At 36.1% G+C, this 125,234-nt stretch overlaps 4 protein-coding genes across 4 annotated transcripts in view; 2 read left to right on the top strand and 2 right to left on the bottom strand.

Moving 5' to 3' along the window:
* LOC113100515 (pituitary adenylate cyclase-activating polypeptide type I receptor-like) overlaps positions 1-8,724 on the top strand; it is a 27,794-nt gene extending 19,070 nt beyond the window's left edge. Inside the window, exons 4-14 of the mRNA XM_026265210.1 lie at positions 814-924; positions 1,363-1,463; positions 1,615-1,712; positions 4,659-4,791; positions 5,238-5,391; positions 6,257-6,317; positions 6,440-6,509; positions 6,608-6,699; positions 6,817-6,946; positions 7,215-7,256; positions 7,731-8,724. Of these exons, the coding sequence (XP_026120995.1) occupies positions 814-924; positions 1,363-1,463; positions 1,615-1,712; positions 4,659-4,791; positions 5,238-5,391; positions 6,257-6,317; positions 6,440-6,509; positions 6,608-6,699; positions 6,817-6,946; positions 7,215-7,256; positions 7,731-7,919 (1,181 nt within the window). The 3' untranslated portion in view covers positions 7,920-8,724. The remainder of the gene's footprint in view (positions 1-813; positions 925-1,362; positions 1,464-1,614; positions 1,713-4,658; positions 4,792-5,237; positions 5,392-6,256; positions 6,318-6,439; positions 6,510-6,607; positions 6,700-6,816; positions 6,947-7,214; positions 7,257-7,730) is intronic.
* A 2,774-nt stretch (positions 8,725-11,498) lies between these two features.
* On the bottom strand, positions 11,499-36,723 carry LOC113100499 (vasoactive intestinal polypeptide receptor 1-like). Its single transcript, XM_026265209.1, has 13 exons — positions 36,307-36,723; positions 31,714-31,822; positions 23,739-23,846; positions 18,701-18,801; positions 17,003-17,100; positions 16,764-16,896; positions 15,987-16,140; positions 15,060-15,120; positions 14,848-14,917; positions 14,449-14,540; positions 14,062-14,191; positions 13,723-13,764; positions 11,499-13,361 (listed from the first exon to the last, which is right to left on the bottom strand). The coding sequence occupies exons 1-13, from the start codon at positions 36,388-36,390 to the stop codon at positions 13,179-13,181; spliced, it is 1,365 nt and encodes a 454-aa protein (XP_026120994.1). The 5' UTR covers positions 36,391-36,723; the 3' UTR covers positions 11,499-13,178.
* Positions 36,724-49,678: 12,955 nt separating this feature from the next.
* LOC113100470 (ubiquitin carboxyl-terminal hydrolase CYLD-like) lies at positions 49,679-56,740 on the bottom strand. Its single transcript, XM_026265208.1, has 15 exons — positions 56,512-56,740; positions 55,717-56,299; positions 55,300-55,584; positions 54,443-54,524; positions 54,075-54,250; positions 53,790-53,943; positions 53,431-53,572; positions 53,151-53,255; positions 52,910-53,001; positions 52,608-52,674; positions 51,983-52,124; positions 51,672-51,780; positions 51,445-51,563; positions 50,965-51,190; positions 49,679-50,150 (listed from the first exon to the last, which is right to left on the bottom strand). Exons 2-15 carry the CDS (start codon positions 56,146-56,148, stop codon positions 49,966-49,968), a joined length of 2,316 nt encoding a protein of 771 aa, XP_026120993.1. The 5' UTR covers positions 56,149-56,299; positions 56,512-56,740; the 3' UTR covers positions 49,679-49,965.
* Positions 56,741-56,789: 49 nt separating this feature from the next.
* Positions 56,790-124,263, top strand: LOC113100460 (zinc finger CCCH domain-containing protein 3-like). The gene is made up of 12 exons (XM_026265199.1): positions 56,790-56,894; positions 57,878-59,333; positions 60,017-60,204; positions 95,685-95,823; positions 107,969-108,114; positions 109,423-109,495; positions 109,596-109,754; positions 109,845-109,914; positions 113,778-113,909; positions 120,164-120,327; positions 120,545-120,714; positions 123,693-124,263. Exons 1-12 carry the CDS (start codon positions 56,849-56,851, stop codon positions 123,761-123,763), a joined length of 2,814 nt encoding a protein of 937 aa, XP_026120984.1. The 5' UTR covers positions 56,790-56,848; the 3' UTR covers positions 123,764-124,263.
* The last annotated feature ends 971 nt before the right edge of the window (positions 124,264-125,234 follow it).

The following is a 125,234-nucleotide window of genomic DNA, read 5'->3' as shown; positions in this document are numbered from 1 at the left end:
TCTGAATATATCACTAGAGGGATTTATTGAAGAGCAATGCCCAAATAAAAATAGATAAAGGGATAAATAAGATGTTCTGCATTCTCATATACACATACGCAGACACAATAAAAAAAATATATATATATCATAAAGCCGACAGCATGTGATAATGTGAAGAGAAAACAGAGAAAGAGAGAGAATAACAAAAAATAACAAAGATCGACATGGTTAATTAATGGTTAATAATTATTTTAACATCCAATTTGGGGAAAAAAACATTCAAGTGATATTTTTGAGTTGCATCTTATTTTTATTTTCTAAACTGCTGTGGTATTGTTTTGAAGAAATTCTTACAATCTATCGCCTTACTGAAGCAGATGGAAGCCTATTTTTGTCTCTTGTCATTTGCGCTGATTTTCACTGAATCATAAGAATGGCTGTCAAGTAGCACACCTAAATATATCTTAAACTAGGCTCTTCTATTCTCAGGTGCCATAAATACCCCAATAAAAACTGGTTCAGAGGCAGAGATACCACAAAACTTTCATCTTGAGATCTTATAAACCCAGAAGTTTAATTACAATAGTTGCCCCATACACAACTGTAATATATATGTACATACTGTATATTATATATATATATATATATATATATATATATATATATATATATATAGTATATCGTCATATAAATTAAAAACATATATGCAACCTATTAGAAATTGGAGCAATTTCATACATTAACATATGGCATATATGATTGCTACATGTAATACATAAAATGTACAAACTTAAATTGTATGATATTCCATGTTTTCCCGTAATCCTCTAGTCTGCCGATGGATGTGGGACAACCTCACCTGCTGGGAGCCAGCAAAAATTGGTCAAGTGGTCTGGATGCCTTGTCCCGAGCTATTTGAATTCATGAGTGAGCAGAATGATGGTGAGTACATGAACAATAACTCAAGGCTTATTGAGAAAGTATATTAAGTAATCAGACTAAGGTTTTTGCCTGGGAATCAGTCCTTATCTATAGACCAGAATAATGTAAAGAATTAGATTGTAACAGTGGTATTTTAGTATTATTTATAGAACTTTTAGAATTAGGTAATTTAGTATTCAGTTTTAGTTTTATATTTAAAGTTTTAGTATTTGTCATTTGTATTAGTGTTTTGCATTTCTGTTTAGCTCTGTTTCTTTTATTTCAGCTTTAGTTTTTGTCGTTTTAGTACTTCAACTTGAAATAGTTCTATTTTAGTTTCTACTTTTTGTTCATTTTTTTTAAGTCTATATATTTCACCAAATAATTAGATTTATTATTATTTGGCTCCTCATTCTTTCTTTTTTTACTTCATGAAACACCTTTTTGCACCTTTTGTAGAGTTTGGAAAGGTCAGCCGTAACTGCACCGAGGAGGGCTGGTCAGAGATGTTCCCTCACTACGTAGATGTTTGCCCTTTTAATGAAAATGGGACAAGTCCAGTAAGTGTCCTTCACTTTTCCTGCTTTCTGTTCCTTCTGTATCTCCTTCGAAGTTTTCTAATCCCTTTCAGCCTCCAAAATCTCTAAAGAAATGTATTTATTGTATAGAATAAGATTGACATCAGTTAGCATTTCTTCCCTCTGTTTGCAGGACATGTACTATGTGTCAGTAAAGGCTCTTTATACTGTGGGCTACAGCACCTCACTGGTGTCTCTCACCACTGCCATGGTCATTCTCTGCAGGTTCAGGTGAGAGGTCAACCCAGGTCAAGAAAGAGGTCATGAGCATTCATTCTATTCTTAAGTTTCAGAGGAAACTAAATTATATACATGGACACATTTGTCTTAGTGAAGTGTTGAGAAAAACAACTGCACATAGGTATTAAAGAGCTTTCAGTAATATTTTTATACACATTTGTAAATTATATTTGGAGCATAATTATTTAAGTTAAACACCTAAAAATAGCTAAATTGAATTAGTATGTAATTTTTTGGACATTTCAAATTGTATATTGTAATATAATACTGACAAAGATTTATAAAAAAAAATAAATAAATAAAAATTCAAGGTTATATCAAATTGTTTAATTGTGATAGTAAGCTTTATTTCCATAGCACTTTTCACATACAAAAAAGTCACTTTTTGTGAAAAGTGGTTCACAAAAAAAAAAAAAAAACATACACTTAACAGTTATTCTCATGCACATAACATACAAATATACACACATACACAAAACATACAAAAACATATTGCTAATTAAATGATTGTGCAACAAGGACAGTTTGTCCAACCTATCAGGGCTAAAAGATAAATATAATTGAATATCATCAGCATAACAATGGTATGATATTTCTCCAAAACTACCAATAATCTTCCCAAGAGGAAGCATATTCAGGCTGAACAGCAGAGGGCCAAGCACAGAACCTTGGGGCACACCACAGGACAAAGGAGCAGAGTCTGACATATATGTTCCTTTCGGACACAGAGAAACTCCTGTCTGAAAGATAGGAGGAAAACCAATCCAGAGATAATCCAGTAATGCCCACTGTTGTTTTCAGTCTATCAATCATAGTGGAGTGGTCCATCAAAACGCTGGTATCAAACGCTGCTCTAAGATCTAATAGAACCAGCACAGAGCATTTACCCCCATTAGCAGCCATCAAAATATTATTTAAGGAGGGCAGCCTCAGTTGAATGATTTTTATGAAAACCAGACTGAAACTTATCAAAGATATTATGAGAATCCAAAACCTTATTTAGCTGATTCGCAACAACCTTTTCTAAAATTTTAGAAAGAAAGGGGAACTTAGAAATGGGCCTGTAGTTTTTAAATGAAGCTGCATCAAGATTGTTCTTTTTCAAGATAGGCTGAACAACAGCATGCTTAAAGCAGCTAGGAACCTGGCCCAGCTGAAGAGATAAGTTTAAAATTGAAACCAAACATGGGCCAAGATGATTTATGGATTTTAAAAGTAAAGTGGTAGGTAAAATATCAAGAGGGCTTTGAGATGGTCTCATCGTGCCCACTAATTCAATAATGTAATTCAGGGTAATAGGGAAGAAAAAGTCCAATATTGAAGGTCTGTGATCTTTAAAGAGCCACACAGATGGGAAATCAAAAATTACCTGTATTACAGTGTATGATGTAGCTGGCCATCAGTGTAAACAATGTGCAAAGTAATTAAACCAAAAAGTACACGATTTATAAAGTTATTGGCTTCTAAAGTAAGGAGTCGACTCTGAATCGCTGAAACGAGTCGTTATAGATTTCAAATCTTTTGCCCATCTCTATGTATGTCACTAGAACACTTTGCATAATAATCTCCGCCTACCGTCCTGGGAGAAACGGAACTCTGACCTGCCCCACCCCCCACACAGACGCTCTGGTTGGTGTGAGAGCATCATGTCGAGGAGACAGTGTGTTTTTAATTGTAAAGGCAAGTTTGTTTTATTTTCACTGCCAAAGAATGAAGATCAGAAGAACCAATGGCTAAAGTTCATTTTTACCACAATACCAGAGCAGTACAACAAATCCCTTTTGTTGTGTTCACAACATTTCACTTATGACTGCTTTTCTAATGTCGGTGAGTACAAGGCGGGATTTTCAAAGCGTCTGGCCATAAAAGAGGGTTCATTACCAACTTTATTTAGACCAACGAGCATCTACGAATCACAACGCGAAGTATGATTATGAAGTTATGTTTTTGTTTTATCCCGAGCGTCTTATCAGTATGTGTGCTGTCTGCAGCCTGTTTGCGCTGATCTTCATTTACAAACACGTCATTAAAATGAAGTGTAACTCCGTGAATTCTCAACGAAGAGACATGAGAGAGATATTTATAGAAAGCTTGACATGTCTACTTTAAAACTAAACAAGTGCTGCCGAAAATATTCCGTGATAAAGTAATCCATATGAAAACAACGTGATGCCTGTTTTTCATGTCTCCCTTCGTTATATCTAATGTGACCACACCCCCGCGTGAAATCTATTCAGATTCAAACTGAAGCGTGCGGCTTGAATACACCCACACAGAAGAAAAAGCAGCGAGACTGTTCAAGTTTTTTATTTTACTGTTTGCTTCGCGGTGAGAGGAATAAGACATAATTCACCCAAAACAGATGCTAACGCATTGTTTACCGTGAAGTTGTGTGCGGGAACAACTAAACAAAACTATGTCAGTTGACCAATCAGAACACAGTATGCTACCGAAAGGTGGGGTTTAAGGAAACTGAATCTTTTGAACAGCTTCGCGCGAACCGTTTGGGGATCTCTGAGAATTGAGGTAATTTTAAAATTATATTTTGACAAAATGACAATGTTTTTTAACCTTGGAGGGATTTAAACCTAATGTACAGGACTTATAAACAGTGATAGGAAGCTTAGAATTCTCATCTTACTGGCTCTTTAACTATATGATGGTTCATGTGACACTGAAGAACGGAGTATTGGCTGTGAAGAAAATAAAATATTTAAAAAAATCAACTTTGCTATCACATAAATAAATTACAAATATACAGGAATGAAATACAAAATATATTAAAATAGAGCATAATTATAATGTTTTGTTTTCTAACATATTTTTTGTTTAAAAAACTTTTGAATAGCACTTTACATATAGGATGCACATATATAATGTATACTGTTATATAATGTATAATGCATGTTTCTTTATTGTGGTTGGCTTTGCCCTCAGGAAGCTGCATTGCACCAGGAATTTCATTCATATGAACTTGTTTGTGTCCTTCATCCTGAGGGCCATTTCAGTCTTCATTAAAGATGGCATTTTATATGCAGAGGAGGACAGCAGCCATTGCTTTATACACACTGTGAGACTCAGTCTTTCTCTCTTCACACTGCACACAAATACCCAGGCAGTCATGGTGATGGGCCCATTAACATCCCGGGTTGCCCATGTCATTTCTTTGAGGAAGGAATTAGTCTCAGAATGACACGTTTGTGTTGCTGTTATGTGCTTTAATTTGCTTCAGATAATGAGGTCTCTGTAGTCACCTCACAGTTGCTTTTTGCTTGGCCAGCTAGCTGAATGTGCTTTGAATGTTTCCCTGTGCAACAATGCGACTCTTCTGTTTTTAAAGGGATAGCTGACTCAAAACTTGTTTTTTTTTTACTCCCCCTCATGTCATTACAAACCTGGATGACTTTAAACTAATTTTCCAGCGAAATTATGTAAATGTAAATTAGGCTTTAGTTAATCAGAATCAAATAAATGTTTTGATTATGTGGTATTCACTCTGTGTTGTTCTTTTTGCAGGTGGAGTGTAAAGCAGTGATGGTATTTTTTCATTATTGTGTTTTGTCAAACTACTTCTGGCTGTTTATCGAGGGCTTGTATCTTTTTACGCTGCTTGTTGAGACATTCTTTCCTGAGAAAAGATACTTCTACTGGTACACCATTATTGGATGGGGTAAGATCAGGGTTAATGTAGCTTATAGAGTTATTATATCTAACACTATAAAAACGTTATAGTATAATGTACATATATATATAATGTATGTAAATATAAAATATGTATGAATAAAAAAAATTAAACAGGACATCAATTTCATACATGTCCACTGTAGAGGACACCGGGACTTAAAGCATGCTTATTAAACATATTTGGAAACACAACATATGACCATAGAAAAAAATTACATATCAATATTCCTATGAAATGTGAGATATTATTATTAAACTCTTGCCAATTATCACTCCAATTATTGCACTTATTTTTTCATTCTATGTTGCCCCAAAAACACATTAAAATGCAAAGTAGATACAATTTATAGATACATTGGGATAACTTGTTTATGACCATATTACACACATTTTGCATTAAGAAAAATTGTCTTAAAAAATATCTTTCATAACATAGTTGAGAATCATCTTTACATAAAGTTTTATATAAAAAAAAATGAAAACTGATTTGTGATTAAAACAATCACGTCTATTCATGTCTTTTTATAAAAAAAGGACTTTTTAAAGTCCCGATGTCCTTTAGAGGACATAGCGTAACATATGAATAAAGTATAATTTGTCTTATACTTTAAACAATGTAATGACATGACAAAATACTAAATTCACAAAAATTCTTATTATTTGTTTTCCTGGTTGTCAGGGCATATCTAGTAAATATAAAAAATACATAATAAACACATGTATTTCATACATATATTTTGTATATATAAAGCAAAATATTTGTTTGCAACAATTCATAAAATAAGTGTTTGTTATATCATGTGAAAATCTGAAATTACTCATATTTATTTTGATTGTCCATGTTTTTCCAGGTACTCCAACAATCTGTGTGGCTGTCTGGGCAGTCTTAAGAGCTCATTTTGATAACATTGGGTAAGATAAAGGATTTTTTAATACAAATATAAAAAAAACTAATATGTTATGTAATGAAAAAAAAAGCTGAAAATAAAATGAAAAACCAATCAAATTGGATAAATGTCTGACATTGCCTGCAGTTGCTGGGATATTAATGACAACGCTGCCATCTGGTGGGTGATCAAGGGTCCTGTTCTTGCCTCCATCATGGTAAGGATAGCACATATTCCGTCGCAATAGACTTTTGACTATACACAATATGTCTTGAAATAATTATACACAATATGTCTTGTCTTTTTTGCTCTCAGATCAACTTTATACTCTTTATTGGCATCATTATAATCCTGGTGCAGAAGCTGCAGTCTCCAGATATTGGAGGGAATGAATCCAGCATTTATCTGTTAGTCATATACATATACCACAATGTTTTTATATTTTCCAGTTTCTAAGATGAGCATCATTACAATCAGATGTGAAGTCTTTTTATGGCTTGATCGGTGTGTTGTGTGATTGACAGGCGTCTGGCTCGCTCCACTCTTCTCCTCATTCCTCTATTTGGAATTCACTATACCGTGTTTGCTTTCACACCGGAAGATGTCAGCAAAAGAGAAAGACTCGTGTTTGAACTTGGTCTTGGTTCCTTTCAGGTAGAAGCCGCCTTTTGTCTTGTCATATTTATAGAAAGAGACAACATTATTTTTTTTATTTGCTTAGATTTCATGTGTATTGTGTGCACTGTATCATTGTATATGTACTGTATTATTTTGATGTCATTGTCCATCTGAACTGAAAAAGTATTACTACTTCCACCTTCATTTATCCAGTACATTATATTTACACATCATTTATATCTTAAACAAGATTATAATAATAATTGCTACTGCTTTATTCAAACATTTACATTTTTCTTCTCAGGGTTTTGTAGTAGCTGTCCTTTACTGTTTTCTTAATGGAGAGGTAAGTCCTTTAAGTGCTATTGAAAAGAGAAATAAAGTGTGCAATTTGGTTTAGCACGGGGGAAAAGCAAACCCAGTTACCTCCAATGGGAAAAATCAAGATACATGTATGCTTTTTTTTTTTTTTTTTAGAAAAATACTTAAAAAAAATATTGCAATTGACAATTTTTTATTTTCAGTAACTGTTTTGGATAAAGTCATCTTCATTTTAATATAAATGTATATATTTATTTATTCATTGGCATTTTATTATAAATTCTACCTAGAAAACATCCAAATTGCATTCTATTTGCATAAAGCAGTGTCTCTGGAGGCCCTTTCTCATTGCAGTGCTCATTACATGGCCATACATGTAAATTATTAAGCAGCTGGATTTAAAATTCAAGCTTGTCCATGAGCAGCATGGAAATAGATCTGCAGATCTACTCCTGTAGGATCCAATCAGCTTAATAACCCACTGAAGTTCTCCCCAAAGGTGCAGTCCGAAATCAAACGAAAATGGCGCAGCTGGACGGTGAACCGGTACTTTGCTGTGGATATGAAGCACAGGCACCCGTCTCTGGCCAGCAGTGGTGTGAACGGGGGCACACAGCTCTCCATCCTCAGCAAGAGCAGCTCACAGATCCGCATGTCCAGCCTGCAGGCTGAAACACCGGCCACATGAGCGCTCAGACGACCAAACTCCGTAGAACTAGAGCTACAAAATAACCTACGTCAACATCCAAGTCCTGTTTCATCTTTTGAGTCTGCATAGTGTCGGTTGAAGCCATAATATCTGTCAACCCTCCATAGATGACAGGCTTTTGCTACAGAACTCTGAGGAGCTCACAACCAATGGTCTATTGTGTGCCAAGCAAACATGGATACCTTTGATACAGACTTACGGAGGAATCAGATTTGATCCGAACTGAATGGAATTACAGACCGAGGGGAAATAATGATTCCATAGCAATCCAGTATTTAGGATGTGTTCATCCAGAAAGCTATAGCTGGTGAACAAAATGGATATTTTTGTACATATCAACATCACAAGTCTCTCGTGCTTCATTTCTCTGTCTGTGAAGATTTGTGACGGTTCGAGATTCTCAGTATTTGATCATCAAAGCATCATCGAAGAGGACGAAGACAGTAGCCCACCTCACCGCAATGGGATGCGGGGCATGAAAAGTCCTTTTTGAAGGAGAAGGAACCACATGTTTCACACAGGAGCTTAATGAATAACTCATCCCCAGTTCCTAATACCAATTTAATATGTAAATATTTCCATATGTTGTAACTGTAGAATGAAGGACTGAAGGAAAAATCAAGTTTAAGGACTACGAAGTTTAAGGATCCACATTCTGGATGCTTCTTGGGCACAGTGTTGGAATCTTTTATAGTCAAAACCTCATTAAAACAGTGAGTAACTTAACTTGTCAATTTGTTTTCATGAGTAGATTCCTCTTGTGTTTGTACATGTGTTCCTATTTTTTTAAACAGCCGCTAGTACAGAAAATGTCAGTTAGAATACAACAAGTTCATGCCACAATGTTGGCATTATATATAACCGGGTAATATGGGTGTAATAGATTTGTAATATGCATGTTGATTCTTCCCCCACACACTTCTATGACTACTAGCTGTCATACACTGAATTTACAGCAAAGAATTATGAAACATTACACTCTTATCAATAAATAAATTCTGTATAAGCTATTTTATTTTATTTTTTTCTGTTTAAAGGCTGGAGCATTTTCTTATAGCTGTTCTGACACATATTTGATCTTTTGCTCATTTTGTAATTTAATGTCAAAAGCATTTACAAATAGAGCACTTTTAAGATTCCAAAGAAGATTTTTTTGAATATTTGACCTCTTAATATGTCATTTGCCGTACAAGTTTGCATGTCTTTGCGACTGATGTCACTGCATAAGAAGATGTTTTTTTGCTTCTTCAAAGTGCCTTTTTTTTGCACAAAAGAGACATCAGTTTGGTTTTACAAAGACAAACTGCAACACATAACTGCATCCCTCTTTGAAAGTACATTCATTATGCTTCAGCAAACCTTAAGAGGCCTTGAGAGAATTCAAGCTAGTTCCTCTCTTTTCTTTGGCGTATCTTTTTACAGGCCTTCAGTTTTCTTTCAGTAATCCTTAAGAAAGAAAGAAAAAGGTTCGTGCATATGTAATTTGATATATATGTAATCATTCCAAAAACTTAAAAAAAAGTTTATTTTGGAGGATAAATGTTTTACATAAAAATGTATATAATAATTATACATTACAGTTTTTTCCCCCATTTTAGTTAGTATATATATATATATATATATATATATATATATATATATATATATATATATATATATATAAAATTATGCTGTGAAATATTATTTAATAAATGCCTTGTTTTTTAAACGATTACTGATAAAGAAAATGCACACAAGGTCGAAAAATTTCAATGTTTTAATATGATAAATACTTATTTATATGTAAAACTACACTGTATTATAGTTTTGTTTTTTGAGTAATTACTGATCATCTTAGTTTGACTTTAAGTGGAATGTTTAGTGTGTATAATTGTTTTAAAAAAATTATTTAAAAAAGGCAGGGTGATTCCAAAACGTTATTTTGATCTACAGTAGGTGGGATCAGTTATTATTATCCATGTAGGGCACTTATCATCTGTACAAGGTGTAAAATGACTTTGATTTCAATAAATGTAATTTTAGCATATGACAAAGAATTATGATTAGCAAATAAAAAGCAGCTGACTAATAATTATTGAATATTCTGTACAGTGTATTCAATTAAAGCATCGTCTTCTCAAGAGATGTTACTTCTGTAAAATCTGTCTCAAATTCAGTGACACAATCAGTGTGCGCTCGTGTTACTCTCTGAGTAAACAAGCTTTGGCAATACATTGTGGACAGATTGTGTGCAGAGAAACAAGTAGGATTCCTTTTTACTGTAAATGTCAAAATGACACAAAAGCTAGTGTGTAACTGCGGCTGTTTCACACATCATAAGCTGGGGTTTATTTAAAAACCGAGAATTGTGATTAAAGAGCTCTTGGTGATAATGTTGTTTAAATGTGCAGTTCTCAGCATCGCTGGCTATTCCTCTTAAATGATGCATGCATTTCCTGTGATCTGTTGGGCGCTAAAGCACACGAAGAAAGTAGGTGGCTTATTATATTGATGTACAGCAATATGTTTGTTGTTTTACGAGAAAATACCACAGTGACAAAAATAAGTGAGTATTACCCATAGGGCCAACAAGCATGTGCACTTTCTTAAAACACATCTTGACTATTTTTTTTTTATTATATCCCGGGAATTATTACAGTGTTTTTTGTAGTCTACAATAGGCTGAGGACATTTTAAATGATCTAAAAAACACCTCTCTTATACTTCTCATTTATAGTAGTGGGATTGCAGTGCTGCTACAGATTCTACACACAGACTTACCCAGAACCAGAAAACTTGCACATTTTATACCTCATTCAACAGAAATGACTGAACCTTCAGCACACGGGCCTGCAAGCACCACTACACATTTATACACAAAAATGGGCTGATGGGAAACGAAGTGAACTGTCAGCATTACACGGGTATGGAGATGGAAATGTGTGGGGTTTTATATTTCACAAAACAGAAATGTACTTTTTTTTTTGTGAGTGAAAATGTATTATAACTAATACTGTAGAATAAGCTATTGATTTAGATGTAATATATGAAAATTCATTGTTGTTGTTGTTTATGGAGTATGATACACTTAATGTAACCTCATGCAAACTACATGTGGAAACTTTGTTTCGGATTTTCAACTGACATATCACAAAACAAGAATGTAGGATTTAGAATACTAATAATACAGAGGTTTGACAGACTTGTAATGACTAGATTCATTTAAATGTTCTAGATGATGTTTACTGCACCTACACTTGCTTTTGTGGAGAGTTACTGGCTTTTTATGTTTTTCTTTGTGCATATGTCACTGACTGTGATGTGAAATAATTTTTTGTTGGATGTATGGTTAATGTTTTTGCACATTATAGACTTTTTGAAACCTCATTAAATGTTTTTGACAAGTGAATACGACGTTGAACTTTTCTTTTAATAATCTTTTTGTATAAGGACACAATATGTCAAAGGCAGTAAAACTGCAGATAATTATGTACGTTTATAAATATGTCAAATTTGTGGAAAAATACCGTAAGAGTAGGGGCATTTACATATATACCATAATAATACATCACAAAGCACATCATTAAAATATTTACTCCATACATTCAACATTCAACAAAGCTAATACACGTCTGAATACGTTAAGGCAGGTTGGTGAATGTAGCAACAACGCTTACACAATCAAGACAACAGAAGTTATCTGAATGAGTAATATATCCACAAGCTGAGAAAAAAAAAATACACAACACAACATAAAAAAAAAAGTCAGAAAGTACAGTCTTTTGTAACTGGATGCTTTCAAATTCACAGCCCCAAATTCATATTCTATCCACTTATTTTTGAAGTTCAGTCAGACAGAGTCAGTCACATGAGCGATTCTATTCACCTATTAAAATATATCAATACTGTGCCTCCAAATCAATGTTAAAATTATGATTCATAAAAAATAGATGTTGTTAATATGAATTAATTTATAATTTATGAATTTATATTTAAAATTAGAACAACAAATAACAAATGTTCGGCAAATATGGTACATCAAGTATAGTACATATAGTCATATATAGGCTACAGCAAGCATATATTTTACAAACACATTTAGCAACAATAAAACAAGATAATATTTCTACCAAACCAGAAACTTTACAGTCTAGTGCTCCAGATGTGTGCACTGCAAAAGGATTCTTAAATAGGCCATTTTCAAAACAGTATTATTCATTATAATACTCAGAACTACTCAAAATACTCATAAGAATATGATTAATCTTTATCATTTGCATCTACTTTGTAAGTACTCTTTGCACTAAGACAGATTGTGTTTTCATGCATTTTCTAATACAACTTTTACATTATCAATAAAGCCTATTGATTTATTTAATTGAAACATTTAAACACGGTTTATAACGAATAAAATATTTTGAAAATACCCAGTATTTAAGAAAAATACTTTGGATGCCCTATAGAAATGTTATATTTCTTTATACATACAGGGCCAGTGCACTGTGCAATATGTTGCCTTGAAATACAATTTACAAAATAAGAGATTATGTATATGCATTTATGAATATGAAAATACCTTTAATTGTCATCTATTGTATGTGGATAATCTAAAATGAGGTCTATGTTTACTGTAAGGCAATTAGCTGTGTGTTCAGCATCTATACATCTATGCAATCTCAACTTTCAAGCCAAGCAGACCATACTAGGGAGTGACAAATGTGGAGAAATTGGTTTTATGATCATGTTTGCTAAAGAAGGCAAGCTGTATGTTTTTTTTATGGGATAAAGGGGTGAACTGTCCCTTTAGTTTGGTCTCTTATTAGACAGTGCATGTAATTTAAATAAAACTAAACAACATGATTTGTGCTTTTGCATTATGAATAAATACAGAGTAATTTCTTATCAGCATCAAGTTGAAAGCTTGTTTCAGTAATGTGTAGAAAAAAAAGAATATCTTTGAATTGTTTTAGTAAGCATTTTATAACGTTGCATGAATTTGCATGAACTTGAAAAATTTCAATGAATTTAATCTTTTAGAGCAGGGTTCTTCAAAACTGGACTTTGTGTCCTTTAACTCCAACTTTAAAGAAACGCAACTAAACCAGGCAATCAAGATCTTCAGGATTACTGACAAATTACAGGCAGGTGAGTCAATCGGGGTTAAAGAGGACAGTGAATCTGACTGAAGGACCAGTTAAGAGGTTTCAAGATGGAGAAAGAGGGGAAGAGAAACGGGGTATGAGACGAACTGTAAAGATTTCAAATGGATGACACACTGTTGTGGGACTCAGTTAAGGGCAGCTCCTTTGGGCTGGACTTCTCCAAAACTGAGATTTGTGTGACTGTGCTGCTCTCAGTAAAGAGGGTTCGTCTTCTCTTACTGTATCTCAAATAATTTTGTGTCTGCCACTTCCACAGTCTCTTTTTCAGTTCTGCTTGTACCTAAAAACACAAACAAGTGCATCTGCATTTTTGAAAGCAGAATGGATTTGCTGCTTCACACATACACTAGCAGTCAAAAGTTCAGATCAGATTTTGTAATTTTTTATGCTCTTCGGGGCTACATAATGTTGGGTAAAACCAACTTAAAATAACTACTATTTGGATCCATTTAAAAATGTAATTTATTTATGTGATGGCTAAGCTGATTACTCCAGTCTTCATTTTCACATGGTCTTAATAAACTGTAACTGTAACAGACTCAGAAGCATTAAAAAATCTTTTTTTTTTTTTTAATTCTTAATTATTCTGCACTTTTGACCATTTGTATATGTATTACTATTAGGAAACACTTGTGGCTTACCTCTCCATTGAGAAAACAGTATAACAGAGCCACAACAAAACCCTGAGATACAACGAAACACAGTATAACAGTCAGTCAGTAAGGATGCTTTAACAATTAAATAGGCTACAGCTCAACTGAGTTAAACATATGCAGCTATTAGTTGACATAAATGGTATTAGATTTTATATTATATATACACATTACACATATATGTTACATTAACTCAATATAGTATATTTACATATTTGCCATACATATGACAGAAATGGTGATATCACAAACTATTGTACATCAGGCCATTCCACAAGTCAAAAGCATTAGTATTCTGTTAATTTCATAGATGCCGAGCTTACACACCTGGAAGGGGCCCAGGCCAAGTTCAAGAAAGTGGCGAGCGTTTTCTCCCGTGTTCTCTGGCAGGAAGGCAAAAACCATGTAGTGCATGCCAAACAGAGGGATCAGGAAAAGGGTGGACTTGGCCAGTCTCCTACAAGCATACATGAAGTTCAGCATTACTTCAGATTAATATCAAACAATGAAAGGACATTTTCGAGGGAATGTGTGTGGGAGTAAAAAAAATTGTTCATGCTGTTCAAACTTGCAACTTTAAAATGTCAACATGGCAATAGCGCATTACTTCAGTAGGACCTATCTACAAGATCTACAAGTATTTGCCAACTTTCTGTGAATCAAATGTTTTGATTAATTGCTGCCTTTGTTTTGACTGTGCTCTATAATCCTTACATGAAGTGGTTGGTATCACTGTCACCCATTGCTGGAGACTTCAGCTTCTGCACAAGAATCCGGATCACATTTATGAAGATGAAGAAATTGATCTATAAAAAAAAAAAAATGAAGGAAACAGCTCAAATACTGAACACTACACATCAACATACTGTGGATATATTCAGAAAGCAACAATCAAAATTACTATGGCAAAAGAAAAGCATATTTAAGAGCATTACATAATGTCTTTAGACAACTTTTTAACTTTACTTTCATATATTAGAAAATGTCATTTTGATATTGCACAACCATGGCACGTGAACAATTCATAATACTTTAAATATTTAGCACAATGTTTTTTATTCATCATATTCAGGATGTAGTCTTATATATTTGATCAAATCTGCTGTACTTTACCAGGAGAGATGCTGTGATTGGTCCTTTGATAATCCACCAGAAGTAAGCAACATCGGTGTCATCCCAGCACCTGCAACATAAGCATATGATTATTTATGAGAAAACCAGTAACTGCACCTTCACAAACAGTGAAAATTTATTTTTCAGTATTTTTCACTACATATCAAAGTATCACCCAATATCTTAAAGGGTTTAAAACAATCTGGACTTACCCACTGTTATCCCAAAAATTCCTGGCTAGAACCCAGATTATCAGTATTAGTGTTGGTAGACCTACAGGATACAGAGAGCAGAACTAACTAAATTAAATTTCATCAAATTGTAAAATGTGTTACTATGCTGACACAAAATCAAGAATAGGCCTAGGTTTCATAAGTAAAAAAGTCATATATTTTAAATACATTATTTCATACGAAGTATAGTTCAAATCTATTAACACACTGTATCTACTGACATATCACTCAAGACTTACTTATATAAAAATTATAATGAAACATAATTTGGATTATTACTTGTGCACAATGCACAATTCTTAATATTAAGCCTAAACTATGTTTTAATGTCACTGTAGATGAGGACTGACAATCTTTGAATAATACCAGTCTTTAAATGCAAGATATTTCACTCTAACACAATCTAATCTACTTCAGTATGTCTTTAGTTGGACTTTAGCACTACTTCCTCACAATTAAAGTATTAAGAGTAAAGTACATAATTAGTAGTTCCAATTTAGCAGACTTAATGTATATCAGTTTTGTATCCCAATAATACAATTGGAGGTATTTTATTAAGCACATAAATATGTAAATGTATGTGTACTTTGAATGAAATAAATGTATTTCAAATACATTTTAGTATATTTACTTTTCAACAGGGTAATACTGGGATACATTTTTTTCTATTTTCCAACTCATGCCTACAGGTGTCACCAATGGTACACAATACAGAATAAGGCCACACTATCATATACTACACTACACTTCTCAGTTTTTTTATGTAGAAAAAAATGCAATATACTGTTTTACATGTAAAAAAACAAAACAACCTTTGGACGATAACTGTACAACAAATTAGTAATATTTCATCCTATTATTATAGAACAGAATGTTCTCAGCATCTTCTATAGTACCCATGCTTACCCCAGCCAATAAGTATGTACCACCAGAAATACTTCTTTTGTGAGACAAAAGTTAGAGCTAGAAGAGTCTGTAGATACATCCCCTCCACCAGCAGCCAGAAGTAGTTAGCCAGGATACTGAACTGGAAGAAAGCTACTGCTGCCTTGCAAGAGGTCTGAAGAGGAAAATATTAAGAATCCAGTATTAGTGCTATAATTGTTCTGCACAAAAGAAGATATAGAAGTACACATACTATCTTAGTGGAAATTGCCACAGCATGTAGCAAATTCTAAGACCTATGCATTACAAATAAAAGTATGATATTGTTGCAGTACTTAGACGTTTCAACAGTATAATTTTAGGGTGGATAAATTAAGTAGTGCTGATAAGAAACAGCACAAATACCATCACAGAGAAGTGGGAAGAAGAGTGTTAGCTATGTAAGAAGTGTTTTTTGTACTTCAAAGCAGGTGTTTGAATTCTAGCGGAGGCAGATCTTGAAAAGTGTGCCTTTAAGGCACTGATGAATCGACTGATACTGAGAGGAGCGGAAAAGTGGATGCAGAAAATGTGAAGCTAGTGTCACTATGCTGACAGAAACTGGCGTGAAGCTTAGAAATTTCTTTACTGTATCAGATAGATCCTGCAGTGTCATACACTGTGACCTAATATGTTTACTGACCACAAGGCTGATTGAGAACATGAGCTCTGACATGTTGAATAGTGAGCATTAGTTTATTGAATGACGTCTATAAAAACCAAATTCTGCACGAGTCTGTGACAGCTGGTGAGCCTCACTGTTGACATGAAGCAGTGGTCCTGATTCTGATCAGCAAAGAGAACTGCATCTTTGATGAAGATGGCACTGGCTCGCAAGATGAAGGAGGCAAAGAGATTGATGTGAATGTAATTTCTTGTGCAGTGGAACTTCCTGTTTTGGGCAGAATAACAGGGATTGACAAATTATATAAACAAATTGTCACAGACCTCTTAAAATGTGTTTGGTTGCATGAGCTATGTGAGGATTCTCATTGTACCTGAAGGCTGTAAACACAAAGATGGCAGAGATGAGGGAAATCAGAGAGGTAGCGTAACCAGCAGTGTACACCTGCCTGAAAGTGGAATAATATGATGTCTAGAACACAGGGACAAACATAAAAGAAAATATTACAGAATTATTTCCAGAGAATTATCAGTCTTTTATCAAGAGATTTTACAATGACATGACAAGTCTTTTCATTCTGATTTGTGCACTTCAACACTTTTTGTTGTCCTTGAGGTTTATTCTTTACAGACAAACACAAAATGTGCCAATTTGATTTTGTGAACAATTCACACAGAAATGTATTTTGCTTGTTGTTGCATAAAGGTGCTTTGACTTGATGCAATAATCGTACGTTAAAAAACTAGGACACAAAGAAGTCCATATATTACATTCTTCAAAATAATTAAACTTTTATCCACATAGCTTGCTGGATGCTGTAGGCAGGGAATGACTGAGTACAATGTAAAAAAAAAATGCAAATTACAAACACACGATTGAGAGATCCCTATGAATGCAGATTTTTGGACATACTTTAGCTGATTTTAAAAGCAGGTCATTTTATTCTGGGATTTCAGCATATGGAATTAACTACATTTTAGGTGCATATATAACCATTGCTACTTCCCCTGATGCAGGCACAGGTGAAAGTCATTATGAAAATAGAGTTTAAGTGGCAGAGATTAAATTTAGCACTCAGGAGAGAGTATTATGCTCTTGTATGACTGATTCAACTACCGGTAATTGGCTTCACATTAGGAACACGCTCATCTGTTAACCTTGGACTGCTTGTTTGCGTGTGGGTACTGAACATTATCATATCATCTCTAATTTTTCATTCAAAGTACTGTCTCTATTCTCATTACTATATGAATAAAAAAGAAGGTAGGTAGAGGAAAGGTTTTTTACTTTGAAGTGAGTAAGCTATTTTTTATTGGTAATGTGCATACAATTTGCTCCCATCAACAAATGCAAAGTGGTCTTAACCTAGAGAAGAAAACATTAAGAGATGTTTTCAAAGAAAATGAACAAGTGCAAAAAAGATGACAAAACAGATGAGCTTGACCGTAAACGTTTGTGGCAGACTTTGGGCCTGACAGCGGAGCAAAGAAAGCAAAAGTGCAAAGTCCCTCTGGGCTGTGTTTAGAAAGTAGAAAAATGCTCAACTTTACACAAATAAGAGGCAAAAAAACACAGGAAGGCAGATTTAAGGTGAGGGGAGCTGGTCAGGATTGCTTCTGTTGAATTGCTGCTTTTGTAGGTTATGGCTGTTGTTGTAAAATGATTATTGCTACTGCTGCTGCAAAGCAAGTACAGGAACTTGCTAGTTCCTACTGCCAATACATACACAGATACAGGGCTGTGAGTATTTAAGATACACAGTACTGCTGCTGCACAAGTAGCATATATAATAACACATAGCAGATCTTTACAGGTGGAGCTGGGGAAGGAGAAGGATTTCAGAGGAACTCTGAAAGCTTGCCGCAAACTGCTCTAGTTAACGCTAACCAGCCTTTTAAATGTAGACGAGCAAGCTCATTGGCTGCGTATGAAACATGAAACAATCAGCTTGTGCCAAGTAGTGGAATGCAGTGCATATCATTAGTTTCATGACAGAACTTGGCATATACAGTTACTATGCCATAAGATTCTCTAAGGATATTTACAATATTGCTTGTAATAAAATTTTCACCTCGGTTTCTGATGCCATGTCCTGCGCAATCTCACAAGCATTCTCATAGGATGGGTAGATTTTTGTCCAGCCACTGTTGGTGCAATTCCTAATTATGAAACCTGCATTAAAATAATGTTAGACACAATGATCAGCATGCAAAGTTGTATTTTGATACATCAATTGGTAAAGAGAAACTTGTAAAACACCAGACCGCAACAGCTGCTCATTACATTGCCTGTAACAGATACATCTAGTACTTTTTCCCTTTAATTAGTCACAAAAATTAGGCAGATGTTTAATTTGTTCTAGATTTTATACCACATTGTAAAATGATCTATGAAGCTACTGGATAAGCTCAATAACTTTAAATCTTAATTACTAAGGATGACACTGTCTCTGCTACAGTAAACCACAGGTCCTTCTTATTACAATTTGACAGTAAAGGGATTATGTTTTTTATTAGTCCGCTTGTATCTTTTGTTGCATTGCATGATATTTAGATACCGTATGTGGATAGAGGTCAGATGGATCAAACCAATTAGGTTTATACACAGTTTGTATGCATTATCTAGCATAGGACTTACTGTATGTCCTGCAGGTCACAGTATAATGAGATTTTTTATTGTAAAATGAGCCCCAGTCTATGGTTATAATATAATAGATAGACTTATAAAGAGTATGTGGAATTGCAATAGGAGTCTGAAATTGTTAGTCTGAGGAATCTGAAATGTGTTTTTTTTTTCTTTCTTTGAAAGACGATCTATGGAGGTTTTCTTTGAAAAAAAGAAGAAAAAAAAAACAAGATCGAAACATTGATTTAATCAGCAATGTAATAAAACATTTTTTTTTTTTTGGAAGTCATCAGATCATTCACTCAACAAATATTGATTCATTTAGGAACAAAACCACTACTGTGTGTGTTGCTCAGAAATGCAGTTTATGCTGTTCTGTTTCAGAAGGAGAATACACAAACTACCTTGCAGTATTGTTTTAAACAAAACAAGATGTTACTGAATATTTCCTTATATATTGTTCTTAAAAAAGCAACATATCATTGAAAGTTATGCTGCTGTCTACCTGAACCACAGCCCTGAAAAACAACACTCTCTTTGACCAAATCTCTTAAAGGGGTCATATGACGTTGCTAAAATAACATGCCCAACTTTTTCTGAAATGCGTACATTTTTACAAAGCTCATCGTTCTGAAAAGTGAGGTGGCCATATAATCCAGTGTTTTGTGATTGGCTAAATGCCTCAAGCGTCTGACGGAAATGGTACGCCCCTCACCATACTGTGATGCCGTGTCCCAGTGCGACGAGACAAAACCAATAAAACCCATTACAAACGAGGCATTTGTTGCATCCAGTTGGGGCATAATTATGGATTGTAATTATACTGTCTTTTTAATATATATATATATATATATATATATATATATATATATATATATATATGCACATTTATTTCTACTCAAAATTTAGGAAAACTACATAAGGACGCTCAAGAGGGAGGAATGAAGTATACTATGTAGGGCTGGGACAACGCGTCGAGATCATCGATGACATCGACGCAAAAAATACGTAGACGCAAAATATGCGCATTGATTCATCGACCTGTTTTTATTTCTCTAAAAAACGTCTGCAAAACGTTTACCTTATGTGCGCTGAATATACGCGATGGTCGGATCAACATTCTGTCCAACATTATATAACCAATCCAGGTTTTTTTTCTGCATTGAATTTTTTCTTTTGGCGGCTGTCAAAGCCTTATTTGATTGGTGAGTGATGTAGAATAGAATGACTGCTGGGCCTGACAGGGCGCGTACGAGAGAGAGCCCCGGCTGCGCGCGCACTCACAGTCTTCAAACAACACGAGCACTTCTTGCTCTCTCTCTCCCTTGTGCATATTAATCAAAATCATTAAACACGATAGAAAAAGGGCGAAACACCAAAGTTTCACGTGCGCTCGTGCACTCACAGTCTTCAAACTACACCAGCGCTGTCTTGCTCTCTCTCTCTCTCTCTCTCTCCCTCTCTTTCCCTCGTGCATATTAACCAAAATCATTAGACACGATAGAAAAAGGGCGGAACGCCAAAGTTTCACGTGGAGCATTCGGAGATTTTTTTTTTTTTTTTGCAAAAGCACTCTCTGTATTAGCTTAAAGCCCTCAAGTTTACATTGGTTACTGAATTCTTTCAATTGCTCTAAACAAGTATTTTGGGTGACCTTTTTTATTGAATGCTAGACATCAAGTTGTTGTTATTTTCATCTGAAAGAAGAACTTTTTTCCAGTAAGCTAGGCCCTATGTGTTCAGTAAGCTATGTGTTTTCAAGGCTTCAAGGTTTTATTGAATGCTATCTCTATACAAGTGCAAAGTAATGCATTCTTAGTCAGTCTTTTATTTTGTAATTTTAAGAGCAATAAACATATTGCAATGTTAAGGAATTCATGTTTTTTCATTCAGATATGTAAATTAACATGTATAAATTGTTAGTAGTCAATTATTGGGGAGATAATCAAAATCGAATCGGTCTGAAAAAATTAATCGTTAGATTAATCGATGCATCGGAAAAATAATTGCTAGATTAATTGTTTAAAAAATAATCGTTTATCCCAGCCCTAATAATATATGTGTGTGTTTTCAGTTCAAGTATATCTAGTCATGTCTTTTACTACTTTTTAAGCCATGTTTCATGTTTTGACATTTGTTGTGTATGTCATGTAATTACCCCATAGTTTTATATTCAAGCCCTCATGTTTGCCACATTTCCTATAGTCATGTATTGAAAATGTTAAGCCGTTCTTGTTATTTTTAATTATTTGTCTTAAATCTAGGTTTTAGTTCAGATGCATGTTTGTTGGATCTTCCTGTCAGCTACATTACACTATGCTTCTAATAATCCTAAATTAAAAATATAATACTAATATGATAAACATCATCTGTCCTGTAAGACATTTCTCTTATTTTGATGAAATAAACTCTTAAAAATATTAAGCAAGAAAAAAGAAAAAGGTATGGTGAGAAATGATAGAAAAACTCACCTAAAAATAAACTCATACTTTTGAATGTATTTGCATAGTACACATAATTTGGACTATGCCTTAGTTAACACTTTAAGGCTTGATATCACGGCTAACCTATAACCTTCTGTCTCCTCACCTACACTTATCTTGGCCATTTTGAAGGCCTGCTAAGTGGGTGGTTCAGTGCTAGCTTGCCAATGGGAGTTCTTTCCACCCGCTGTTTCTAGCATTATTATAAAGCAGAGTTCATCATCTACTCTAAGTCTATCTCCCTGAAGCCACAGTTGGGGAAGACAGAGTAGTGAGGACCTGACCGCTGATGCTTTCTGTGCTGGAGATGTCAGGCATTGGCCTAAGGGGATTGAAGAGATGGAACAACCAGCGCTAACAGCCACCGCTATAATGCCTACTTTAACCTGCTTTGATTTTTTATATTTTTATTATTTCCTTGGCACATTTTCAGCAAGATTTGGAACGGAGCGATGTAGATATCTCCAGGTCCATTGTGTACTTACGCATTCATAGAGGTGTGTGGGGGGACGGAAGAACAGCATGATACAGATAGCAGTTGTGTCATGAGTGTGTTGATTTTTCTTAGCCTCCATAACCTTTGTATTGATTTCTCAAAAGCCCTGGAGCAGATGTGCTGGGTTCATGATTTTTAAATGTTTTTCAATGCCAATGTGTGTAACTTATGTGTATCTCCTATTTCCTATGGTGCACTGAAAAAAAAAAAATTTATTTGTTAAAGCCAATTTTTTTTGACCGCACATAGATAATTATTATTCATTGAAAGTAAATAAAGTTAAGAAACAAAATTTAGTAAAATCACAAACAATAAAATTTGAGTAAATCAGACAATCCCTGTTTTCCCATTGTTTCAGTGTACCATACCTACAGTATTTTCTCCAGACATTAGCTAAAGTGTTACTTAATGTAGGTTAGTTTGTTTATTGTTTAATTTTTTACAACTTAATGTACCAAAACAAAATAAACTCCAGGAAAATGAATAAAAACACACAATATTTTCTGCTGTCAAGTTCCTTGTAATTTTTTCTATGGGGAGTGGACAAAACTGAAGTGATTTTTCCATTAGACAAATCTAAAAATGCACTTCAAATAAATGCCACAGCCGTTTCACTTTTCTCAGTGTGTCCTAATGCAACACAATAAAGTTAAAAATGCAAAATTGTCCTCTGATCTCAAATTTCATTGGCCTCAAATCCTGCTCCTCATAAAGAAAAATAACCCATCCCTTATCTAAAAGAGTGGTGACTATATCAAGCTTTACGGCAGTTTCGCATTCAAGATGGTAAAACTGCTTAAAACTGTCATCTTGTGATAGATTAGGACCTCTGACATGTAACATACAGTACTCTGTAAAATCTGCTACCAATTTTCTGTAGACAACACTTAAAGTCCATCATGAGTACAATTTGCAAGCGCACATGTTAGAAACACATTGAAGAATAACTGTAATATTTACTCAACTTGTGAAAACAAATACTCTCAGTGTCCCTTAGCAACTATTAACAGTTTATTATATCCAGATATTCAGAGCTCTAGCTGTGAATTTACAGAGCACTCATGATGTTTCTCTGTGTGTGTTTGCCTTGTCACTTTTATTGCCCTGGGTTGGTGCATCAGAAAAAACTGTTAAGCAGTTTTGCGTCTCCAATCGCTGTGTCTGAGTACACAAGAGAACAACCAAAGGGTATCGTCTGGAATGGAATGTGCTGTAAAAGATGAATTTGTGTGATATTTGGCAGTGGTTTAAAACTACATGATGACAGCTTCTTGGGGTACTCATAATATTGTCTGTATTGGTTTGGACAGACAAAAAGGTCCTGGACCATCACTGTGAGAAACCACTAAATTATCTAATCCATGTCATTTTATTAAGCCGATAGATTCAGTCTAAAAAATGAGCTTTATTTTCGTTGCTATTTGATAGCAGCCACAGTAAAAAAAACAAAAATAATATTAAAAAAATAGGGTTTTAAAAAGCTGCATGGAATAGCAGTAGCTTACCATGATTAACTTTGAAGAACTGAGATGCTTCGTAACAGGAGACGTTGACAACCTGTCCGACCTCTGCCCTGTACCAGCACCAAAAATCATCCCACTCGGTACGACATCCTGAGATACACAAAAACAAATAACTAACTAAAAAACAGATACATCGGTCATACTTTATTTTAAGGTCTAGTTCTCACTATTAACCAGACAGACAGACAGACAGACAGATGGTGCAGATGAAAAGCAGATGATGGACATTAAGATGGAAAAGGAAAATGATAAAGGGCATAGACACACTCGCACATAGAATTGATAAAAAGGTTTAGATAAGCTAGGCATCTCCACTCTTCACGGGTGAGAATCTGTCTGAGGAATATAAGAGAACTGTGGAAACCGAAGCTGGATGATCGAAGAAGATTCTGAGCATAATGAGAGCCACAGGGATCATATTTGGTCATGACTACATAAATATGACTGCCAAATCTAAGCAAGCGATCTTAATTCCACTGCTCGCAGATATATATCTTCAGTGTATTATACACATACACTGTTGTTATTGTTAACTAAAACTATAAAAATGATTTCCACTTTTTCAAATAAAAGAAATATAAAAATTGTATCAAAGAAAACAATGAATAAATAAATAAGAAATGTTGCAATGGCAACCAACTGAAATTCTGTTTAATAACTAAAATATTTACATTTAGCAGACGCTGTTATCCAAAGAGACTTACAGTGCATTCAGGCCTTACATTTCTTTTAAAACCAAAACTGAACAAAAACACATAAACTTATCAAAACAAATTAAAATATAAAGGGAAAAAAGTAAATATTAATACATTCAGTAATAGTGTATTAATAATACTGAAATAGGCCAAATGCTCATATCTAAACACTGACAAACTAAATAGGTATTTAATTGGAGAATAGATTCATACTCACTGAAAAACTGTTGCTCACTTCTAGCAGTTCCACAATAATGCATCATATAAAAATTCTGCTTCAGGTTTTGAAACCATTTTCAGATTTAAAACCACTCTCATTTTTTTAACCTTTCAAAATCATTCTAATGGTACAGATACTTCAGAATTCAATTAAGTCTGTTCTGCATATGAAATATTATCATATATTATCATACTCACCTACTTTATAACACCATATGGTAGGTCTGGTCATGTGACAATCACAATATAGTGAATACAGTATGTGCAGATTACATTCACACTGCACACATTTATGTTGTATAGAACATACACTTTTTTTGTGGAAGCAATTACTTATTCAATAATACTATATGGATGCAGCCTTTGTAAAAGTATATGAGAACAAGTGTGTAATTCTCTGGAATGCACAGACATTTATGGAAGCCTGGGTTGTTCCCCACAGAAACAAGAAAGACTTTGAAGGCCTGATGCCCCCTCATTAATGTAAGTATTATCAAAGCACTACTGGAAAGAAAAAAGCTATGCATTTATCAAAGCACTACTGGAAAGAAAAAAGCTATGCATTTATTTTTTATGGCCAGGCCATCTGACTGCCTGTGTTGTCTCTGACAGGACAAGCAGAATTTTATTAAATGCAATTCATGAAATATGAACATGACACTTATAGACTTTTTGAGTACAGTTGTAAAATGATTGTTTAAGTATTAGAAGATTAAAAAAAAAGTCTTTAATTATGTTTCTGCTGTTGCAGAAGGTTCTACGTATCTAGACTGTATATCTGCAGCCCTAACAGTCATGGATTGGATTCATTAATGGCATTAAAGAGCCACACAGATGGGAAATCAAAAAATACCTGTATTACAGTGTGTGATGTAGCTGTCCATCAGTGTAAACAATGTGCAAAGTAATTAAACCAAAAAGTACACGATTTATAAAGTTATTGGCTTCTAAAGTAAGGAGTTGACTCTGAATCGCTGAAACGAGTCGTTATAGATTTCAAATCTTTTGCCCATCTCTATGTATGTCACTAGAACACTTTGCATAATAATCTCCGCCTACCGTCTTGGGAGAAACGGAACTCTGACCTGCCCCACCCCCCCACACAGACGCTCTGGTTGGTGTGATAGCATCATGTCGAGGAGACAGTGTGTTTTTAATTGTAAAGGCAAGTTTGTTTTATTTTCACTGCCAAAGAATGAAGATCAGAAGAACCAATGACTAAAATTCATTTTTACCACAATACCGCTGAACGCGCTATTCAGATTCAAACTGAAGCATGCGGCTTGAATACACCCACACAGAAGAAAAAGCAGCGAGACTGTTCAAGTTTTTTATTTTACTGTTTACTTCGCGGTGAGAGGAATAAGACATAATTCACCCCAAAAAGATGCTAACGCATTGTTTACCATGAAGTTGTGTGTGGAACAACCAATCAAAACTATGTCAGTTGACCAATCAGAACACAGTATGCTACCGAAAGGTGGGGTTTAAGGAAACTGAATCTTTTGAACAGCTTCGCGCGAACCGTTTGGGGATCTCTGAGAATTGAGGTAATTTTAAAATTATATTTTGACAAAATGACAATGTTTTTTAATCTTGGATGGATTTAAACCTAATGTACAGGACTTATAAACAGTGATAGGAAGCTTAGAATTTTCATCTTACTGGCTCTTTAATGGAACTGAATCAATCTTAGATGTGTAGCAGAACTGTGAATCAACATAATTTGACACATAATTCAACCAAATTTATGGACCAAACGTTGTGCCTTAATTAAACAAACAAATCCAGCATTTTGCAAACAAACTTGATCTGTTTTGTAAAGGAAAACTCGACTCGCAAACAAACAGAAAACAATGTTCAAACAAAGGTCAATTTGAGCGAAAACGCAGTTGAGTAATATTGTGTTTTACAAATCTAAATAAATGAGCCTAAATGATATTTCACAAATAAATACAAACCATCCAACAAATTGCATGTAACCTTTGAACAAATACCAAATCTAGTGCATACAAATGCATACATGTCTATTACGATTGTGAGACAGTTGGCTTTTATGAGATCTCTCGTCTCGATTTTCTTACACGTGCCCAGGAAGATTTTCTCACAAATGCAGTTGAGTAACTTCCTCTTCCAAAACAGTAGATGGCGCAAAGCTAGGGGATTTATTTAGCTAGTCACTTTCATCCCTCATCTTCCATTTCCATTACAACACTTGAAAAATCCAGTCCTTTATCCTTTATCTTCAGACCTGACCAGTGTTGGGCAGTAACTATGTAACTAAAAAGCGTAATTTAATTGCAAAATAAATGTAACTGTATTCTGTTACAGTTACTGAGAAAAAAATATAATTCAATTACAGTTACTTATGAAAATGTTAATGATTATAAAGGGAGTTACATTGACTATTTTCACACATATACATATTTAAAATATGAGACACCAATGTTTCAGGAGTTGAAGACACAGAATATGACACATTCTTATTCCATAACTGTTTTATTTCCTATTTTGGTTTATGTATATGCTTATTTATTTATTTATTTATAAGAACTTCTTTTTTTCAAAGTCATTGTTAGATGGAAGTAACTCAACTGCAACTTGCATCTGCCTGGGCGCATGTGAGAAAATTGAGCCAAGAGATCTCATAAAAAGCCAACTCACAATCATAACAGACAGGTATGCATTTGAATGCACAAGATTTGGTATTTGTTCAAAGGTTACATGCAATTTGTTGAATGGTTTGTATTTATTTTTGAAATACCATTTAGGCTCATTTGAGTAATATTGTGTTGTTTGTTTAAATATGGCACAAAATTGCTCCATACAAATACACTGAAACTGATTATGGCATTGAGTTCTCAGTGGTGTACTTCACCAAAATCCTCTCTGTGCTGTCAGATGTGCAGATGTGTGTCACATTTAAATGCAGACTTAAAACTAATCTGTTTTAGCTTTGAATTTATTGAATGAGCACTGTGCAATGTCCGAACTGATTGCACTATATTTTATGTATAATCAATTTATATTCTTAGCTGTTTTAAATTCATTTCAAACATTTCAAATCAATTTTAAATAATTTTCAAAGTTTTTAAATTCCTTGTTTATTGTTGTGATTTTTTTATTCTTCTCTTTTATGTAAAGCACTTCGAATTACCATTGTGTATGAAATGTGCTATAGAAATACAGTGGGGATCGAAAGTTTGGGCACCCTATGCAGAATCTGTGAAAATATGAGTGATTTTCAAAAAATAAGAGAGATCATACTAAATGCATGTTATATTTTATTTAGTACTGTCCTGAGTAAGATATTGTACATAAAAGATATTAACATTTAGTCCACAAGACAAAAAAAAAGCTGAAATTATTAAAATAACCCCATTCAAAAGTTTGGGAACCCTTGGTTCTTAATACTCTGTGTGGTCACCTGATGATCCTCGACTGTCTTTCTGTTTTGTGATGGTTGTGCAATGGGCCCATTGTTTGTTCTGAACAGTTAAACTGACCAGCGTTCTTCAGAAAAATCTTTAAGGTCCTGCAGATTCTTCAGTTTTCCAGCATCTTTGCATATTTGAACCCTTTCCAGCAGTGCCATTTATGATTTTGAGATACATCCTTTCACCCTAAGGACAATTGAGGGACTCAAACACAACCATTTAAAAAGATTCAAACATTCACTGATGCTCCAGAAGGAAACAAGATGCATTAAGAGCTGGGGGGTGAAAACTTTTGAACATGATGAAGATGGCCAAATTTGTCTTATTTTGTTGAAATATAATTTTTTTCCGTTTAGTTCTGCCCTTCGTAAGCAACAGAAGATACTTTTATGTTTCCCGGTACACAAATTAAGTACAATTTACCTTGATCTTCAAATTCCAAAAGTTTTCACCCCCCAGCTCTTAATGCATCTTGTTTCCTTCTGGAGCATCAGTGAATGTTTGAATCTTTTTAAATAGTTGTGTTTGAGTCCCTCAAATGTCCTCAGTTTGAAAAGATGTATCTCAAAATCATACAGTCACTGCTGGAAAGGGTTCAAATATGCAATGATGATAGGCAAGAGATACATTGTGTGTAATATGGTGTGTGAGGGCAAGATGTAAAACCATCCAATCTTTTTTTTCTGGGAGTAGTTGAATGAATATAATTTAATTGTAAATTCACAGAGGGGCTCTTCTATCACTTCCTGTAGATCCTGGCATGTTATAAATAGTAGAATGGAGGTCACTGGTTATTGTTTATTCCTTAAAAAGCTTAGCCCTTGCTTTTGAGAGGCAGAAAGGTCCACACAAATGAGGACATATGTAATATATAATTATATTACAGTCACCTGAACTGAACTTTCCTATTTTCTTTTCCTCTCCAAATAGGTTTTCTCTTAATCAGTTTCTTAATATTTTCATGGTATAACTTTCTATTTTTTATATATCCTATTATTCTCCATAGACAAGGAGAATATGTTGTACTGAACGCCCACCTGATTGGCTGACCGTTAAGAAGTGGCCACTGAGTCCTGCCCTGCCTCTTTCCTCTTTAAGTTGGTGTCAAACCCAGGACGCTCTGTAATACATCAAAAGAGGGACATGGCGCCTGCCCTCCTCCCCTCCATAAGATCAGTGTTCATTAAAGTCTATGCAGAGCAACATGCAGAGAAACGTGGGTTTCAATTAGGAAGTCAGGGGCAGCACTTCCACCTGCACTGATTCTGTAATTCTGACTTCTCAAAACATTTCAGTATGACTGAACCACACTCGCCATTGATCTACAAAGATGGAAACAATACACTTATACCAGCATATCATCCCAGGGAGGCCTAATACCTGGAAAAATTCTAATTTATCTTAATCATGGATTAGTTTTCCAGTCAGCTTGCTTTGATACAATAACCTGAGGCATAAATGTGACAAATTACTCTAAAGCTGAAGGAAATTGAGTCATGAAAATGCTAATTGGCTGAGAGTAACACAAGAAAGTGCTCAGTCTAGCAGAAGACACAAAGAGTATGTCCTGAGTCCTCTAAAGACAAACTGGGTTCTTAAAAATATTATAAAAAGCAATGTTAATAAAAAAAAATTTTAAAAAAAAAAATTAAATAACGTTGAATGGTCATCAAAAGTAAATACACTTACAATTTATTAACGTTTAAAATTACTTTTTTTTATTTGAATATATTTAAAAATATATTTGTTTTAATCATTTATTTAAATTGAATACACAATGTTGAATGGTCATCAACATAAAATACACTTACAATTTATTACAATTTAAAATGTGATGGCAAGGCCATTGCTCCAGTCTTCAGTTTCACAAAATCCTTGAGAAATGATTCTAATATACCGATTTTGTGCTCAGTTATTATAAATTATTATAAATTAGTTTTTATCAGCAACATTTCATCTTATTGACTGCAGATAATCTTAGGAAACTCATTAGGTTTTGCATTTTTTATTTTTTAAATGATGTTTGCTCCACTACTTAAATTATGAAATGAAATTGTCTCATCAATATGTGTCATTCCCACAGAGGCTGCTTTCTTATTTGTACACTTTTATTTGCAGGTATGAGACAGTGCTTGAGTCACTACTTACAGTACTCTGCCAAATACAGTCTCCTGGGAAACTGGAAGATGCACAGTTGAGAGTTTTCAAACATAATTTTGCTGCATTATAAAGACAGATCCACTTTATGGACATTTTGTGGTAATGAAAATTACTGCAAAGACATTCTCTATACAGGAGCATTGATTTTCAGTGTAATTCACAATCCCTTGTATGAGTTTAAACTCTGCTAAATATAGTTGAAATGCCAACCGTGACTAATGATGATGGAATTCTACTCAAAGTATACACAATTGCAGCTAATATGAGGATCCATAAGGGTTTAGTGCAATAAGTTACTGTCATTCTCAAATCCTTCCAGAGTTTGAAGGAAGCTAAGCTCAAAAGAGTTTCATTTACATATAAAAGAAGGCTGTGTCCAATGTGTTTAGAGAGTATATTTAATAAACAAATCTGAATATTAAACAGGAGTGAATATTCATGTGCTTTATCTTTCCTGCTGCTGTGATGTGTGTTGAGAGCATTTGGGTGTCCAAACCTGTTTATGGAAATAATTTCATTAGCTAACTAAGGGTGGTACAGCGGTCACCAAGGATTTCATGGAAAACAATACACTACTCTGGAGTCTTCAAGGATATGGTCTCTTTCTGTGATCTACTGTATCTGTAGTTTGTCTAACTTTTTTTTATTATTATTATTGTATTTAATATGCCTAACATTATATTTTATTTCGGTTTTGTCGAATATAAATGTAAACCAACAAAAGTAAAAAACACATACTGGAATAACTGGAAGGGTTTACTTAAATCAGAAATATATATATATATATATATATATATATATATATATATATATATATATATATATATATATATATATATATATATATATATATATATATATATATATATATATATATATATACTTTTTTTTAAAGACAACATAAATAGCTTTACAGATTATTTCTGAAGTCAACTAGGCTGTTATGAAAAGACCAAAAAAAAAAATCAATATCCCTGAAAAGCAGTAAACCTCTGTCTACAAATATTACGTTTAATGCATCTTAAAACCTTAGTGAACAGAATCATGCCTAAAATATGATTAATTACCCTTTGATCACTGACAATGAAAGCACAGTGCAAGGAGTTGTATTGATTCTTTCTAATGACCCTCACCCTTCATCAGCAGCCATTCTGTTTGAATAACTGCCTTTAATCTCCTAAATCTCTACACATGATTGCATCCTTTATTTACCTTGCCTGACCTGGCCTATATAGGAAAGTGTAATGCTCAAAATTGTAAACCTAGTTTTCAGCTCACCAGTCAATCAGTAACACTCTCAGTCTGAGAATCATGTTCATCGCGAATCTCTCAAAAAATCATGCCCATCTCAAAAAAATTTCCTATTACCAATCAGCAAATGGACAGACATTAAGGACATAAAGAGATGTAAAATAATAAGGATTATAATAGTTCAGATGAGCTCACCAGTGATATTGCTGCTGTTGCGGGCCTCTTTTCTTTGAGTCTGAATGCATTTCTTTCGAGCCTTCATATGCTCAGCCACCACATCACATGCTGAATGAATCGTTTCCACCTGATGATGATTAAAAAAAATGTGTGAGGCAAATTAAACTACAAACTGCAGTACATATTAAAAAAAACGGCATAAACATGCTGAGCCCATTAGAGGAAGCTGGTAAAAGAGCAGTTTCACAATTTCAGTAACTTGCCATTAAGTCAAATTGACAATCAGGAAAAATACTAACATTTCAAATATTATTTGCATTCATTTTACTCCATTTGTGTTCCACCAAAGAAAGATCACATGGGTATCGAAAAAGACAAAAGGGTGCAGAATACTTTTTATATTTTGCGGTTAACAGATTTGAAATACATTGCATGTCTATATAAAGGATCTAAATATTTATCAAACTGACCCTTAGAAACATCTTGTCAATAAACCCCAGCCACACAGCAAAATTACTCTGAAAAAATCTCATTATCTCCGAAGCAGCCATTGAACCAATTTGAGCCTCTCTTGCCATCATTTACTATAATTAAATGTATTACAGATAGACAGAGAAATAAAGAGAGAATGAACGTGTAACAAAATGTGTGGGTGCTGTCTCATTGACAACAAAAAAAGGAAGAGTTGCTCCTGTTTCACCTGTTTGCTGCATAAAAAGACCTGTAATGGCCGCCCACTTATTCCTGAGAGGAATGAGAGAGAATCAGAGGTGGGTGAATGCTAATGATCCGATTAAGCCTGAGGTTACGGTGGAACGAGCACTAGCAACGGATTCAGAAGTTCCTGAAACAGACCTACGTATCTCCAAACGAAAACAGAGTGAGTGGTGAATCATAACAATACTAGAAAAAAGTGAATTTGTTGTATTTATTCTAGAGGGATGCCTCAGGGGGCTGTGTGTCATATCAATCATCCTCTACGTGTAAATCGAATCAATAGTATGACGTCAGCATGGAAATCAAGGATAAACGTTCCAACTATGTTGACTATTATTCATCCAGTGGAGAAGTCGTGTTTATGTTCCCTTCATTGAGCTAATAGGCAGAAATGGATGTTGTTGTTGGGACACACGTTGATGCAGTCAGTCTGAATGTGTTTAGAAAAAGTCTGCACGTTTGTTTGTCTATTTGCCTGCGAGATCTTGCTAGTGCTTGTGTTCTCTCCAAATTCAAAACCAGAACAGATGGTTGCACTGTTGGTTTCGGTGACCTCTGTTGTCTGCTGGCAGGTGAGATACGAGAGGAGAGGATGTGGATGAGTTAGGGAAGTTTTCCCAGGGTTAGATGCAGTGCATTTGTACAACAAAGTTAAAGAATGTCTCACAAACATGTCTCACACATCTCAAACTGAATCGGAGTCATCAGGGTGGACAACTGATTTCAAATACCTAGCAAAAAACACCCATCTTATAAAGCAGAAAATAACAAGCCGCTGTTAACCCACTATGTTTTAAAGAAAGTTATTGATTGACAATTTGAATGGAGCCACATGACCAAAACCCATGACTTCTATCTGAGCACCACCAAAACACTGCCATGGTAATATTTTCACCAATTATATAGGTTTTTCAAAGTTAAATTTAGATTAACATACATTGTCATTAATTACTACAATAATGCTTTAAGAATAAGTATTGTATAAGTCATTAGAAGGCACACTTAAAGCTGAAGTAGGTCACTTTTGTAAAAATGTATTTGTGAAACCTGTCATTATGTCCTGACAGTAGAATATGAGATAGATAATCTGTGAAAAAAATCAAGCTCCTCTGGCTCCTCCTATTGCCATTTGCAGAAATTCATCTGCTCCCGGTAAGAAACAACCAATCAGAGCTGCGGTCCATAACTTTTTTTTGTGTTCAAGATTTACAAAATGTATATAATAAGCGAGTACACCATGAATCCATTTTCCAAACCGTGTTTTTAGCCTGTCCTGAATCATTAGGGTACATCTATAATAAGTGTTTATATTCTGACTATTTTAGATTGCTTCGGGGGTACCGCAGCGGAGTAACCCAGTACCTTTGTGATTCTTCATAGACATAATCAGAGAGAAGTAGCTCCGGCTACAATGTTCTTCCGCAAGACGCAAGCAGTTCTGTTTATTAACCGCTAGAGCGTCAAAAGTTACCGACTGCAGCTTTAAAGTAAATTTGAACTTATCAAAGTGTCACAGTTGGCCTCAGTTGGAATCTGACATTAATAACATCAAACCTGGTGCCAGGTTTTGGGTGTGAATGAGATTTGTACGTAATGAAATATAGGAACCTTTTTTCGAAAAACAGTAACTTTTACAAAGCTTTCATATGGCTTGGTTATTCTCGCAATGCAGTATGCGCACAGCATTACTGAATGTGTATAAGTATGTATATGTATAAATCTGCAGTTAAATATTTGTATAAAAGAAAAAATCAAAAGCATGAAAAGCAGATGCACATCGTGTTTTCAAGTTTGCATTTGTGTGTGTGAGTATACATAAAAAGTGTGAATATTCAAAAGATTGATGGAGATTTGTGTGGGAAAAATTTGGCAAGAAAACTGCTGTGGTTATTAAAAAAATGGTACCCCACTGTATGCATAATAACCTCTTTTCTTATGCTTACATTGCATGTACTCAGCATATTAAACCCAACCAGAAGATAATACAATTCTCCCTGGTATTTCCTCAAGCAAAGGCCAAAGCTAAACTTGGACATAGAGAAATTGTGAAGGGAAAAGTGACAAGAAAATACCTTGATGCATCACTCCAACAAATTTCATTTGAGCCGCAGAACATAAAATCACAATCAAAATGGTTGAGAGAGAAAAGAAAGAGCAGAGAAAAAACAAACAAACCAGTTGTATCCTACCAGCACTGGTGACACACCTGACCAATAAACCAATTGGTTTCAATTAAACAAGACTGCTCCCATGTGTCTCTAAAAGTCCCCAAAAAGGTCAAGTCTCCTATCTCAGCAAAACCAATTACGGCACATCTGCTGATAATGGGTGTTCAAGGCCACATACATATGTCTGCCCACAAATTTGCACCATAAAATGTATCAATGGCCCAAAAATGATAGAGCAGTGAGCTAAAAATCCCTTTATGGCCACATATCTAACTATCTCAAACAGATAACTAAATAGACCTGCTGTTGTCTAGAATAACTCTAACCTCTGCACTGGTGACCTGATCAGAAATATCGAATATAAGAGGGCAAATAAAGAAGAAAAATAACTGACCGATAAGAATCTTGTTATTAGTCAGATAGCATCCAGTGGCCCTGAGGAAGAGGCTCATGAACACATGGAATCATTATTATAGGAAATGAACCTCCACTCAGGAAAGGAAAGCCATATCATTAGAGGGAGCACCAAACAACAACTACATTTAATTACAATATTGATTTGTGCTCTTCTTGTGAGGCCTGTGATCCTCAGAAATTGGAATGATGATCCACCTTTGCGTAACACAAAAGTTAAGTAAACCTGGAAAGAGTTTGTTTTTGAAGGCCAATTATTCACATGGATTGCACGCTTAACTTTCATGACATGAACCTAATTTTGCCATTCGGGTTAAAAGATGACAGTGTTGCTGTACTGGAAATGGTCATCAAAACATCATTAAAAGGAGGACAGGATCTCAGGTCAGTACTGATCCACTCAACATCTGTGACACATCAGCACATTAAATATAGCAGATACAGCGCATTAAATATAGCACTGGACTGATCCCTAGAGAATACACGGGCAATCATATAGCATGGATTATACTTCATCTACATCATTAGCTTAGTATGATGCCTTTTAAAATAAATGTATCTTTTGAGCATTCCTATTATATTATATACATAATATGTATATTTATTCTCTCTCAAGGACATCTCATCTAAATCTAGAGGCAATGCTATTACGAACGCTTTTAACTTCTACGATATGCCACTCAAACAGCATACACTATACATTTTCTAAGTCAGTGGTGCATTGCGATGCCTTTTAAAAGAGATATGTAAATCTCTCTCAAGAAAACATCGCATGAAGCTGGAGGGAAACGTTAATTACTGCCATGAAATACTTTAGGAAAGTCAACTTAAACTTAATCCTATGTTTTGTCATGCTATACCCAATTTAAAACAGTATTTGTTGTTTTATTTCATTATTTGTTCATTATTTCAGCATGACTAATTACATATTCTTATAATTTCATATTATTTATATTTGTACATTTAAAAATGAATTTGTTACAAAAAAAAACAGAAACAGTGATAATGTGGCCTAATTATGCTGTAACATTACACCCAATATGTGAATATGTATTTTAACCTACAATAAAGTTAAATAGGAAAAAAATTAATACAAAAAAATCCATAAATGTGTTATACAACTAGCCTAACAAGATTGTATATCAGGGACAACAGCAGAAACCACTGGCTACAATACATATGATCAATTTGCAAAGACTATCAATAGTTTTAATTAAAATGGAACTGCACAAAACTAATTGGTATATAAAGCGCATCAATTACATATTCAAATATTTTGTTAAGAGCATAGGATCACACACTGATAACTTACTGCCTTCCAGCTGCTCTGGTGAATCCCCAAACTCAGTAAAACGGCGACCAGTCTTACAGTTGACCAAGTTCTGAAGAGAAACATAATTAAGACTCCGGTATAACAGGAACGAATGAAGTTTGTTAGTGTCTAACCAGATGGCACAGGAGCCTCTGTTAGATCTCTGGATATTTTCCAGAAGTCTCGATGTCTCCAACCATACTGCTTGCTGCCGTTTGGCACATATGCTCAATCCTACATAATGTCTTATGGAGCTCGTAATATTTGTAATTGAATCACGCGTCTTTTCCTCATCACAGACCGCCAACAACCTGCCGTTATGAGTTCCCAGCACACACTGGGCAGAAGATAAGAGTGGCGCGCGTGGAGAAATGAAGGCACGGTCCGCCTCCCCTTCACGCATGAAATGACGGTGACTTCACTCATTCGATAAACTCTGATTTCCTGTCAAACCCTTATAAAAACTGTTTTGGGTGAGAGAAAAAAAAAAAAAAAAAAAGAGAGAGAATGAGAACGGGAGGAGGCTTTCGGTTACGTAAATGCACGAACTCCTGAAATACAATTAGGTAATTGGAGTAAAATATTATTGTTCATATTATTAAATATGTTTAATTTTGCCATTTACTAATTTAGGCTATCGAAGCTAAACATGCTACATCGATCACATACACAACCTAAACGTTAACAATTTTGAGAACTTTGTAACTTTATATGAAAGATTAAGGAAAATGAGAGAATGATGTCAATGTTAATGTAGGCCTTTGTTGTTGTTGTTTTTTTTAACAATCACTAGGAACCAGTAATAACTTATTCCTGTGCTGTCCCCTTATGTATAGGTGTCTAGAAATTTTATTAAAAGAATTAGAAAACGCATTTTAACTATTGAGAAACGTTTTATCTTAAAAATAAGATAATAACAATAATAATAATAATAATAATAATAATAATAATAGAGATTTTTTAAAAGGGTCATATGATGCAATTTCAATATTTCCTGCGATTTCACACAACATCACAGTGGTTGGGGGGTAAAATTTTCATAGCTTGAGGCATTCGACCAATCACAATGCACTGGATAGCAGGCCAATATGAGCACACCTCGTTTTTCAGAGCGATGAGATTTGTAAAAAACAATGCATTTCAGAAAAGCAGAGCATAGAGGAAAAACAATGATAAATCTAGATTAAAGACCCATCTCTTTAACCTGGCATACACATAACATACTAATATGCTTTTAATATCCAAATCCGTTAAAGGATTTTTAGGCTGCATTAATTAGGTAAACTGGAACCGGAACACTTCACATAACATGTACTTTCTAAATCATTAGAAGAATGGCATCTACGCTAATATTTGTCTGTTTCTCTCTTGTTCCGAGGTCACCGTGGCCACCAGATCCAGTCTGTGTCCAGATCAGAGGGTCACTGCAGTCACCCGGATCCAGTACGTATCCAGACCAGATGGTGGATCAGCACCTAGAAAGGACCTCTACTGCCCTGAAAGACAGCGGAGACCAGGACAACTAGAGCCCCAGATACAGATCCCCTGTAAAGACCTTGTCTCAGAGGACCACCAGGACAAGACCACAGGAAACAGATGATTCTTCTGCACAATCTGACTTTGCTGCAGCCTGGAATTGAACTACTGGTTTCGTCTGGTCAGAGGAGAACTGGCCCCCCAACTGAGCCTGGTTTCTCCCAAGGTTTTTTTCTCCATTCTGTCACCGATGGAGTTTCGGTTCCTTGCCGCTGTCGCCTCTGGCTTGCTTAGTTGGGGTCACTTCATCTACAGCGATATCATTGACTTGATTGCAAATTAAAACAGACACTATTTCAACTGAACAGAGATGACATAACTAAATTCAATGATGAACTGCCTTTAACTATCATTTTGCATTATTGAGACACTGTTTTCCAAATGAATGTTGTTCAGTGCTTTGGCGCAATGTATTTTGTTTAAAGCACTATATAAATAAAGGTGATTGATTGATTGATTGAATGATGTACATTAACCTTAAACCACATTGCATTACACCAAATACACAAAACAATGTTCTTTTTAGCGACGTCATATGACCCCTTTAAGTTGTATTCACAACACTGTTCCAGAACAGTTCAACCCAACTATACAGATGTGTGCAGTGGATTTTATGGAGGGCTGTTGCCTGAACCTGCAGAGTAGCCGACAATGCCGTCTGTGCTCAAAGGCTGTTTCTATAAAGAGGGACCGTTCTAACTTTGCAAGGACAGTCTGGAGCTTCTGACTCACAGCCTGTAAGTAAGTTTTTTATATTTGAAGAATTTGCCCCTGATGATTCAAACGCGAGTTTTGAGCGGTGTGGAGTAGCGTTTTGTTGTTTACACAATGTGTAAAAACGCAGTATAAGTCATAATAATCAGTAATTATGTCCCCAATGAATGCAACGAATGTCTTGTTTGTAATAGGTTTTATTTGTTTTGCTTCATCGCACCGTGACAAATAATCCACAGTATAGTAAGGGGCGTTCTATTTAGTAATGTCAAATGACAATTTTAAAACACAGTAAGGAAAAGAAATGTTACATTGGGAGACCTGTATGAGATGAACTTATTTCACCATGTTGTAGGACAAAGGCTTTTTAAAAATATTCTACCTTTTTGTGGAAACACTGAGTTCTTCTAAAAACTGCCCACTGATATTCCAAAGTCAAAAGATAGAAGATTTTTTTTTTTTTTTTGTGCAGTCAAGCTGATGCACCGCAGGGTCTGAATTTAAGTTCAAATTCATGAACAACAAGAGTGACCAAATGAAAGCACAAATTCATAAGCTTGGGCTGGATTTTATTTTTTTTCTTCTTTTTGTTTTCATTGTCAGGAAGAAAAAGAAAGATGAAAGAGACCTTCGACTCAACTCAGTAATTGGTCAGTTAATTATCTTTCATAATGTGATAAATTATGCATGCCTCTCACAGTTTTATGGTCTCTATTGTCTTTTCCTCCATACCTAAATTATATTTCTTTTCAGTTTCCAGGTCTTTTCATTGCTTTCATTTATCATTTTTCAATTTCATTGTCTGAATAGTGATTGTCTTGTTTGAATGGCCATTTAACATATTTAATGAACTGCAGGGACTATGACAAGTAAGCTTATGGTCACAATTGAGTATCTTTGTTGCTTAGGCTATCCCTAAGGGGAAAAGATAACTTGCATATGTATTTGATGTTTTTATCCAGCAAGGGTTAAATATTTTCTTAGCTGGACAGTAGACCCATATTGCTTCCAACTACCTTGTCATGCTGAGAGAAAGAATGAGGTAATTAGTTTTAAGCTCAGATTGTCATAAACATTGATTTCCATGACAGTTGTCCTCAAAATAAACCTGTTTTACAGATACTGATCAATAAGACTCTGTGGTGAACACCCATTGTGTTATGTGATAAATACTCAGTTCTGAGACTAATGGGCATATTAAATTTTCAGACTTTTCCATAGAAAAAAATAGAGCAATATTCTACTTCTCCTTCTTTCTCCCACTTTCACTCTAACTCATTTGTTCTCTATATATATACAACAAAATCCTCTCAGTCTCAGAAAAATCATCTGAAGATTCCATAAAAACACAAAGGTATTTACATTTCAAAAAATGAAAAGGACTGAAGAAATATGGTTTTGGGGAATGCTAAATTTGTTTTAATACATTGCAATATATAATCAGAAGTGGAGAGTAATGAAGTACATTTACGTAAGTAAAAAGGACATACTACCACAACAAAATGAACAATTCATCTAACTCTTGAATGCTATTTAAAATATTAACCTCTCTCCTTTTTCCTCCTTCTCCCTCTCCTTCCTTAACAGGCGATGACTTTGCCACATTCTTCTTTAATAAAAAATGAAAACCTTCAGCACAAGTTCTCCACCCCACAAACTGTCAAACATCTTACCAGCATACATACTCTTGCTTACATCCTTCTCTCCACTCTCTGAGGCAGAAGTCTCCAAACTCATCCTTTCCAATCATCCTGCTACTTATCCACTAGATCCAATTCCATTGCACTTTTAGAGAACTACAGACTGGTATCCCTTCTTACTTTCATTGCAAAAACACTGGAATGAGTTTCGTTTAACCAAGTCTCTGCTTTTCTCACACACATAAAAACTCTTGGAAAGTTACCAGTCTGGCTTCAGTATTGGGCATGTAATCAAGTCTGTCTTGCTCTTAGCTGTTGGAGCCTTAAGACTGGCAAGAGCTGCTTCAAAAACTTCAGTACTTGCTGGATTTGTCCACTGTGTTTTGATATCATCCTGTCAACACTGCTGGCAAAGTGCATCTCAGGAGTCAAACTCCAGTGGTTTGAGTCTTACCTCTCAGATAGGTCCTTAGAGGTATCTTGTAGGGGCGCAGTGTCCAAGTCCAGCTACTGGGGTGCCTCAAGGCTCAGTTTGTGGACCACTTCTCTTCTCTGTCTACATGGCATCACTAGGTTCTGTCATTCAGAAACATGGCTTTTTATACCACTGCTATGCTTATGTGCTCTCCAGAAGCTTGCATTCTGCAAATTAATGGCATATTTATAGTGCAATCCCAAAGAGGCATGAAATACCTGACCTGCCCAGCTCAATCCAAGCATTCCTTAGCAATCTTTTTCACTGTAAAATCTAATAAGTTGGGCTTACTTAAAATAAGCATGCAAATTGATTGCCTTGAAAAAACTAAGTAAAGTGAAATAGGAATAGTATGTTGTACTGACAAATGCTTAGTTAGTATAGTTAACTTACACAAGAGTTCTAGTAACTAAAAAAGAACTGTAGGGGGTACTTGATCCTTTCATTTAGGTTTACTCATGACTTAGTATAGCTACTGACTGACTCCCAGAATGCATTGCACAGAACAAATTATGGCGTTGCTTTGTTTTAAAGTTGTTGTTTTTATCTGCCAATTTTATTTGCTGTCTTGTGTCAGCAGTAGCACAACAAAAAGAGGAAATAAAATAGCTATTGTTACAATTAATGAAAATAAATTTAATTTAATTGTTACCATTGTTGTGATTCACGTGATGAATGTTGAAGTCTGTGTGTGACTCCAGCATATTACCAGTCACTAATTCAGGATTATATAAAAAGCATATCAAGGTATTTATGAAAAATAACCTCTAAAAAAAGGTCATTATTAAACAAATACAAAAAAATGATTTAATTAAAAAATAGGTCATTTTTTAAAAGCAACCTATTTATTACTTTTCTATTAAATCAAATAACTCTGATTTCATGATGCTTTTCTCCATTAATAGAGAGAAAATTATAGTACCATAAATGAAGTTTCAAGTGCCCAACCAAAGGGAACGCAAATCACTATAATGGTGAGCAAAAAACACATCCTTCCATTTTCACTTGCCCCTCTAACACATGCACACTCTATTGTTTCTATACTGTCTACTTGTTTTCACTTGTTTTCAAACCTGCAATAATTAAATATGTTAAATAACACAAATGCATCTAAACCCATTTTATTAACTAATGTATTTGCTGCTGACATTTTGATGTTCCAGTTCAACCATACTAATAAGCAAAAATGACTTTAGATAAACTATCAGTTGTGCTTCACTGTGTTTTTTATTTTAATATTTTATTATTACTGAGTGTCGAACCTGAATTTACTTTTCCTTCAGCCTGAGGTTTATTCATTACACTTTTTGGTATGAAAGGGCTTATATATTTGCTATAAATAGAACTTCTTATATTAAAAACAATCAAGCCCTGCTCATATTTAAAAAGTAATGTAACATTACTTTCCATAAAATGTAACTAAGTAACATAATTAGTTACTCTTTTAGGGATTAATGCAATATTGTAATGCATTACTTTTAAAAGTAACTTTCCCCAACACTGCGTATCATTACATAGTTTATTTAAGATCTGCACAGTCTCACAGGTGTGGAGAGTTATTTGAGTGTTTACTGTGAGGCTGATATTGATTTTGATGTGAGTTGTAAATAATTTCAACTGAAAAAATACACTGTCCATATGTTAGGTTACCTTTTATTTTGATGGCCGCCTTAGTCTATTGACTATAAGGAACTTTGCAACTACATGTTAACTAACTCTCATTAGAGTATTAGGCTTAGGTTAAGGTTAGGGTAGAATGTTGATGTACTTGCAAAGTTACTTGTAGTCAGTCTGTTGGGGAACCTTCAAAATAAAGTTTTGGCATATAAAGTATTTAGCAGATATACTACTAATACTCTAATGACTGCTAGTTGACATGTAGTTGCAGAGTTACTTATCAACAGCTGTCTAGAGGGTTCCATCAAAATAATCTGACTTAAACTGATATTACAAAAAAAAAAATGTTCAAAGCAAATGTGTCATATTCATAAAAATGGCAAGATATGAGACTTATAATACATTATAACTATTATAAATATAATAAATTGTAACTTAAGTGGATGCAACATGTTCACTGTGTTTTAAAAATCATTCTATTATCAAAAGCTATAACCACAAATAAGTAAATATTATAAAACATCGAAACTGTTCTTATGGATATTAATACAATTATATAGCATATTATACTTTTTTTTTATAATGCATCATGCATTCATTATAATGCTTTAAGAATATGCTTAATGTGTATTATAAATGTGGGCTTCAGGAAGTGTTACTGTTAGTACTTCTGTACTTTTACTTAAATAAAAATCTGTATTTACAACTTTCACTTGTATTGGAGTTATATTTGACCAGTAATATCTCAAGTAATAAAGTTCTTTGTCCAATATCTTCTGCTATGTCTTTGTTACATTTTATTATTATTATTATTATTATTATTATTATTATTATTATTATTATTATTATTATTATTAAATGTTTTAATTGCAAACAAATTAATCGAGCAAATTCAGAATTATTTGTTACAATTTATTGTTAAAATAATATAGATCAATTGATCAATCGCTCAATGGACAGATGGTTAAAAATCTATTGTAAATATCTCCAATATATTATCAGAATCAGACAAAGCTTAATTTTTCATTTTGGTGTCAGGAGCTTCCATACTGAAAGTACAAACATAGTGCTGACGTACATATAATCTAAGGTAATAAAAACACCAATAATAAAGAGAATGGACAATAAGTTATAAATAAAAATAGAGTAATAAAATATAGAGAAAAAAGAAAATGTCAGTAGACAGAAATGTGATTGTGTATATGTGCTATTTACAGATGAAAGTTTTGATGAGTTATTGACAGATGACAGTCCTGATGTGTTATGTGTTGTTCAGGTGGATATAGTCTGGGAGGAAAACTAGTCTAGTTTCCGGCCATTTTGGTGCTCAGTGTTCTGTAGCGCCAGCCAGAAAGCAACAGTTCAAAGAGGGAGTGTGCTGGTTGTGTGGGGTCATTAGTTATTTTACCAGCCCTTTTCCTCACTCTGAAAGTGTAAAGATCTTTGAGCTTGTGCAGGGGGGCACCAAAGTTCTCTTAGCAGTCCTGACTGTCTGTTGTGGTCTTCTGATGTCTGATTTGGTAGCTGAACCAAACCAAAGAGTTCTGGATGAGCACAGAGTTCATGATGGCAGAGTAGAACTGAACAGTTCCTGTGACAGGTTGAACTTCCTCAGCTGGCAGAGGAAATACAGCCTCTGCTGGGCCTTTTTCACAATAGTCAATGTGATTGTCCCACTTCAGGTCCTGAGAAATGGTGGTGCCCAGGAACCTGAATGACTACTGCTGCCACAGTGCTGTTCATGATGGTAACGTTTTATTTATTTATTTATTTTTTCCTGAAGTCCACAAACATCTCCACTGTTCTGAGCAAGTTCAGCTCCAGGTTGTTTTAACTGCACCAGACAGTCAGCTGGTGTACAGGGAGAAGAGTAGTGGGGATAGAACACAACCCTGAGGAGCTCCAGTGCTGATAGTGAGAGTCCTGGATGTGAGTTTGCCCAGCCTCACTGGCTGCTGCCTGATTGTCTGGAAGCTGGTGATCTACTGAGAGATTGAGGTGGGCACAGAGCTGGGTCAGTTTAGCTGAGAGAAGGTCAGGCGTGATGGTGTTGAAGACTGAACTGAAGTCCACAAATAAGATCCTTGCTTACTGTAATTCCCAGGTCTGTCGAGGTCTTGCAGGATGTAATCACAAAGCTTCTTGCTTACATGTTGGTAATTAATAATAGAGGAAATAATGGGCCTGTAAAAGAACTAACAGAGAGGATCAAAGGTCAGATCAAAAAGTTCAAACATGCAGAAAAAGCACAATTTCCAACTGTAATGTTTTTGTAACCTAATTGCATTCAGCAAATGAAAAAAATATAATATGAATTGAATATTTTAAAATTGATCCATAATAATTAGATAAACAGTAGTTTTGATTATTAGTAAATGTTACATTTAATATGTGAGCAGTTTTGGTTACCCAAGCCACAATAACTGACTGTGAACGGTGTCAAAACATAAGTGCATTCACAGTATACTGTACATAACAAATTGCTTGATTGTATAAATAAATAAATAAATAAAATACAGTATTAAAAGTTAAATTACATTCAAAATGGGGCCATTTTAACACAAAAACAATAGTATGTTTTAAGAAATGTTAAAAAGCAAGTACAAAAGGATTGAGATTTTATTTATTAATTCCTTGTTTAACCAAATAATGGCTAATTTAAAATCGAATAAATTACTGTAATTACTGTATGTACAATGGTTTGCAGCACTCTTGTATAAATTATATGTGGAACACAGAAGAGATTCAGTGGACCAGGCCACAGTAACAATGTTGTTTCCCATAAAAGATGACAAACATCTCAAGAGATGTTCATTTAATTTATTAACATTGCAGATAGACAGCTACCTCAGTAACTCTGTCAAAAGTACATGTATTACAGCGGGACTCAGGCATCGCAGAACAAATCTATTGATGCCTTTACTTAAAGAGAAGAAAACTGATTTTATTAGTATTCTTTGAATTAGTATCCTAAATTGAGAACAATGTACATTTTGTCTCCATACTAACCAACACAAATCCATACTAACGAAGAGAAACATCTGCTCTATTGATGCCATTGACCGGTTCATTGTCAGTTTGAACTAATTTTCAGAGTCTAGAAAATATGTTGTATGTGCCACCTATAAAAACCAAGACCTTCTCAAATCTCTCACTTTGTTAACAGTTCAAACATGCACTAATATGCTATTACCATAAAATCAGCACTTTTCTGTTAGAAAGTGTCAGCATTTATTGGGATGTGTGCAACAAACCGATGCATGTGCTCCTTTTATCAGTCTCTTGACTTTCATCTTCCTTCATCTGTGGAGTTATTCTTTATGCACATTAATGTAGGATGTGTTTGATGTCCGTTAGGTATCTCAGCTTATGATCAGGAAAATGAGTGACCTTTGCAGTGCTCAGGGAGATTGTGATGTACAATATAAGACTTAATGCAGACTTTCACTGGAAACAAAATCTGGCCAAAATGTATGTTGTAAATTGCTTTAAATAAATTTTGTTTGAACCTTCAAACCTGTCAAAATATATTATGTTAGAAGGACAACATATTCTATATATACTATAGAGAAGTATTTAAAATAGAAGTGAATTCTGCACTTCTTTTATGGGTGGTTTCCATTTTTATTTTATTTTTTCACTTTTGGCCAAGTGAATTGCTAAGTATAAAATATCTAAATGAATATACAATTGGTATCTGTGATCAGGTTTGTGATCACTTGAAATTGGAGTCAGACTGAATACAGAACTAGACTTAAATTGAAACTAAATCATGATAAATTCAGAGGTGCAAGTAAAAAACTGAACATCCTCTAAACCTTCAACCAGGCCACGGGACTCCACTTTTTGGTTCGGCGGGTGGATTCTTACAGAAGCATGCATTCCCTGGCTCTTTGAAAGAGCTTAATTTAACAGAAGGATGTAATGGAGCCACTGGCCTTTCACTTAGGAGGTGAACCACACAGCGGTGACATTAGAAGGGCCACTACCTTCTATTACAGTTCACTTATTTGATTCCTGTAACACAGACCCCCATACATGCACTCCTGACATTCACACTCACACATTTCAGATGAAGAACTTAAAAGACACTAAAAGCCATGTCACTGCTTCCACAAATCAGTACAAAAAGAAAGAACCCCAAAAACATGCATATAACATTCAACACTAGTAAAGTAATATGTTAATTAATGTGTACAGTATGAAAACATTCTTTTATTTTTATTTATTTTATTTTTGTTTAAATATAAGATGCATGCACGAAAGAACATGAGGACATCAATGATGTCTCATGTCTTCAGATGGTGTCAAGGTAATTGTCCATAAATTATATGTTCCTGCGGAGTTGCAGTGAAGTTTGTATACACAAGTTCAGTGCACAAAAGCTAAATGAATAACCTGGAGAAAGCAAACTACTAAATCTTTGACTATCAGTATAGCAACCATCAAATGTCAATCTTTGCTAGAAATAAACATGTGTAGGTGTGCTATTATAAATTGTTCTGGTGTCAACCCACAGCATAAAAATTTACATGAAACAGATTTTCATGGTCTTAAGGGTCTATTTGATTCATAACGGAGCAGTCTTTTAATGCATAATGCTTTTAGCAACACATGATGTTGATACTGACTATGCATCTGCAATTGTAGCAATGTCCTTACTACCAAAGGAAGTAACGAAGGTCTTACGGGTTTGGAACAACATGAGGGTGAGTAATTAATGACAGAATTTTCTTTTTAGGGTGAACTATTGATTTTAGTAAAAAAATAAAATAAAAATAAGTAGCCAAGAACACACAGTTTTAATGTAACCACAAACATAACATTTTTCCACAACCTAAAATAGACAAATGTAATATATATAATTTTATGAATAATAAGGGATTTGTTGTGTTCAACATGTTGAAGGTTTAATGGGGATTTTATCCTACATTTTTTTCAGAGACCTTAAAGTAGGTTATTAACGTAATCACAGATTTTGTATAGCCAGATGTTCGAATTGTGGCACAAAGTAGTTATTATTGCAGTCCATTCTGGCCAAGAACTGTCTGCTTTTTTTTTGGAAGGTTGGGCCATCAGAAGCTAGGCCTGAGTGTTTTCATGTTCCACCTTTCTTAAATGGTTCAAGTTTGTAACAATAGAGATGTCGTGATAACGAAGTGGGCATCCAATGGCAGAATTTATTAAAAAGAGCATAGTCAAAACAAGCAGGGTCAGATGCCAGAAAACAAAAACATCCAAGTTATGGGCAAAAAAGTAACCCAACAAGACAGGCAATGGTCAGGGCAGGCAGCAGTCAATCAAAAACAAGGTAATAGCCCAAGGACAAAACACAAGAAAAGCAAAACTTAGAAGCATGTAAATTAGGAAAAACGGAAGGGCTGAAAACTCAATCACCAGCAAAAATAAAGAGTGTGTATGCTACAGTACTTATAAAGTCCTTCTAATATGAGACAGCTGTGAACTGATGATGAAATCTGATGAGAGACAGGTGATGCAGTTGATATGTCCGTGCAAAGGATTATGTGAAATTGAGTCCTGGGTAAAGTGGCAAGAGTCCGGAGTGGCTCAGCAACCCTTGTGGCTTCCCTTGTAATTTATTTTCACTAAACCACATTCAGTAACCTTTAATTAATTTTGCACTCTGGAAATGTTTAGCACCAGGGACCAGTGCTCTCCATTATGCATTGAAAAGACCAATTGTGTGTAAAAGTACTTCTGATTCAATTAAGGCATAGTTTGTCACAACACATGCATTCAGTGTAATGACCTGATGACAGAAATGGGAAAATGTTCATATCCATATTCAATGTTCATATCCTGGCACTATTCTTAACAGGTAATCCTATTTAACTGATCGATCAGATTTGTCAGGTGAAATCGGTTGACACTGACTCCTCCCAGTGCTGAGCTCTGTCTGCATAATGAAATCATCACGCAGGCAACGCTTTATTGATTTAGAGTCAGACATTAATATTTCCTGTTCCTGTAAAAGCAGTGCTTGCTGATCACAGGTCTAATCTGTGTATTCAAACATTCTCTTTGTTCCAAATCAAGTCAAGAGGACTCACAATGACAGCATGGATACGAAAATAAAAAGGGAAGAGTTTTCATTGAAAGAGACAATAAGAAAGAGAAAAGAAGTGCATATAGTGCGTATATTATATACACTCCTAACTGAGTTTGTAGATACAGTGTCAATAGTCCATTTGAGAGATAGGTGGTGGTAATGTACTTATAAGTCTGCGATTCGCAGTAAAGCAAGAAAGAGGAAGAAGACGCATTATGCGCCGGCTGTTGAGAATGCGCTCAGGACAGTTCAGACATTGTGGTGAAAAATTATATGAATACTGATCAGTTTCTTCTTTGAAACCAATCGTTTCATGTCTTTACACATAAATGTATCGTCACGAGCCGCAGGGTTTACTTTGGTTTTGTTTGTGTATGTTTTTTTTTTTTTACTCAAAGGCATGATTCCCATTCACTTCCATTATATGTCTGACAGACTGCAACGGTTTGGTTTAATAATCTTTGTTTGTGTTTTATTGAAGAAACAAAGTCCCCTACATCTTGGATGCCCTGGCGGTAAGCAGATAACCATAACATTTTCATTTTTGGGTGAACTATCCCTTTAAGGAAAGATTTCAGTAGATATGCTGTTGTGAGCCCTTTCTTGCAGTCTAAACAACTACTGTTCTGTCACTTAAAGTTTACGATGATGTAACGAAAAACATAAACATGCAAAGTCTTATCCAGGTTTATCCCTGTTAGGAAAGAAATGTAATGAGCTGAGATGTAAGGCTCTCTCTCTCTCTCTCTCTCACACACACAAACACACAGACACGCACACACACACACACACACGCACACACAGAAAGAAATGTAATAAGCTGAGATCTAAGGCTCTCACACGCGCACACAAACACACACAAGGAGAAAAAGGAAACAGAGGAAGTAATTCCTGTCAAGACATATTTATTTTTTGGTTGATCTTTTTCACTGAAATGAAATCAAATAGACTAAAACAAACAAATTAAAAAAATCTAAATATTTTGACAGATAATTTGTGACACAGTATTTACATATTATGTTGCTCACAATGTTATTCAGAGGCCAGAAAGCTTAAAACAGAACCTCATGAACCAATACAATTGAAAATTGCTATTAGAATTCTGTAAGTCATCATCTTCATACGTTACAGAAACAAAATCTTTATCTTGTCAGTATTAAATGCAAGCAAAAATGTCTTGACTCCCTTTTCTATTACCATGAATTAGGCAGCAAGCTACAGTAGGTAAGAAATATGCATTTGAATTTTTTTTTTTAAATAAAAACCCATTTTGTTAATATTCGAAAATTATTTTACATATTATTTCTTATACACATACTTGAACAATTTGTGTACTTTTATTCAAGTCTAAATGCTTGACACCAGTGTGTACCACCAACCCAGGCAATGCAGTATGAGAATTCCATACAGAAAGTAAATAATTCCAAAAAAAAAAAAAGTAAATATTTGATTGATAAATATTCAAATATGGAACAGAAGCATATAGTTTCACAATTTCCCTTAAAAAGAACATATCATTATTAGAATCCATTACTCAGCAGACCTATTCCTATATAATCAGATTGCACATTCTCATTTATTGACATGTACCGTACGTATTGATTTAATTATCGATATAGACACATGGTCTTGCTCTGATAAAGGTACATGTAACCGTCGCAGAAGAGTCGCTTTGCCACACCTTCCATCTCTCGAGGCACTTGATTAGCCAGCTGAGCCAGAGGCATATGTAGGTACCGGCCAACCTCAGGACATGCTTGTACTTCTGGGATATTATAGCCATCACTTTCACCTACAAACAGGAAAGTGTATGATCAACATGTCCAAACCCAGTGTTAAAGGGATAGTTCACCCAAAAAATGAAAATTCTGCAATTAATTACTTGCCTTCATATCATTCCAAACCTGTAAGACCTTCGTTCATCTTCAGAACACAAATTAAGATGACCCTCTCATATACTGCAAGGATCCTTACACGATCAATGCTCAGAAAGGTAGCAAGGAGATCGTTAAAATTATTAATGTGTCATCAGGGTTCAACTGTAATATTATGAAGCTACGAGAGTATTTTTTGTGCGCAAAGAAAATTAAGATTTTATTCAACAATTATGCAACAACGTATGCTGTTCTGTGTCAACTGCACAGTAGACAGATACACTGTTTGCGTTGTTTACTCTTTGATCTGAATATAAGCAAGTTTATCTGAGCTAGACATGTTGCAAATGTTATTTCCATATATGATACTCTCCAAAATGCACTATAGGGTGATGCGGAGGAGACGAATTGTTGAATAAAGTTGTTATTTTTGTTTACTTTGCGCACAAAAAGTATTTTCGTAGCTTTGTTATATTACGGTTGAACCCCTGATGTCACGTGGATTATTTTAACAATCTCCTTGCTAAGTTTCTGAGCTTTGATCGTGTAAGGATCCTTGCTGTCTATGAGAGGGTCAGAGAGCTCTCGGAAGGCATCAAAAATATCTTAATTTGTGTTCCGAAGATGAACAAAGGTCTTACAGGTTTGGAACGACATGAGGGTGAGTAATTAATGACAGAATTTTTGAGAGAACTCTCCCTTTAAACTAAAACCAAGCACACATTTACTTACCAACACGGTCAGCCATACTATCAAAGAAGATCCAGTCAGTATCCTGAGGTCCATATTTGACAAAAGAGACATAGTGGCTGGTCTCTATACACAGCACAGCAAACAGCTCGAGTTTCTCCCGTGGAGGAGTGCGGCGATCTGACCCTGAACTCTGTGAGTAAGAGAAGCCCTGAGGAAGAAGCAGGGTGCTGGGTTTGTGGTATTGACGCTGCTGGTGAAAGTGCACCTACACAAACATATCAGTTCACAGATGAACATATTATGTTGCATTGAAATGTAAGAAATATATAAATAAGTTAATGATTTCTGATATATACAGTACATGATTTACTTTTCTGTGCATAAGCCCTTTTAATAATTAGTCTAATAATTTAACAATAATAAAGCCTGTGAAAATACCCTTAAGAAAGGACTGAATGTATGCATTATAATTTATACAGAATATTATGATAAATGCAGAATGCATATTTAACACCCTACCTGAGTTGAACATTCTCCACAGAAATATTTGAATCCTGTATCACTAAACGTTTTGTCTCTGAAGCACTCGGCACACTCACAAGTTGCTAGCTGACCACACAACACACACTGCTGAGGACCTAATGAGCAAGTACATATATAACACAAACCTCAGGTGACTTATTAGAGCACAGAAATAGAGGGAAACACATTACTAGGAAAACCCGGAGACATTTAAGACAAGTTACCATCCGCGAGAAGACCTGTGATGTCCAGTTCTGTAGAAGGAATGATTTTTGGAAACATTTTGAAACTCTTCCCTGAGCGAGGCATAGTAAGAATCAGGCAGGAAGGCACCTGGAGGCATGAAGAAATAAATGCTCAGAGTAACAACTAGATCATACAATGACTTTTGCATGTATATTTTTCATCCATTTCTTGATATTAAGAAAAACACATACAGGATGTATATTCATTCGGGTCGCTCCAGAAATATTTAGGTATAGAGAAACAGTACCATCTGCAGGTCATTCATGAAATGTCCAATCAAAACGATTACCTCTGACAGTTTGAGACTGTTGCTGTAAAATGAATGTTCCAGTAGCTGCTGAACTGTCGGCAGGACTAAATGGTGGTTATAATCCATAAAGATTTGGTAGTAGTAACAACTTTGCAATTTTTGTGAGCCTCCTGCTTGGCTGCTAAAGATAGATAAAGTGATAAACATATATTAATGCATCAACTCCAAAATATTTGATAAACAAGAAGGCATCCTACTAAAATGCCAAGACATATTTAGCAGAAGTGACCTCTGAAAAATTAAGGGTAGGAATCAAAAATATAGATTCTTCTTCTAAAAAAAAAAAAAAAACCAACAAAAAAAAAAAAAAACATACAAATATTTTTCATGATGTTCAGTTTCACTACAGTTTTTTTCTTATGTCAATTGTCTGACTTTTCAAAGAGATCAAGGTGTATTTTATTTATGTGTGTGTTTGTGTGTGTGTGTGTGTCTGTGTGTGTGTGTGTGTATGAGTTAAATGGTATAGTAGTTAGGATCAATTATGTGGTACTTCTTCAAATTTTCTAAGAATAAACAATGGAGTCATGAAGGAACTAGAAAAGCTAAATTCCTTAAGATTCCTGTCCCTACTGACAAATAAAAACAATAAATATTTTCCTACCAGAGTATGAGTGGCGGATCCAGCAAGAAAATCTCCTGCATGATCAGAGAGAGGAACTCCTCGGGATCTGCACACATCAGGAAAAACACTATGCTTATTACAGTTCTATAAAACAGCCAAGAAATCTTTTATAGATAATGAGATCTAAATAATTTGTGGAAACAGCTGTATAATATTTGGGATCTGCGTTTTGATGACTTGTAGAGAAATGTAAAGTTGGACATTTTTCTTTAATATTCTGTTTGAAACTTGACATCGTTAACAAAGCTGAATCTGGCTATGACATCAAGGAGATAGGATACCCTTCTCATCTGTGGTGTAAGTGGGGCAGTGTTCCCGTTTCTGTAATTGTTTCCGAAGATTCATCACACTGTGCTCTGATACAAAACCTTGTCTGTAAATTAGGAGAGAAAATTAGGCTGTTTAAGCTCTCCTATTTGTGCATATGTACACAATAAGTTTAATTGAAATGTCTGCTTAGCATGACTTTCTAATGTAAATTTTAAAAGGTAATACAAAGAAAAATAAGGGCCACAATCTCACTTGCGGAGAGGGTTAACAATGTTCTTTAGCAGGATAGTTTGAATGGTTTTATATTCTGTAGTCTTAAAAAGCAGAGAATCCAGAACTGATGAACAGGAAAACACACTGGACAAATAGAAAAATCAGAAATAAGATCATGCAATATTACTGAACAGTTGATGAATGCATGTTAAAGAAAAAAAATCTTATACAGGAAATATAATTTAATATACATTATCATACATTATAATACAACATATATTAAAACTCCATGTAAACCATGTCTAAAGTGAGTTCTAACCTGAACAGGGCAGAGTCCATATAACAGGAGTTGCAGTGACCCTGAATGCCTTTCATCTTACCAATCAGTCGGTTTGAAACATCTTCGGTTCTAATAGGTGGCACATTTTCCTGTTCCTCAGATAACATTGCCTCATCATTATCTGTCACAGAGAAGAAGAATGAGGCACATAAGGAACGATGTGCAAGTTCCACTACAGTAGGTGGCAACATAATATTGGTTGGTGTTATCTACCTGTCCATGGTAAAGTTTCACTTTCTGCTAATAAACACACACTCACTTTAAATGCAGTACAATGTACTTTCACAAAAAACATATCTTTATCATGTATATTATATTTATATATCTTTATTTCTTACCAGACTGTCCATTGAACAGCTTCTTCTTTACAGCAGAAAAGCGATCATCAGGCCGACAAGATGAGAGTTTCACAAATAAACCACAGTGAGGAGCACAGTTAAAGTACCGTTGTCCTTTATATGTTCCATCACTCACGCCGGCACTGCTCTCCTCCTAAGAAAAAATACATATATTACAGTCTTAGTTTAACAAATGGTGAAACTGGCTTTTAGTTTAATTTCATTTCAAAACAACAGGAATTTCTGAAAGATTACAACAGTTGAACTGGTATTTAGAGAACCTACCAGTTCCAGTCCAGCGGTCATCCCAGGGAAATCGGGTAACTGGCCAATCCAGCGGACAATACCATAAATTATTGTTTTACCCAGAAACTGCACTAGGGAGCCAACAGTGATTTCATCAGAATCAGCACTACCCCCCATCCCTGGGCCCCGAGAAGTGTCAATTTTTTCAGTTTCATCTGGTCACAAGAAAAACAAAACAAAATATATTTTATATATATATATATATATATATATAACATAAAATATAACAATAACATTGTTTGCATGAGTGTCCAAACCCAAATGCTTATGCTAACGTTGACCTATGTGTTTTTCTGTGCTATAAATACACATAAAACATGCAGCAACGCATGCATACAGTATGTTACCTTTATTTAACAGCTCTTCTTTAATTACACAATCCAATGGGATCCATCTCTCTCCTCCTTGCTTCCCCTCTTCATCCTTATCCTGAGAAGAGGAACATTTTAGAAAAGTATTCTTACTTAATGTAACATTGCACAATAGCTTGCCTTTGTGTTATTATACCTTAATCTGTATACTGCCTTGTTTTTCTTGTACAAACATATATGTAATATGCTTTTTAAAGATCTGTAATTTTCTTTTAATTTACATTTAGTTAACATAATTTATGGTTATAAATATGTTTCAAAGTGCACGTTTTTGCCAACAATACCATCATTGTTTCTGTAAATCACGGAAACATAACTTTGTGAAAACGGTGAGATAACATGCATATTACATGTTTGCATAGTGTTTCTTTACAAAGTGACATTACCAACTATTGGCATGGCCTGGATAAATACAGTGTTTATGTCATTTTTATGGATCTCTGTGAATGGGGATAATTTTGACGATGTTATCATCTGTATTCAAAAAATACAAGGGAAAAACTTTTCTTTAGCAAAACTTTAGTAAATCATTATCTTAAAAACATACCCTAAGACACAGAACAATATTCTGCAGCTAATATTTATGTAAACATCATGCATCATGCTACCAATCCAATCCAGAGAAATTAAAATAAATAAATAAATTCACCCAAAAATACAATTTATGTCAATATTTATTATTATTATTATTTTTATTTTTTTTGTTCAGTGGAACACAAAAGGTGAAATCCTTAACAATTCCCCCCTCTTTGTTCAACTTAAAGAAACTTTTATAAACTTAGAATCACTTTGAGTAAAATAATTTTTAATAACTCTAAGAAGTCAGTACTCACAGTAGATATGAGAACCATTTTGCCATCTTGGTGGTCCTTTATATCCATAACCATGCCATGGTGAGCATTTTTGTCACCAAAAAAGGTTACTCTGTCTCCAGCTTTGAGAGGCTCAGTAGACGTCATGGACAGGGGAGATTGAGTATGTAGAGGGGGTGCTGAAGGTTTATGATCAACTGGTTTGATTCTTGTAAAAGGGGCAAAAATGCCTGAGTTTTTAGAACATGAGAAGTATGTTTTGTGGAAGTAGGAACCATCATTTTGGCCTTTTCCTTTATCTTCCCCCTTAGAAAAAAAAAGAATGTAAGCCTTATACAACCACATTATGCTTAGTGTGGTTGTTTGTATTATTCTACATATGCTCTCTCTTCAACAATACTACAGAAACAATCTTACTCATGCAAACAGGTGACTCACCTGCAGTTCCACCCCGAAGAAGACTCCTGTTATAGGATCAGAAATATGAGATGTGAGTCTGCCAATGTATCGAATCACACCTTTGAACCACTGCCCTTTATATTCCACGAGAACCTGACAGCCTTCAGACAGTTTTGAAGCCTTTTCTAAAGCCTCAGGATTTTTCAGGGCCAAGAGTCGGTCATCACTGGACTCAAGAGCCATCAGTAGTTCTGCTTCTCTGCGTAACAATGGCTGCAGAAGAACTTTATCAAGGCGTGTATCACTTAATTTTCCCATACAAACTACAGGTAAAATGTCTGTTTGTCTTTTTTGCCATTCATTATATCGTTGCTTATCTATGAAGCATATTTCACCAGCGGTTATGTACCCATTTGGTGAAGGCGGCTTTGCAGTTATGATGAAGTATAACTTGTTGTCAGCTGAAGCCATTTGTTGAAAATGTCTCTTTGAAAACTGAAGTACGTCAGGCTTTCAGGTTGACACAAGTGTTTCCACTGTGGGCATAGGCCTATAGCATTGGAGTAATGCTACTTGCTCACTTCCTCTGAGTAATGTATATTCCTCTTCGTCATTTAAATACCTTCAAATTAAAAACGTAAACAATTTAAAACAACTGCGCTGGTAACTAGGAAGAGCTGCGTAACGTTAGATAGCCTCTGTAAGACAGTGAACAAAAAAATGTGAAATTAAGTTTTTAAATAAGTTAAATTCCAATCTCAAGCGGATTCATAAAATTATCATTTCTAATTAAATTGAGCAAACATTCGATATAATTATGGTCATCTTACTTACCTATGTCAGTAACGTTAGTACTTTCGATTTCTGCAACCTAAACTGAAACTGTTAGAACTCAAAACTGTCAGCCTTTTTCCAAATACATAAACCTAAAAGGATGTTAGAATACAGATAATGATGTGATTATCATAAGGTTATAATGCTTCTCTAAATTAAACTACTCTCCAGCCATAGCTACTGTCGGTCTGTTAAGATTCAAACAACCAGAAGTAGTTCAGCTCAAAACCGAAACTTTAGAATCGTCTGTTGAGAAGCGGATCGTGATTGGATGTTGCCTGTACACGTAATCACAGGCTTCGTCGCGGTTTTATGACATCTGTGTTTTGGATTAAAGATGGCTGAACGTGAAGCGCTGAAAAGAGAAATAGAGGAATTGCAAAGTAAGTGTGCCTTCTTTATTTATATGGCGATCTTCTAGTGTAATTCAACAATGGTTTTAAGCCCTTTTCAAAATCCTACGTTCGTTATTTGTCACATTTACCTTGTGAATGAACTATTCAGTAACACCATGGCTGACTTATCCGATATTCACTAATTTGAGGATGTTTATATGTTTGTAATTTCTAAATTAACGCGGTTTGTTCGTTTTCATTTTGTTCTCGTTGTTAGTAACTTAGTGTCTTTTGCTGGTTGCTGTAGAGCAGGTTCAGCAATAAACAATGAGGAAATTACAGTGTAAGAAATGATCCACATTGTTATTTATGTACATTTTGAATGCCTCTGTTCGTTTATCTCTTATATCAATTTGGTATATTTGATAATATTATATTCTAGATCCTTTCTTAGTAGCTATTGAATAACTAATATAAACATATTTTGATTTAAAAAAAAAAAATCCATTTAGGGTTAAACAAAAATTATTTCCAGAATCTCCAAACTTTGAAACAAATTAGATAAATTAGATCGTGACAATCTTAAGGTTAAAACCTGTAAGGAGATGGGGACCAGACCAGAACAAATTCATATTTTGTTTCTAAAACAGCGCTTATTGTTTTAAGATATGCACATAATTTATAATATTTGTTTATGATTACAGATACCTTGCATTTGTTTTTATAGTTAACTGCTGTATTCTAACTATTTAGATTTGTATTTGTTCCACTTAGTTAAAAGTCAAAAGATTTTAAATAAAAATTTTCTGACACTGTTGTTAAGAGATTCTGTCAAGGGTTTAACATTAATAAGACTATCTCTGTTCACAAGGGGTATCTCATCTTATTATTATTATTATTATTATATTTAATGATAATATTTTTTCTATCAACGTTGCATTTACTGAAGTCTATTTCACTCAATTTCAAATAATCAGGTCAGACCAGATTAGTCTCACCTTAACCTTACATGCTGCTTCTTTACTTTGCAGACCTCATTAATGACTATAAAAGTACTCATGGAGACGTTCCCTCAAGTTCTACCCAGTGGGGTCATGCCAGACATGGCTCAAGGAGGGGCCGGGGCCAGAGTCGGGGTCATGCCTCACACTACACAAAGTCATATTCATCACTGCCACAACCGAATGTGCCTCATTCTTCTGGCAGCTGGAGGAAAACATACTCACTTAACAACCAGACCAACAGGACAGTTGGGAGCCATGTGTCTCATCCAGCTGTGGACCACCTGAACCAGCCTCACCATCACATCAATACATCTGGTGATACTGCTACTGGGAATAGTGCTGGACCTTTTGGAATCAACAGTGTTTTATTAAAAAAGTTGAAAGCTGAACAATCCACGGATAAATCTACAACATCTTCACTTAATGTCCAAAGTGAGGCTTCAAAGGAGAGGAAGAGTAAAGCAAGTGAAAAAAGGACTGTCCTTATACCTTCAACCGGAAAAGACGATCATGGCTGCTCATCTACCAGTACACTAACTGACTCTGCTTCAACATCTGACCCTGAAATGAAGCTAAAACCAACTTTGAAATCATCCTCAGCTGTGAACAATCCCTCTATCCCTTCATCTGTCAAACCTTCAGCTCCAGTTCAAGTCAAACCACACCTTTCCACTGCTGCCTTATCCAACAGGACTGTTGTAATGCCAACATTCAATCGAGATTGTGCTATGGCTTCTTCTGCCTCCTCTAACCTTCAGTCTCAGGCTTCCTTGAGTCCCACAAAGCTTCAGCTTAAGCTAGACTCAACTCAGTCATGTGTAGACTCGCCATGTCAAAAGAAATCTCGATTTACTTGGGTGAAAAACCAAGAGAAGGTAAACATAAAAAGCTCACCTAAGCCAGTGACTTCTGGATCCTCTCCTGTTACAGCCACTGTCAAACGAGTCGCCAGCTCCAATAAGAAGGTGACTCGCAAGCCTAATCTTTCCCTCGGAGCTCCTAAGACCTCAAAGTACACCTGGGTGTCTTCGTCTTGCTCCTTGTCAACAGCTGGGAAAGCAAATGCTTTAACGAAAACGACACACAAGCCCCTTTCACCCAAATCTCTTAAAGTCTCTGTAAGGATATCTCAAGGTGGACTGGAGGTACCGATGAAAGAAAAGAGATGTGCCACAACCTTAACAAGTTTATCAAAAAAGACTAAAGCTACAGGTGCCTCCACATCCCATGCTGACCATGCCAGCCGGTATCGCTGGAAAGCGGCTGGACAAAACGCAACAGCAAATGCATCTAGCTCAATTTCTAGGACTACCCATAAAGGCACGGTCTATCAATGGACAGCTAACAAGAATGGTCAGAAGGGGGAAAAAGTATTTGCTCGGTCCTCAAACCCCACCTATATTAACCCTACTACCAGCCCACATTCAGCTGGTGCTTTCAAGCTCCGGAGTCGAACCAAAATCATCAGAAGATCTGCTAGCAGGTGAGAGTTCTGCTTTAAGATTGTGATGTGTATATACCATTTTAGGGATGCACCGATATTAGAATTCTGGCCAACATCATCATCATGGTATGGCCAAAATATATATTTTTTTATACAATTTTATATAAAATAGGCCGATGTATTTTTTCCTCTTGCAGGAGTAGTTATCTGTCCTGTTATGAAAGGAATGATAACAGATAACAGTCCTTGCCTGACATGTTGAAATACAAGATGTTTTATTAGTGGAATTATTAAACACAAGAAAGTTTAAAAAATGTGTATTTGTGTTAAATATCAAGACATGGGATCATGCTAACATAGACAATTCTAAAATTGAAAAAAATAAAATAAAATAAACAAATAAATCTAAAACATGGAAATGTCCTGAAACATGTTTCATCATAAACTGTAGAAACCCAGTATATTATATGACCTCTTTAAAGTGTCATAGGTTGTGTGTGGAAATATCGTTCTCAAACGCTCCTCTAGATGGCAGCAAAAATTTCCTTGAATTTCCTTTGCATGTCAATCAAACAAAGCAAGCATTTACTTTTTATTGACTTCTATAACATACTTAAAAAAAAAATATATATATATATATATATATATATATATATATATATATATATATATATATTATTCTTGCAGCATTTCATGTAAGTTGTATGTATGTCTATATACAGTCCCTCCTTCGAGAGAAGATACAGCCCCGTTGTGCAAACTTTAAGGAGCCGGTATTCGTTGTGTAGACGGACACACACTCAGGTGAAGAGTCCAACCAATACCAGGCCCAAAGTGCTGGTTTCATTTGGCAGACACAAGCTCCGCCGTCTCTCTCTCACCTCCACCTCACTCGGGACCTCAAGATCAGGTGAGTAACTATGACTGCACATTCACAAAAGGCTTTGCAACTCTCAAAACACAATGCAACTCTACCTCTGCCTTTTTAAATGAACTGATTGTTTTCACCCCCTCTCTGACTAATTGGTTTAATTAGTTATCAACACAAAACGGTCTCTGGAATATTAATTATCGTGGCTTTGTATTCCTTGGAGAGAGGTTGAGGTAGGCTGTATGGTCCCTTGGAAACACAAAACTGCAGGAGAGATGAACAGTACACTGGGTACTGTCATGAAAATAAACTTACAGTAGATGAAATCATGGAAATCTTCCTGTCAGACTTGGCTGTACTGACTAGATCTGTGGTACATGAAGTGCCCTCACATTACAGCCTAACCCTGTAATTTTATACTCCTTTTTTTCTATTCATATTTTTTACATGTTCTGATATGTAATTTTAAATAATTTAATATATATCATTTTGAATCCCACATTTGTCTTTATTGATAAGAATGCATGTTGCAATATTTTGTTTATGCTTTTATTATTCTTACATCTTAATTATTCTTATGTCTTATACATTTTGAGGCTGGAATACACTACATAAATTTTGCCCAAATATTTGGCTTGTTTTGTGCGATCAGAGTTCACAGATTTCACACAAAAAAAAGAAGCATAGTGCATGATTTAGACAGGTTTTTTTTTTTTTTTTTTTTTTTTTGTAGACCATGATTTTAATTGGAAGCACTTTTTCTTCCAAAAAAAAAATTAAAATAAGTTAAGGGTAACTATGTCATTCTGTCATTCAAGTTTACATATCTCAGTTGATTTTACAATTATGACATTTTCTCAGCGATTGCAAGTTACTAAGGCAGAATTGTAAGGTTCAGAATATCCAATTCTGAAAAAAATACAAATAAATGAGGAATCGGACTTTATATATATTGCAGTAGTATAAACCCTATTTTAAATCTCACAATTCTGACTTTTTTGAGTTTTATAACACAAGTTGTTTTCATTTTTAATGCATATTCTATCAACAAAGCACACATTTCTGTGTTCGAAACAATGTGAAAGTCTAGTAGTGTGTGATCCTCAGTAGAGGGTGACACGGGAGTGGATTTTCCCGTCCCAATCCCATGAAAAAACTGGGGGAAAATCTCGTCCTGTCCCAATCCCGGAAGAATAACTCTCGTTCCCACTCACTCCTGGGTTATATTTTTTTTGGCTGGAATCTGTCAGTTACAGTAAAAAAAATAAAAAAAATAAAATACAATAGGCTACAGGCACAGCATGCCTTTAAATGTATATATTTTTATTTTTTATTTTAATGAATTGAAAGCCATCTTAAACAATGAACAATGTGCATTGCACACACATTACATTTCATGTAAATCATCCATGCTAACCCACACGTTTTAAATTTTTTGTTTTTGTATTTTTTTTCATTTGAAAGTAGACATTTCACTCTCTATAGATTGTTATGTCTATAGATTAGGGTTGTCACTTTTGAGAAAAATCTAATTCGAACGGATATTGAATATCATGCAATGTATTCGAATATATTCAAATATCTATGTGCACGCCCCCCCGCGCATGTTTTTATGCGCGGGGGGGCGTGCACATAGATATTCGAATATATTCGAATACATTGCATTATATTCGATATCCGTTCGAATTAGATTTTTCTCAAAAGTGACAACCCTAATCTAAAAAAAACACCGTAGCCTAATGGAGATTCAATCACAAATGTATTAACAGTATGTCATAAACAGGACAATCTGGATTATTATTTTTTTTAACTTAATGTTTGAAACAGCATGTTATCAACTTATATGAAGTGCCACTATGCATATCCCACAACATTAGGCTAAATGGAAAAAAAAGAAAAAGAAAAAAAAACGATTCAGAACAGGCACAAACAATAACGTGACAACTTAAACAGCAGCAGGAGTAAGACATATAGCCTAGCCTAATTCATTTCTTAATATTGTTTGCAAGAAACACCAGTCTATCAACTTGATCTGGATTAAGTGCGGCTCTCTTTTTATTTACAATGTTCCCCACGGTGAAGAACACGCGTTCGGAGCGCACGGACGTGCCTGACTACTAGCTTTTATTCGGTTGATTTGGTCATGAGCCTACACTACAATACGTCTAGAGTGCCCTCTACTGGATAAGATGGCAAAGAATAAAATAAAAAAACAAACGGTCTAATCATAGACTGTAAAAAATGCGCTATATGTAGCATTTTAAAAACCGTTTCGAAGTTTAAAACGAGTTTAGAAGTTTCTCGCTCAAGTTCACATGACCCAGACATCTTGTTTGCATGAACTATTTTACAGAAATACAGTCTTTCGTTGTTACTTTGAGTGCACACAAATAGACCTAAACGGATTCGAAAGATTTATTACTTTTATCTTTATGACCAAAAATGATGTATAATGTATTTTAACAACAATTTCCATCTGCACTCCGAGCATTTAATAATCACTCCGCTCCGCACTCACTGATACCAGAAACACCGCTCTGCCTTCACTCCGTGGATAAAGTATTTCAGTATGTTTGAATTTCAATGTTATGTTCATAATATAGCCTATATTAAAATAAAATAAAAATTAATGAATAAAATAATTGGAGAGTTTCAAAGTGGATAAGGCTATTGTGTGCAAACTTTTTTCCTACAAAACGCCAAACTAATAACGTTGTCAACAAGCATTAAAAGGTATATTTGTTTGTGGTATAATAATTTTATCAGTTGTAATAATTTTGATGAAAATATCTGTACATTTTCATCAGTTATTTTATCTACAGATCGATGCATTTCTTACAGATTTCTGCTCATTCAAAATCAGGTACAGATGAAGTAGCACTGTAAGATTACTTTTTTTATGCATTATAGCGAAAGCGACTTGCATATGTATGTGCTGAATCTGTTTAAATCATGTTTTAACCCAAAAATATTCAGTTAAAGGAACAGACAAACTCCTTGAGAACTAGCCTTTAACTTCCCGCTCGGTTATTGCAGAGATGAACCATCTAAAAGCACATGTTAATGAGAGAGTAACTCTAGTGCTGATTTAACACTGCTGTGTGTGAATGCATGTGTTGTTGAAACAGGCACCAGAACTGCAGCTGATAGAATGAGCGCTGTAGCACGATACTACGATATTTCTTCAAAAGCAGATCGTGGAGCAATTTTTATCGTCCACGGTCAAAAATTGTCATATCGCACACCACCAGTTTATAGTTTATTAAAATAAAAAGTAGGCTATATTTGTGTATAAAGTTGGGGATCAAAGTTAATCCCCGGTCCCACCCACTCCCGCTGACATTTTTTCCTGTCCTGTCCCAATCCCATCATTAATAGTGATTTTGTTCCAAGGGAATCCCCAAAAAATGTCAGCCTCTAATCTTTAGTCATAGTGTATGATGCCCAGTTTGTCCTTTGTAGCCATTTACATACATTGGAATGACATTTTATTAGTTGAACAATTGGTATGTTGTTAAACATACCAGCCCACTGAACACCCTGTACTTCTATCTCTCACAGCCTCATTTTTATTCCCGTTAAAAATAAAAATTAAACATTGCGATACTCTGACTCAGGTCTATTGGATGTTATAATCGGATCCAAAATGGTACTCAAATGGAGCGGCATTTACTACACAGAGCTGTAGTTTGCTGACAAGCTGCGCTGTATCGCGTTCGCAACCGAATGCGATTCATCTGCGATTATGACGTGATATTGCGCAGCGAACTACATATTTGTATACTAAATGTCGCTCCATTTGAAGACAGGTGATGGACATTTGCTACTAATCACAGAACCAGCTTTACTGACGTGACTCGCATGAGATGAATCATGCAGCCCTATAATGAAAGATCGTGAATTAAGTCTGTCGGCTGTGACTGTACACCCCCAATAGAGGGCAGCAAGTTCCCAACAGCCTGATTGGTTTAAGAGGGAGTAGGTTTGGGTGTGATGGCCCGTATCCGCTGGGAATAGGAGGAGTTAATTAATTGCCCAATCGGGCCGTGATGGTGTACATGTGCCGATAGCGGGTAATTTGCAGCAGTGGCATGCCGAATACAGCTACACTATCAAACCCTGCCAGCGCTCTCGCTCAGTAGATAAAAAGGAGCTAATGCGTAATTATCCCTTTGCAAATTGGATTGTTTTAACGAACTGGAGAATATAAGCCCAACCTGATGGAAAGCAATTACTGTTTTTACAGCCAGCTCCACCCCCTCCACCCCATCTCACTGTAATCACTTGCGCTCTGTTTCTGTGCACATTAGAGTAGCAGTATTACCATATAACTGCCTTCCTTTTGCATACCTGTAAATTACCTGTGTCACTTCCTACCAAGGTCTTGTAATAGGAAGTTCTGTCTTGTTCCAGCCAGGTGATGCTTCTTTGGGTTGGATGTGAAGAGCGAGGGGGCGAGCGTGAAAGACAGGGCGGGTGATGGAGGGGTTAGCCAGAGGGACTCTGTGCAGGAGATAAGAGTGGCTAATAAAGAGCAAATTGAATTAGTAATGAGGAGAAAGAGGGCAGCCACGTTAAAAACCAGCCACTAACTGCCTCTCCTCACTGCCATGGCCACCGCCGCGTGACATCTCTTAATTCCTTCTCTGATGAGTGCCCACCACATGTCTCTCTCTCTCTCCCTCCCTCTCTATCTGTTTACAGAGGCTGGTTGGTTATCTGTTGGGGGATTTAAAGGGGCATAAACCTAAGTGAGCAGTTAGGAGCGTAATGAATTGCGGGCAGGGGAGAAGCGCCTCAATAATCCCATAAAATAGATAAATGACAGAACACAATAGTGAGGAGATGAGAGGGGGAGAGAAAAGGAGAAGAGAGGAAATGAATGTCTCAATGGAATTTGGGCTTCGAATGCTTGAGGGTTCATAGACAAATGAAAGGCAACTTAGTGTCTTCACTCCCTACACAACAGCTTCATATATTTGTGGATGCATTTACATCCATAAGTGGTCTTCGCATGTGTTGCATTCATATTTTTTTTTTAGCTTTTCACAATCATGAACGATAGTTGCACAATCTTAATTTTTTTTCTTCTCTTGACATGAAAGATAATTAAAAATCAGTAGTTCATCAGTAATATCAAGCAACATTCAGGTTATATGAATGGTCACATATTTATTGACTGCAAGCTAACTAAAGATTTTGTGCTTAGGTTGTGTAAGTGATGTAGATTCACTGACAAATATGGGTTTTGAGTATTACTTATTTTTTTGTAATACTATTCTATAACTGTTCTAAACATGTTGACACGTACATGAAGCTTCTACTTCGCTTAAGCAAGCGATTACTTTTTGACTAACCAGTTACTCATGTACACTACTGTTAAAAAGTTCAGGGGCTCTATGATGATCATTCATTCATTCATTCTTAATTTATGGAAATGGGTGTGCTAAATTGATCAAAAGTGCACGTCTTATGACTGCTAAAAATGTAGCATTGCCATCATAAATAAATTTACATTTTAAAATATATTGAAATATATCAAATTTGATATTTTTTTATCAAACAAATGCACACTGGTGAGCATTAGAGATGGCTTAAAAGATTGTTTAAAATAATAATAATAATAATAATAACAAACATTTTGCCAATTGGTTCAGTTATTTTTTTTTCTTGGTTGCCTCCCTTGATACAAATTCCTGCTCCATATAACTATATTGACTATAATTGTCTTGTCACCCAACAGCATTGCATTCAGTAAGGACAAACAGAAAACTCAGGTGTTTGTTCATTTATTTATTTACTTATTAATTTTTTTGCAATTTAAAATTTGCTGAATTAAAAATCTAAATGCTTTTCTGGTGGACATTACTATAGAGGAATAAGTAGAATCTTTATATGAGTAATTTGACAGCCTGTGGCTTCAGATCTCCCCCTCATGCAAGTTTGTGTAGGCAGCTTCTCTCCCATGTGTTTAAGTGATTAACTTAAGGGAGAGTTGCTGTGGCTTTATTTGGCACAGCATGATGCATGCACACCTCCACCCTACCCCTCCCATTCCACACACACAAATACACAGTGTTCAGGTCAACGTTTTAACATCTCCTCTGCAAACGATTGGTATTTTAATGTGTAAATCAAAGACCAGCATGTATCTGTTTCAGCTCACGCGCATGCACATGGTGACCTGCTCATGGCAATGATATGGAAGGTTTACGATTAAGCTGGAGTCGGACACATCCCTCCTCTCGTAAATGCATACTAGCATAGTCATGTTACCACAATTCCAAAAACACGCCCATATACACACACACACCTTAGCCCTGACTATATCCATAGGGGTCCTATTACTGTACAATATTTGCACCTTTTTATTTGCCAATAAATCACTTGTCCGGTCTTTCACAGCTCTGATCTCGCTGTCATTTTCCACTCGATCTGATGGTGCCATCCCTCACCAGCTCACGTAATGTTTACACACATGCATACAGTAGCCACACACACGCAAGTTTCAACAGCAGCTAAATATAGTCTTGCAACATTATACTTTTAGGTTTTACTTTTTTGTATTTTATATGAAAAAACTTTAATGATCTTTTATCATTTATATCTTTAACTCACAAAATATCTTTACAATTTGGAGAACGTGTGCAGAGGTATTTTAATATATTCATAGCTGCAGTCTAATTCCCAGGATCCCTGCATAGTGTTCATTGCTCCCTATACAACAAGCAAGTGATATCTATAGAAGTTCAGGTCATTTGACAAAATTTGCTCAGGGGTATCAGTTAAGTTTAGCATGTATTATGTTCGTTGTGAAGTGCGGTGTAAGGAAGGTAATGTTTTATGAAGGGTTTGTATATGTTCATCCTGTATCATCTATTTTTTCCCCGATTTTTATCTTCATGCATTACATTCTGTCACTTTATATGTGCAAAGTATCTTTTCCATAGATTAACACAATGCCTCACCCCTCAGGGCAAAACCACACACTCGGTCAACGTGAATAAACATACACACATCCTGGCAACTAGGAGTTAAAAAAAGGCATACAGGCAGACTTTTGAATGGAATTTTATATATATAAAACTGCATTTATTTAATTTTTAAAATAACAAATAACAGTTTAAAATTATGTTTCCTATTTGAATATATTTTAAAATATAATTTCTGGGAAAAGCTGAATTTTCATCAGCTATTACTACAGTCATCAGTGTCAACTGATCCTTCAGAAATTATTTCTGGATTTTTTGATGAAAAAAAAATATATATATATATATATATTTCGTAACACTTTTTCTTTAGTCAGTTTAATTGCTGAATAAAAGTATCAATTTCTTTTAAAAGTATTAAATATACACCACAAGACAAAATAATAACTGAATTTATAAAAAATTACCCCATTCAAAAGATCCGCGTTGATATATATATGTGTGTGTGTGTGTGTGTATGCATACAAACTGGGAGGTGCTGGAGTGTACAGTAAATGAAATGGACTGCCAAACAAACTGCCAATTATTTTACACGCATTAGTGGTAGAATGCTGTTTTGTATTATGCAGATCAAATTATACCCCCCCCCCCCCCCCCCCCCCCCACTGGCAACCATACATGCATTGTAAATTATAGAGGTGACAGCCATTGCGTCAGTCTCCTTCTGCCCTCAAGAGTTCATTCCTTATGTGGTTTGTTTGTTTATTTTAGTTTAGTTCGTTTTTTTGCATCACTCGCTAGTTCACACTTTCTTTAGTTTCTGCCACTTTTTTTCACACCACCACTGCTCCCTCATCTGCTGGATCTAATTCCCAGCTCCTCCTCCCCATTTCCCATTCTTACATATTCCTCTGCCATATTGAGTAAGCATCCCAGCTCCAGTCCGGTAATAAATACCCTGTTTATGACAAATGTTTGTCGGCCGGCCCTAGTTTACTTGATCCACATGCCGTCCTGATACTACTGTAGGTTAGCATTGCGTGAAACTTTGTGCTGTATTATTGTTAGGTATAGATATGCAATTGTATTACAATTGCATGAATACAACACAAGTTTGTATGTAAAGAGAGAAAGCCATTAGGGAAAACAAGCACTATATTCCCTAAATGCTGGATTAATCAGAATGCAAAAGAAATAGGAGATATTTACGAAGGCCAGCACAGTGTCTTTACTTCTCTCAACTGTCACCCGAGATATGTTAGCTCTAAATACCACAATGCCACAGTGGTTTCATCAACTGCGTCAGTCACACTTGCACTCGCACGAGGTTGATCCTTAGTTTCTGGGACTAACATTCTGCTCATTCCACATCACTTTCTCAGGCCCTGAATGTCAAGCAGATGGGCCAACTTGTACTTTAATGGGGTGTTATCTCTCCCCTCCACCAGTGTCCACTGGATAAACATCCAACTACTCCAATTCATGCTCTGTACGGGTCCCGACACGCACACATCAACCTGTTGAAAATGTGTCAAGCAGGCCTGTCTTTGGGAGGACCACCCACCACCTGTTAACAGCTATTGTGTGTGTGTGTGGGGATGTTCAGTATATCTAAACTTGTCTGTCCTTCAGCTGTCTTTTGTCAGTTTCTTTCTGTCTCTCTGGTTGTTGTTGGTACAACTGCCAATTACTTTTACCATGTTCTCTCTAGATCCATTTATTTTACTTTACCAAAGGTGTCATCCACAGTCCAAGATTTTACAAGCTTTTGCAAGAACTAATGTATAAAAAAAACACATAAATGATACATTGAATTTAGTGCGATGTAAATGTAGTGTGATGTTTTTTATGCTCAAACAGCAACATTACAGGGTAACTTAAGTTGAAAAAGTGAAAAAGCATAATAGCACCCCTTTAAATTAATACTTCTATTCAGCAAGGACACGTTTAATTGGTACAAAGTTATAGTATAGACATTCATGATGTAATAATGCTGTAAGTCCTATTCGTTAAAAAAAAAACCTGATTGTAATAAGTAAATTTCTTGAACACTGAATTTATAGAATTAATATTTAGAATGATTTCTGAAGGATCTTGTGTCTGCTTCATCACATGATTAAATTAGAAAAAAATATTTAAATTGTAATAATATTTCACAACATTACTGTTTTTGACTGCACTTGTGTTCAAATTAACGGAGGTTTGGTGAGCATAAGAGAATTATTGTACAAACATCTTGCCAACCCCATTCCTTTAAATAAAAGTGTAGATACTATTTATTTATTTATTTGCTTGCCCGAATTGTATTATTTATTTAACGTTTAAACATGCACAGAAACATTTTTACAGTGGATTTTAACAAATATATATATATATATATATATATATATATATATATATATATATATATATATATATATATATATATAAAAAGAAATTAAATGTAAAACTGTATGAGAAATATTAATATTAATATTACAAAAAAAAAAAAAAATATATATATATATATATATATATATATATATATAAAGGATATTCAATAAATATTCAACAAATCTGAAGAAAGAAATTGGTTTATGTCATTTTGGCAATGGACAACATAGAATCTTTTTTAGCAGGGCAGCTTTTGTATATAAATAGATGTTTACAAATCATTTGGTCAGAATGTAGTAACATACCATGGTAATACCCAGCATACAACCACAGGACAACTGATCAACCTCAAACTCTTTAACGAAAAGACCCCTGTGCTCGACATGGATTCCCAGTGTGTAATTCGTGTACAGTCACTGACAGACGTAGAGAGACATTATCCAATGCTCTTGTGCCTTGCTTCTCTAACCCGGGCCTCTGGCTGCTCCCTTGTCAAACTGTCAGCTGGTCATAATTAAAGCTTCTCCCTGCTCGGCCTTGTGTGACACACCCAAGCAGCAACACAACTAACAGCCACCTGGCAGGCACACCCGTCCCCTGCGCTTATCTGTAAACCACATGAGACCACCTGCTGGTTAAGAGGAAGGAGATGTAGCCACTTAGTTTCAATGCAGCTTGAGATGTGTGTCTCCTATACACTTACAGGAAAATGTAGAAGTACAAGCAGAAATAGAAAATGTGTTTATTGTCAAACTGTTTGCACACATTTTCACATCGGAGCTAGTTTTGAGTTTGTGTGTTAAAGGGTTGATGTGTGAGATCATTTGTTGAGTGTTTGTGCCAGCAGTTGAAAGCTTAGTGATGAAAAGTGTAATCCAAACGCCAATGAAACGGGACACTGCACTTACACTCTTTCCTTCCCTGTTTTGGGGGTAAATGTTTTCTTGGTATCCTGAGGGGTCTCCGGTAACACACGGGGCAGAATAAATCAGAAACCTTAAACAAGACACACCTGCTAATTATTTAAGAACATACACATCATTTATCGCCTCCAACACATGCAATGTGTAGATATGTATTTGTCTGGGACTTGCAAACATGCTTGTCTTTACGATTTATTGGTATTTTTTCTGTCCAATTATAGCTTTACTTGACTAATTAATGTTGACATGTGTCAACATCTAGTTTCTGTAGTAATAAATCATTATTTACAATCACCCATATTACATACTTTTATTATTATTATTATTATTATTAGTATTATTATTATACATTTAATATTGTTATATGTAAATTTAAATAAATTGTTAATTAGAAATAAATAATTACCATTTTTTTCACCACTTACTATTTTTTTAAATGATAAATAAAAAATTTAATAATAATAATGATAATGTTTTAGAATTTTCAAACTGAATTTTTAGCTGCAGTATTTTAGAGCACACTGCTCCCCTTGTGTGGTTGTTATTCAAGTGTACTTTTTGGACACTGAACTCTGTTCCTTTTGCATCAACTTTGTCTTATGTAGCACAACATAAAGTTCACTTGGTTGTTTTAAGACCATGGCTAAGTTCCTACAAAAGGCATGTTATAATATTACCTCTTGCCCAAGACCTTTAAGTTTCCCTTTTCCAGTAATCTGATCTTAGGAGCCCCTCCCACGCACCCTTCATCTGTCCACACGGCGTGAAGTGTTACCATAATAATCACAGTAAATTGGCATTGCGTGGGAAGCAGACCATGCGATCTAAATCGAGTCAAACACATCCATAATGAGGTTTTTTGGCTCTCTCATAGAGTGGATTGGAGTGGGACAGGTTCATGGGGTTAAAGGTTTCTGACTGGAAGCAGGCAGAAAGAGGTCCTGGGTATTAAAACTAGTCTTTAGGCCTTACTTTAAACCAGTAAGACACTCCATTCTCTGGAGGAAAGCTGGTGTCACAAAGGTCATGTTTATAGGGGTGTTGTGCTTCCAGAAAAAGAGAGACATCATTCACTTGCTCTGGTTTTTTGAAACACTTTGCTAAACTGACTTTTTATGTTTTGTTTAGGTGTATTTTCTCTCTGTGTTGAAGACAAATTGATCACTTAGCCATTATTTCACAGTATTGATAATATCAGTATTATTATAAGCACTGTTCGCATTTGTACAATTGAAATATTTAGCTAAAAGCTGGAACATACACAATATTCTGCAGTCAGAGTTTACCTATTTCATGGATAATTGTGTATATTGAGCACAGTCTACTTGTTATATTTTTTTTTTCAAATATATTTTGATCTAATTTTAGAACACATTTTTATTTGTCATGATGCCCATTATAAATGTGTAACCATTTACAAAGTTGGCAAGTGTATGATGCTTATTTCTTTTTTTTTTTTCTTTTTTTTTTTTTTATCTGATTGGATTAGGTAGTGTATTCCTCACCTCTAGAATAATAAAAAAAAAAAAAAAAAAACTATTTTCTGCAGTTTATAATAAAATCACTTGTTCATTTATAGGATATGAGAGAATATGCCGATGGCTGTTGAAAGACAGGTGTATGAAGTAAGAAGATGAAGTGTAAGAATTAGGTAGACTGATGTGATTAATATCCATTTTTATTTTTGGCTGTTATGTGAGCCCACATATGTTCATATCATTTTTAGTAACCATATCCGAGAACAGTTTCAACACATTGCATTCAATAACAGGGTTTGGAGGTATAGCATAGCCATTCACACCACCTTCACTGGTGCAGTCTCACTCGGTTTTTAGCCTTTGATCTGCCTTGTTCACTCTGTCCAAGTAGTTACTAAGTTGCCAAGTTACTTTCCAAGTTGCTAATTACAAACCCAGAAGCACATGAAACTGTGACTATTACTGTAGGGCTAAAGTGTCATTTTCTGTTCCACTAGTAACAAAATGGATTTGCAGAATGTTTTTTTTTTTTTTTTTTTTTTTTAAACCTGCAACCACCTTCTTGTTCAATTCTCGTTCTCTCTCTCTCTCTGTATCTCTCTCTTTTATTTGCAGAAGACATTTGAGCTAAAGTTGATCAAGTTAAAGAGATAAAGTTTTCCGGTTTTCTTACACATTTTTATATAAAGTTAATATATTTATTCAGCAAGAATGCATTACTATATATATATATATATATATATATATATATATATATATATATATATATATATATATATATATATATATATATATATATATATATATATATATATATATATATATATATATATTCTTCTACTTCTATTTTAAATAAATGTTTCTATTCATTAAAGAAAACTGTAAAAAATGTCACTATATGTGGGACAATTGTACCAGTATTATACAGCACAACTGAAGGATAATGTGGCACTGAAGACTGGAGTAATTGCTGCTGAAAATTCAGCTTTATCATCACAGGAATAAATTGAATTTGAAAACTGATTAAAAAATAATTATAATTAAAATGATCCAGAATAAAATAAAATCCAAAATATTGTAAATCACCAATCCACAGTGCATGTGAAGAGGATGATTGACTTGTTTACGATAAACAAACTTGACCCTTTGGCCCAGAGCATTTTATAGAATAGCTTCATTTCATTGCATGTATGAATTACATGGCTTGTGGAAAAGAAAAATTCAAATCTAAACAATCAATATGAGGATGTCAATAAAACAACCACAGTTCAGTTCAAGCAGAGCTTGTGTTACTCTCATCGCCATCCATATGGGCTTGAATCAACTTCTGTGACCATAGACTAATAGTATATTTCTGTCCCTTCCTCTCCCTCTATCTTTACTTCTCTATGACGGAGTGATGAAATTCTCCTAATTAACTGGCTGGCTGTAGCTGTACACTGACCAGAGAGGCCATCCAGGGGCTAGAGTATACACATAACTCTCAAACCCACAGTCCGCTCCACCTGGCTCACAGCCCATGACGGAGGGGTGGACTGGGAAACCCGACCCTAATCACTCTCAACTTTCCTTTTCTGTCGAAGTGGCCCAGACATTGGAGCTGATGCTCTATTCTGAGCCTAAGAAGTAAGCCAGCAAACCATGCAGGCATCCCTTCATTCGCTTTTCCTTTTCCCTGCTTTTTTATATATATATATATATCTCACCTGGCCCATTTTCTGTCTGTTTTTTTTTTTTTTTTTTTTGGTTGTTTGCGAAGGGCTTTTTTGGCACAGCCCATAGTTTCGCTCCATCATATTCTTTTTCTATGCCTTCCCTCTCTCTCACTTGGACTTGATCTTTATTTTGCTCTCAAGGGAGCAGTTAAGTACCTTCAGGCCTCTCAGAGACTGCTGGCCACGATTGGCATGCAAGTTCCCCAGCTCAACACCCCATATCCAAGTAAGCTCCATAAACCCTGCACGCACACACACACACACACACACACAAGCTATCTTAGTCATCCCCGCAGGTGGCTGTCCAAATTTAAAACCGCAGGCTGTGTGTGTTATCCTGGGAAATGTGTGGGAGCTTGTTTAACACACAAAGCTCACAGACGGATGGACAGATGAGATCTGGGAAGTGAATGTTGTCAATGGAAGGCACCCAACTTTCTCTTTCACTTTCTCTCTATCCAGTCTTTTATTTTTGGTTTCTTTTGCTTTAGATTTTTACTTTTTTGAGGAGTTTTGTAAATATTTCATTCAGTGCAGGGATTCTCAACCCAGATTTTACATGGGACATCAAATTGCAACTCAACACAGTATTGTAATTATTGTACGCAATTAAACAAATATATTTTTTAAAGTGCCCCATCTACCTTTTCCCCTTAGTAACTCACGAGCGCCACCATGATGGATTATATCTTCTGTTTGGATTCTCTCATGCCACAGTAACAGCAATACACTTTTTAAATAAAATTATTTTCTGTACTGTACTGTAATAAAAAGTACTTTACCGCACCAGCAAATCTGTTCATCCATTTCAGCACTTAAGTTAAAATACTGTGAGTAAAATGATGTGTGCCTTATCATTTTGTGGACAAAATACACACTGATAAACGCTGCATGCGGTAGACCAATCACAACAGACTCTGTCATCTGACCAATCAGAGAAGAGTAGGCTCACAGAAAGGAGGGGTTTACAGAGACTGAATCTTAGAACTGCTTCAAACAAATCACTTTAGAATCATTGAAAAATGAGGAGATATTAAATGCATATTTTGAGAAAATAAAGGCATTTTTGAGCTCGCATGCATGTAAACCTTTTGTAGGAGACTCCCAAAACAATATTAGGAACCTTAAAAATGGCATAATAGGAGCACTTTAAAATCAAACATTGTAATTTATCACCTTGAAGTTATAAGCTCAATAACATGCAAATGTATTAACCGTTCATAACGATTGTCTGTGCCGATAGACATGTGGGCAGTACGCCAATGTAAAGTGCTGTTGCGCTACGGGCATCCCAAGTTCGAATCCCAGCTTGAGGACCTTTCCCGATCCTGCCCCCTTTTCTCTCCCATTTTGCTTCCTGTCAACTTTAAACTGTCCTGTCGCAATAAAATGGCAAAAAAATGAATAAAAAATAAAATAAATGTTGATATAACTGATGGACCAGTTTCGTTCTTAAATATCTTTTTATTTTCTTGATTTATCTCAACCCCCATTCTCTTTAAGTAGGCTTAGAGCATTTACCTGGATCCAAAAATTAATCAGACTTTTTATTGACAAGATATGGGCATATAATGAAACCATTGTAAGTTACTTACACCAAATGATTTTATGCAACAAGCCTTTTATTTATGTCCTCTGCTTAATTATATGGTTAGTACTTTTGGTTGTGGCCTCCAGTTAAGAACCACAACCAAACCAGTGTTAGTGAAGCCCCGGTATTTGAGCATTTTATTGTAAAGAACAATATGTATGACATTCATACTTTGTATAAAAAAATCGTATTAGTTGTTCCCTAGCTTACTTAAATGCACTACAATGTGTGTGTGTGTGTGTGAGAGAGAGTGTCCGTTTAATTATGGATGATTGTTTGTGTTGGTCTGTCAGCCTGCACTGTTGTTAAAGGACTTTAAGATAACTGCTAATTCCACTCCTGGAGTATCGATCGGCTGGGATTGGTGGGTATAGTTTTATAGGCTCCCACTCAGGCTACATAATTAATGCTTAGCGTATTTCATTAGTAAGATTTGCTCTGAACTAAGAAAGTAATTGAGTCCAGTCTAGTAGGGGGGCCAGTTCTGATGTTACAGTATTGGTTTGTGTACATTTTTGCCTTGCACTGAAATCCTGACTCCCTGCACATGTGTTAAGGGGGATGGAGGTTTGAATCGGACATATATCATGTCCGGATTCCATTGCCTTCATCTTGCTTACCACTTTTTTTTTAAAGGCAAACTGGAGTGCTAGAGTGATTTTGACACTAATGTAGCTCATCTATTGGTTTTATTCCCATTGGCAAAAACACAGCACCTGTCTCAGAACAATGTTAAGCATGGTTCCTACTGCTATTTCCACACCTCTATCAGATCCACTTTAGTTTTGTCTGAGTATCTTGAAGTTACTGTAGTTAGTTATCCATTTGTTTTTATGCTCATTGTCGCCGCACTTTTTAATTGACTCCATACATTTGGCTTCATTTTAGTGTTGATTTTTCTCAATTTTGACATTTTCTTTTCCTCTTCTTTTGAAATTAAGCTCATAGGTACTTCTTTGTTTAGATGAAAACACAATATGTATTGTGTAGTTCTGTTATATCCAGTATTACCAAGTATGAAATATCTTATATCAATGCATCATTGTGGCAAACACTGTTATTAATATTTAGGGGGGGGGGGGGGGATTATATTTTTATGCTTGCTTAGGTTTTAATGTGTGAAAGATCTTTTTTTGTTCATTACTGATCATCACCTGCAGAGGGAGCCCTTTTACAAGGGGCCCATTCATCATTTAAACCACTTGATGATTTTAGTCAGTACAAAGATTGTAAGCTTCATCTGTAGGATACTTTAGTAGATAATTAATTGTTAGCAGACAAGTTTCTTTACACTGAGACACAGGACAAAAATGTCCTAGAGTGGCAGTGTGAATGGCAGTAAACACACATGTCTCTGCCTGAGAATTGTGCCGAGGGTCTTTCCCACACCTGTGGACTAGCAGTGTTCCTCTGTGTTGACAGCACTCTCATACCCCACACACTTATGCATCATCCAAATAAAGATTCTCAGTAATTAGAGGAAGGCATTACTGATGCCCACATACATGCATGGGAATTAAGAGATTGTGATCTTAAGATGTCACCTTTTAAAATACACCGGAAATATTTTCGTGTAGAAGCAGTCTTCACTCACTCAGCAATTGTACATTCACTCCCCCACCTACAATTCCTGCCGGCCCAAGACTTGAACTCACAACCTTTTGGATTATAGGTCCAACTCTCTAATCATGATGATGATGCTGGTGCCACTAAATTCTACATATGGGGGGTATTCAAAATGAAAATCATTTAATCATAAAATTACTAATGTTTTGCATTAAAAAGTGCAGATACTAAAAATATTTCATTTTCATTTCTTGTTTATTTTTCTTTTGTTTATCGCTTATACAGATTTGACAGTAAAAGACTAAGCTTGAGTTAAGATGCATACAAAATGTTCTTTTATTAACAACAGTAACAGGTACAAAATCTACTTTTTATATACAGAAAATGTATATATTCCACTCTTCCACTCTTAATTAATGTATCATTAATTTTCTAGCATATTGACCAACTGACCAACTTCATTGATTATGTGTGATTTAGTAGCAAATTGAAGAAAAGTTTGTGACTTTTACTTCATACACAAAAAAAGTGTAAAATTCTGACAAAATCTGATTTCTTGATTATTTTATATTTTATAATAGTTATTTTTATAATTACAAAATATATAGAAAAAGTAGAAATGAATGTGTAAGCCAATAAGTGCTCCTCTGCTGCTTTCTACAGGTTATAACTGTGATTTGATTTTTTTTTTTTTTTTTTTTTTTTTTTTTTTTTAATAACCTAAGTATTTATTTACCACAAAGTATATTTGTTAATCCCAATAAAAATAACATTCAAACTGCATCATCTTAGAGCTTTAAAGTGCTGGAAATAGTTGTGTGAAATGCTTGACAGTCACTGAAAAGTGCTTGAATTTCTCTCTCAAAAGGTTGTACAAACCCTGAAATTAATGATATAATGGATTTATAGTTAGTGTTACTGCTTCTGGTTTTCTGACGTATGTCAGCAGTGTTTAATAAGATTTCTGGAATGATTCTCACTAAATCTCATAGTAACGTTATTATTGTGCAGCGAATTTAAATGCTTTAATAGGATCATTCATCACTGTGCAGTAAGAGTGTCCTGAAATTAGCTTTGGCTCCAGAGAAAGCTGTTCTGAATCTGGAAAAGTGTGTTTGCGTCGCAGTCCGAGCTGATAAGCGGTCTGCGCTGCACAGCTGAAGTGTAGCGCGGTTTAGTTTCGCTTTCTTTTAATTTTTCATTTGATGTTTCTCAATTGCAACAGAAATGGCAGAGCTGATGAGCTGGGCAACGTTACAAATAATTAGTTGCACCAGCAGAAAAAAAAAAAAAATGGTCGCAGTCTTGAGCCCTGTATTATAAAAACTGCTCTCTTTCATATATCATACAATTAAGTTTATTGCTGTACACTTTCCTTAAAAAAGGAAAGGAGAAACGTCTAACCCCCCCACCCCCAACCACCACCACTGCCCCAAAAGAGAGAATTCAGTCGCCATTTAATTTGTTCACCATTAACCAGTATAATTAGTTATGAGAAGGAATTCCACAACATTTGTGTATTAGAAGAAAATAAACTCCCTTTTTTCCTGTGTAGCTCTGACATGACATAATTATATGTGCTTTTGCACATCATGCTGTGAATTACAATATTTGTGTTTTTCGTTTTCCTGTGTGAGCCGCACCAGAGAGAGAGTGAGAGAGAGAGCGAACGAGAGAGGGGAGCTGAATGGTATTGATCAGGGCCAGTTCATTTTCTGTTGTCCCCGGTGAGTTGCTCTGTGGGAAATAGCTAGTTTGTCTCCTGTCACGGTGGTCGTAGAGCAACCAAGGTTCCATTCTGGTTAGTGATAGTCACTTATCTGGTCAGGCTTTGCAAATATACTTTCTATACAGTCTACTCCTCCTTGAGTTGAGTGGGTTCATCCAGAATTATAAAGAAAGCACTAATAACTTAAGCTGTATTTAAACTTAAGGAATACGTGTGTAATGTGTGTAGAAACCTTTCACTTAGGTTAGTATTTAGACACAGAAATCTTTTTAAAAGTAGTCTATTACTATTTATATAAATTGTATTTGTAAATGAATGTACTGTGTGACATGAATCTGCTATCATGCTAGCAAATGGTACATCATTGATCAGTTAAGTACAGTCTATTTTTTCCTGACACAGACTGATAGTCAGACTGGCTAAAGCATTTATTCAATACTTTGGGGCCATCTGTTTAAAAGGTGACAGCAGATCCCATGTTAACATTAACGCTGCTTCCCATGTGTGAAGCACCGAGGCGGAATAGTCTTAGTTTTAGGGACAACGGACGGCATAGTATTGATTGTGTGCAGTGGTCAATCGCTCTTAAATGCTAGTGACTTCAGTGTTTAAATGTTTTGCATTTTCCCTTCCTCACACCACTTGCCTACATTTCATTGTTTGAATCATCACTGTCCAATTACTGTTTTTATTTGTAATTATGGATAAAACTTAATTTGACTATTTTTGTTGTTGTTGTTGATTTGTGTTGTTTTGGTTTATACAGCATTAGTTAATATTATATCTGAGCTGCCTAATAAATATAGTCAGGCCATCCCATCACAAGTCCTATGGCATGCAGCTGGCACCCAATTTAATGTTGCATGGCCTTTTCGAATTGAGCAAGATTGACCGCAGATTATACGAAACCATTGAGAGAAACACAATTTAGAATTGCCTTTTATAACAGGACCTGACTGTGCAGGTATGAGTGTAGGATTGTATAATAAATAGAAATGTTTCTTTAATGTCTTTAATGCTGCATATTGAATCAAAGTGTTAAATACACTTGTTAACTAATTGTGTGATGTGTAATCAGATCTTTTTATGGTATAAATGATAGTGTTCCTTAATGCAGCTCTGCGGTTGGGGTTAGTGAATACCAGCTGGACTATTTTAAGCGCCAGTGATTGGTTCCTTTCTCTGCCCTGCCAGGGCACTTGTCATGTCCCATATCCCCTTCCATGGCATTCTCCACTTAACAAGTTTGTGGATATTAATGACCAACTTGAAGTGAAGCCTCTTATCTTACAACAGTGACAGGACACTGTCACTCTCTCTCGTTCCCTCCCTTTGCCATTATGAAAAGGTGGTAGATTTTTCATTGCCTGGCATAGATCCCATGTCTGGCAGGTGCCCTGGTGAGAAATCTGGTAGTAACCCCTCCCGAATGACATGTTTGTGGCTAGCCGTGTGAATAATCTGAAGGTCAGTGGCTTACCCTTTTTCAACGCCCTTGCAGTTGTCCTGGTGATATTGAGGGCAGCTGCTCCAGCGGTTAGGTGCTCTCCTCTTTGCCCATTCTGAACAGATGCCTGTTCCCTTTCATGCCAGCCTTACCCAGAGGGACCAATTAAGCTTACAGCAGCTGCTGGCATCAGTGCCAGTAAAAGCGGAAAGAGTAGTGTGAAGTGATGAAGAGATGTGAAAGGACTTGAGACGTGACGGACACTACCGTGTCTTGGACTTTCTGTCCTCTTAACACCTGCTTGACACTGAAAGGTCTAGGTGTGAAGACGGGTCCTTGCAATCACTAAACCTGGCAGTCCACCACTGACCTTTCCCCTGTGAAACCTGACCTTTGGTGAGCGGAGTCTGAATTTAGATTTTGTACCTTTTTGCACCTCTTATTGAGGGATAATTCTAATACTGTGGTACACACATATTGAAATAAATAATTTCCCCCAAAATAGAAAATTGTGTTAGCATTAAGTTTTTGAACTAATGGGGGATGAAGGTTGTAGATAGCTAGATACATAGATATAGATATACACTACTGGTCAGAAGTTTAGGGCCAGTGAGTTTGAATGTTTTTTTTAAAGAGCAGGTTATGGTATTTTAAAGCGTCCTAATATTGGGTTGGACTCCCCTACAACAGGTTTCAATGCATCTAAGGTCAGGAAACATTGTAATTTTCTCAGAATATAAATTTAATTTTGAAACGATTCATTCCAAGCAAGTGCAGAGAAAACCCCTTACTTCCATAAGTCTACTCTGCTCTGATTGGTCAGCTGGCCAAGCCTGTTGTGATTGGCACAGAGAGGAGTCCTTAAGCTAGTTAGCGAGCGCGACTATTGACAAAGTGCACCAATCCTTTCTTATAATAATAACATAAAATACAAAAACACTTATGCAAGCAAATTGTGCCCACAGCTAAAGTTTACCTGCTAAACTGGGAACACTTAAAAAAAAAGATTTACAAAACAGAAATGTATATGATCTCTAAAGCAGGATTAATTATGCACTCAATACTTGATTTGGGCTCCTTTTGCACAAATTACTGCTTCAGTGCGGCGTAGCATGGAGGCTATCAGCCTGTGGCACTACTGAGGCGTTATTGAAGCCCAGGTTGCTTTGATAGCGGCCTTCATCTCCTCTGTATTGTTTGTCAGATGTTACTTATCTTCCTCTTCACAATACCCCATAGATTCTCTGTGAGGTTCGGGTCATGTGAGTTGGCTGGCCAATCAAGCACAGTAATATCATGTCAGGAAACCACTTGGAAGTGGTTTTGGCATTATGGGCAGGTGCTAAAGTCCTGCTGCAAAATAAAATCTGCATCTCCATAAAGCTTGTTAACAGATGGAAGCATAAAGTGCTCAAAAATTTCCTGGTAGATGGCTGTATTGACTTTGGACTTGATAAAACACGATGGACCAACACCAGCAGACGTCACAGCACCCCAAATTATCTCTGACTTCAGAAACTGCACACTGGACTTTGGATTATGTGCCTCTCCAGTCTTCCTCCAGACTCCAGACCTTGATTTCCAAATTAAATGCTATATTTACTTTAATTTGAAAAGAGGACTGTGGGCCACTGAGCAACAGTCCAGTTCTTTTGCTCCTTATCCCAGGTGAAATGCTTCTGACATTTTTTTTCTGGTTCAGGATTGGCTTGGTTCTAGGAATGTGACAGCAGTAGCCCTTTTCCTGAAGATGTCTATGTGTGGTTATTCTTGATGCGCTGACTCCGGCTTCAGTCCACTCCCAAGAATCGTCTTTTCCTACCACACTTTTTCCTTCCAGTCCTTCCAATTTTCTATGAATATATTTTGAACAGCCAGCCCTTTAAGCAGTGACTTTCCGTGGCTTACCCTTCTTGTGGAGGGTGTTGATGATTGTCTTTTGGACAACTGTCAAATCAGTCTTTCCCATAATTGTAGTTGCATGTTCTAAACTAGCCCAAGAGGTACCCAGTATTTACTGTATACTAAAAATGAATCAATCTAATCAAGCTCAAAATGGAATATTAAGATTTATATTTTAACTATATAAGTCTTTGCTATCACTAAGAATTTAACACATCCTTGCTGAATAAAAGTTTACTTTCTTTCAAAAAAAAATAAAAAAAAAATAATAATAAAAATGTACTGACCCCAAACTTTTGAACTGTAGTGTATATTGTTGGAAAAGATTAATATTGTAAATAAATACTCTTCTTTTTAACTTTTTCTTCATCAAAGAATCCTGAAAAAAAAAAGTATCACAGGTTCTGATAATAAATCAGCATATTAGAATGATTTCTTAAGGATCATGTGACACTGAAGACTGGAGTAATGATGCTGAAAATTCAGCTTTGAATCACAAGAATAAATTAGATTTTAATGTATGTTAAAATGTAAATGTTATTTTACATCATAATATTTCACAATATTACAATTATAAAAATAGTAAAAACATTCAAAAACGTTCTGACCGGTAGTGTAGATAGATAGACAGTCAGATTTTTTTTTTTTTTAACACACACACATATATGTATAAAAATTGTGTATTTTATTTATATATATATATATGTGTGTGTGTGTGTGTGTGTGTGTGTGTGTGTGTCATTTAAATCAGATTAAATGATGAATAATGGACCGATTAACCATTACCAAAACAATTGTTAGTTGGAGCCCTATTCTGAAACAGTTTAGTATCAGGAACAGTCTTTTTCAAACACAGCAAGTATCAGTGATTTTGAGAACCTTTGATGTTTGATGTAACAGATGTCAAACATGGAGTGAATATTTGGAACTCCAAAGAAGGACAGGCATCATTGCATTACAGGTCTCATTGGGTTCAATAGTCATAATTTACGATCCTGCTTAGTTGAAACGCAGCCCTTGACAAGACCATCTCAAGCTTCTGCCCCTCCGACTAGGTGAGTGTTTACCACGATGACACTTTCATGACCTCCATAAGTCACTCGGGAAATATCGACACTCACAAGCGCAGGGTTAGTGACTGCTCAGTTGTGCTCAATGCCTCACTCAGTGAGTGGAACCCAAGTTTTTTAGTCAGTTGAATGCTCACACTTGATTGAGCATGGACAGCCAAGCACCAACTCCTTTTAGCAACACACTTATTCACACCCAGTGTTTAATGATGCCCTGCAAGGAGAATACCGCCCAGGGTTTTGTCCAGACTCTTATGTGCCCTTGGTTGTGGACAGGTGGCTGACAGGTGAAGTGTATGTTAGAGTTTGTGAGAGCGTATTCTGCTCTCAGTGGACATACTCCCTTAACCCAGAATGCATCAGTCAGGTTTATTCACTCTGTCACCACACAGGATGTGTACACCACACAAATGCACACATGTATGGTACCCATGTTAATTCTGTGAGTAGATGTAGTTCTGTTGTCAACACATGGCATAATCACACCCTTGGATATCTAGTATAACCTTCTGTCTGCTAAATTTGTTATCCCTATTTTTGTGTCTTTAAGACATTCATGCTTCCATGTTTTTACAAACATACCTCCATCTCTCAAAAGATATACAGCTTTCAGCTGTGACGGGCATAGTTTCATATCCCCAAGGCTTTATTGTGTGCTGGGCCTCAGAGCACTTAACCTTCATAAGTGCCCCCGTGCAATAGACACATGCCAGAAAGGTGTAACTTTTTGAATCTTTGGCTCAGCTGACAAGCACTTGTTTCCTTTGAACTTAGTCACAACCCTGAGGCTTTTCCTTGGAATGTGAATCTCATGGGGCTTTGATGTGATTTTTATTAAATACATTTATAGGTCAATGACAAGTTTCTGTTTTTATTTGTCTGGATCTGTTCATCAGGTTCATTAGGCCGGTGACACACTGGATGCATGGCGTAAGCGTCTCAGCTGCGTGGCGTGTCTGTTTTTAATTCGGCTCCCATGTTAACAGGTTAAAGCTTGCAGACTGCCTGCGTGAAGACGCGCAGCAAATGCGTGAATGCTAGAAATAGAACCAACGCCTATTGTTCACGCAACACGCCTGTTGGAAGCATTTCCAGGCAAAATAGAATAGGAAAATGTTTATTTGTCATATAAATGTAATTTAAAAAAAAATATAATAAATAAATATTGATTTTCAGATATTGCACCTGTTAAACATAGTCTATTTTTCCGTCAATACTGTTGACGGTGGCCTTTATCAGTAGACTTTATATTTATGCTCAACATGAAGTATAGATATTGTTGTCGTGAAGACAAGAGCCTGGTCTGTTGGCGGCCTCCCTCTATGTCACCTAAAGCAGCAGCAGCGCGCCAGCGCCGTGTCAGGCACGATTCTGGTGTGTAAAGAAACAGAAAACGCAGCGCAGCTGCCATGCGACTGACACGCAGGAGTATGAACCTACACTGGTCTAACGGTTTGGTTCGGTTACGTTTATCATGTCATCAGTTCGGTTCAATTCGATGTCATGATCCATCACAATGCATTGACGATGCAATTTTCAGTTTTACAGAATGAACACCGCTCTCTTCCACCCTCAATACCCATTTCTGAAGTGCCCTTGAGCAAGGTACTGAACGCCCAGTTGCTCCCCAGGTGCTGGATATATACCTGCCCACTGCTCCGGGTGTGTGTTCATGGTGTGTTCACTTTTCATCGCTGTGTGTGCACTTGGATGGGTTAAATGCAGAGCACCAATTCCAAGTATGGGTTACCATACTTGGCAAATGTCACGACTTTCATTGGATCCGTCTGCTCTCTTATCACTCTTGCAGTACTTGATGTCATACACTGATCATTCTGTGCAGTGGCGCTACAAGCCAAATGTGCCTAATGTATGCTACTGCGACAAAAAAACTTATGCAACAAATAACATCAGAAAAGCGTCAGTACATTATAATCGGTTATGGTCTATTATTGAACTGATACCAAATTGTCCTTGCCTGCATCGCGATGCATCAAAGAAACCATTAATTTCGAAACCCCTTAGTAAAGGGTTGTGTTGTGCATGGAGGTTGACCGATAGTTGATTATTGGATCTATCGAAGTGACTGAGAAGGGTCCGCTGTCATCATACTGTGTGAGAGTGGCCTCTAGAGGTGGAAATCACTGACACTTCCTGCTGTTTGTTATGAGGTGTGAAGCTCCGCACTGAACAGGGCGGGAAACTTCAGATGCAAATTAATGCAGCCGACAGAAAATCCTGCTGTGCCACAGAGCACCATTCACATAGATTTCCATTAAATTACACTATATTAAGTTGCGTTCATGTCATATTGGGATTCCTGTAATTACGAGATTGAAAAAAACGCTCACGTCCTTGTCAGAACTCTTAATTACAACTTGTGAACTGGGAGTTTTCTGAGAGCTACAACTTGTACCATGTGACTGCTGTACCACCTGACCACCACAGGCTCTGTTTAGCCATTGATAGTGTTGCCATAAAAAAAAGCATAATTCTGAGTCAAGGATGTGTACAGCTCCAAATAGAACATCACGTGCTGTCATCTCGAAATTACGGTTATCACGATATGGAGCATTAATTCCCAAATCATTGTTAATGTACATAATGACTTCATACTAGGCTGTAAATTGTGTATTATGCTTTTTTTCAGCAAAGCATTTGTCTTACTGTGGCTTTAATAAAGTCTGTATTCTTCATACAGAGAGCTGTAATATACAGTAGCTTGCACTTTCTCTTTCTGTTTTTTTTTTTAAACACTGAACTTGAACCTCATTTATGCCACATTGTTCATTCTTGAAGTAAAGATGTAATTGCCCATCTTTAAGCATGACTGTTGAAATGAAATGGTAACATTTTACAACAAGATCCCGTTTTTAACATTTAAAGGGATAGTTCACCCCCAAATTTTTATTTGATGTTTATCTGCTTACCCCCAGGCTAAAACATACAATAAAACTAAAAACAAACATACACAGATAAAACTTAATTAAACCCTGCGGCTTGTGATGATACATTGATGTTTAAAGACACAAAACAAATTGACCTGTTCAAGAAACCTAACAGTAATTGTTTTGTTTTGTTTTGTTTTTTTTACCTCTGATTCAAGCAATGTCTGAACTATTCGAACTCTACTAAGCGCATCCTCCTGAGCACCTTCTAAACCAGGCCCTTCAGTCGTCGGCGTCTTCTTCTTCTTGCTTTACGGTGGATCACAGACTTATGAGTGCATTACCGCCACCTATCTCTCAAATGGACCATTAACACTTCCAATTGAGATTGTAGATAGAGTGTCAATAGTCCATTTGAGGGATAGGTGGCAGAAATTCACATCAATTAGAAGACTGACTGCAATGTTTTTTGTTCTAATGAAGAAACAAAGTCACCTACATCTTAGATGCCCTGGGGGTAAGCAGATAAACATAAAATTAGCATTTTTGGATGACCTATCCCTTTAAGATTAATGGAAGATGTAGAAGTATTGTTCCTTGTTAGAGTGTGTTAATTTCAAACATTTACTAATACATTTTTTAATTTTAAAGTTTCTTCTGTTAACATTAGTTAATACATTTTGAACAAACTTTAATATTAGTAGTAATTTACAATGTTTATTTCAGTACTTTTGGTTTTCGTTCAGATTCCATTTGAAAAATATTGGTTGATTAATTGGTAAAATCCAGTATCGGTCAACCTCTTGTTGTGTCTCTCCAAATTTAATGATATTAATGAATTGATATTATTATTTTTTTAATTGGTATATAAAAATGTGTGTTCACAAAAGTATAGGTTTCAAGAAAATGTCATTACTTATAATTTGTTACAGTAAACTTTTTTGAAGATAACAATTATGTTATTGTAAAAAAAAAAAAAAAACTCAAACCAACACGAATATGAACAGTATATATGATACATAAAGAAGTACGTTTATATATATATATATATATATATATATATATATATATATATATATATATATATATATATATATATATATTTCTTTATCATGAACATTCTTGTTTGTCATTGACCTTTAAACAAAAATTGAACTCTAAGAAATTATTTATTATCAGAAATTATCATCACAGTGCAGTGCACCATAAATGAGTGCAGTATCCTGTCAAACCTATGGTTTATTGAACAGTTTGTTTTGATAGGAGTCCAGTGCACTCAAGCTAAGGGCAAGGTCATAATGCTTTCATCTCATCTCTTATTCATGCCTTAATGCCATAACTGAATGAAAACAGCAGTACTGAATGTAAGGAAGCTGGTGTCATTACGCATTCAAGTTTTCCCTGTTTGGTCTCTAACCAACATTGACACACAACATCATGCATGTGGAGAGGAAGCAATGCTGGAATCCCAAAGGATTAAACATTAGCAATATGGAAACATTTCCATGATGTAGGCTAAGTAACTTTAATGTTAACACACAGTAAAATTGCAACAGATGTGTGAATTATGACTGTAAACCTCCATTTCTGGCTTTATAAGCAGTCAAGGATGCTCACTGCAGATCGTGTTGCTCTTATTAGTCCCATCTTGGGTCAAGTCATCAGTTGATGTAGAAGTAGGGTGAGTATTTATGTGTGTTATTGTGGTGTTGGCTTCCGTGACGATAGCATCGCACCATTGACAGATGAGGCCTGGCCTCGTGGGCGATACTTGAGCCTTTCCTGATTTTGACTGGTATGGCACCATGGAGCCATCCACTGGTCCATGGTTCATGGTGAGGAGGTTCTTTTTGTACCGTCTCTCATCGGATCTCTCCAATGTACATCAACCGTCTTGCTGCCCATCTTGCTATCTGTCTGTCTACATTAGCAGATCCTCTGAGCCTCAGAGGGCTCTTCTTATATTTCTGCACTTTAAAACTTCCCAAGGTCACATCCCGTCCATGCACAAACACTTGGCTGAACAACAGGTCTCAGAGGTGGACAGAGATCTTTGTTGGCACACTTCACTTAAAAGCCACAGACACGTATGTTCAGATGAGCTCTGTAGTTTGTGCCAGGATTGAAAAGAGACATCTTGGTATTTTGGGTCTGGGTGCAGTGGCCTCCCTGCAGTCATACACTGACTGTTCCTCTTGATTCCTCTTATTCACGGTGTTTTCAACGACACCTATCATTATTTCTGCAACAAACATTCAAATAATCTGAAGTATTGGGATAAAAGTTTATAGTTCAGATATAAACTCTGATGTGTACGGTAGGGCTGGGCGATATATCTAACGATAATGATCATGCGCATCTAGTCAGTAAATCTGGTTCCGTGATTACCGCTAAATTGCCATCACCTGCTTTTAAATGGAGCGACATTTAATAGACAGAGCCGTAGATCACTGACAAGCTACACAATATCGCGTTCATTATTGAAGGCGATTCATCTTGGATAATGAACGCGATATTGCATAGCTTGTAAGTGATCTACGGCTCTGTCTATTAAATGCCGCTCCATTTAAAAGCAGGTGATGCCGATTTAGCGGTAATCAGGGAACAAGATTTACTGACTAGATGCGCGTGATCATATCGTTAGATATATCGCCCATCCCTGGTGTTCAAAATAGAGTAAATCACCTTTTGAAAGTAATTTGAAGCTTCAAAGAAAGAGTTATTGATTACATTGTTATACCAGTAGGTGGCGAAAAGGAGCTGTTGAAATGTCTGTATTTGAATCATTCTAGAGATTGTTCAGTAATGAAACAAGTAAATCTTTGAGTCATTGAATCATGCATTCATAAATTACACCTGATTTTGTTTAGTTGGCTGTTTAGTTGGCTGATTCTTCAGAATCGTGAGAGAACCAGAATCACCCTTAAAAAGAAAATCATGTAGCTCTACTTTGCACACAAGCAGCTCTTAAAGGGGTCTTATGACGTTGCTAAAAATAACATTATTTTGTGGGGTTTTTTGTGTAATGCAATGTGTTTAAGGTTCAAGGAAAAAAAAAAACATTATTTTCCACATAATGTGCATTATTGTTTCTCCTCTAAGCTCCGTCTTTCTGAAAAGCTTTCTTTTTTTTTTGCAAAGCTTATCATTCTGAAAAGGAAGGTGTGCTCTGATTGGCCAGCTATCCCGTGCATTGTGATAAGCTGAATGCCTCAAGTGTGTGATGGAAATGTTATGCTCCTTACCACAGCGGTTCCCAATCCCAGTCCTCGCACCCCACTGCTTTGCATATTTTGCATGTCTCTCTTAGTTAACACACCTGGTTATTATAACCAGCTCATTAGAAGAGAGCTACGTGTAAGAACTGCATTCCGATTGTGATGTCCACTTTGCAGGGCACTCGTCGAATAGAACAAATGTTGTTTGTGACAAGAGGAGTGGGATTGGGAAACGCTGCCTTACCATACTGTGATGCCGTGTCCCAGCTAACAAAACAAAAACAATATAATCCATTATAAACGAGACATTTGTTGCATCCAGTGGGGACATAATTACTGATTATAATGACTCATACTCTGTTTTTACATGTTGCATTGCGTATCATGTCTGCATTTGTGATTGGAGAAACGACAAACAACAAATGCTACTCCACACTCCTTAAAACTCGTGTTTTAATCATCAGTGGCAAATTCTTTAAATATGTAAATGTACTTTGTACTTACAGACTGAGTCAGAAGCACCAGACTGTTCTTGCAAAATTATGAATGCCCCACAGAAGCAGACAACGGCATTGTAGTCTACTCTCACAGGAAACAGAACTCGTCCTCCATAAAATGTGCTTCACACATCTGAATATTTGGGTTGAATACAGCATTGTTGTAAATACACCTTAACCACTGATTTCTAAATTTTACTGTGTCCTCTTTTGGAAGGCAAAACAAAGTAGCTTGGCTTTCACATCCAAACACAGCGACAACATGGCGTCGGCGACAACAGCGAGAACTAAATTTATGCCTTTTTTCTTTGCGTTAATATTTGGGCGGAGTTATGCAAATCTTCCCACAATGTGACATAGACATGGGGGCGTGTTAGAATGAGCCATTTTAGGGGGCGTGGACAAGTCTTAACTTTTATAAAGAATATCTCTTTGGACTTGAGATTTAGTCTTTGCAACTTTACAGATCTTCTTTATGCACCAAAAGCTTGTAACATTTCAAAGAAGAAGGAAAACTTTTAACCGCATTATATAACCCTTTTAAATAAGTCCAGTTTTCCATAATTTTTTATGTAACCTGCTAATTTTTTTAATTGGTATCAATAAAAGTATTGTTCATTAACTTATATCGAAGTCAACATATCAGTAAATCAGTAACATAATTGCTCTGAGCCCATTCAAAGTACACTTCTTTGACTGTCCGTGGATGGAAGCTTTCGACACATGAACTCTAGCCTGTGGACCTTTGTTTTCGGGCACTCAATTCACTTGCCTATGCCTGTTCCTATTATATTAATGAACAGTTTTGCACAGACACTAAAGCGGAGTTGCATGCAGACAGTGGGCCTCATTCACTCACTGAGGTCTTAAATTCATAGCTATGCCACACTCCATCTCTGGCACACTTGTTTTGTCCCATGAGATCCTACACTGCCTTAACACTAGTTTGATAGTGGTGTTAAGTGTTGCTGGTTTACCGGAGAAGCATTTAATGGCAGCTGTGCTGTCCCACTGGGAATCAGAGGATGAGCCCCTGGGGGATTGCTGCAGAAGCAGGAGGAGAATCTCTTGCTGTCAATAATGAGATTAATGATTTGACAGAGATGGAACGGTGGAGAATCGGACTGCTGTTAAACGGAATTAGTTGTCAAATTTGGAGACTGGATCAGAGAACATGAGATGACACAGCTTGATAATCCCTAAGAGGATGCAGGGTGTCACAGCTACCCTGTCATAGCATTGATGAGGAGTGCAGGGAGCATTCCAGAAAGTGTGAAATAAATACTAAAGCAGTTGTCACACTATGAGTATCTCCATTTCAGTTTCAGAGAACATGTTGGGACAAGTGGTGTAACTTGAATGCCTGTACTTCCTTTTGTTCCTATCTTCCTTCCTTTCCCTAGCTCTCTCCCTTCATTTCCTTTTTTTTTTTTTTACATTTATTTTTGACGTTTTTGCCTTTATTTGGACAGGGCGTTTTAGAGAGTTGAGATAAAGTGAAGTAGGAAAGAGAGAAGGGGAGGGGATTGAAAACGCCCACAAGCTAGGACTCAAACTTTGGTCGGCAGAAGAACAACTGTGCTACCTGTTTGAGTGCTGACCACAAGCCTGCTGGGTTTGACACTTCCTTTCTTTACTTTTCTTTTTCCTTTTGCTCCGTCCTTCCCAGATGGCAATTTCCTTTCATCCTTCCTTCTGTCCTGTGAAAACATCCTTTTGTTTCTACTTTAGGAAAAGAAAGGACATAATGTGCGGCCAAGTATTGTGCAATACTCAGAATATGTGCTCTGCATTTCACCCATCCAAGTGTGCACGTATAGCAGTGAGTAGTGAACAAGCACACACCAGTGGGCAGCCATTTATGCTGTCGTGCCCAGGGAGCAATTGGGGGTTTGGTGCCTTGCTCATGGGTCTCTCCTCAATTGTAGTACTGAAGGTGGAAGAGAGCCCTATACATTCCTACCTACAATTCTTGTTTGTACCAAGAATCAAACCCGCAACCTTTGGGTTACACGTCTGACTCATCTAACCATTATTCCATGACATTTTATGTGCCACATGGATTCGAACACATGACCTTGTTCTGGGCCAGCGGTTCAGCAGAGTGCACCACTCTGTCCGTGCAGAGTACTTTAAGTGAAGTGACATACAGCCAAGTATGGTGATCCATACTCAGAATTCATGCACACACACACAGCAGTGAACACACAAAAACCGTGAACACACACCTGGAGCACTGGGCACTGGCAGCCATTTATGCTGCGGCGCCCGGGGAACAGTTGGGGGTTCGGTGCCTTGCTCAAGGGCACCTAAGTTGTGGTTTTGCCGGCCAGAAACTCGAACCCACAACCCTAGGGTTAGGAGTCAAACTCTCTAACCAAAATTCTTTTCTTCCTTCCTATACTCTTTCTTTCCTTCTTTTCATTCCTTAAATCTTTTATTTCCTTCCTTCCTACCTACTTGCCTTCTTACCTTAATTTCCTTACTTTTTATATATTCATTCAATCCTTTCCCTCTTTTCTTTCCTCATTATTTTTTTCCCTCAACACCTATCTACCTGTTACATTTCTTTTTTTATTCCTTCCTTCATTCTCTGCTTCCTTCCTACCCATCTGTCTACTTTACTTTGCCTTATTTTTTTCCTGCTTACCCATCTACCATGCTTTGCCTTCTTTCCTTCTAACCTATCTGCATACCCTTCCATCCTTCCTTTGCATCCTTCTTTCCTTCCTACCTACAGTACCTTACTTTGCCTACGTTTCTTTGATTTCCTCTTGTCTATTTACCTACCTTACTTAGCCTTCCATCTTTCCTTTATTCCTACATATCTACCTACCTTCCTTCCATCCTCCCTTCTTGAATTATTGTTGCAGACCATTTAATCTTATCTGTATGCCATTGTTTAGTCTAATAAACTTTGTAGTCCTATTGTATGTCATGCACAAAGCATCTTAAAAACAGACTAACAAATGAACTAGACTAACTGGCCACTAAATTAGTGCTCTGAATGCTCTGAATTGTTTGTGTAGTTGTGCTTTTCCAAAAAACGCTTTTCCATTTAATGTTAACGTCACCACTCAGTTATCCCAAGCGGCCCAGCATAAAGAGAGTAGACAGACAAATAACATGGGAACCTGTCAGAAAAATAAGTCTGTGTATGTGACCGAGAGGGATAGATAAAGGTGTGAGCACGCAGCACTGAAGCCGAAGTGAGTTGAGTAAATAATCGGCCGTCTGAGGAGCCGCGGGTGCGGGGCTGGCGTGTCAGCAGGCGATGGATGAGTCCCCAGGCCTGATTGTAAAGCCCAGCAGGTTGTGTTGGTTGAGTGAGTCTGTACCGAGTGGAGTCTCAATCTTCCCTCTAATAGGCCACTGACAGGCCTTTACCACACACATATACACACACTTGCGAGTACACACATCAATAAAAGTGTCCTGACAGGGACCAGGTACCTAGCACAGTACTACACTAAACTGGTTGCACACACGCACACAAAGACACGGGTGGCATCAATTCTGTGGCGCTATCATTAAACAATAGGTAAGGTGGAACAATACAGCAAAGTGCGTAGTATACGGCTGGCTGTGTAAGACACAAGCTCTCTGACAAGCCATATTTGTCATCCACTGGGACACAGGCAGGTCCGACATCTGCGGTACAGATGAGAGGTGTGTGAAAAAGTGACTTTGAGCCAGACAACTAATCTCGCAGCCTCACATACTCGGCCCCTTGTCACAGGCCCACACACAAGTGTGTTTGCTCCCTCGCTTATGCAGTCTGGTCATACACTCCACAGCTCAAACACTCCATCACGTAAAGCACACATAAACCCTCATAAAGGGTCCTCTGTATTACACACAGCCGTACAGTCGGACACATCCCTCCGCTGTGTGCCATACTGGGCAGAGATTTGATCATTGGTAAATGTTTGTCGAAGATGAATTCCCCGGCTGATACTGAAGGGTGTGTGCGTGTATGGGCCCAGTGATAAATGGAGTAGGGTGCCTACAGACAGGGAAAAATAGGAGTAGGAAGGTTTTCTATTGCGACAGGAAATGTGAGTTTTTTTTTTTATATATATAACATTATGGAATGGCCATTAAATGGACTCTGGAAAAAGTAGCTGTTCAAATAACCAGGGAAAGGCGTATTACCAAAAAAAATACATTTGTATTTCCATTAATTTACTCTTTACTTATTTTGCATAATTCACACTTTATTTCTTTATTTTCCATTCATCCCCACCTTTCTTTCTTTCTTTCTTTCTTTCTTTCTTTTCTTTCTTTTTCTTTTTCCTCCTTGCTTCCTTTTTCCTATCTTTTACTCTTCCTCTTTTTTTCCCCTTCAATCAACCCAATTTTTAATTCATTCATTCCCACATTTCTTTCTTTCTTTTTTCTCTTTTTCCTCCTTGCTTCCTTTTTCCTATCTTTTACTCTTCCTCTTTTTTCCCTTCAATCAATCTATCCATTCATTCATTCCCACCTTTTTTCTTTCGTTCGTTCATTCTTTCTTTCTTTCTTTTCCTCCTTGCTTCCTTTTTCCTATCTTTTACTCTTCCTCTTTTTTCCCTTCAATTAATCCATTCATTCATTCATTCATTCCCACCTTTCTTTCTTTCTTTCTTTTTTCTTTTTCCTCCTTGCTTCCTTTTTTCCTATCTTTTACTCTTACTCTTTTTTCCCTACAATCAATCCATCCATCCATTCATTCATCCATTAATTCATTAATTCATTCATTCCCACCTTCTTTCTCTCTTTCTTTACGAAAACAATACATTTGTATTTGCTTTTCTCTTTACTTTTTTTTCTAAATTCACATTTTTCACATTAATTCTTTCTTTCTTTCTTTTTTTCTTTAATTATGTTTTCTTTGCTTTCCTAATTTATATTATTATAATTCGTTCCTATCCTTCATTCCTGTCATTTTTCTTTCTTCCTTTCTGATTTTAATCGATTTAGTGAAGTAATTGTCCCATGTTAGAGAAGCACAACTAGGAATTTACTCTTGCCACATCTGCGCTGCCTAGTTAGTTCAAACGGAACTACCACCTGCTTCCAAATAAAACCTTTTCATAAACAGCTGTGAATGCTTCATTAAAATAAACTTTCAGCCAAAGCTTTTCTGCTCTGTATTTTTCCTCCGCTAACCCTCTCTGATTTCCTTAAGATCTTTAAGTAATTCCATTCTCCCGTTGGCTTGTCTAACATGCTAAATCGTAGCTGCTGGGAATAAATCTTTGGGGTTTTAAGCTCTGGTGTACAGCGGCAACAAGCGAAAGCTGCCATGCCGAGTCCATCTTTTACTCAACCCGCATGCATGCATGTCACTTCAGCCCAGCCACTCATAAAGCAACATGATGGATAAATGAATACAGAAAGAAATAAATAAAAGCCACACTTATTCTCTCCCGCACATCCTTTCCTCCGCCTCTCTGATGGATCTGTGAAATGATATAAGGAATAAGACTTAGAGGGAGAGCGAAAGAAGGGGCTGGGGTGGAGAGACACATATGATTTATTAGGCTGATAAAAATTCAGCCTTTGTTATTCAGTCATTTTTCCATGTGCAGCTTATTAAGGAGCGCACCTGCCAGAGAAAGAGTTTGTGTGCGCCAGTGGGTGTATGTCTAAATGTGTGTGTCCCGTGGAGAAGGAAGACTCAGACTTCACAAAGCCAGTTTAGATGACAACCCTCTGTGTTCAGTGCTGTATTTTCCTGTCTAGCAACGGCTCCCTTTAGACCAGGCATTAATACCATGAGTTTTCAGTGATCAAATCACAATCGATAGCACTTAACCACATTAAAAGCCAAGGGTAATTGCACCCAAGACATATTGTGACTGAATCACTGAAACCACAAAATATTTTTAAATCATTTTAAATGATGGAAATAATTTCTATCAATATTGTATATAACATAACTTCTACAGTATGTAAATGCCATTGTCCATTCTGCAAATGCAAGATACAAAACGTGTATACTAAGTGTAAAAGTGCCAGATGATCGTGTGTGTGTGTGTGTGTGTGTATTCATGAAATGTGAACAGTATTTATCTCTGGATTTTATGCAAACCAAATAATGACTTCATTTTAGCTCAAGCGGGCATCATTAGGTGATTAAGCTTTATTGATCAGTAAAGTGACATGTCAACCATTAATTCACTTCTGTGATTTGTCTGTTCCTTTGCAGGACCCTTATCTTCGTCATTGCGAAGCCCGGCATTGCATAGGGTCATCAAAACACGCTACAAGATTGACACACGTAAAGCCCATGCAGTCCACCACAACCCGACTCTTTCCTACAGGGTCAAGAGAGTGCATTCTGCCAGGTAAGTGATGGGTGCTTTTCTGGTGGAGGTGGAAATGACCAGCACTTAATCCACTTCCTGTTTGTCTCCACCTCAACAAAGCTAATTTCAATGGCTTTATTCTATCATAAATTGTGTGTTTGCATGTGTGCGTGCCTACCCCTCGCAATCTTAGCCCAGCACAACCAATTACCAGCCTGATTAAAACCTCTCTGTTGACATTCAGTGTTTTTATCAGTGTCTCAGTGCCTAATAAAACATAATATAACGGCCTGGCCCTTAATAACGCCACATAGAACCATAACTAACTGCTTCATCACCACTGATAATGACAGAGAGAAGGTGCCGCTCGTCATGGTAATCTATTACTGGAACCATAATATTACACCATAAAGATGTTCTACGGGATGGCCCACATGCTCGCGTGGACATGGGGGAAGTCACTGAGACAGAAGCTTTTAAGGGTGCCTTGAAATAATTTTTTTATATGACAACATTTAGTTTTTTTGTAATGGGCAATTCACACAAAACCTGTTTTTGCATTTAAAAAACATGAGACATTGGTAAAGTGGAATGAGTAAGTAAGTAGTACTTTTAACTTGAGTGCTGTGTTTTTAGATCCCTGTGTCATATGCCAGCCTGGTCTTTTATACGTACATATTAGCACATAACATTTACATGGACAAAATGTACATTTTTTTATATGTTTTTATTGTTGCTGAAGTGTTACTGTAATTTGATGTATTACAACATTTAAATATATTTTATCAAAAAAAAAAAAAAAAAAAAAAAAAAATATATATATATATATATATATATATATATATATATATATATATATATATATATATTATATAATTAATATATTTGTAACCATGAATTTTATTTATAAGCGATTTCGATTTTTAGACCCCGTCCCTATTGTATGTTTAGATGCTGTATTGTATGTTTCAGTGTATGTGAAAACGTTAAGTAAACGTACATTTTGTAGAACCACATTTTACCGAAAACGAGATCACACTGCATTTGCTAAACTTGAGCTCAATGGTCAACGACATGTTCTAGCATCTTTTTAGATGGGTTAACAATCTAAAAGTAGTGCAGTCAATTGAAAATTTTACAGAAGGCTGTATTTCTGTTTAAATGACAGTTAACAGCTTTCCCTGTTAAATTTGTGGCCTGGCAGTATATACATTCCCCAGACGATGTTAATACAATGGTGTTAGTGCAAGAGGCAGCAATTCAGATTCAAATGACAAACAACTTGTTTTCCCCTTATGCACCGTCTAGCAGTTTGTGTGCAAAAGAGAATGGCTGTTGCACAATATGAGGCGTCTAGTTGCCCATTGTGGTTCTGTTCACACAGAACAAGCCTTTAAAGCAAAATTAAGATAGCTTGGAAAGCTTTTAAATTGTAAATGAGTATAGAAAGACAGAGAGAAGGAAGAGGGGTCACTGCTGTGTCTGTATAGCATTAGCTTTAGTCTGATAGTAGGCCAGGCCACTGAGAAATCCTATTCACTTAAGGGTGTAAATGAAGCACTCATGCGTATGGGTGTAAATTTTTTATTCCCCCTCTTATCTACAGAGTTAAAATGATCTTCATAAATCCCCCTGCTGTGTGGGCCTGGCTTAGCCATGTATAAAAAAAGAGAATGTGGATTAAAGGTGTTATATGTTAAGAAGGGTGCCACATTAAACAAAATAACCTTCTCTTTTATCTCTCTTGCTCTCTTTTACCGGCTTTCTGGTCTTTTCTGCCTTAGTGAGGATCGCTTAACACTGCCTTGAGTGGATAGCGCTTAACAAAATCACTTCTTTTTGCTGCTTTCAAGCAGGTTCGGTGCATGATATCACTTTGAGTATCTGATTGGCTGCTAAAGCCGCTGTAACTTTGGAGAGAGAGGAAGTTGGGGGAGCGGATCTGTTTCTGTTCATTGGTTTTAAATCTATTAATATAGCTATCCCTGTTCATCTCATAATGAGCTGATAGTAGTTTCATTACGTGTCTATCTTAGCCTTTTTTGCTCATTGTTCACATTTAGGATGGGCATGTTTCTTCGGATATAATCAAGCTATGAATATATGTATATATTTTTTCTTAAACATATGTTTTTTAATTTTACATAGCAAGGAAACATAATACTATGCCCGATTTAGTAAAACTACTGGTATATGTAGTCATCACGTGGCGGTTGGGCACATTTTGGTCGACAGACATGTAACAGCTGCTCTTGAAATAGATGATTAATAGGTCTACAGGTCAGACTCTCATCTGAGCTCATTACTGAAGAGATGCTGACATTTTGACCTCAGTGGCCTGCACACAAGTATTCAACACTGTTTATGTATAGTTTGATTAGATTTGTGTGTGTGTGTGTGTGTCTGTGTGTGTTTCTAGCTCTCTTCATCTGTAATTTATTCTGTAATTAAATCTGTAATTTACAGATTGTCATACATGACACATACTATATAAGTAATGAATATCATACTGAAAGTATAGCCTGATTGCTTTGTGTAATAGTTACTCAAACTTTTTATTGTTTATGGTGTCCAAAATTATTACAACACTAGCCAGTTATTTCTATATTTTGCTTTAGTGTGTCAGTAGGAAATATAATTTTACACTTCCAGAAATGTATTTTGCCAGTGAGATTTTTGTCTGTGCAGGTCAATTTGTTTTATTTTATTCATTTTCAAATGTACAAATGTTTGTGTATACTCTTTGTAAAAGGTGATTAAAAATACATTACACTTTTTATATGTATCCAGATTTTGCCCTAAAATCTCAAATATTATTTGTGGCCAACTACAATATTTGAATATATTGTGCTACAGGAATCTAAAGTGTTACTGCAAGTTTGCGTGCAGGTCAGTGATACTTGATTCATGTAATTTAGATTTGCTAGGGCAGTGCTCTCTGATTTTTAATGGATTAGCGAGTGCGTGTTTGTGGGGCTTCATTTGTGTAATGCAGATTTTGTGAGACGCGTGCTTGGCTTCAGACTGCCTTTGAGATGTGGTGACTTACCCCTATTCATTTAGCTGCCTGCAATAAATATTGATTCATCAAGGGATTTTCAATTTGAACCTCTGTGACGCATTGTGAAATATTACAAGAGCGAGGGAAATGAGAAAGAGAGAAAGGTAGTGTGGGGGGAGAGGAGATGAGGGAAGATTTTTAACGATCCATCTCTCCTTCATTCATTCATTTGTTGGTGATGCTTAATTTTAGAGTATTTTAGAGTATGGCCATCTGCCACATTCTTATTATATTTAAACATTTGGCAGGCAATACATTTAAGCTTTTGTCTGAAGCGACTTATGGTGCATTCAAGATATGCTTTTTACCATTACATGCACTTCCTGAGAATCGAACCCATAATGTTGTCACTGTGCTATAAAGAACGAATGCACAGCATGCTTAAAAAAAGCTACAATGCCAAGAGTCTCTCCATATTAGTTAGTTAGGCAACACACACAGATGGCCGATCACAGTCCACCAGCCCAGAGCTCTAGCAGAAGAAGCGCGGAGCCCCTCTCCGTCTCACACTTGAGCAGACAGACGCGGGGCTTTTTAGCCCCTCACCCTTCCGTGCAGTGACCCGGCGTCCGGCGCAGCAAGCTGGAGAGCGGTGGGAGTGTGTAGTCAGCAGTGCGGCTGTGTCTGGTGATTGAGTGTTCGAGGGGACTGGGTGGGGGAGGAAAGGCCCTCGTAAATCCCCGGCAGCCACCAGAAAATAGATATAATCTCAACATTAACTACATTAATAGTAGCAGGAGTTGAATTAAGAAAGCCGTAAAGCATAGACGCCTGGGCATAAATTACACGAGTCCGTGCGCACACACACATATACGTACATACGCATACAAACTGCCTCCTCCCATTGCATGCTCTCCATTTTGTTCTTTCCTTTCTAGATTTTCTCATTTATTACTGTGAATGTAGAGTTTCTCTTTTTGTTCTTGGACTTTGCCAGCCAGACCACCTCTTTCTCTTGATTATTTTAAACATGAATATGAATTCATTTATATTATTCATATTGATATTAAAAATTATTTATATAATTTGATCAATATTCATATATGAGTTGAATTAAGAAAAAGTGCATTAAACCTAAACATTTTTAATATTGATATTTCTTCTCATCATAAATTCTAATTTTATTTTATTATATTAACAGTTTTATATGAATAATGATTCTAGTAATATTATCAATATCAGTATAATATCTCTTTATTACAGTTTTTTAATAATCTATTTTTTTATTAGTAGTAATATTGTTGATTAAAATGATTAATTTAATATTTGCAACATTTACATATTACATAAACAAAGTTATATAATAAATGCACATTCAAATACTTCATTAATACTTAATTTATTCAACTCAATTTGTTGCTATTATATTCAGCAATATATCTGTTTGTTAAATTTTAAATAATGCACAGAAAGTGAGCAATAGACTTTTAATCAAAGCAGCCATAATCAAAATCTTGATTAATATTTCAGTCTAGCACTCATTTTAGGACTCACATTCATATATTTACTGCACTGTGTATTAAGCCAGATTTCTTGCTGCTGTTGCTGCTGAACTCTGTTCATGTTGAAGAAACAACAATCATAATCTTCACCTTGATTTTCTTTGGTCGACGCACTCTCACACGTGCGGTCATGCACTCTCTCAGTGTGGGTGGAGCGGCCCGCGTGGCCCTCATCAGGTTTAGTGCTCTGGTATTGATCAGCACAGGATATGCTGCAGCATTGCTCCCCTCTTCTCTCCTCTTCACCACCTCTCCATTCATCTCATCCACCCATCCTGGGAGAGAAGGGAGGGGAGCACAAGGGAGAACAGGAGGAACAAGAGAGGTGAATTGAGAATGCTGAAGGACAAGGTAGAGCAATAGAGCTTAAGAGTTCAGGAATTAACACTCATAAATGTTTGACTGGTAATACAGTGTTGAGATATAAAACAGAGCATGAGCCTGGAAATGTTGAAAATGATCACCTGGCTGGAAATACCCTAAATGTTTTACTCATTTATATGTAATCTATATGTGTGTGTGTGTGTGTGTGCCGTAAAAAATGTCTGGGGTTGGTTTTCTTTGTGTGTGTTTATTCGTATTATTTGAGTAAATATTAATAAATATTGTGAAATATTATAATTTAAAGTGACCGTTTATTTTAGTTTATTTTAACAGTCTATTTGAATAAATTGTAAAAAAAAAAAAAAAAAAAATCTTTAGCAAAGCAGAATTTTCAGCAGCCATTACTCCAGTCTTCAAGTTCTTAGAATCATTCGTAATGAGTTATTATTAATAAATGTTTCTAATATGCTGATTTGGTACAAGAAACATTTATTGTTTGTTTTTTATTGATTTAAATGGATTGTGCTGCTTCATTTTTTTTTATGAAAACCATGATACACTTTTTTCAGGATTTTTTAATAAATAGATAGAACTACATTTATTTATAATAAACAAATTAGTGGAAATACACACACACACACACACATTTGTTTTTGTGGAAAGTGGGGACGTCCCATAGGCATAATGGTTTTTATATTATACAAACTGTATATTCCATCACCTTTCACCAACCCTACCCCTAAATCTAACCTTCACAGAAAACTTTGTGCATTTTGTTCTTTCTCAAAAAAAAAACTCATTCTGTATGGTTTATAAGTATTTTGAAAAATGGGGACATGGGTTATGTCGTCATAAGTCACCCTCTCCTTGTAATACCTGTGTCATACCCATGTCATTATACAGAGTTGTGTCCTGATATGTCACAAAAACATATGTGTGTGTGTGTGTGTGTGTGTGTGTGTGTGTGTGTGTGTGTGTGTGTGTATTAAGAGTATTTATTTATCTTTAAAAAAAAATATACCTTTCTGACCAAAGACTTGTGTACAGTAATGTAATTAAGAAAATTTACATTTAGTTCAAAGTGTTCTAGAGCATTTATTGTCGGGTCAATCTGAAACATGCCACATGTCTGGTATAATAAGCAAAAAACCCGCCACTGCAAAAAATAGCCTCATTTGGCTGGTTGCAAGTGTTAATTTCCCACCCTGATGACAACTGTCTAATTTACCTCATGTCATCTGTTCCTCAGTCCTCTCCTCTTTCATTTTTTCGTCTTTTGCCCACTTTTTTGTCCTTAAGCTGTTGATTTCTTCAAACATTTTAAATGTTTTCCCTCTACAATAGTGTTAATACGATTATCACTTAAGTTTCCTTCATTATCTACTTTGGTACAAGCAAAATCTCATTTACACACGGAAAATTGGTTAAGTGAAACCAGCTAGCTCATTTCAAGGGTAACTCTTTTTGTCTATTCTTCAGGATGAGCTTACTAATGCTTTCTCTGCAGCCAAATAGACAAGACAAGCATTATTGTGAATGCCCGTGCGGCCTGTGAATTCCTCTCCGTCACCAAAACAAAAGTCACATCGTTAATCACCCTGCCGGAGTGCTGATTCGCTCTCTCCTTCATCTGCGCTTGTCCTGCGGTCGAAACACAACAAGACACACATATATACATGCATGCTCTCATGTGAGAATGCAGAATAGTTCGCATAACCGAAAGCAGCCAGTGACTGTGGCTAACTTTTCTAAGTAGAACTTTTTTCTTTTTACAATTAAGAGGTTTTCTCTCATACTAATTGTTTGGCCGGCAAATGCATTCTTCGACCATCACATGCACCAGCACTGGTGTGTTTTTGTCTTGACACAGGTGTAAGTCCCCCATGCTCACCCTTGCTGATGGTTGCTTACCGTGTCCCCTAAATATGCCACATACTAGCAAAAAAAAAGAGATTTGTGTCTAGTGGGAGTGATAAAAATCATGATGCCTCAGAGATGTTTGCTGTAAAAGCGTTTATTTTGACAGAATGAATTAAAGGGACAAAAACACAGATTCGCTCCAGCCCCGTGAGGGATGGGTCATCATCGGCATATTCAGTACGTCTTTGCATTTCATGCATACTTAACGTGAGCACAATGTAACCATGAAAGCAAAATAGGAATAAAAAAAAAAAAACGGTTCTGGTGCGACACGTGACCAAGTGCTGTGAGCAGCCTTGACCCTTTATTCTGATGATTTGGCATTTCCCGTAAAGCATGTGACAAACCGAATAACATAAACGCTGCCCTACCTCTTTAATTACTGAGCACATTGGTTTTCCAGTGACGCGCACTCCACAGACTCGCCGCACCACATCGTGTCTTTAACTGCCGAACACATTAACCACGATTGTACGCACACTCGCGCCTTTGATAGCTTTTTTCTGACTGTACATGTACTGGCAGTGGGCAGCACCTCCCGCCACTAAATTACATTATATTTGTCCATATTGTTGTTAATATATATACTGACTTCAATTTGGACCACTAAATAAATAGACTACTATTGTTATATAAGTATCTGCTTGAATAGAAAAATGTTATTGGTAGTGTAAAAAACATCAACTTTGAAGCACATGCTGATTGATGGACAAGTATTACTCAACATTACTTACTACCTTCCAGCAACACTACAATCAATGAAGGTAAAATTGTAAAAAAAAAAAAAAACATCATAATAGTTAATTTAAATTGAACCAGAATCGGAACCTGAAAATGAGTATGCTGTAATATATGTTGAATTTTGACATTGCCAACCTTTAAATTAAGTTGACAGTAAGTAATAAACAATATTTAGCATTGAACAGTTGAGTATGGTGCATTTTTCCTTTTTCCTAACCACTATTTATATGATTTTAATGGAACCGGAATTGGAACTGGAACCGTTAGGTAGAACCGGAACCGGAAAATTTCTAACAATACCCAGTCTTAGTTACAAATGCAATTTTTGGTGTATAGTGCACTTGTCTTGATAGTATAGGGTATATATCTTGGTGGTGTCAAAAGTATCAACCATGTTACTAGTCGCTAATGAATTTTTTAAAACGCATGGAAATGTTTATAAGATAACGATGATATGTGTGATATCAAAGCAAAGATATGTAGTTGTAAAAAGTTTATATATAACTTGACACAAACGTCAAGAATGGTGACATCTTTTAACATCATAAAACAACAAATAAATAATAATAATGACTAAACCCTGCAAGTTTAAACCAAAGTCAACAAACAGTGATACACTAACCATATAATTTATTCATACTCCGGTACATGTTGACAACTCACCAACCCTTAACATTTCAGCAATATTATTCAGTTTAATCATTTAAGTAGAAAAAAGAAAAATAATTTAAAATTCTTTGCTCAGACAACAGTGTTTGACTAGTTTTGACAACATTTGGGTGAATTCTTCTGGTCTTCTTTCCCAAATAAAGAATGTATTTCTTATTATTTCTTAGTATTTTATTCTCCTATAATATATATATACGTATGTATGTATTTTTTTTTCTTCTGTTTTTTTTATTTTTATAGTGCACTTGTCCTCAAAGTTTCATCCGAATGATTTCAAGTAAAAAACTTCTCCTCTCTCATATCCCTCAGCGGACCCTTAGGAAGAGCACAAAGACTTTTTATATCATAGCCTCAGGGTCAACGCCCCCAAATGCTAAATCATGTCCTACTCTAACAGTGCAATTACAACCCATCGTGTGTCCCATAAAAATAATTCCCCACTGCCATTCAAGTGATACATGGGACGACGTGATATGTCCCTCCAGACCCCATGTATTAGCACTGCCGGTTCCCTCTGCCTCTGATATCAGATCAGCTCTTACACCTTCCGGCCTGAGTTACTGCACTAACAGGAAACACAGACATAACTGATACCAGAACAGTGACTAAAAGTATGTATATCATGGCCACCTGTGATTTAAAGAGTGCCGGTTGGCTGAAGATAAGGTATCTGCGTTTAAGGGTCAAGGACGACTGGCTGGGAGCACTAAGGATATGGAGCTCTGGAGCTCTCCTCTTCGCTTTCTGTATTACTTTTATTTCCATCTTTTCCAGAGTTAAAACGAGAGACCCAAGAGGTCACAAGGCATCTTGTGTTTACAAGTATCCTCTCGCTTCTCCTTAGACAAAGCCCAGTGGAAGAACATTTGCATGCTATTACATGTACTCTGCCTCCGAGTTTAGGCTTCATATATTTTATCCATTTGTCACACGGCCTCAGTATGACTAGGGTTAACTGCCTCACATGTTCCATGTCCATGTCATGGCTACATTAGGCTCCATTATGGCTCTTGGGTGCCCTGGCTGAGCTACCGTGAGGGCAGCAACTGTTCTCCCATTACGCCTCATTATTGCTCCCATGGCTGCCGTCACTGAGCTGTTGTGGACCTGTGTGGGTTTATGATGTATGTGACATATGCTCTTACAGCTAAAAGGATGTAGATGCACTACAGGTTGTTTGCCACTTTGGTCTTCTCTGTGAAGTTGTTATAGTTGCAATAAAACTGGAGAACCCACAGATCTTTTTTTTTTTTTTTTTTTTTGGTGACATATCCGAGTGTAATGGATTATTATTGCATCCAAAAAAATAAAAATTCTGTTGTCAAATATGATAAATGGAAGATTAGCTGTATTACTGCAAGAAGTTTAGGTAGAATGGGTTAAATGACAGAAATAACCGGATTCTTTGTGTATTCATCTGTGTTTCAGAGATGAATGGATGTCTTAAAGAAGCACAAGGGTGAATAATTGATGACAGAATGGTTATATTTGGGTGAAATATCCCTTTAAAATATGAAACTTTGGCTTCTCATCTCACTACATTGAATGAAGCTTCAGTTACACTTTATTTTAAGGTCCAGTTCTTACTATTAACTGCAACTTTTCCCTCATAGTTAATAAGGTAGTTATTAAGTTTGGGTATTGATGATTAAGGATGTAGAATATGGTCATACAGAATAGGTGCTTTATAAGTACTAATAAACAGCCAATATACTAGTAATAAGCATGCTAATAAGCAACTAGTTTGTAGTGAGAATTGGTATTAAAGTGTTACCGAGACGTCAAATCTTGTGGCTTGTTGAGAAGAGGTTTGCTATTTATATTCTAATTTCTAAACTATGAGACATATTGCCTGATGCACAATAAAACAAGGTTGGCAAACAGGTTTACATACTTTGAAGGTTGAGGTTCCTAAGGCATCTTGCTGCATTTACACAATAACAAAATCCTCACTTTTGTGTGAGTTTGTGCAAAACAGAAGAGAAAGTGGATGCAACTAAAAATAAAACAAAATGTTTTGTATTTATTTATTGATCAATTGAAATTTTTAATTTTGATTTGAGTAATTTATAAACAAAAATCGGTTATTTTGGTGTTATTTCTATTAAAAGTACTATTTAATGGAAGTTCATGGGGCATTTTGGTTATCAATGTGTGTTTGTATAGAAGCCAGTGATACTTTCTGTGTGTGTAGGAGTGCTCAGGCTCAATGTTGATGCTGTGCTGTGTGTGTGGGCTGGGGTTGAACATATTGGCCGAGGCAATAGATTGTGGAGTTGAAGCTCTTGTATTGGGTGTAGATTGATGTTGGAGGTAATTTGCTGTTGGGCTCTTGAAACGTTTTGTACTAAAGTTCATGTCTCCTAATACAGAGCAGCTACTCAAAGACACTCAAACACTCTTTCACACACAACATCCTTTAAATATATACTTTGAAAGGTGGGATATATACTGTATGGCATTGGGTCTATAATACTGAATATGATTATAAGCATGTAGCAGTGATGGAATTCTTGTTCTCCATGTGTAGCACTGCAGTGAATATGTCTTACTGAATTTTTATTGTGCAAGAAAACACACTTTCAGTTATTTTTAGAAGCATCCATTTTGCACATACATTTCCTAATAAATGAGAACGTGAGAGGTGTGTCCGTGTGTGTGTGTGTGTATGTGTGTTTAAGAGGGAGAGGAAGCATCAGAGAGTATGTTTGGGGGGCAGTCTTTCTGCTCTGGCCTCATGCCCTGGCAATTATCTCAATGATTTCCTCCTCTTTTCAATTCTCTCCATTTCCACACGGCCGTCCCCTCCATTAAAGGAGCAATTTACCAGAGTGCTGTGACACAGAAGCCAGGAGAAAGAGAGGGAGATAGAGAGAGCGTGAGAGTGTGGGCATGTTTGGGAAGGTGAGGATGAGATTGGAAAGGGGTGTTGAAGAAGGGACGGTAAGAGGAAAAAAAGAATAGCTGCCTTGCTGCCGTCATTCAGAAATGTGATGGGACATGATGGGCACCAAATAGATTTAAACAAAGTTTCATAAAGAAGTCAGATCTTAAGAAGGCCTCTTTTTTCCTCTATGTTTTGGAATCAAATTAATCTGAAAAGTTATAGTTATTTTATGCACTACCTTTCAAAAGGTATTTATTCGTCCTCCAAGCATGTATTACATTGATCAAAAACAGTAGAGAATTTTTTGTTGTTGTTTTAAATCAAGTATCATAGTTTCCATAAACATATGAAGAAGCACAAGTGTTTTCAACATTACTAATAATTATAAATGTTTCTTGAGTATTAAATCAGCATATTTGAATAATTTTTGAAGAATCATGTGACTGTCTGAAGGCTGGAGTAAATGGCTTCTGAAAATTCAGCTTTACTATTACAGGAATAAATTACATTGCATATTATATTTTCAGTACATATATTTCAAATTTTAATAACATTTCAAACAATAAACTTTTAAACTGTAGAGTATGTAATAAGTGTACTAGGGAAAATATATCTGTCTTAATATATGGTGCTCTGGTATAGGGTGATTCTTTTAGGATTTTTGGAGATGTATCTGATCCAATCACCGATACCGGATCTTTTTGAAGCCTTCTTTTTATTATGTTGGATTATTTATAGTGACGCTCCAATAAGGTTTTTTACACACATTTATTCAGGGCCTGAATTTCATTTTTGAAAATAGGGGGATTCCCCTTTAAGGTGACTCTTGTGGAAGGATTTTTACATTTGAGGGGTGGAGGTCTCACAGAACATTTTCGAATTGCCTTATTTAATAAAGAAACATGAATTGTACCTGAATTATTTTACCCATACGGGACAGAGAGACCACTGATCAATCTTCCCAAAGAGATTATTGGCTGATTGGTTAAAATGTTGATTATAATTGGTGTTTAAATGCTACTATAATTTGTTTTTGTCCCTTGTAACCATGTGCCAATTTTTTTTTTTTTTTTCATTCAGGATCCTCCTGCAGAATCGACTAAGGACAACTTCAGAAAGGCACTGGAGGGGGCGGAGCATGAGATGGATAGGGGGAGCACTATACAGAGTCTCAGCCAATAAGCTCTCTCGCACTCAAACCACCTGCACACCTAACAGTAGACCAGGTAACCATTTTGCAGAGATAATTGCCTGACCAGTTCTATTCTAAGCACTAAAATGAAATTATAAATGTGTGTTGTCCACTTTTTTGTTTACATGAATATGCCGGTTTTTAGTTTGTAGGTTTTCAAGGGTCAGTATATATTGGTTGTCTATAAGTACACAATCCAAATTATCAACCCATCCAGAGAGAAAGAGAAAGGGGGCTACAGGTCGCCTTCTGAAATAATAAAGCTGTCATCTGTCACTTGCTAAAGGTTAAGAGAGAGACACCGAGAGAACGATAGATGGTGAATGGCCTAGATTAAACCTTAAAGGCCTAGTCAGAAGTGAAATTAAAGATCAGTTCTTGCTCTGTGATGGGAATTCCACACAAACACACATTTCATCTATTTATGATCTCTCCAACAGACTCTAGTCTCACCACACACAAGTCTGGTGGTACAGTTAATATACACCGACTCAATCTCTCATTCACTTTTCACATAGACTTCATAATTGAATCCCACATAACCAGCGAGCCATTTCTCACATGCGCTCGGAACCTAAATTCCTTGCGCTTTGGCCTTATTGCTCTATCACTCAGTGCTACATAGAGTACAGTGTTTATATCTATTTCTCTCTCAGATTGCCATTTGGCTGTAGTTGATGGACCCTGACATATAAATAAACAGCATGGCATCTTGTCTTAGTTGTACATGCTGGCCTCCATCACTACCAATGAATGTGACGATCTTTAATTACATGCTATTAGTATGGCTTGTTATAAATAAATTTGCTTTTGCAAAAGCTTGGATGAGACCGGAGGAACAAACAAGCACTGGCCTACAGCTCACTTCAAGCTACAATATCTACATAATATTCACAAAGAAATATGCTTTATATTTGCTAAATCAGATTTTGGTTAAGCTGTTTTTAAAGGAATAGTTCATCCAACAATAATAATTAGGTCATTAATCAATCCAAATCAAACACAAAAGCAAATTATTATTATTATAATTTTTTTTTTTTTTCAAAAAACAAAAATAGATATTTAGTGGAATGTTCATGCTGCTCTTTTTATTCATATATTGAAAGCTTTACATGACCAGTGACTATCAAGTACCAAAAAAGACATAAAAGCACTATGAAAATATACAAAACCGTCATGAAAAAATCCGTCAGACTTGGAAAAATATACGTTTTGTGTGGCAAACATGGAAATTAATATATAATATAAACCTCCTTTTGTGTTTCATGGAAGAAAGTCATGCATGTTCATAAACTGGTGCGTAATGATCTTCTATAATTTTCTTTTTCTTTCCATACTACAGGAGAATGGTACAATCCATATGTTTCTTCGACTGGTAATCAGGGACGAACATCAGCCACACGTTACGTAGCCAAGTTAGTATTGTAATAGATGGTTAATAATTACAATACATAACATATGAACATCAGTTTGTTTACTGGTTTTGTAATTTATTATTTTTTTTATGCTTATCAGCCGTGCTGTGCAGAAGAGTTTAGCTATAATTAGACATGCCAAACAGAAGAAACAGAAGGCCAAGCAGTACTGCATGTACTATAACCGATTTGGCAAGTGCAACCATGGTGACGCTTGCCCCTACATCCATGACCCTGACAAAGTGGCCGTCTGCACCAGGTACTGAGTGTCTGTGCACACTCTTACACTATACAAAACATATTACACTTTGAAAGACGGCTTCAAATTAAAATCTTGATTTGTTTTCAGGTTTCTCCGTGGCACGTGTAAGCAGACAGATGGGACTTGTCCTTTCTCGCATAAAGTAGCCAAAGAGAAGGTAAGTTTTAGGGGGCCTTTTAAGGGTTCTACCTTTGAAAGCATAAAATGATTTGATTTAAGTGTTCTAATGAACTGTTTGTGTTCAAAAACTGGACAGCATAAGGGACACTGCAAAAAAGTATCAGAGTCAGCCATTTAGGGCATGTTTAGAAAATCAACAGAAAATGCTTGTTCAAAGTTTTGCTTGAATTTTGTTTTATATAATCTTTTTTTATTATTATTTAAACATGGTTGCACCAATTTTTTCTGTCAGAGGGCAGATCATAAACTAAGTGAACCAATTTCGGTCATAACTCAAACATAAAATGTGCAGCTACTGTATTTTATCTTTGTAGGACAGTATTGACAGTTGGATTTATGCATAAAGCCATACGAATCTTAGCATAAGTCATGACTGGCCGTTTGTGGTAGTATCAGGTTACTGTCAGGGCTTGCTGGCCTGTGGGGTGATAATTAAAGATACTGTCAGGTTCTTAGCTTCCTCTGTCAGGTTGTGATGGTGTGTTACAGTCTCAATATCTGTGAGGCAATCCCACTAGATTCCAGAGTTACATACTTCAAGGTCTTTGCTTAGGCATTGCCGTCATGGAGACAGGTGGAGTTGGGATCGGTATTGACACAACATGTGACCCAACTTATAGTCTAGATTCTCCTGAAGTGAACATTACGATCTCATTACTTACCTTCCCCTCTCAGACAGACACCTTGTTAACCCATTTAGTTTTTGATACCTTTATAGAAATATTTGCATAACTGTCAAATATTTGTGGTTGCAAAATGCATCCAAATAGATCTGCAGTAAAGTATCTGACAATTGCAGGGTTGCTGAGATAAATTGAGTAATATAAAGCTCAATATGGCAGCCAACATGAAGGGAGACCCCTTTGTGGGCACATTATGCATCAAATACACTGAAATCTGTATCTGATGTAATGTCCATCATTTTAAATATTTGTAATAAGTATTTCAATAGAATATGATTTTTAATAACATGGTCTACTAAATTTGCAAAGTGTTCTTTAGGGTTTCCGTGATCGCGGACAACATGGAATTATCATTGTTTTTCAGACCTGAAAAAGTCATGGAAAAGAATACAATCTTTTGAATATAAATAGAAAAAAATAAAAAATCTGTAATTATTATGCAATTCCTTTTGAATTATTAGCTAGATTCTGCTCATGTAGCGCTTATGTAAAGTTAAGCTTGCTTGCTAGTCAAAGTGATGTGATTTATGGGCAGATGATTCAGTCAGCTCTTCTCAGTGAACTGGTCAAACTGATTCACTAAGTATTCTAAATGATTCAGCTGCAGATCAAGACTAGCAGATCAAGTGTCCATTGCAATTGACTGGAAATGTCCTGGGAGAGTAATTAATTATCTATTGGTCAGTAAAAGTTTTGTTCTAAACTTTGTAAGCAAAATTAAAAAAAAAAAAATAAGCTGGCATTACATCATTTCAAACAAAACAAGACCAAACCATTCTTGCCATAGTGAAATTTGCTGAAACATAACTTTTTATCACCTTCAAACTACTATTGCTCTGGGGCTCTGCCTTCTTTGACATAGAAACATTCTCTGGTTCATTTCAAGTAAATACATAAACACACTAGAGAGCTGCTATATAGTTTAAAATTGAAGTTGTAATTCTATTTGAAAGTAAAACTGTATCTGTTGTTTGTGTTGAAAACAGGGTTCCTACACAGTTTGGAAAAGTATGGCAAAATATGTAATTTGATTTAAATATTTCCAGATCTGGAAAAATATGGAAAAAAGGAGTATATTGATTGGCTCAAAGGTCCTAGTTGTGAGTCTGTGTGTTATCTCTTTGCACACAGACTCAGAAGCTGTGTGTAAACCAGATCATTCTCTGCAGAGAATTTAAAGCAATACAAAGACAAAACTCAGTTTATTTTTTTTTTTTTTCGTTTATTTTTTTTTTTCATTTTCAGTCTCTACAAATTGTTGTTGAATTAGAATTTCTTTAGTGATTGTCAAACAAAACAGAATGAATTCCATGTGTACTTTTTCATTATGCAAAATGCAAGTTATAAGCGTTTTGGGTTTCTTTTTTTTAATAATATTCTTAGCAACGTATTACATAACCTCAAGGACCTTTGAAAACTTAGCATATAGGACAATGCACACTGATCCACCTTTTGTGCCGCCAGACCTTTTTACAGTGCGGTTTCTTGGCATGCAAAAAAAAAAAAAAAAAAACTTAGGAGCACAAAAGAAAATTGTGTGCATGCAAAAGCCTTGTTTATTAATAATAATATTTTCTTATTTTACTGGCTCTGTATTTTGTCACGTTGAGAAAATATTTATAAATCGCAAATATTTACGATGACTGTACTATATACCAAATATAAAGCTGAAAAAATGCTATATGAACCATGTATTTTAAATATGGTCTGAAAATCTACTGAGAGTTTTGGAAATTAGAATTTTGAAATGGAAAATATGTAGGAACACTGTTAATACGGTAAAGCTGCTTATAAAGCTGTCTTATTGTATGAATCGTTGTATATGTACACATTGCTATGATCAGATGCTTTCTTTTATTTAGTTTGGATATTGAGACCTTAAAGCATGTTTAGTATAAAATGAAAGTAACATAGAAATGATGCGTTATTTAGAATGACAGCAGGAGTGGTAAATGAAGAGGTGTAGTTTGACAGGAACAGAAGTGTCATTCCAGGTTCAGTAAGATACTGTGTGATACTTTCCCCACACTTCCCTCTCACAGTGAGACACCTGTTTCCATTGTTTGTTTGACACAAAAAAAGCCCCTCCGAGAGCGTTCACTTTCTGTAAAACACACATACTTTCTCCTTGCCCCCCTCCCATATTTTAACACTTGTTCAGGCTTTTGCTTGTATTCTGTCCAAGCCCCCCCCCCCCCCCCACCCATTCAAGCATGCCGAATCACTGCACCTGTGACAGTCATCACCCTGTACCCCTCCAGTCCACCAAGAGACCAGCTGTCCGCTTGTTTTAAAGGAGCAGAGCCACCTCATCGCAGCACAGGCCCACCTGCTAGTCCCAACCCTATAAGCCCCCCTCCTCCTGTTCCTCCACAGCCTTGGGGCTCAATTTAACCCCGCAACCTGTGTCATCCGTGTATATGCCTTGAAGCATGGCTTGAGTTCACGCCTGCAATTGAAAACGATCCAGTTCCCCCTCCAAATAACTGAGAAACAAGACCCCCAACCCAACCCCCAAACCCCTTCACCCCAGTCGTGGCTAGCGTCCATTCCCCTCCCCTGCACATAAACACATCATGCAGGTGGTAGGACGCCCCGCTTGGGTCAATATTTCTGTTGCAGTTAATTAAGCAGAAATGATATGACCCCCATGGAAATGAGATTCCACTTAAGAGGTCAGCGGCCCCCCTCTCGCTCATCGTGTGCGCGATCCTCACATTCTATTTTAAGCCCAGAGAGCTCGCCGTCACGTTCAGATTATTCATACATGCAGATTATATTCACGAGGAGTCAGTGCAAATCTGTGCCATTGACACATGCACATAATTACTGATTAGACAGTGTGTGATAAATGTGTGTTTTGACAGGGGCTTCAATAGATATGTGATACAATACTGGTGCCATATGTGTGTAACTCACTTACGTTTTCCGTCACTTACTTTATATTAACGCACATCTGTTAGAAAGGGAATTTAAAAGCTACGATGTATTGTAACTGCTCTTAACATTTCAGAAGTTTTTGGTTTCTCAAACTAACCATATTCATTCACACTTAGTGCTGGACAATAGTTTAATCTTCGGTTTTCTGAGGTTTTAAATGGTTTGCATAGATCCACTTTCAAGCTATTAATCGCTGTTTGTTTGTTTTTCTGTATAGATGCCCGTGTGCTCGTACTTTCTGAAGGGGATTTGTAATAACAGTAGCTGTCCCTACAGCCATGTTTATGTCTCTCGCAAAGCGGATGTGTGCAAAGACTTTGTCCGAGGCTACTGCCCTCAGGGAGATAAGGTAAGACAGTTTGATGATTTCAATGCAAAAACATGTGGATTACACTTGAAATCTTTAACATGACTTTTCTAACTGCTTCTTCATGTTAAAACATAAGCTATTCTCAGCTATAAAAATGTAAATTATGTAAATTAAAAATTTCCTTATAGTTTACTATAGTAACGTATTATGGTTGCACTTTATTTTACTGTACGTGTACTTACATGTACTTATAGTGTACTTAGTTGATTTATCTAAGAAAGTTCTGGTAATACAAGGTAAATAGATGGGGTAGGTTTAGAAGTAGGTTCAGGGTTAGTACCTAGTTATTACATAGTTATTGTAATTACTATAATAGTACATAGTATATAGATGAGGAACAGGACTGTAAAATAAAGTGCTACCAGTATTATAGTATCATATACATGTATTAACTAAAAATAAAAATAGGCAAATTTTGCTCTTTGACCCTGGAAAGAGCATCCACCTGTATTGTGATAAAAGGTGTTTATATGGAGAGAGATCTAGCATTTGGCACGTAACACACGTGGTTCAACTTTCAGGTCAGCAATGTCAACAAAATTCTTTTGACTTTTACTTGCATGCTCATACAAGCTGTAAGGTCCTCTTTATTTTAGTGTGTATGTAGTTGGACATTCATAACATTTGTTGGATTAAAGTGCTTTGCAGTTGATGACAGTTTTATTGGTCTTAATGAATGAATGCCGTTTATTGGTGATGATTTTTTCCAAGAGTTTTAAATAGAGCTCTTAAAAGTTGACCAAGTGTCCCTAATGCTAATCTGAACCTTCATCAGGGTGCTTATGATATAAGCATTTTGTTTCCTCCATGTTTGTGAGTGAGTGACATATCGAGGGCAGTAATGAGAGGACAACATGACCCACATTTACCAAGTGTCCTCATATGTCCTTAATCCAGCAGGTTCTACCCCATCCGTGACCTCTATCCTCCCAGCTCTCTCTCTCTCTCTCTCACACACACACACACACACTTCTCTTGTCCTCCATCACACCTGTCCCTCGGTCTCATTAAGCTGTATGGGAGAGTACAAACCTTCACTTGCATGAAATGGGTATAGCCATCGTCATGTTGTTTTTACCTATTACATTCTTGTTTTAATCCAATTTGAATACACAACATTGTATGACTTTTGCTAGTCACGTTCTTTGTTATATTTCAGAAGTCTTAGCTTAAAGGAATACTTCACCCAAAAATGAAAATGTACTCACCATCAAGCCATCCAAGATGTAGATGAGTTTGTTTCTTCTTCAGAACAGAATTGGAGAAATTTAGCATCTCTTGCTGAATAAAGGATCCTCTCCAGTAAATGGGTGCCATCAGATGAGGGTCCAAACAACTGAAAAACAAATGCAAGTAATTGACAAATCCAGTCAATCAATTGATTTCTTGTGAAGAAAAAAGGTTAATCTTTTTAACAAAATAATTCATCATTGAGGCTTCTTTAACTTCAAACCGTTCCTTCTAGCTAAAATACACATTCTTTATCCATATTTTAATAGGACAACGAGATGGGCTTTTTCTACTGGAAGAAGCATTATAATGGACTGTTATTTTTGTCAGAAGCGACAATCTGTAGTTAAAATGTTTTGATGGATAATTTTTTTTTTTTTTGTAACAACAAACACAATTTTTAACTTCACAAGACTTTAATTGATGGATTGGAGTCATGTGGATTACATGCGGATTATTGTGATTTTTTTTAATCAGCTGTTTGGACTCTCATTCTGACGGCACCCATTCACTGCAAAGGATCTATTTGTGTTCCCGGATCCAAGTGATTTGATGTTAAATTTCTCAAATTCTGTTCCAATGAAGAGGCAAACTCATCTACATCTTGGATGTCTTTAGGGTAGGTGCAAGTTTTTATTTTTGGGTGAACTGTTCTATTAACAGTGCATTTAGTAATGTTTCTTTACTTGAAATGTTAGTAACACTTTACAGTAATAAATTTCATTTCATTACCATTACTTAATTAGGCATCACGAACTTAAAATGAACAATACTTATACAACATCAAACAGTAACTTTGTACATGTATTTTTTACATTTTAAATTGCATAGATGAACAATTATTGTTATTTAACATTAATTTTGTAATGAACATGAATTAAGTAAAACTGTACATTTATAAATGAACATTTCTGAGTACAAAAAAAAAATATTGTAAATTAATTTTTTTGTTAAAGTACCAAAAAAGTGACACCAAAAAGTTGTTAAATAAACACAAATAAGTAAATAATAATAAAAAAAATGTCATCAGGTGACTTTGTTATATCTGTTGATTAATAAAGGACTCTTAATTTGTCATGGAGTGGGTAATCATTGTGTGTCCATATTGAGATCACACAACCAACCAAATAATTATCTCTGTAAGCCCTCTTACAACTGCCACATCCGCCAATTAAAAAATTCCTGAGTGCCTCTTTTTTTTAACTGTAGTGCCATTTTGCGCTAGATTTTAAAGCGGGAAGCTTTTGAGATGATAGCATAATTCATATGTGCCAGAATAAAAGTGATTTATTATTTTAAACTGACAGTATGCCTCCCTTCATTGTTTTTCTGCAGAAACTTTCATCGCCGCCCCTATCAGTTTCTTCCTCTTTGGATTTGTCTCATTCTAATGAATTGTTTCTCCGCAGCGTTTTCTGCTTCTCCCGTCTTCTCTCTTTGTCTCTGTCTGTCTCTCGCTCTGTTTTTTTCCCTCCATTTGTTCTTCTTTGCTTTCCCTTCATCGTAACAAATGCATTCTCTCGCTGTCAGGGCTCATTTAAATATTTGGGGTGAGAATGAGAATATATAAGAAGAGAGATATTAATATTTATTCTATTAGCTGAAGTGCTTAGGTCTGTAATTTTGCGCCGTCCCAAAAGCACTGTCTTAGATATGATGGATAGCGCACCATAATTATGGACGTGAAAAAGTGCTGATGACAGCAGTACAGGCGAGAGGCCAGCAATTGATACGCCAGCGGAGCAAGGGTTAAAGCGCGCTCTCATCCTCTTTATTTCTCCATCCCCTGTTCTTTTTTCCCCTCCTCTGGCTCTCTTTCTGTCTGCCATTTCACACGCTTTTCTGTCCCGTTCCTTCTTTTGTTTGCTGGTCACATCAATTCACACCTCATCCTGATCACTCTTCGTTTGATTCTCGTTCTCTTTCTCTCATCCCTCTATCACTCTGTCACTATTCTCATTTCCTAGCTCTTTATCATAGCTCACACCACCATACATTCTTTCTGTCTCTCTCTCTTTCTTGCTCTCTGTCTCAGTAATGTAAAATGTGCTGACTCTTTCTGCTTTGTGGCCAGTAGAAAGCTCTTCTAATAGGCCCCAGAGACTTCCCAGCCTTTCTTAAATCAAGTGGAAAATTGTTAACTTGCACTGATATAAAGATGTTCCATCCACTTCTCGTTTTTTTTCTCTCACACACTTCTCTTTTCCCTCTATTTTGCTGCTTTTATGTAAATTAAAATGTATGAGAGAGCGTGGTTGGGGAGGACTCGGGCTTTTGTGTTTTCTTTGCCCAGATCGCAGCCATGAACATCAAAGTTAATGAGCCTTCTCAGTACTGTGTCCACCTCCCATCAGCTGGATTTTCTTCCAATTAGAAATTATTTCAAATAGCCAATCAATTAATAAGTTTGGTAAGATTTATGTCACCCGTACTTTTCACATTGGAGCTTTCACTAATTTGTAGAAATTGAATGTTGGTGGGAATGAAAGGAACGTGATTAGGACTATTTGCTTACTCATCATGCATGTTGGTGGATGTGAATTTTTGGCTGAACTAACCATACTGATCTGATTTTAGTTGATCTAATTAACCAGACTTGGGATTTTACTGGCCAAGAATTGTCCCACTTGGAAAGGGGATGAAAGAGGCTGGTTATCCTCTCAATACTTCCACAATAATATACTGCTGTGCAACAAAATATCAGCTGTTTCAAATAATAAAGCAGCAGACTCAACAAAAGACTCAACAGACAGCAATATGGAAATCATTAGCAATGTGGAAATCAATTAGACGAAGCTCTTGAAAAATACCTGAAAAGATGTCATGAACCTTGCAAATATGGGAAAATAGACATTGTTAGAGGCCACTTTAGCAGCTTGACAACAAATAGAAAAAAACTTTTTCTCCTAACAGCTGAATTCAGTAGCTAGCAGCCAACCAACAAGTCTGAAATTGGGGGATTCAACCAGATCTGGCCATCTTAGTGGTCAATATGCATCAACTGGTCTGTTGGCGGAGAGAGTAGACTCAGTGGATGCAGTCAATGTTGTTGAATTATAAATGCCCCGGAGATGCCAGTGTTATAGCCTGGTCCCATCCTAGATGCTGCCTGTATTGTAGTGAACCTGAAATCAGAAGAGTTAAAATTACAGATGCCGTGTGATCAGATTATCCCACTTCACATCGCTTGTAATTTTTCACAGTTTATACATCGCTTCTATTTGCCTCCGCCGGACCTTTGAATGATTAAAGCTCGACATGGATGTTATCAGTCAAACAAGAAACAAATGGGTGTTTAAAAAAAGAAAGGTCCCAAATGCTCCTCTGAAATGGGGTGGAATTGGAATCGACTGAATTCAAGTGGCAAGGGATTTAGCAAATTGGGCCAATTAGCCCTGAGTGTGGTGAGTGATGATGTTGTCTATAGGATGATTTAGGGGGCATTAGAGACCCAGATTCATTGGGTACGATAATCCAGTTACACTAGACTGTTTGTGTTTTTATAATATATATATATATATATATATATATATTTAATAACAGTAAATAAAGCAAAAGTTATCATCTTGTATTTAAAGACTCCATAGCCACACTATACATGTATTTTTGCAGTTAGTGATAGAATCTATGACATACAATAAAATTATTGTTTATTTATTCATTCATTTTATTTTATTTAAAAAAAAAATTGTGGGTTTTTGTGTTTGATTTGTTTGGTGATTTGTCAAATATGGAGCCCCGCATATGACATGCAAGAAAAATTTTATAAATTGTGCACACAATTTACTAATTTGTTCCCTCAATGTTCTAAAATATGCACACGATTACTATTGCGTTCCCTCGATTTAGTGTTGCGTTCCCTCGATTTGCTAAACCATGCGCACGATTTAGCAAATCGAGGGAACAAATTAGTAAATAGTGTACACAATTTCTAAATCGGGTGAACGAAATAGTAAATCGAGGGAATGCAATAGTAATCGTGTAGATGTTTTATTACATTGAGGGAACGAATTAGTAAATTGAGCACAAAATTTAGCCTACTATTTTTTCCCTGCAGGTCATGTGAGGGACTCTTTAGTTATGTCTGCTTTTTTTATTTTGTTTTATTTTTTTTTTATTTTATGTTTATGATTTTTTTTTTTGCTTTGCTTTGCTTTGGTCTTGTCTTGTTTGCATCATATCTAGCTTGCAGCAATCAGATACATATGTGTGACAATTAAAAAAAGTAGCACAGCTGAAAATATTGTTTCCTGTGTGAAGGGTCGCTGTGGGTTTAATTTAATAAAATCTGTCTGGTTTCTGTATCTCATTTCTAAGCACAACGAGATAATACCTAATAACTGTAGATTTGGTCATTTTAGGTTGCTTGTGGCTCTGACCTGATCATCGTTGGGTAAAGTGTCTCTGGGCGGTCTGTCCCAAAGGTTGACAGGGAGTCCACAGTGTTCCCGGACACACGATCCTTCAGCCATCCTTCCCTCCCACACAGACATACAGTCCCCCCTCCTCTCTCTCTCTCTCTCTCTCTCTCTCTCTCTCTCTCTCTCTCTGTCACTCTGTTTATTTCTGGATCAACATGCCCCACACTCGCCCATTCTCTCTCTCTCTCACTTATACACGCGTCTCGCGCTCCTCACCCCATAGTGGGGTATAATTAGCCTCTCTGACAGGTGGGAGGGATCGGGTCTCCTGAAGAATGAAGCTACCAATTTACGCCCAAATTACACAGGCACACAGACACTCTCACCTACTCTCACTTACACACACAAACACATGCTCACCTTCTCTCACATATCAGATACATGCACCTACTGATGTGTGATCACACGCAAACACTTACTTTTGCTAACTTCAGTGCACTCCTACAGAGTGTTGCACACTTGAAATCTCTACTTCCTTTTAACCTGACAGTGTCCCACGTGTTCATAATCAACCACAAAACATCCATTGTCAATCTGGATATAAAGAAATACAGCATTAAGAATGTTTTGCTCTCTTCACAGTGTAAGAAGAAACACACGCTGGTGTGTCCAGACTTCTCCAGTACCGGTGTGTGTCCACGTGGATCTAAATGCAAGCTGCATCACAGACAGAGCTTGAAGCGCTCCGGCTCTAACGCAAGCTTTGGACCGACCAAGAAGGCCCGTACTAGAGACATTTTAAAAAGGTCAGGATCAGGACCAAATCTAACATTAGCTTTTAGGATTCTCAATTGTCAACAAAAAATATGATCATAATTTGAATAATTATATTATTTTAGGGAAGTGACATGAATAACCCTGCTAATCCCTTATAAGCATGATGCTTATTTAGAAATTCCTTTGAGGAAAAAAAAAAAAAAGTAATCTTAATCTAATCTATTATTTGGTGTTTTGCCTTTTTAGTTCAGAGGAAGTTCAGACACAGTCTACAGAGTCCATACAGGCAGATGAGGGCTCGTCCTGCGCGGGTCCTGAGAAGCTGCCTTCCTTCATCTCCTTGTCCAGCTCCCCTGACATGTCAGAGAACCCTGATACCCCAAAGGTGCCCGTTGCAGCTGGCCCACAGGCCAAAGGTGTGTATTTATATGTCTACAAGACTTCAGATTTAACAGATTCAGTATAAAATAATTATAACAAAAAGTAGATAAATTGGCTAAAGTATCTAAACACTAAGGCTACACTTGATGAATGAATGTTTTTGCACTAGTTTAATATAAAACCAGGTGGTACTTTAAAGAAAGCCAACAAATATACATCTGCTAACAAAAATGATAATTATGTTATTAACAATTAAGATAAAATGTCAGTTGCACTTTATTTTACAGTATGTGTACTTACATGTACTTATAGTGTACTTGTCTAAGAAAGTTCTGGTAGTACAAGGTAACTACTTGGGGTAGGGGTAGGTTTAGGGTAAGTACCTAGTTATTACATAGTTATTTTAATTACTATAATAAGTACATAGTATGTACATAAGGAAAAGGACTGTAAAATAAAGTGCTACCAAAATGTATACAGTTAATGTGATGACAACTACATCTGTTGTTACTCTGCTGGTACACCTGTGTAAAAATCGAGGAAATTACTTAATATGCGTACCAAAAATGTGAGTAATTAGAAAAATATGCCTCAGAAATTAAACTTGGCTCTAAGAAAATGTCTTGTGAAATTTGTTTGCAGATGCCACATTGCATTGCAATACTACATTCATATAAATGTAAAATAGGCTTGTTAAGTGTGGCTTAGGAGTCCAAATGCTTTTTAGGGTCACTGTATATATAAAGAGTAAGGAGGTAATAAATATTTACGGAGTACGAAGCTGGGCTACTTAATACGCAGTGATGGATTTAATAATATCGAGGGGGTTGGTATTATTTAAGAGAGGGGCTACATGAGGTATATAATACTAACTGAGGGGTTACTAATATTTAGGTTTGTTGTTAAGGACAGGCACAGCTGAAGCTGGCATGTGTGTCTCACTGATAGAGGATTAGTGGAGAGGGGCCCCTATAACCTCTCTCACACACACACACACACACTCACTCACACACACACACGCCAGCAGCACCCCATGGAACAGTGTCTTTCCTCACTTTCTTCACACTAACTCACACACATGACATTTTTTTCAGCAATAAATAATCAACTTCTCTTAAAGGTTCTGAGAAAGTGGTTCTAACTTTTTAGTATTCATCTGAACTCTTTTCAACTCTTCAGTCTTCTCCTTTCTCATGCTTTCATACTTCCTATCTTAAATTAGTTACTGCAGAACAGAAACTGCTGTCATTAACCTCGACTTTACACCCTGGCAGTGGCTTTTCACAGTCATATGGGTCACACTGAAGCGTGGCATAATCATTCTCTTCTCTATACCCAAATATAAAAAAATGTATACCTCTGTGTTTCTGATTAAGTTTAGCTCATGTTCATGCATGTCGGGTTTCTTTCTATTTCCAAAGCTTTCTTGAGTGATGGCAAGTATCATGTCTGCATATTTATACAAATTTATGCTTGTTATACATACACACAAATCTCTCTGCCAGCTTCTTATCTCTCTCGTGCCAAGTTCCAGCTCAGTTCCCCTTTGAGATCATTGATGGCAGCCCCTGTGTCTGAGAATAGCACAGGTGCCCACCAGACCACCATGGCTTTTCACATGTCACTTTCTCAGCCTGTTGCCTGAAATTATCTTCTACATGAAGACTGAAAAAGTGCTGCTCTCAAATTCACATTAATATAGCGTGAAGTTTAGCAAATTTGGCAATTCTTATACAACTTGGATTCCTTAAGTTCTATTAATTATTATTTTGCTATTTAGAGGACGAAACAATGGATAATGTTTAGAATTTTTTTTAATGCATTATCCTCAGAAATATGTTGTCAAATTATGAGATCATTTAAGATTTCAAAAAAACAGTAATCGACAAACAAATAAAATGTCTATACATGGTCCTTCAACCATTTAATAATTGATTGATTGCCATTATTATTTATTTATGTTTTCATTTATCATTCATTATTATTTACTTATTATTATTCAAGTTTAAATATAAGTTCTTTTCAATTTTGCTTCCTAACAGGAATTGGAAATTATATTCAAACATATTCATCAGTAATATTCTCTCATTAAAATGTTGCATATTTTATTATATTTTTCTTTCCACACCAGCTATAAAAAATTGTGTTTGTGTACATTGTCAAACCAACAATTTTTTTTTTTCAGACACCTTCAACATTTCTCACATTATCACAGTTTATAGACTATCGTTTAGAAAATGGTAATGAAATATGACTAGAACTCAGAGTTAAACTTTGTCAGAACTAATTCATCTTAATAATGTCAGTTAACTTTGACAGAAAGGTATGTAATGAATTAGGTTGTATAGTTCCCAGCTGTCAGTTGTTAAATTTAAGTACACAATTAGATAATACCAATTTAGGTCAACCAATTACCAAGCAATCCTTAATTCTGTTCAGTCGGTGGTGTAAAAAGCTTGCATTAGGAATTAAAGAAGAAACACTCAAGCAAAACAATATTCAGGCCAAAGAGTCTGAATCATTTGTATGTATACCCACAGTGCATTTAATTCCCAACCCTGGTGAGATTATACTTTTGCCTTAACATCCACAACCACATTCACGCCAAGAGCAGTTAATTGTTACGAATGACAGTTTAACTCTCACTGTAAAGATCGTGGCCGTCAAGACAAACTTCTTTCTGCTTTGCATAAATTAGCTCAGACTCTGTGCATCACTGCCTGCATCTTCTCTTACTCCATCCATCTCTGTGCTATCAAACACTTGAGACAATCACACACTCCTGTGTCACTCCTCTATCAGTAAAAACAGAGCGATAGCTGCTCCTGTCATTATATAGCAGGTGCTATTTATTTCTTGTCTGTCTGTCTTGTTTTTACAAATCAAAGTTTCCCTAATTTGACTTTTGGCTTCAGTTACTGTTGTGTAACCAAACCAGAATTCACTTTCTCAAAAACATGAAAAAACTATTTCCTTGTGGAATTTTTCTTCTCCTTTCTTCTCTCTATTACAGGAAAGCCACTACATATCAAGCCGCGATTCTTATATACAACGCAGACAGAAAGCTTGCCAAAGGAGGGCTGATGGTGGCTGTTTTAATTGGTAATAAACTTTGAAACATTTTTAACTTGATTTTTACTTTAATAAAATACAGTATACATTCTCCCAAATTGTTACAAAATGGTTTACAAAGTCGTTTTTACTTGAGATGTTCACAGCTATTTTTGGTGTGAAGTCACATGTTTGGTTTCAGGAATTTCGAAATGCAATTCTGAGAGTTGATTAAACATTTCTTGGAATATGTTCAAAAACTGTCACTAGTACAGAACTGAATATATGCATTATAATCAAAAACAATTCTGAAAGAAATGCAAATGTTCATAATAAGCTCTTAAAGTTAGTTTCAGACTGTATATGCAATTCTCAGGGATTTTTAAAACGGCATTTCTGTAGTGGTTTCTTATGCAAAGAAATTGTATTATTTCAAATGCAAGCTTGTGAAAATGTATTTTCAAAAAGTGGAAATAACTAAATAAAATTGCTTTCTGATTTGCATCGCTTTGTCTTTGTTTCTGAACATGTTTAACCTATCTTTAACCATATTTAACCAGTTTTCCATTTATTAAACCATATAACTTCACAAACCACCTCACTTCCAAGTTGTGAAAAGTATCGGTATTTCTCTACACATGTTGTGAGGCATGTAGACGTGAAGAACATCGCTCATGGCTGCATGTCTGTCACTGTAATTGAGTCTTAAGGAATCTATAGGAAACGGGGAAAAAACGTTACGTCTCCCTCACACTCCTCAAAACTCATTTTTCTTCTCCTCTCACTTTTTCCTCTCTAACTGCTGTCTGACCAAATCCATCACAACTAATTTCTGACAATGTCATTTTCCTTTTCTCCTCCCTGTCTTTTCCTAAAATGCGCATTTGATTGAGGATCTGTTGGTTCCTCCTCCTCCTCCTCTCCCTCGTCTCCGTCGGGTAATGTAATTAGTATGTTGAGTGTTAAACAGTGGTACAGAGGGGATGATGGGAGTTGTAATCCCTTGAACGCCCCTCACTGTGCGGAGACTGCTGATATTCAGACTATTAATGCTCTGCTGAACCAAGGCCTCGTGCTCCGTGCTCTGTGACAAACGACTGCCGGTCGCGACGGGAAACCTGGTTAACCGTCGCCGGCTGCAACGACAGGGGGCATTAATACACCGTGGCGAGGGTCTCGCTGCGGAACACCACACACTCGCTGGCACTGACAAGCCTGCCGCCGTGTTAACGAGATAAAGGCCGTGCCCATGATGCGAACCACGTTTACGATGACATAGAGGGATGGAGGGAAGGAAAACAGTCCCTCATCTGACTTCTCTCTCTATCTTTCTCTTCTGTTTAATCCTTCATGCAGGAAGGAATACTTCAAAAGAATGCATGTTGATATGGGTGTTGTAAAATCAACTAAAGTTGTCATACATCACCTAACCCCTCTTAGCTTATTTGTCTTTTATTTATTTTTTATTTTTTTTTCATTGCATTGATTTCGAGCTCTTGCTTAT

The sequence above is a fragment of the Carassius auratus genome, chromosome 6, assembly GCF_003368295.1.
Source record: "Carassius auratus strain Wakin chromosome 6, ASM336829v1, whole genome shotgun sequence".
In the NCBI taxonomy this organism is placed as follows: domain Eukaryota; kingdom Metazoa; phylum Chordata; class Actinopteri; order Cypriniformes; family Cyprinidae; genus Carassius; species Carassius auratus.
This window is presented reverse-complemented; position numbering and strand designations above follow the sequence as displayed.

Excerpts from the sequence above, each read along its gene's own strand:
- LOC113100499 (XM_026265209.1), bottom strand. The coding sequence starts at position 36,390 with ATGTTTCTCTTCAGAACTTGGTCAACTGTAAGACTGGTCGCCGTTTTA. Across the intron at positions 31,823-36,306 it reads ACCAGAGCAGCTGGAAGGCA|GTGGAAACGATTCATTCAGC; the intron begins GTAAGTTATCAG and ends AATCATCATCAG. Across the intron at positions 14,541-14,847 it reads CAATCACAGCATCTCTCCTG|ATCAATTTCTTCATCTTCAT; the intron begins GTAAAGTACAGC and ends TTTTTTTTATAG.
- LOC113100470 (XM_026265208.1), bottom strand. The coding sequence starts at position 56,148 with ATGGCTTCAGCTGACAACAAGTTATACTTCATCATAACTGCAAAGCCG. Across the intron at positions 53,944-54,074 it reads TGACCGCTGGACTGGAACTG|GAGGAGAGCAGTGCCGGCGT; the intron begins GTAGGTTCTCTA and ends ATTTTTTCTTAG. Across the intron at positions 51,564-51,671 it reads CACAGGTCTTCTCGCGGATG|GTCCTCAGCAGTGTGTGTTG; the intron begins GTAACTTGTCTT and ends CTTGCTCATTAG.
- LOC113100460 (XM_026265199.1), top strand. The coding sequence starts at position 56,849 with ATGGCTGAACGTGAAGCGCTGAAAAGAGAAATAGAGGAATTGCAAA. Across the intron at positions 95,824-107,968 it reads AAGAGAGTGCATTCTGCCAG|GATCCTCCTGCAGAATCGAC; the intron begins GTAAGTGATGGG and ends TTTTTCATTCAG. Across the intron at positions 109,496-109,595 it reads GCCACACGTTACGTAGCCAA|CCGTGCTGTGCAGAAGAGTT; the intron begins GTTAGTATTGTA and ends TATGCTTATCAG.